Source organism: Vicugna pacos, chromosome 9, assembly GCF_048564905.1.
Source record: "Vicugna pacos chromosome 9, VicPac4, whole genome shotgun sequence".
NCBI classification, from domain to species: Eukaryota; Metazoa; Chordata; class Mammalia; order Artiodactyla; family Camelidae; genus Vicugna; species Vicugna pacos.
The window spans coordinates 70575239-70719417 of NC_132995.1; the positions used below are offsets into that span (position 1 = coordinate 70575239).

Here is a 144179-nt window from a genome sequence, read left to right on the forward strand (position 1 = left end):
CAGACAAAACCACAGCTTCCTTTGCCTTCATTAGGTTACCACAGACAGCAGCTTTGAACAGTTCTGCTCGGATGGGTCCAAAAGGATAAGGCTAAGCTTTGGCAGAACAAGGCACCGATGATAAACCAAATAGCTATTGACTGTCTCAGTCTGAATCTTAGTTTTGATTTGAGAAGCCTGGGAGCCACAGATGCATTAATATCTGCACCGTCACTTGTCAGTCAGCTGGGTGCAGAGTTCTGCCGAGAAAGCCACCGTCAAACCAGAAGTCAAGTTACCCAGGATGCCCGGTAGCAGACATTAGTGTCATATAAATATACTTAGTATTTTGATATATCTGAATCATGTTATTTTAAAATAGTGTATGCTTCCTTATTTTTCCTCTGAATCGCTCGTTAGAGTCTCTCTTTCCTAGCAGATATACGTAGAGTGGGTGCAAAAGTTTTTACCCATCTCCTTTTGACTCAGTTATCAGAACATTCAACAGCTGCTAGGGCAGAAGCCCCCAGTCTTAGACAGGCTTCCTTCACTGCACTGCCAGTCTGCACAGCATTAGTGCAATTCAGACGGAAATCCTGTAGAGAAGCAATATTGCTAACAGACTGCACTTTCCCAGAAAATCTGACCTCCCAAATTTGATTTATTTAACATATTTGCATGTTAATGGATTTTTCTGAAAAGGGTAATCTCATCAAGATGGGCTGCTGTGGTTTTACTGAGTAATTCACAATCTTCGGCTCATTTATATGTATTTATTAACATGTAGAATGAATATTTGCACAACGCATAGGCACATATGGAGGACGACCACCTGAGATGCACGTTCACAAATTTCAAAGGCTGAGCACTTGGTATTCTGGCTCCTTTACAGATGTTCCTCCTCTAGTTTAATGCAGTCCACTGAGTCAGTCTCCCGGTTTTAAGGTGAATGACAACCAACACATCTGCGGTACCCTGCAGCTTACAGTACACGCTTTTCACATGCATTAACTCATTTAATAACATGCCTGACGTCTTGGAAAACTCAATAACCTTCTGAGGCTACAAGAGGACCATCTGAAGGACCAGTTCCTCCCTCCCCAGACTCTGTCACTAACCTTCAGCAATGCAAGTTCCTAAACCAATCCTGACTAAGCTGTCACATTTAGGTATGGCCATGGACGTGGTCAGTGGGTGTGGCCAGAGGGGGACCCACTACCTGATATAACCAGATTAAATACCGGCCCTCTCCCATCCACCAGCCCGAGCCTCCTTCCAAACTCCATCCTCCAGCCTCAGGTGTCACAAACATGTTATTTTCCAATGTCTCTTTCCTAGTTCTCTAGCCCGTCACAGGAATGGCATGCTTTCCCCTAACCACTGGGACAGGCTGCCTGTTTCTGCCCGCTGCTACCTTGAGAAGGGGCCCTAGCAGAAGTCAGTTTATCTACAGTCTCTCCAGCTATTGGATGGGAGGTTTCTATTAATATGCTGAATTCTTGTTTGAAATGTTCACAATATTCCTTAGGATAATACACACACACACACCCCAACTTCAAAAGAATGTTGCAGGTATGTTTCAGTGTTCTTTATTCCTAAGCATTGTATTTTATCATCTTTCAAATGCACGTAAGGCAGAATTTATACCATTCCTTATGGGATTAAAAAACTCTCACAAAGTGTCACCTTTATGTGTAAGAACAAAACTATAAAAATTTCAAAACTCCTATTAGTATAGTGATGACTTTTCTACAATTGTCTAACACTTCAAATATTTCCTTTTTTATTTTTTATTGATGTTTTGTGTACAGTTCTATGAATTATGACCCATGTGTAGCTCAGATAACTGTCACAGCAGGTGGGCTGCAGGCAGCCCCCCAGCCCAAAGAGCACCCTTGTGCTGTTTCCTCATAGTCACACCACACACCCACTCCTAGCCTGTGGGAACCACTGATCTGCTCTCTATCACGGCCGATGTGTCTTTTCAAGAATGACATAAAAATGGAATTGTACCGTATATAACCTTTTGAGACTGGCTTCTGTTATTTGGCATGAATTTGAGATTCATCCAAGTTACGGAGTTTTACTCCGTTTGACTCCTGAGTGGTATTCCTCAATATGGATATACCACAGCTTGTTATCTATTCAAGCGCACCTTTTAATATGTTTGTATTAAATAGAAACGGCAGCTGTAGAGTTGGCACAACATATTAAAACTGTCAATAGGATGCAACAGAAGTTTCCTGGGAACCAGCCAGATCTAGATTCAAAAATCAGTTCTGTGACGTATTAATCGTGGGCCAGTAGGAAAATCTCTCTGAGATTCAGATTTGGCAAAGTGAGGGGTAATGGAACTGATCTTGACGGGTTCTAGAAATAATTAAATACTACTAAAACATGTGAAGTGTCTGGCACATAGTAAATAGACAAATGTGCCCGTATTACCTCCCATCTGCCACTAAGTTAAGGTAGCATAGTATGTATTTTTGGAAATTTTTAGCCTCCTGATCCTCAGGTGTGGAAACTCATAATACTGACTTTATTATCATCTGTTTTATGAGCAGATGGGAGGTAATCTAGCTTTACTATGGCTGGTTCAGATCTTCACTGAGTGTAAATTCTTAATAAATATGTCTTTAAACAAATGTAAACCATGAGTTTGCATGCTTTTCTAGCACACGGTTATCTTATGGAATAATTTTCTAGGGGCCAGAATCTGGTAAGCTTGTTTAGAGCAGCCCCAACAGAACAGGGGGCCCCTGTCACCTGACGACGCCATACAACGGATACGTATATTATCTGCTCCTTGTCATGCGGATCCTAGCCAGCCAGAGGGAAGGAGGCAACATTTAAACACACAGGTGGCTTGGGTGACTCAGACAGCCCTGGTAAAGCCTCTGATGAAGCTGATTTGTAAGCATTCTTATCTCACTTGATACTGGACTCCATTACTTGCCAGTAATTGATTTGTTGCAATTCCTGGAGCGTAGCATCTGGCTTTCTTATCAATACGAGCAAGAAGCAGCAATTAAATTTCTGACCCAAAGGTAAAAAAAGTACATGTGTGCGCTTAGCCCAAACTGCCCATGCTTTACTCATTTTCTACTTCTGGCTGCATAACTGAGGAAGACTGTCCTTCGGATACCGGCATTTATAATCTGAAAATCACGTTGAGGAGGATTTTAGAGCAGTTGTATTGCCAAGGAAATCGTTAAAGTTATTTGCATTGATTCCATTTTAACTCATGCTTTCTGACTTTAACAATGAGGTAATAAAAAATTACTTGGTCTCAAACAACTTTAAAGAGTTCAGCTGGAAATCTATCAGATTGGGAGGCACGCACATCATTAAAAAGTGAGTAAATATAACTTTTTTCCTAATGTTACAATTTATGAGATAACCACCTGCATATTTTGGCAATCAAGCATATCTGTATTGATGTTGTATAGGTTGATCCATTTGAAGTTGCCAATAACCAACTATTTTTCAGCCACAGAAATAGCAATTTCGTGTGGTTCAGCGGAATTAAATGTTCTAATATAATGAATTAGGAGAGCAATGGGATGCTGCTATGAACTGAATTATGTTCTCCCACCACTCATACATTGAAGCTCTAACCTCCAATGTGACTGTACTTGGAGACAGGGCCTTAAGAGGGATAACTAAGGTTAAATGAGGTCGGAAGGCTGGGACCCCAGTCTGATGGGACTGGCGTCTTTGTGAGAAGAGGAAGCGCTACCTCTCCACGCGAGGACAGAGGGAAGACAACGTGGAGACGAGGTGGGGAGGTGCTGTCTACAAGCCAGAAAGAGAGGTCTCGCAGGAAACCAACCCTGATGGCATCTTCCTCTTGAACTTCCAGCCACCGTAACTGTAAAAATACGAATTCTGCTGTTTAAGCCACCCAGTGTGGTATTTTATTATGACCACTCACGCAGACTGATACCAGTGTCAATCTCCAATCCTGAATCTTCCACTCTTGGTTCAGTAGCTAAACTGGATTATCCGACCTTAAAAAGACAGGGGGCATCTACCTCTCAAGCGTATGGTCTCATTCCCAGGCCCCTCAACACCAAAATGACTGTCACTCCAGAGCAGCCTGTTTTATGCTGCTGCAGAATTCCAAACAGCTGTCTTGATTACTAAAAACCTGATGCGTTCCGATTGGACCTCACATACACTGGAAGCCTCCATTAAGTGGACTAGTTTCAGTGGCAGCGTTGTGCACACCCCTTTCTGGAAAGCAGGTAAACCAAGACTGATGCTGCCACGTCTCTCCAGTCAACGGGGGACGGCGGGTGGTTGTAAGGATCAGAGCTGAGTGAGTAACAGCTCTCCTGTTTCAGCACATGGTAGTCAATCAATAAACAGTATTGTGGTTTCAAGTATATAAAAATATATTTCAGGTATCTTCTTTTCACAAAATGTCCAGTGTATCCTACCATCAACACTTACAAAAATCAGTCTCCTATGTCTTGAACCACTACGGTAACGCACAGTAAGAACTGAGCTTCAAAATAATGGCCCTAGGTCAGATCATCACAGAAAAATGTGATATGTTCAGCACTCTGATGACTAATTTAAGAGTTCCGACAAAAAACGTACAGGGTTTCTATTAATAAAAGCAGTAGTTCCCCAGGATACCCAATTTTATGAGACTTTTATGAAGTTAATTAAGATTTTACTATTCATGTTCTTCTGTTTTTACTGGAGAGCCACATGAGCCAAAAGTATTAAAGCAAGTTGTCAGGTAGTGGAAAACAAAGGACAATGTTTTATCCTTATCAACGACATTAAATTGAAGACGTCATTACACACTGAAGCATTGATTATAATAATATGATTGATATAATACTGAAATATGATTAATTATACCCAATTTAATAAGAAAGTAATAATCATGAGAGTAAACAAGACAACATGTGCTGTGATTGCTCTCTTCCAAATACTTCCCCACTTCCTTCCAAAGTGACACGATCTCTAAACACTTACACGGTAAAGCTAATTTTTCTACTACATCTCCCAATTCAGTAATCAAGACATTCTTTCTTTTCTTGACCAAAAAATTACTTTCCTTGCTTATAGTTGTAAATTTGTATGCGGGAAAAAGCCCAGTCATTTAATAATCCATTCAAGGATGATGAAATTTAGGGCAGAAATTCATCATGCCAGAAGCTTTTGTGCCCTCACTAAAATAACATTCTGAAAAAACCGTCTGATTCTAAACGAATAGCTGATTATGGCCCATGCGTGAACATCAGTAACTGTTTTGAGTGTCTGGTTTCTGTTATATCTTTGTTTCAGTCATTACCTAGTGCACTGAAGGACATCCAAACCAATGCAGATTATCATTCACAAGCCGCATCTTTGACAAAGGACCCGCAGCTGTCATCAGCATAGTTTGCCCCACATGCTCCACATCACGGCTAAAGAAATTTTGTTTCTCAAAGTGATGGCAGGATTTGTGATTTTGTTTATCATAGGGCACATAATGACTTTCAGGTGTCTTCAAGTAACGTGAAGTGACAAAGACAGTTCAGCAGAATTTTATGCAGGCACATTTCCAAATATATCAATAAAAGTTTTGCTGATCCAGCAGAGGCAGGATTAATTATACCAGAAGAGTAACAATAGCCATAATGATCATTTATTGTGGTGAATGGCCAATGTTGTACACCACATCTTGGTGAAGCAGGCAACATTAGTCTCAGTTTAGGACACGACAGAAACTGAGAAATTAAAATGACTTGGCCAAGATCCCTCAATTATGAATTTACAGGGTAAAGACACAAACTCAGTCTTGTGGAGTCCTCAGTCCTTGGGCTTATCCATCATACTTAACTGACACACTTCTATGTTCTTATCCTTAACAGCTGTTTAAATTCATTCTTAGGGAACTAGAATATTTTGAAACTTTCTCTGATGTTATGGATCCATAGATTTATACTTAACAAAACAATGTTTTTTTTAATCATTGAAATATATGGTAAGCAATTCAATGTTCACATACATGGTAACAGACCACACAGCAGTTAATCTAAGGTTTTAAGGTTTTGTGAGTTGGAACTCAGTCAGTGACGGGGACAAAATCCAGGACCCACATAGATTAGGTATTCTCTATTCCTAATTATAATATGTTTTCTAATGCAGATTGTCCGGTGCTTTACTGTTTATGAAGTATTTTATAAATATAAGCCTTTCATTAACCCAGTTTTACAGATGAGCAAACTGAAATTCAGAGAGGCTGTGTCATGGCCACACAGTTTAAGTATTAGCAGAATGTTCCTATTAACTTCTGCTAAATTAAGAATTTAAAATTTTAATACAGGAAATAATTTTAAATAACAGCACATTAGTTAAAATTTTCTGTTCTTTCCCAGCTTTAATATTTTACAATTTTTGGCTCTTTTACTTGGTCCATCAATTTCATGCCTGTGCCTTTGGTGAAATATAAGTAACTAGGTTTTCTAATAAAATATGTGCTTCATTTGTGATCACTGTTTTGAAAGTGAAAATTTTAAATATTGGAAACGTAGAGGAATAGAATAGCTGTAATACAGTCCCAGAGTTAGGCACTTTAAAAATATCTTAGTGGTTCTAGCTGAAGAAAAGTACCATTTATCCAGGTCAGAAGCATCTTGTTTTTGAGATAAACATCCCATTACAGCTGGAACCTCAAAGACAGACATACAAATTACTATCTCAGCTCTATTTCTTCCTGTTTTCTTGAGAAAGCAGTTACCTCCTAAATTAAGCACTGATGATCATTCTGTGAGAATGCAGTATGCTAAGACGTCAAAAATAAAGAGATCAAAGGTGTAATCCCAAATGTTCCTAGATCTCTTTCGTTTGCCTTTCAGGATGTTGTATCTTTGAATGCATATGAATGTGTTTAAGCACAACATTTCTTGAATTAACCAGTCCTACATATTAATTCTTATTCAAGCTTCAGGCGTGTTCTCCATATCAAATTATCTGGAAGTTAGTAAACTAGTTAGTGTATTTGTTCATTCTCTAGATTCAAGTCAATAAAGATCTGTTAAGATATTGCCTTTTGCAGTTCAATAATTATTAGAATGAATTAGCAGATGCCCTTACTTATTCTGAATGCAGTTATCTGGCTTTAAGAAAAGCCTTTTTTCCAAATCTATTTCCATCAGATCTTCTACCAATCTATATGTTAATATTTAAAGTTCCTCACTGGCACAAAGTCATGCAACTTGTCACACCCATGAATCTCCTTAAACATCTCTAGCTCAAATTGAGCATTACGAAAACAGATATTTGTTGTTTTTAAAAAAGGATTCTATTCTTCTTTGGGGGAGCTTCTCTAGTCCATCTTATGTAAAGCCTTCTGAATTCTTTATACCTCACCATCTCAGCTACTCATTGAAAGTAATGTTACTTATCTCTGTTTTTGCACATGGAATGAGAAAATTTCAGGGAAATGCCTGGGTTTACCTCTGAGTTACCTGAAACGCATATACACCCATGTTTATAATTCTGTATCTTCTTTGGTCCTTGGAAATGCTCGGGCATCTCTGCCACAAACATTCTGTCTACAAACTAATGAGGGCCAAATCCTCAAACCTTAACAGAAAATCTCAATCCGGCTCCCCATACTCACAGATTTGTTGTTCAGAACCCAATTGGTCATAATCTCGAGAAGCCAGGTCCACCTCCTGTTCCCTTCTAGCAGACACCTTAGGTTCTTAAAGTTAAAGAAGGTCATACATTCACTCAAATAGCCATCCACAGATATTCGATGCTTGGCTTCCAAGGACTATTCAGTTGGTCTCTGTACTTGCTACCAACATAAAGGTCCCCTCCACCCTGGCTTTTTGTAAGTCTGTCTGCTAGCTATAAAAGTTATAAACCATATAGACGAGGACCACATCTTCCTATGCCCATGTGGCTTCTTACTCTTACTAGAGCATGAATATCCCGGCGGAGAGATGGGAGGCTTTGGAATTGATAAGCGATTACCCTAATATCTGCCCCAGTATTTATCACAGCTCATGTTTTATAGGTAGGGAGACATGGTGGGATGGAGTGGTCGTTAAGATGTACGCAAGTAAATATACTATGAATCCCTGGAAGTTGGAAGATAAAATAGTTATAAATACTACATTTTGGACCTAGATTGTCCACTTTGGTAGGAACTGAGATGGGGAGAATTTGAAGGACAGGACAGTGTTTTGTCAGGAAAGACCGACCTCTATCATACATTTGAAAGTACAATGATATGCCTAAGAATTAAACTAAATTAAGCATTTGGGTAGGACTCCAGAGGATTAAACATGAGTAATGCCATCTTAAATCTAGAAACAGAAAGTTAAATTAAGAATTGAGGCAGAGTTCCAAAGGAATCTTTGAGGTTGAAAATATGTATTTAGGAAAAGAATTGGCTTAAATGATTTATAAGAAAATAAAGCAAGGAAACACCCGAAGTACTTACCTTCTTTGTGCCAGGCACCTTACATACTCTCATTCAATTGTCAAAATAAGCCCAGAGGTAAATAAACCTAGTTCACCGTGTCCCCAGAGAAGCTCAACTCAGAAACGTAAGTAACCAGCCAAGGGCACATAGCTCACACTCTTTCAACCACCTTGCAGCATTTCTGCAAGGAACCAGTCTGCTCAAATACTCATGGAAGGTTAATTTAATGTTGTTATCTTTATAATGTGAGTTAGGATTCAATATTAACTTTGAATTTCAGCACTGGATGGTTAGTCAGCCATGCGTGAGTCAACAACACTATTTGACCATCTAACGTGTAAATGACGGGGATATTGAGAATTCTGAAGGGAAATAATATCTTATTCTTGAGATAAATACCATCTGAGAGAGAAGACAGAATGTGCCCTGATCGAGGGGAAAATATATACTCTTACAGAAATATGGATACACCCAGAATCATTTTGTAAGCAATAAAATGAAAAAGAATTGATTGGTGGTGGGTGTTAGAATGACATGAGTTAAGGCAGGCTAGATACATGTGTGACCAGAAGTTACTTTTTATGGAATTTAAACAGAATGTTCCAGACATAATGAAACGAGCGTCAATAATTCTCATACCAACCCTGTAAAGTCAGTACTAGCATTATTCCAATTTTTCCTGGTGATGAAACTGAGGCAGAAAGAAGTCAAGCACGTGGCCCAGCTTTCCAGAACTGGTAAGTGGCAGGGCTGGGATGTGAACTGAGGCAGGACCAGAGTCGCTGCCCTTACATCACCCTCACACCGTCAACATCAGCGTGCCGAGTGAGTGCACAGGCTGTGTTTATCTCGGGCCATAGACTGTGCTTCCCTCCCCTTGACACAAAGCTGATATGTGAAGACACTCCCCTGTGTTCTTAGAGGAGTAAGTTCCTTAACTTATTCAAAGGTAAATACCTACAATGTACCATACACGGCTCACGCTGGGGTCAGCAGTCAACAGGACAGCCAAGGGCCCTGCTTCGTTACACACACAGTAATAGGCGCTCATTACACCCTAACAATGCATGACCATGCATTTTAATTTCGAAAATAATGTACATATTCATTAGTTTGAATAAATTACCTACAGTAGACTCTCCTTAATCCAGAGTTACCCTTAAAAACTACCCTTTAAAATTAACACCATTTTTTCCAAAAATTCTATTAAGTAGGAAGGTTTGGGGCATTCCTATTTAGAATCAGAGTTGCAGTTTAAATACCCTTACAGTCTTAGAAAGATTTTCTGAATGTAGCACGGCACCATGTATCTTTGTAGTAGTTACATTTTCATAATTTAAGCCTTTCTTGTCCGTTTAGGAACAGTTTACTCCCACTGCCCAAAACTGCTTATTATGTAGGTTGTTCAGCGTTGTTTATCTGGTAAGCACTAAGTAATTCGTTATTAAATGATGTCTGTAACAACGTGGAGAGTAAAATATTCTACATTAAAGAAATTCACACTGCCATTATTATCTCATCCCTAAACTACCAGTCATTTGCCTAACTTAAACAGCCTTCTAGCCTAAAAATGTTTTTTTTTCCCTGATGATGAAGACCTGCCTCTAAAAATCATAAAGCTACAACTCATTAAAATAAACAAATCTACAAATCTGCTAAGGTGAGAAGGGCAGGGCTCTAGGAAGCATTTTCACCTCCTCGCCTTGTGCACACGCTTCCTTACCTGCCCTCTGGGGTGGAGGGTGTGGGCAACGTCCGGCTCCACTAAGCAACCCCAGCCCTCACCCCCTCAGTCGCTGCCTAAGCTTGCAGGCAGGGGCCCAAACGGCATCACGAAGCCGGCTCCCTACGCACATGCTACTTACATACCCACGCACACGCGTGCATGCCCAACACATGGGTGTGTTGTGTATGCGTGCGGGGTGAGCCCTCTTTGTCTCCCTCTCCTGTCACTTAACCCCCGGGGAATCCCCGCGGTACCTGGGAAATCAGGGAATGGCGAGATGAGGCAAACGGACCTTCTCCCTTCCCTGGTGGCTGCCACCGCGCGGTCCCCGGAACCTGCAGTGCCTCCTCTCACAAGCAGCTAACAGAGGGAAACTGAGAAGATGAGCGAGAGAATACGTGAACGAGGAAGGGGCCGTTATACAGGAGAGCTTTGATTTCCGTTTTTACATGCAAAGCCCTAGGCAGCTGGAAGGGAGGCAAAGAAACTCCGAGTGCAAAATCCTCTAAAATGGTTTTTCTAATCGCGCCTGGAAACCAGCGCTGGGCGCGTGTCCTGCGCGGGGTTAAGGAATTCAGGGCTGCAGCCGGCCGGGCGGCCCGGCACCTCGCGCTCCGTGGGGCTGCGCTCGGCAGACGCGCGCACGCAGCCTCCCCAGGCGCTGTGCGGGTTTCCTAAACCGCCCAGCTGCCGCCTCAGAAGGGAGTTTCTAGAAGCAGCGCTCGTCCGCTACTGCCTCCCCTCCCCCCGCTTTTTGGTTTTTACCCCTGCCGGGAGCTTCTCCCGCTCCACTGCGTCCGCCCTCCGAGGGGTACAGGTGCCGCCGTCCCGGCTGCCGCCGCCCGGCCCGTCCCTCCTCCGGCGGGCCCGGGGGCTCGGCCCCGCGCAGCTGCATCGCCAGCGGTCTCTGGTCGGGGCGCCGCGGCCGCTTCCCGCCGCCCGGGACTCCCCGCCCTCCCGCGCGACCCCGCGCCCGGGCGGGCGGCGCTTGCGGCGGGCAGGGGGCGGGGAGGGGAGCGGGGGCTCGAACGGGGGTAGCCGCCTCCTCCGCAGCCTGCCGGCGCCTGGAAACCCGGACTGCCTCCGCCTCGTCCTGCAGCGGCTCCATCCCGCCTCCCGCGCCTCGTCCTCCCGCCGCCCCCGCCGCCGCCGCCGCCGCCGCCGCCGCGCCCCCGGCGGCTGCCTCGGCGGACCCGGGAGGGGGCCCGTCCGCCACCCGCTCGGCTCGCCCGGCCCGGGAGGCGTGCATGCCCCTGCTGCCCGCGGCGCTCACCAGCAGCATGCTCTATTTCCAGATGGTGATCATGGCAGGGACGGTGATGCTGGCGTACTACTTCGAGTACACGGACACGTTCACCGTGAACGTGCAGGGCTTCTTCTGCCACGACAGCGCCTACCGCAAGCCCTACCCGGGCCCGGAGGACAGCAGCGCCGTGCCCCCCGTGCTCCTCTACTCGCTGGCCGCCGGGGTCCCCGTGCTCGTGGTAAGCCCGGAGGCGCTCGCCCTCGCCCCGACTCCCTTTCCCCACCCCTGGCTTTCCAGGTGGAGGCCCCTCGGAGGTCGGGGCGCGGCAGCCTTTGCCTTCTAAGTTCCTCCAACTTGCGGGCAGCCCCTGACCCCAGAGGACATTCTTCTAGGGTGCGTCGGGGGTGGCTGCCAAGGAAGCCCCTGGTGTCCCCACCTGCCACCCCCGCACCCTCCGCGGTGGCTGTACGGTAGGGGGACAAGGAGGGGGATGGGAGGGAAGGGGGCCGCAGGAGGTCATGGTTGGGAGTCGGGGCTCGGGAGGAGGTGAGCTATCGGGTTGAATCTTGACTTCATCTAGTCTGTAGCCTTGCGCCGCTGGCCGCCGCCTCCGATTGCGCCTGGAAGGCGAGCAGCTGCTGAGCCCGCGGGAGGGAGACGGGGATCGAGGCTGGGGTGTGGAAGGGACCCCTACTTTCAGAGTCGGGGCGCGTATTCCCGTTCTACCGCCTCCTTCGCTTTCGAAAGGAAGTGCCAATAGGACTAAGCTGACTGGGGAACACATATCAAAAAAAAAGAAAAGAAAAGAAAAGAAAAGAAAAGAAAATATATGAGAACTCCTAAATGAAGAGGTTCCAGCAGCGGTGCTCGCTGAACAGGAGCTGCGCTTAAATTACAGGATGTATTTAAAGGCTGTTCCACTCCCCAGGCAGCTTAAATCCTGTTCTGTTAGAGCCTCTCTGAAGATGCTTTTTGGATTTACGAACTGTATGTTTGTGTGGTGTGTGTGTCTGTATGGACACGCGCGCGCGCGCGCGCACACACACACACACACACACACACACACATACACACATACAGTTATACAGAGGTAATTATTAGGATAATAATCAGATAACACTTTACATATGTGAATATGGTGCGAAGTTATCAGTTAGGAGAATTGGTGGTGTTTGTTCGGAAAACAATATATGGTTTCCTTAATATTGTCGAAGTGTTGGAGGTTCCCTTCCTCTGGTACTGCTTCTCTCTCTTCTCCCTCTTTGGCTCCTTCTCAACAGATAACAAATAGGAAATTAAAAAATGAAGAGGGGAAGGAAAGGGATGTGTTTTCTCCCCCAGCGGTTGAATGTGTAAATTGCAACGCTGAATGTTCAGAACATCTGCTTTAGCTGTTAGGCTTGGGTATTCATGGTTTCTTTGATTTTAGGCAAAATGACTTAATATACAAAATAATGAAAAGTTCCTAACACACATAATGGAATTCCACAAACAAACCAAGGAACTTCTTGTTCCTTCAAAATAACTTTATCACAGCTACTGTGATAGTTGACTTTAAATCCATCTCCAGCATTCTGGTTTGAGAAGTGTTAGATGGTGCACCAAAAAATGTTTCGTTTTGTTTTTTCAATTGTAATTTGCTAAAAATAGGTCAGAATCCCCAAACCCAGCTTCATGGGTGTGTTGTCTCTCCCTTATTTGAAAAGCTGTAAGAGAGAGAAAAAAAAATTGGTCATTCTTGCACCTTTTTGCTTTCTGCAGATGTTGAGTTTCCAGGTCCATGTTTTCCAGGAGACTAAATAGCTCAGGGATTTGTTTTCAAGGATTATTTTTTTTCTTTTAAGAACAAACCTGTCACCTTCAGGGCATTGGTTTGTGTACAACTAAAATCAATAATGTCTATAACTCATCCCTTGGTAATTACCATTCTGTGTCTTATTTAAATGAGATAGCACTTTTCAGATCCTAGCCAACCATCCCTGGTGGTAGGGTCTAGTTAGAGACATTAACATATTGGCCCAAAGAATTTGCTTATTCTCTGCTTAGAGGGAATCACAGAGGGGAAGGGGAATTAATTAGTCATTACTGAGCGCCTACTCTGTGCTGGGCAGTGAATAGTCTTGGCTGCATATACTTCATACACTTCCAGGAGGTATTGTCTCCAATTAATATTTGAGGACCCTGAGGTCAGCTAATAAACTAGAAACACCGGAAAACAAGAATGGTGGAGTGTGGTGTTTGTATGCCCATGGGACTGATGCCAAATGCCATACTGCTTCTCCTACTTTCAAAGAACATGTTCTCTGAAAGAAGATGAGAGATGGCAGCTGGCATAGGGATCTAGAATATACTTGAGAGATTTGAAGAGGGTCCAACTTGATTTCCATATTTTGATTTTCAGTTCTTTAGTTACAAGAGAGAGAATTTGAGAGTCAGTCTGAAGAGAAGGAAGTGTTGGGTTTTGGAGGCCAGCTGAGCTGGTGGCATGTGTTTTCCCTTCTGCCCTTCCAAATAGCATACTCTCACAGTGTGGAAAGTTGGGAACAGTAATGGAAGCCCCCTGCCTTCCCATTCCTCCCAAGAACACTGGCTTAGCACAGTTGCTTTGCATGAAAACAGTATTACTACTCATGATGTTAACAGTGCCCATCATTTGTTGGGTTATGCACCCTATGTCTGCCTAACATTTGCATCGTCTATAAAAGCAGTTATTAGTGTTTCCACCTAACCTTTGAGAAAACGGAGACTTAGAAAGATTAAGTAACTTGCCCAAGGACCAAGGCTAAAAATGTTATACCCAGAATTTTAACCCTACTGTGTCAAGCTCCCAAGCCTGTGCCTTTTCTATTACAGTGTGTAAATTGAGTTTACCCATAAACCATTCTTCTAAATAAATGCTTCAATGGCATCTCTCTCCATCTTTGACATTTCTTGGGTTGTGGTGATACAGGTACTTCAAAATACATCTTTTAACCTTCAACACTCACTTCTCATCCTTAAAATTAATTTTGAGAAGTAGCTCTCCTCAGTACCGCAATCTGTGGTTTTGTTTCAGATTTGCTAAACGCATTTATCAAAAAGTGAAAAGCAACACATCTTTCAGTTTTTATCACTTTTACCTGGTGTTGATGGGGGCACCTGTTTGGAGGCTAACCAGTTTGGATTCAGACTCGAACTGCATCCTGCTGTCACGTTAAGTGTTGGGGCTTCTACTTAACTGTGTAACCTTGAACAGCTTACTTAAAGCTCCTGAAGCCTTAACTTTCTAAGTCATAGGATTTTGGATATTAAATTAAATGTAATATGTAAATGTCATCCTTGGCCCATAGTTGATACTCCATAAGAGATCACTGTATCATTAACATTATTAATAAAATAGTAACTCAAAAATGTTTCTTGAATTCCTGTTTTGCAAGCCATGTTAGCCAGAGTAGTGGTTATAAAAGCAATTTCAGAAGTAAACCATGGTCACTGATTCCAAAGAGTTTACAGCCTAATTTGGAAAATTAGGAAGTCATGCCAAAAGCCATAATATAAATCATCGTAATAAAAATGTTATATCTGCATATCTATGTATATTTACATATCTACATATATATACCCACCTCAAAGACTTCTCGTGGGTCAAAGAGGACGAGATCATTTTTATTTGGAGAGGAGAGGAAAGGCTTCATGAAGAAAATGGTGGCACTTGAAACAGTGATTGGTTTGTCTTGTTTTAAGTGTGATGTGCAGGAACGCAGGGGTATGTGTCTGAAAAGGAAGACTAGGGTCTCATGACTGAATCCTGGACTGTCAGGCTGAATTTTTCTCAATTTGTTGGAAGCTGAGTAAGACATTGCTCGATGGGGTGGTGTTTTAGGACATTTTGGGGACAGTAGTATAGGGCTCTTCTGTTATTAAAATATCTATATAAGAAAATTTTAAACTCTTTATCCCCAAATCTACTTTGTGTTGTGAAGTATTATTATTTTAATTGTATTTTCAGAAACTCCTGTAGTTTGGGCTTATTTCCAGATTTGACATGGTTTATAAACTCTTTGAAAACAGATCCTGTTCAGTTTGATAGCATTTACCAAAGCACCACCTACTGAATTTACAAAAATAAACTTAGTGATCTTTGTTTTTCATTGATTAAAAGACCCAGCAATGACAATGGTTTTGTTCCCTGAATTTGGATACAGTGGCCACTAGCCACTACTGTTCTTTAGATCTGTGAGCAGCACAGATGATTGAAGGAGACCAAACTAGACCATCCATTTTCATAGAGCCAGAACCAAGACAGAGAAACCAGCCCCGAGCAGGTCAGGTTTGAGGGCTAGGGAACACCTTTGATTCTTTATGTCCGCATCTCTAGGAAAAGTCCCTGTGGGCTCTGAGACCCCGAGGCACGGAGCTGCGGCTGCTGTCCCAAGGGTGTTGTGTCACTAAATGCAGTGGAAGTAGATGGTGACAGAGAGGCATCTCACATCCAGAGCTCCATCTCGTTAAATCAAAGTGCCTAACGCCTTCCCGCAGATCTCTCCTTCCTTAAGCCTTGCCTGGGGTGCCCACTCTACCGCCACCCATCTCCGCCCTGGGAACACACTCCTATGGTGTGGTGCAGGAGGGAAAACACAGGTATTGGTGTCCGGCAAGTCTGGATCCTTATCTTACCTTTTCTCACTATTCTTGTGAGTTTGGGAAATTTTTCTTATTCATAAACTGGAGATTTAAAAACCTACCTCCTGAGAGACAATGCATGTGTAGGTTAAGATCACAATTCTGGAGTCAGATGGTTTGGGTTAGAAGCCCAGGTTTTGCCACTTCCCAGCTGTGTGAGCTTGAGCCAGTCTCTCTATGCCTCAATTTCTTTGGCTGTAAAATGGAGATCCTATGGCTATGAAATGAGTTAACATATGTAAGTATCAGAGTAGTGCCCAGCTAGATATGTGTTACTTACCATTAGCCATCCCTAGACTGTGATGATTAATCAAGGTGATCTGTTTAAGACACTTAGCAAAACACCTTTGTTAGCGGGTTCCAGGGTTCTGGATAATATATTCAAGGCAGGCAGAAGCCGCCAAGTTCAAGCCATCACCTGCAAAAACTGGTGAGTCTAGATAGCGAGAATGATAAAACTCAGTCAAAACTCTGTTCTTGGAATCGAGTCAGTGACTTCTGCTTTGGCGACTCCTCCATTTCTTCAGTGGCTTAACACTAGCTAATATTTCCTGCGCGCAGACACGGTGTATCGTACGTTTAATTCATTCCTTCATTTAATGCTCACCATGGCAGTACTTTCTGTAAATATAGGCACTATCATTAAGCCCCCTTAATAAAGGAGAAATAGGATGTGTAGTGAGATTAGATGTCAGACTTGTATTACATTTTTTCAACCCCATTAATATAATTAATTTTCACAATAAACTTATGAAGGAGACTTGGATGTAAAAAGGTGAGCTGGATGGCCAGTCCAGAGTCCCAGAGTGACATTGCTGGAATCGCCAACGCATGTGCATCCCGTTCTTTTATTATACACCTTTATCCTACCACATTTAACACATCTTTAAAGCTGTTTAGTCATAGGGATTCAATACTAGAAGGGTCACATTTTTCTCAAACCTTGTAACTTCAGTTTCATTTTTTTCTGGTTTGATGGGAAGCTCGGTGTTCCAGTGTAGATAATGGTTTCAATGTGTGGTGTCGGAAACTGTTTTGTTTCCTGTTAAGCTTGAAATGTTGTGGAGAGGTGGGTGGCAGCGGGAGGGACGCAGAGATGTTTCTGTTCTGACGTGAAGCCGCGTTTCTTAGCTCTGTGGCACATACCGCTACAGGGCTGCAGGCACCTGCCTTTATGTGAAACCACCCTTGGGTTCTAGATCTGCAAACTGCGGTGCACGGAGGGGGCCTCTGTTTCTAAGGCACGTTCCTTGCAGTGGGACGTAGCACTGGATTTGGGGGTGCAGTGAAAACACTGTGTGCAGAATACCATACGTTGTGTGCAGAATACCATACGTGTGTATGTAGGCATGCATTTTTCTAGTAAGAGCCTCCTGTGGCTTTATCAGATCGTCAGGAATGTCCAAGATTCCTAAAAGTTAAGAGCTACACTTTGAGGGTTTATGGATCTGTTTTAAGCTCCTTCTGTCTCCTGGGCCCTTGCTTTACTTAGATGCTCTCATTCATATTCATTCATTCATACTCACCCTCCTTCTTTCCCTTCCTCCCTCCCTGTATTCATTTCAGTGTTTTTTTTTTTTTTTCTTCACTATCCACTCTCCTTTGCATGCTGAGAAGGAGGTTGTGATTCCTGGGGGAGCAAGGGCCCAGGAATCTGAAACCCAGCTAGCTCTTCCTTTCCCTCCCCTCCTCCCTGTGTCCCCTCCTCTCCCACTGTCCCCTCTCCTCCCCTCCCCTTCTTTCTTTTCCTCTCCCTGCCTCCCTCTCTCCCTCCCTCCCCTGTCACTCATTATCCCTGTGGCTTCTCCAGCCAGTTGCCTTATCTGGAAAATGTTGACTTATTCCTTCCTACCTTTCAGAGATGCTTTGAGAATCAAATGGATGTGAATGCACTTTGGAGACAATAAATCACTTCACGCATAAGAGGAAGACATAATGTGAGCAGATTACATGGGCTGTGTAGCTCCCTGGTCACTGGAGATGGTTCCGACTGCTCAGAGCACGGCTTTGCCAGCCTAATACACTTACTCCGTGGTGTAGAAAAATGAATAATGTTTTTATACTTCTTTTCTTATTTTCTTGTGGAAGGAATAGCAAAAATAAAATAAAAAGCCAACAGTATGAAATGGCCTAACTAATCATTACAAACTATTACTCTAATACCCACTCTAATACCCATTTCAAAATATTTCAATAAGCTCCAAGTATTGTCAACATTATTATAAAAAATCATCCCATTCACTTATGTGATTTGAAAGGAATAGTGTTTCCAGGGAGCACGGTTGACACCATCTGTTAAGCATGCATTGTGTCATATTAATTTTTAAAATTTTACTGGGCCAAAAAGTTATTGTTGGTTAAAGTTTTGAATGATGATCATGAATCTACTGTGTGCTGGGCACAGTGCTGTTACTTGTACAGTGAGGGAGGCACATTCACTGCCCTTTCAAGAGTTCAGATGCTATGCGTGAAATTCCACGTCCAAGCCTCCGTTTCCTTGTCTGTAAGGTTGACACGGTGGTACATAACATTCTTCTTAAGAATTAAATGTAAGCATACATTAAGTACTCAGTAAGTGATGGCCACTCTTTTAACATAAAAACCAATAACATTTATTGATAGTATGCAGCAAAAGGGCCTCAGGTGCCCTGAGCCATTTCTGTTGAATGGATGTGGTAAACCATTTACTCATCACAGTAACTCCTTCAGATAGTATGTGTGCTAACGCAGCTAGGGAGCCTAAGCCATCTGCTCCACTCGGTAAGTGACATCTAGGCTCTGAATCCATTACCTCAATCCGATGCTCTGTTGGCTTCCTGCCATGGCCCACTAATTTGATTTACAGTGTACATGGTGGCATTCCTAGAAGACAGGAGAGAGTTCAAGCATATTGATTATAGATCACTGTGCACTTTACAATATCCACATGCCTGTAAACACATAGGCTCAGATACAACCAGGCACGAAAAGGGGAATTCAAAGTCTATGTTCAGGGGAAGGAAGGCGGAGCTCAGTGGTAGAGCTCATGTTCAGCGTGCAGGAGGTCCTGGGTTCAATCCCCAGTACCTCCGTTGAGGGAAGAAAAAAAAAAAAAGAAAATCTATGTTCAAAGCAAAGCTTCATTCATTCCCAAGACCAGCGGAATGGGCAGTAGAACTTGCTTTTCCCAGCTCAACGTTTCCATCCATCCAGGTCGAGGGGACAAGTTCTGATGTCACAGCGCTTAACCTGTCGTTATGAGTATCTTTCTAACAGACTTTGGAAAATCACAGGAATATTATTTTGACGGGAGATATTTTAAAATACGTGAAATGGAGTTCTATATTCAGTATTATCTGAACTATTTCTGAGAATGCCAGTTTTCACTCAGCAGGCTGGTTCCTTTTTTAGAGTTATTATGACAGATGTAGTTTCAGAATTAGTGTCAGTAAAATCATCATGGTTGGGGGAGGGGAAAAACAGAACCCTAGAGAAATTTTTTGCAGATCAGGTGCATTTAAAACGCTAAAGACAGTCTTTTGGTAGACGTTTCTCACTGAGAGAACATGGTTGAGTAGAACTATGTATTTTGGGTATTTAATAAATCTATAATTTCTTGTATGAACTCAGTTTTATCTCCCTTGCTTCTAACCTTTAGAGTGCTCCCCCACCCTTCTCCTCAGGAAAAAAGAAATCTTTCTGGAGCATTCTGCTGTATCCTTTGAGACCTGGAACCAGCTCTTCTGAGCAGATCTTTTTCCCCAGTTGAGATAGCTACATTCTCCTCTTTGGTTCCCTCACCTCTTTGGCACATTATGGCATTGAAATAATCTTATGTTGTATTTATTTTTATTCATGCTTCCATCACTAGTCTTGAGCATCTCAAAATCAGGGTTTTGTAACCCGACACAAGCCAATTTTCATCATACCCAAATCTTCGGTTGTTTTTGGTAGATAAATTATCCAAGGACTAACTGAACTTTGGCATGGTGACAGTTACTTAGTAACCATTCATTAAAATAGCCAAAATAGTCTGTACACCCTCCTCTGTAAGTTTAATGAGCTGGCAGCCTTCTGAGGTGTTTTGAGTGTATAAACCCTGCGTAAAAGGTTCAGCAGAACCAAGGTGCAATTCTGTGTCCTCAGATTGACGTACTTCGAACAAAAATCCCCTAAATGGCTGGATTCTAGATCCACTGAGAATAAGTCATTGGGGTACAGGGTACAGGCCTCACTGGAGTCTTACACTCTGTTCATTTAAGGGTAGAAATTATCTCCAAATTACTCTGGTCAATCTACATAGCTTGAACTTCACCAATTAGGAGTCCTTTTTTTAGCATTTGTCATGCCAATAAAAGTCACTGCTTTCATTAATAAAAAAATTGTTTTAATATCCACAATATTAATTTAGTTGTTAATGAACATATAATAGTGAAAAGGCAAAAGCAGCCTCTTCGGAGTGTGACCTTTCTGATGCAGGGCTGTGACTGTCGGGACCGCCTCGCTGCCTCCCTTCCTTCTTCCTTCTTTCCCTGAGCAAATATTTGTTGAGTCCCTTCCATGTGTAGCATGCCTTAAACATAAGGCTTGCTGAGGCTACTTGACTTGCTCCAAATCTTAAAACCAGATTTAGAGCCGATCTTCCCCCTTCTCCAGATCTTTCAAAGCAGTATCAGAAAATAAAAGACTCATGAAATCATGGGGCGGTTAAATAAAGATAAAGTAACGTAGTCCTGACACATCTGCACGTTACGGAAATAACTTAGCGGCATTTCCTCTCTAAGAGAAGCAGGATTTGTGTTGATGTGACCAGAACCCCTGTGCTGCGGAAAGTGTGTATGGTGTTTCCAGCATAACGACCCCTTTTGTGAAGGATGCTTTCAGCAGTGTCAGCAAAAACCGTGCTTTTCTATTGAGATTTTTTTTTTTTAACCAAGATTTCAGATTGAGCTTTTTCGCACACTGGGGTGCACAGAAGCGCTCTTGACACTAGAAGCATCTTGTGTTTCCAGAGATCTCATCAAAGCAGAATGCCATGTTCTCCCAGACGTCAAAATTGAGCAGTCTTAGATAAAGCCAGTGCACCTGGGGCCTCATCTTGTAATTTAAAACGAGCTGCTGATATTTCCAGTTAAACAGCAAAACACTATCTCTGGGTTGGTGACAATGACCTCTTCCTTCACACGTGCCTTTCCAGTGTGGGCTCTGCTGAGTTACTGGAACGAATGAAGAGACTTAGTCAAAACTACGTGACAACCCTTTTGGTCTTCCACAAAGAGACCTTTGTTTCTCCTTCTCGCTGGCTCCATCACATGGTTCCTTCGGGGGTCCCCTGTTCTTTTTTCCTGGGGCTCAGTCTAGAATACAGATAGAGGGATCCTGTAGACACTTTACTGAGGCCACACTGCCGGCCTTTTTCTGCCATTCCATTTTTGGGAAAGATCTGTGGATCCATTGTGAGAGAGATTGTGCTTCTTTGTAGCCGGACTTTTTAGTCATGAAAGAGGCCTTAGAGTTCATTTAGTTTCATCTCTAAACTTTCAAATGAATGGTCAGAGAGATTAAATGACTAGCCCAAGGCCATGCAGCTAATGAGAAATTACACCAATAGCTAACAGACCGGTCACTTGGTATGCATCGCTCTTTGCTGTCAGTACTTTACATGTATTAATTAACTTAACCCTAACAGCCTTGGAGATAGGCACTGTTCTCTCAGTTTACAGATGAAGACACTGAAGCACAGAAAAATTAAGCAACTGGTCCCTGAGCAGAGCAGCTCCACAGGAGCTTTGAACACAGTGGTGGTTCTCCTCCCCAGGGCCAAACTTTTTGTCATCTCCCGGGCCGTTTAAGACCGCCCGCAGCAAATCGCTCTGCGTCACAGTGTTAGTTGGGACATAGAGGTGAAGCGTGTGCGATTATTATGATAGCATTTTTTCTTGTGACTTTATAGTGTTGACTGAAAATATGTTTCTGAATATTATATTTACAATGAACACTTCATCGGTGGTAGTGAAGAGGTAGTGGCAGATAAGGAAGAAGAGCGTTGAATTCCCGGATTATTTGGTCCTATGATGCCTTCTTTTATGTTGCTGACTTCAAATCTTTTCAAACAAAAAGTAAAAGTACATTTGCAAGTCACTAAAAGTGAATATAACAAAAATCTACCTATTTTTGATACGCAGATTTTAAATTCTTATAATGTGATTTTAACATGACGTAATATAATTATCACATTATATGTAATTAATATATAGCTTATCTGCTGCATTTAAGGCATAGTTATTATGTTTGGCGTTACTAGTTTGGCATAAGTTTGGCAACAAGTTAGAGGCATAAAAAAACTATTCGGTGGTGTAAATATATTTCAGGGAAGAGGGTAGACATTTATATATTTATGTATTTTGAAGTCTTTTTTTCGAAGAGATATTTTTAAGAGATATTCTCAAAACTTCGTCTAATCCTGCAGTGCCATTTCCTGTAAAACAGCAGTGACCCGAGCAAGCACATTGCTCTGCTCTGCTGTGCTTTGTATAATTCACCCCATTCTCTGTTTCCATCTATTTTAATAATCTCTATTCTTTAATTTGGACAACTCCAATCCCGCCTCTTTCAGAATTCTTTCCTTGATGCGTCTAGTCAGCTGTAATCTATCTTCCCTATAAACTCCATTTTTAGTAAGTCTTTCCCCTTATCTTATATACTTTCCATAAGACAGAAGAGGGGTTGCAGGTGTGGGATGGGGAGCCAGAGAGGAAGCAAGACAGAAGAAAAGGAACGGTAGCAATAATGTGCTATTTTAGGGAAACAGTGAATGCAGAGACTTAGTAATAAATTTTGTATGTACAGGTTTCATGATGATCTGAAATTAAAATAAATAAACAGAAGGTGCAGTGACTCATGGGGCTGACGGGCAGCAGACCTGGGCTGTCCCTGCTCTGCTGCTTACTACCTTCGAGACCTTGAGAAAGTCCCGTAGCTTTCTGACCTCTGTGTCATTAGACACCTGGTTTGAAAGGGTCTGCACTCCACCCAAGGCAGAAAACTGGCTCACGGCTCCCTTTCTGCACATGAAGCAAGTCTAACTATGAGGACCCTCTGCCTTACAGCCAAAGGCTGTCTCCCTGTCTTTTGCTCATTGGTCTCTCTCACTTTTGGAAACCATATAGAACAACCTCGGCGCTTTCCCAGTGTATGAAGTTATCTCGGTTCTCTGACTCTTCCTTTCTGGAGACTTGTAGCCCTCATCTTGACCTGGCATGGATTTGAGCCCATTTTACCATTCTGGCTGCTCACGTCGGACCTCACTTCAGATGTCCCGTGTCTTTAAGGTGTGGAACCAGCACGGAATGATGTATTTCAGGTGTCCTTTCACTCCTGGCAAAGAGAGCAGGAATTTTGCATATTAATTTTCCTCTAATGCATTAGCCTTGGGGTCAATATAAAGTCACCTTATGGTTAGTTATCTCTATAAAGGGAATAGGTTAAACTTTTCGTCAAGTGGGCAAAAGCACTGTGTGATCATGTACATTGTTCTCCCATGATCACAGCAGACATTACTAAGAGATTGTGGCATTTTTCTCTCCAACTGAGACTGATCTGGGCTTTCTTAAGACATAACTCCAGGCAACCTCTTCTAATTGGATTTACCGTCTTGGAATCAAATGACTATTAAAATGCTTCCAATTGTGTGTTTCCATATACATTGTAGTATATACTACATGGCTATGCATTATAGTTAATAACAGAGAAATATTATGGCCATCAATGATAAATTCCTATAGAGGAGCAAATATGTCTTGCATATATTTGACTCTTGCTCACATGTCATACCTTTCAAATGGTAGCTGTAAGTAATTTGTGTTTAAAGAGAAGAGAATTAGAGAAGCGTAAATTAAAGTTATTTTGGATACACATTCACAGATGCATCAGTCATAAAGTCCAAATTATTTTATCAAAACCCCTCTTTAGTCTCTTACACTATTTGCCAGTCATCTCTAACTTCAAATGTTCTCCCCATACACACTCAATGTTTTTCATTTATTCAAAGTTATATATAATGTAGTTCAAAATAAATCTGATTTACTTCATATGGAGAATATTTCAAACCCCTATTATTTTGCTTTAAAAACTTTAACATCATCATATTCTGCCTCTCTAACCAGTGTTTCATTTCCCCATGTCTTTAATTGACCATAGCACATATTTGATAACTTGGAATTGTCACTACTTAAGTAAGCATTTATGTAGCATATGCTCTTTCTTCATCAAGTGTGACATTTTTTGCTGTTTCAGTACTTTTTTTTTTCTTATTTTCCCCAAAACAAATTGGTTGATTTAAAGTGCATGTCATCTTCCATTGTATTTTGTAAATTAAACCACTGGTACATTTTGCATGGGAAATTTGCATATATGGCGAATTAAAAAACCTTTTTGGTGTTCTGTTGTATTATTCAGAGAGCTGGCAGGGCTTCTAAGTGAGACGAGTCATGATTTTATTGTCACTCAGGGTCTCTGAATCGTACCCTGTACATTTTCATTAGTAATCATAGATTGAGTTGAAACATTTGACTCAATACATGGAACTGTTTCTGAGAAGAGTTCCTTTGCTCAGAGAGTGATAAAAATTAGTGGTGCTTTAGAGAATGACATTACAAAGTAAAGAAGGAGTCATTGTTGCTGGGGAAGGCAAATTGCTTACAGCTTCAATCAACTTCAGGAGGAACCAGGAAAATGAAATTAGGATGTCATTGTTTGTGGATACTTTTCATTGAAATTCGGGATTTTACAATTAGAGTGAAATATCAGACAAGAGCAAATTAGTTCCTTCTCCTTTCAAATGGGTGCAAATGCAGCAGCCTTCTAGCAGTCACATTAGAGCACCATGATCTGGTACTCAGCAGTTCATCCCTTTATTTAGTCTTTTTTTTTTTTTAAACCCGCGCTACAACCCAGGCCCTTGCAAGCCCCCCATTTATTCCTTAGAAAACACTGACCCGTTCTCCCTGGCCAAGGCTTTGTGTGTGTAAGGGGTTCTCCACAGTCACAGATGGAAGGAAGGATGGCTGTCCTCAAGGAACTCGAAGTCCCACGTAGGTGAAGAGTTAAGATATACTAATCCTGGTAACTGACCGTGGGCTGGGGTGAGGGAAAGGGGAGAAGGAATGAAAGCGATTTCTGAGAAGAGGTGATGTTAGCTAGTCAGGGACAAGAGAGGCAAGGGAGCTCCAAGCCAAGAGCAAACACAAAGTCATGTAGGCTGGAGAAACCTTCTCGTTTGAAGAAACTCGAAGAATGTCTGGAATGGAAAGGTGTGCAGCACAGAGGCAATTAGGTTCAGAACATAAGGATGTTTGGTAAAAAGTACATTACAATAGTACTCAGAGTTTGAAGTCGAAATTCCCTTATCAGCTTGAAGCGGTAAACCTGTGTGACACGTTCTAACCTCTTAGCCTCGCTTGATCTTTCCAGAATGGGGCATCTAAATCTGCCTGTTTCACAGAGCAACTTTGTTCCTGTGACTGATTTTAATTTAGTAAACTAAAGGAAATACATTAGAACACTTTTTAGAATTTTAAGAAATCTAAGGCTATATTCATCACATGGGTCCCGGCTGGCAGGTGTCTTCTGGAGTACTTATATTTTCCTACATTTAAATAAAAATACCACTGTGAAATTAACTTTTAATTAGACAGTCACTAAGAAGTTACCCCCTCTGACACACATCTGAGATCATTTTAAGTCGTTATTTGCAACATGGACAATGCTGGAAGATCAATATTTGTACCATTATGAAAGCTTAGGTTAGTATGCACAATTAAAATTTAAATCGGCTAGGGTATTTTTGTTACTATTGCTATGTTTTATTTCTATAATTAGGTCATTTTGACTTGCGTTTTGTAAGTTATGTAACAGGTGTGCTCACCTGTTTAGTAAATGTCTCCGATCTTCTCATTTTACATTGGAAATTAAAGTGGAAAAATACGCATCTACACGTTGCTCTGGAAATGTGAGGATAGTATAGTGCAGTTCTTTTAGAAAGCGTGGATTGAAATTTATGTGTCATGGAACTGTCCTATTCTTGGTAGGTAAAACTCAGATTTTTCCAATTTATGGTATTAAGGATTAAATGTGCTTGGTTTTCTTGCAAGATGCTCTTTCCTTCTAAATGTAGTCATCTAATTAAGATTTCCATTCATGGGAAATGACTTTAAAGAGCACATATGACAGGCTTTTACACAAACAAGCTTTGATTGGATTAATTGGATTTGCATAAATTTTATGATGTGAGTATGCTGGAGTCTTGGCCTCATTCGCTTCGAAGGGAGAACTTAAAGGAATTTGTGAAGAGGAAACACATTAAAGGTTGCAAAGAAACCTTGTAAAGGCAGTCAGGTTAATGGCACGGCAGAAACAAAGCAGTCAAAGCTTTAGCAATATTTAAGCTCGCCAAGTATGGAAAAGCTGGGCGTGGGCAAAAAGAGATGGACGATTCAGACAGACCACAAGGTTTTGGTGTGAGTATTTTTTTTTCCGCAAAAGAAAAGGGATGCAGAGCAGCCGCGACACCTGATGTGGGTCTGCTGGCAGAGGCTGGGGAAGCTGGTGGCACACTTAGGGCTGAGGTGGCCACGGCAAGGATGGCCTGCAGGCAGTTCTAGTAGAGGGTCGTTTGGTCATCAGAGACCAGTGCTGATTCAGGGGCACCGAAAAGGTGGCAGCCTGGAACTGGGCTGCTGAGAAGTAGGACAGATCAGGACGGCATGGAGGAAGCAAGGAGGTGGGGAAGAGGGGAAGCTCCTGTGAGTAAGACAAGGCCAGAGGGGCCAAGGGACAGAACAGGGAGCTGGGATGAGGCCCCAGGCACACGGTCTTGGGCACTGGGGCTTGGCAGCCCACAGTAGGATCAGCAGTCGTGGAGACCAGGAACCCTTCCCAGCAGGCGGCCATCAGGGGCTCAGAACTGATTCTGAGCAAAGTCTAAACAACAGATGTGAGGTAATAGAATTAAGAAAGCCTTGACCTGGAACCAGACTTCAGATCTTACAGCTGTTAGTGCAGAAGTGTCCATGGAACATTGATTCGTCGCATTTGTGGATTACATAGTAACAATGTGATACCAATAATAGCAACATTATGACCCCTTAGCATTTGTATAAAACTCCTTCACAGAATGACTCACAATAACCATGTGACATGATCTTACAATCGTTCAAAGATGATAAAACCCAGACTCAGGAAAATTAGATCTTCTCACAGTCTTGCAGTCAAAACAGTGGCAGAGTTTAGATTAGAACCTGTCCCTGGTGTTTTAAACCTTTGTTTTTGACATGCTTTGTGGTGAGTAAAGAAGTGGGCAGCTGGTATGAAGATAAAGGAGAAGGGCTCTCCTGACCCCAGGAAGCTCACAGTCCAGGTTAGGATCCAGGTTCACGCAGAAAGAACCTTAACGTTCCGAAAACTCATCCCAGCACTAGAAGGGAGCCTAGGACTTGGGAGGGATCCAGCCACTGTTTGATGTATTAATGCGCATCGAATGAAGTGCTGTGGTAGCCCAGGGAAGCAAATAATCAGGTTGAACTCAGGCTATAGAGAAGGCTTCTCTGAGAACATGGCATTTTAGCTGCTAAGAGAAAGGGCGCTACCTTGAGGGACAGGGGTGTTTGGATTTGGTTGGAAGGGAAGGAGAACTAATACTTAGCGAGATAGATTTAGAACCAGACATGCCTAGGCTTGGACACCGGATCTACTGCCAGTTAGTGTAACATGGGGCCAGAAACCTGCCCTCGTGGATTCTCTGTTTTCTTATAGCACGTGCTCATCATAAAGAAGCTAGTGCTTTGGAACATGTTAATGAGAGAGGGGGGTATAATTTAATTTTTCACGAAGGATCTGTCATTTCGTATTATCACCCTTTTGCAGAAAAAGAAACTGAGACAAAAAATGTTAAGTAACTTGCATGAAGTTAAGTAATTTGAAACCAGAAGGTCTTCCTGGTTCCAAAACTCATTCTTTTCCCACCACCCTCCAGTGGCATGCAAGGGATGTATTGCGAGGATCCAGGGGCAGCTTTGAAAAGAAGGCGTCTGCTTCTTCCGTTTAGTCCATTCGATTGTCTTAGGGAATTTGTCGATGGAGGGAGAGGGTTAGAAATAAGAGGAGAGAGCACTAATTTATGTGTAATTGGAACAAGTCTAAATGCAACATTGACCCATCACTGATGGAGAAAAGAGGTTTAGAGGATAGGGTAAAAATCCCATATGAACATCAGAGAGCTGAGATGCCAGCTGAAAATGTAGCACTTATGAAGTAAGATGAAGTGGCTTTAAAGATATAAATATATTCAATAAGTGAATGAAGACAATGTTGAGTTGAACTAAACAACCAGAAGAGTTTATGTCTTAGGCGTGTTTTGAATTAAGAGAAAACAGCTAAACCATAAGAAGATTAAATAGGATGGTGATGAAAAAAAAATTAGTCTCTTCCTAGAGTATTATCTAGGATCTGTTTGCATTTAGCTACCTTTTCACATCTCCTTTTGTCAATTCTTCTTTTTCAAAATTATTCTCAATCGATGCAGGATCCCAGATGAGCAGATATGACAAAAATGTAAGTAGTGAGGGCTTGTGGGTTCTCATAGCACCAATAAAAAGGAAACTGCCTTGCTACTGGACACGTGGTGTGAATAAATATTTTTTAGTATGTTAAAGTATTGACAAAGGCATGAGTCCTGACCACAGAGATTGTCTGTATGTGAGCATGTGGATGGGTGATGCAACCTTGACACCAAGGCATACATACGGACAGGTGTCCCAGTCAGATGCTACCATTGTCATAGCTGATGCCATTCATTCAGATGCAGCTATTCAGTTTGTGATTCAGTCAAGCCAAGCCTCTTCATTCTTCCTGTATCTCTCTTCCTTCCTCCCTCCCTTTCTCCTCTCCTCTCTTCCTTTCTCCCTTCTTCAGCAAACATTCATATTTTGCCTTCTCTGTGCCAGGACCTGGGCAAGGCTCTGGTACTACAGAGATAAAGAGTCAGAAATCATGATTGAGACTTGACCATGGCAGACATTAGAGGAATTAAAACTCATTCCTGCATTTCTGCTTTTGCTTTTGACGGACAGAAGTTTGGAACCGTCAAAAGATTTTACAGCTTTTGTGTAAAGTGACATTCCACGTGGTCACCACAGAGCTGGAACACCACAGGTAGTTTGCATGGGCATTCTGAAAGAGTTACATTCTTGCTGGTCCCCCATCTCCTTTTCATTTGTCATCTTTGGTTACTGGTTGATTGACAGGCACTTTCCCAAAGCTCCGTCTACTGTAGTATGTAAGTATATACTATATATGATGTGGATGTTCTGTAAGAGCTTTTTCTAGGTAAGAGGCCAGTTCACAACCTGAGAATAAGCCATCCGTCCTTAGCAGATATTAGCAAGTTTTAGCCACATACAGGGAGACTGACCTGATTAAAAATATACCAGGAAAAAGATATACTTAAATAATGCCAAGATGAGGAACTAAATAAGGGGAGGGGCTTGCTCAGTTAGGAGAGTTTCTTCAGCTTGCTGCATTTAAATAGATGGTGTCTATAAAAAGTTTCCTTAAGAATCCTAGTTGGCAAAAATTCATAGTCAAGAAAAATCAAGTTAAATTCTAGATACATTAGCAGTCTGTAGAAACGGTAATAACACTGCTTTCAGGAAGGAAGGTAGGAAAAAAAAATCAATGAGGCACAAAGTTTGTGAGTTGACTCCTCTCTGATCTGTTTTAGACTATGTGGGAATAATGGATGGTGAGTTGATTGTTGCAGGTCAGACCCTGAGATGTGATTGGTAAGTCAGAGCTGGATCTAATTCAGGAACATGACAGATGTCAGGACGGTTGATTCAGCGCCCATCCAGCACCCTAGAGCTTCACCTGTATTCATTTAATCCATTCACAAATGTGTGCTCCGCTGTCTGGTGGGGTTCTTATCACAGAGCATTTTGTATTTTAAAGACCAAGACACTATAATAAAGAAACATGGAGAAAGATTTTCTAAAAGCTCTCCTCATATTTAATTTTATATTTCCACCTTAGGAAATCAATCAGACGAAATAAATTCCTAAAACTCATATCCATGATGCCCTTGTAACTCTTCCCTCTGCTCCGGCTCCTCTGAAAACCCCAGACCGACTGAGCCATTTGCAATTATGATGGCCCAAGGGATGTAAAATATGATCTAGCCCCATGCTATCTCATAGAAATATAATACAAATCGTATTTTAAATTTTCTAGTAACTCTTTTTAATTTTAAAAAATTAATGAATTAAAAAGAAAGTAGGTGAAAGTAATTTTAATAATATATATATTACTTAACCCTATATATCCAAAATATTATTTCACCAGGTGATCAATATAAAAATGTATTAATAAGTTATTTTCCATTGCTTTTTTTTAACATTTTTTTATTGAGTAATAGTCATTTTAGAATTTGCATTGCTTTTTGTACGCAGTCTTGGAAATCGGTGTGTGTTTTGCACTTAAAGCGCATCTCAGTTTGGAGCAGCCACCTTTCGAGAGTTCAGTAGCCAAGTAAATGGCAGCTGAATTGGACAGGGCAGATCTAGACATTTTTTCTCTTTGTCTTAAAGAAACTTAGTGGTTTCCTAGTCTATTTTTTCTCTGATCTTAGGAAATACTTTTGACTCGATAGGTACTATTTTGATCTGTCCTTTAGAAGACACACCTGGATAGATTTTTTTAAACTTTTCTCAAATTAGCAAAGACTTGGTTTATTGCAACTGTTTCACATAGAATCTTTAAAACGCTTTTAAAAATAAAATACTCTTTTTCATCAAGGTTAAGAAATAGAGAAGGATGTGAAAATATTAGAACACTTTTGAAACTTAAACTTGGATGAGGGCGTATTACAGATTTCCCTTCTGTGAATCTTGCTGTGGAAGGAAACAAAGTTCATTGCTATGTGTGGATTCTCCCCAGGATTGCGTTTTCCTTTTGCCAGCTCTTAGTATATGTTAAAGACGTGTGGAGGAAGGTTATTCAAGGCAACATTTAGGCATCCTTGCTTTTTTTAAAAAATGCTAGGATTTTGTCTTATCTTCAGCACACGTGGTGGAGCAAGTTCCCTTAAGACTGCAGTTCTAACACAGCCATATGTATCTTTTCTTTCTTTGTTTCATTCATTCATTTATTCATTTGTTCATACAGCTCTTTGTGAATATCTGTTACATGCCAGGCAACTTGCTGGGTATGGAAGTTAAAACACGGAAAAAAGGTTTCATAATGTAGTGAGAAAATTGTGTAAAAAAACTACAAATATTAATGTGTGATGTCCTTCACCCTCAATAGGACATATTGTTTATTCTTTGTTGCTGTGATACAGCTTGGGCGCAGATGCCTTGGAAATGGGGATGTGTTTCTTCCTTTACCTTTATTAACAGTGCCAATTATGTCAATGCTCCTGGGTTCCAGCCAATCCTTTTTCCAAGCAGATACCCCTGTCAAGAAAGGCTGATGTTCATGTTTGTGTTCAATTATTAGAGGCATCAAATCAGGCTGGATAAATAGCGAACGAAGTTAATACGTTACTATTTGAAAATTAAACATCAGCTGTATTCGTACTTTTAATTCAAGTTCCGTCACCAGAATACCATCGTTGACAATGTTATTCATACTGAAAATACTGGCAAAAAAATATACTGCTGCAGCTTTCAGTTCACCTGTATGTGTGGGTCAGAGCTTCTCACTGCTTCCCGTGCATTTCCAAGTACATGAAACATATGCCGTGATTCTGGTTACTGGAGGGGAACAATGCAGAATCTGTTTCCCTCTGGTTCCAATTTACAGATGTTCCCACTCGCCTGGATACTCTTTGCCAAGATGAGATTGGATACAAACCTACAGCGGTGTACCAGGGCAGGGGAGGCAGAGACTCGCTCTGCAACCCAGTGGAACGTATTAAGTCAGGAATGGCTGGGGCATGGAAACAATCGAGGAATGGACGCAGAAGGGTGGACTACCCCAGAGGTGCTCTGGGCATTAAGCAGAATTCCACTGCCTGGAAAACGGAGGGAGTGACAGCCTCATGCATCGAGGGCTATGCTGCTAAACAGGTGACCAGAGCGGAGACTCAGGCACTGGGATCAGTTAGCAGAAATCAGACACCAAGTAGAAACTGCATTTCAGGAACAATGTATAAACCTGGTTATCAAATATAGGCCAGAACGTTCAACCTGAATCAGCAGCAGAGACGGGATGACGCATCCCAGCGCCTGTGCCATAGCTGTGCAGACATGTCCCGCTGGAGGTCAGGGTTTTCCGAGGTCAGGGAGAGCTGAGCGTAAAGGTTGGAGACAAAGGAGAAAGAAGTCTATTTAAGTGACCCTGGCTTTGTGAAGAAGGTGGGGGTTGGGAGATACGGAGCTAGAAATGGAGTGGGATGAGACACCCGTAGTCTACTTCAGAGTCCCGCCTTCAGCTCCTCACCCAACTGATTTCATTTTTAAGTCAAACCCATTGTCAGGTCAGGTCATCTACAGTTAGACTGGGGAGTTGCTCCATTGATTCAACTAACAAGGGTCTGTGAAAGGCCAAGGCAATGTGAAGAAGTTGTCTGTTTTCGTCACTGCCTAACTCTTTCTTGGAGGTCACCAACCACAACCTTCTTGCTTGGACATTAACTTCCCCTGCTTCTTTGCAACATTGAACGCGGCTGATCAAGGACCTTCCTGACCCCTGAAATTCTCTCCTCTCCTGGTTTCCTTGATGTGATCATTTCCTTCCATCTCGAGGCCACTCCTGCTCTGTGTCCTTTATTTTTGCCGCTCTTTTATTTCCCACTTCCAAATTCTAACGATCTGAGAATTTACCTGTAAGCCTTCCTTTCACCTTCTCTCCCCTCTCTGTTTCTTGCATGTGCCCGTGTGCCCACTGCGATAAGCCCGGCTCATCCCCTGGAAGGCTTACTGCGGCAGCTACTTCACCTGGCTTCTCGCTCCTCTCGCCAGTCCCCTCGGCTTCCGGATTGATTTTCCTGAAGCAAAGGTCTGATCACACCAGTCTCCTGCCCAGAAATGTGATAGCCTCCAACAGTGAACAAAATTAAGTACCAACTTATCACTTGGATCTCAAGGCATTTACACCACAGTCCCAAGATAATCTCCCACCAGGCCCCCATATCTAGTCTGCATTCCCGCCAAATGAGCCCACTTGCTGCTTCTCAAGGATATTCTATACCTTCCCCCTCGGAGAATTTATGCGTGTTGCTCCTCCTGCCCTATAATGGTAGTCGTATGTCTTGGCTTGTCTGGGTCGTCCTAGTTTATTCCTGTTGTCTTGATGCTAGTATCGCTAAGCTCGCATTTCACACTCAAAAGTGGAGTCGTTTGAATGATAAACTATATGGTCAGCCTACCTGTAAAGCTCTTTTTCCTGTTCCTCCTCTCAGTCTTATTCTGTAGCCTGCACGCTATTTAACTTTGCTTCTAATTAGCGTTGTCATATCCTTTTAAGCCATGTGCTGTATAAAAAAACACCAACTTCCATGGCATTTTCTCTCACTCTCCACTCTACCATCACCGGTTTAATGTACTCTCTTCTTCCTTTTCAGCCTCTACTTTTACCAACATAGTACTGTAGTTGTTTGTATTTAAATGTACTTATTTGTGTATCTAAAATTTTACTCTCCATAGTACATCGCAAGTTCAGGGCCTCATTTTTTTGTATCAGTTAGATTGCGTTCATCTGTAAATAACTCTGACTTAACCATTTGACAATAAGGAGCTTTGATTATATCACATAACAGTGTGCGAAGTTAGGTTGGCTCAAAAATGACTGATTCGGTAACTGAATGAAAGACCCAGGTTTCTCTTCTCTTTCCACTTGGACGTAAGTGGTGTCTGCTCTGCTCTTGCTGGCTCCCCTCATGATACCCCTGTGGGCACCCTTGTTCTGGAAGTCACATGCAAACGTGATGATGTCTAGAAGTAGAATGTTTCTTTTGTGACTCTCTGAGCAAGAATCCCTGTTACAGAAGCACTTATGCCCAGCAGGAGTCGCCTCATCGCCCCCTGGATAGAATTTCATTACCTGCCCAGGTCTGAACTCGTTCGTTACACACCAAGACATCAGGACTTGACACATCATTCATCACTTGAGGCCAAGGGTGGCCCTGACTCCCCCGCAGATCATGGCCATGCGTGAAGGTTGTTAACTGAGCAAAATCAAGGCTCTATGAGGAAGAAGGGTAGTTAACACTGATTAGGCAGACAACAGTGTCTGCTCCATATAAGTTTGGGTTAAATCAGTGTTTATTAAATAGGGTTTTCATTTTATTTCAAGGTATGAAGAATTTTAATTCACTCAGATATTCTAATGCTGTAATGAATTATAAACGCTGATATTAAATAAACCTTTAAAATGATGAGCACGGCACGTAAGAGGTTCATTTCAACACTATTTGCTTAAGTTCACATGGAGAGATTATAATTAAGATTTTGAAAGAAAACTTGATTGAGATTTTAATAGCTGTCTAAAACTGTTGGCCAGAAAACTGTGCTGAGAAGTGCTCATTAAGTAAAATTGTTTCTTGTTGCTTTTTGTGGGAATGTGTTTCTGAGTATTTGAGTGCTGTATTCATAGGACTCAAATGTTCCAAGGATTTCAATGATCTGTTACAAATTTACCTTTTGGCACTGAATTGCAGAATTCTCAAAATGCCTGCCAACTGTGCAATGCAATAAACAATAGGTCAGAAAATCATGATTTTGCAGGGTCCTATAGCACCAGGGGGAGCTGGAAGGAGGCTCTGAATGAGGGGCCTCCTCTCGTGCCCAGGAGAGGACCCCTGCTCTTTCCACCCAGTGTCTGTTCAGGTCCAGATCCTCTGCGGGGGTCAGTCAGAGGTGGGAGCCAGAGAATCTGGAGATCCTTCCGCAGTAGTTAGTACCAGACTCGGTAGCGGGGCTTTCTTCAACCTTCTGAAGTCTGGTCACCAGTCTGGTCACCAGTCTGCAGCACAGATGATCCCAGTGGGGAGACTAGGGGGCCAGCACCCCTGGGGTCGACATGAGAAGGAATCAGCACTATGAACATGAAAATACTCCACGCGAGAAAAGGGATCATAAGGGCTCGTTTTGTTTCTGAATGGAACAGAGAGGCCAGGACAGAGGAAAACTGCTCCTAAATCTTTCATTGGATCTTACAGCTCAGTTACGGACCTGGGTGCCAGAGGACTTGGAGCTGGCATTGAATGTTTTCAGCCGCACTCTTGCTAACCACAGAGATGTGATGACTCTAAATATTTTGACAGCCTGCAGTAGGACTCAGCAGAGAAGCAGAATCTAAGATTATGCATAGTTTGGACTTTCAAACATGTTTTCTGGAGGATAAAGGGGCTGCATAAGATTGAATTCTTCCCAAGTGTAAAAGTCAAGGATTCTTATCTGAGGGCAGTTTCTTTACATGCATGTTCAAGTACATGTAAAAGTTCATTTGAACCTCGCAGGAGTGATCATGGGAAAGTAGCATAGCTGCTGAGTCAGCTAAGTAGGGAAGGGATAGTGGACTTCAAAGTCATCGTTTCTTTTCCTTAATAAATCGAATGAATAGGAATGTTTTCACATCAGTTCCATAGGCGTCTGCTATTCTAATCAACTTCTGCAAATAAATATTTAATCATTATTCTGTTGAGAAATAATATTAATTTATAATTTTTCTTCAAAGCTTTTTTTTTTTAATGAACTTCCTGTTAAGATTATCTGAACCTCCCACCAAACTTCCCCGTCACCAGTAACTTCAAAGTGACATTTCAGGGTAACAGGCTGGTTCTGAAAATAAGACACAGGATGCTGAAGAGACATTGCAGAAATTAATTATTCCCAGCCCCATGGCGCCCTGTCCACCCTGCAGACTCTGCAGTCTACTCTTGGTTTGAATAAATGTAAGGGTTTGTGAGAGAATCTTATCTGTAAGCCTCATCGAGCTTTTTTTTTTTTTTAAGAACAGATTCCAGTATTAGTGCTTTATACTAATTGGGGGAAGTTATATTCCTAAGTGCAGAAGTTCAGGTGAAAAACTTTAACTGCTAGACTTTTCTTCCTAAAATAAAGCAAAATAATAAAATCGTACAATGTCAAGTTTGACATTGAATGATAAAGTAGGTTAATACAGGTTTTATAAAGCGCTTGGACTCTGTTCCTGCAAAAAGTCTTCCATGATGAATATAACATTAAAGTCGGAGTTACACTGCCTGGATTTGAATCTCAGGTCTGCCGTTAGCTACGAGACCTTGGGAAAATTGCTTAACCTCTTTGTGCCCCAGTTTCCTTATCTGTGAAAAAGAGATAACACCTCCCTCATGGGTTAGTTGTGAGAATCGTATCAAATTGATACATGTGAAGTGTTAGAACAGTACCTGGTCCTTGGTGAGTGCTGTATGTCACTTTTTAAAATGACAAGGAAGGGAATGTATTTATGAATGTATATAAAAATATGTATCATAAGCTTAACTTAATACATTTGGGATTATAAATAATCAGTTTCCTAAAATGTATTTCCCATTATAATTTGGAAACTCTTAAATTGGCTTGCTTAAAAAATTCAACCAAATCACAGTTGTTAGGGTTTCACGTTGAAATCATAATTACACCTTTTCATAATACACCACGAACAGTACGCTGGAAAGTTGCACATTTACCAAATGCAAATGACACCAGACTACAAAATGAGCTTATGTTCCAAGATTCATCTCCTTCATTTATTTTTGGGTTTCAATCATGCTTTTCTTTGTACATTCTCATCAACATTTTTAATGGCTTGGTAAAGGAGAACAATCTCCTGCGTAATCAGCATTGACTCTTCCTGTGAAAAGTGTTTTAAAAATAAAGTCCTTCAAATGTCTGGTCGTTTTTTTTTTTTTTTTTCAGTAAAAATGAATGGCCTTGGAAGACATTTGTCCTGGCAGTCCGTTTAAAGAGGAGAGAAATGAAAGCCATGAAAACCAGAAGAACGTGGCCCCAAGGGAAAGATCTGTATGATGAATTTGAAACTGCGGGAAGCACTATTTCTGCTTTCCCAGGCAGAGCTGTCACCTCAGAAGCCTATGTTCATGAAAAGGAGAGTGTTACCCAGAGTATCAGAGCTTAGGCTGTTGAACACTTGTTCCCTTAATGCGGGCAGGGCACTTGAAGGTGGTCACTAATAATTCAGTCTTGTTGTACAACAGAAACTTGTGTCTTGGTACAGGAGAAATCTCAGCCAAACAGCAACATAGATTTTCCGAACTAGCCAGAAAAAAAAGAGAGAGAAAAAGAAAAGGTGGTAGAATTACGGTCCAGTACAAGACAGTAATGAAGGGTTATTACATTCGCTCAGGTCCCTCGATAATTCTCCCCAGATTCAGCTGCCAGTGGACACTCCGAGTCCAGTGGGGGAGTATGGCTCTCCTGCGCTATCGGAAAGAAATGTCATTCTTTCTTAGCCATCGCTAGGGAAGGTCAGGAAAATCCCACTAGTCTTCCCTGGCCACGTTCTGCTGCACGAATGGCGTCTCAAAACTCTACTTAAACTTCCCACCTGCATCATTTTTTTAGAAAAATGTTTTCTCTCTCATTGTGTGAATTAACACTTGGTCTCTTCTGTTTTAAACCTTTGTGTCTCTTCCTATAACTAGGGAAGTGGTGAGTGAGTTCATCATTGCTTTATAATGTTAGCATTTCTCAGCTTGACTTCTTCTTTTTAAAGAGTCCTAATTCTTTTATCCAATTACCATAAATTATAGCTATACTGGCTAATCCTTCCTAAATGTGAACATCTCTCCTCTTAAAAAAAAAAAAAAAAGAAAAGAAGAAGAAGGAAAAAAGGAAGAAAAGCACTTTGCTTTGACTTGCTCTGCCCAGTGTTTCTGGGATGCAGGCTCTACCAGATACTTTGGATTGTCCCTGGAACATGGGTTGTTGCTGAGATCAAATAAAGTGGGGAAACACTGGGCAATAAAGTCAACAGTTTTCTTTAACAGGTTGTTATGCTTTTGGTCATGCAGAAAAGCTAATTGGGAGAAAGTTACACTTTTAAATGCGGAAAGTTCAGATAAGTTTTCACTGCAAGAATATTCTTCCTAAAAGAAAGCAGAATAATGAAACATTACAGTGTCAAGTTGAACTCCAGAACTGGACTGCATGGAGCTGAGTGAGTCCAGGCTTCATGACTCACTACCTTAGGTATGTCATGTAACCTCTCCATGCCTTAGTGTCATCATCTGTACCATGAAGACAGGAAAGTAATACCATCATGGGGCAGCTAGAAGTTGTGAGTTGTGATGTGCTAATAATGTGCATTGTGAATCTCTGGGAAGGGTTAGAGTTTGTAGCTTTTAGCTGACTTTTTTTCTTGTTGTTGTCCAGGAGTCTCCTCCCAAACCCCCTTTTAAAAACCCAGTAAACATCCTGTGAACTTAATGTTAGAAGCACTGACATATGGACATTTAATTATTGCTTGTGCTTCAAAGGTGAATTTCTAAAAACTCCATTATCTCCAAGTTCCAAAGAATCTAAATTTTATCATGTTCCTTTTACACTGTTGATAAGAACAGGAGAAATTAATTCAAACGTGTACTTTACAAGAAGAGCTTGAAAGCAAGCTGATAACCTGCATACATTTTTTTTTAATTAATTGTGAGTTAGCTCTTTTGAGGAATGACAGGTACATTATAACAGTGCTGGCCTACAGATTTGTGAACATGCAGAATTCAACCTTATATACTAAACATTAAAATAAACACTATGAGTATGCAAAATTAATTTGTATTTCAGTGCTCTTATAATTCACTTTCCTCATAGCTTAGTTCACTCCATTTATATGAATGGTTGGGCAAAGTATGAATATCATGTGAAGTTTAATTAGCAGCTTTTATTTTAACTGGAAAAGAAGGTTGTTAATGGTTTCACAAGCTTCTAGTCATTAAAAAGAAGAATGAGCAGAGCTTGTAAATGTGTGTCTTGTTAGGCAGACGATGTTTCCCTTTTCTGCGGCCCAGGGTCAGGTAACAATGGCTGACTCGTGCGCAGTGCTTGCTTGTGCTGGCACCTGTTCTAAGAACTTCGTAACAGTTCACTCCTTCATTCTTTACCACAGCCCATGACGGCATTCTTTCAACCATCTTCATTTTAATGAAGAGTCTGAGGCAAAGAGAAGTTTCTTGACTTACCTAAGGTCATTCAGCTGAGAGGTAAAGGCAGGACTCAACCCCACTCACTCGGTCAGGCTCTGGAGCGTGTTCCTGCGCTGCCTTGGAGACACAAGCATGCCTTTCCAGGGCTTCTTGCAAACATTCCAGGCAGTGTTGCTCCACCCTCTGCTCGCTGGTCCCAGGCCCTGGAGAGTTAATGCTGACCGCTCAGCTTCGTTGGGAGTTGGAGAAGACTGGCTCCCTTTCTGCAAGAGTGTGGGGTCACTGGCACACCCAGTCCTCGATCAGCGCTTACTCCTTATCGTCTCCCTTCTGTATTCCCTCGCTACTATTTCTCATGTATGTGCCGGTGCTGGCAGGGAAGTTGTGAGTTGCTCTGACGGGCCCCTGCGTTTCCGCACAGTGAGACAGGCGGCAAGGGACTCCCGGCAGAGGACGAGCGTGACCCGCGGGGGTGCCGAGCGCCGGTGGCTGGTCAGGCTGCGTCACCTCTCCACGGCTCACTTAAAACCTCTGGAAAGTGAGAGCGCTCAGCTTCTTTCTGTTTTAGGTTTCATTTACCCTCTCCTACAACCCCGCCCTTCGCTACAACGCCTACAATAGCTCTCTGCACAGAATAAGTACATAACCATTATTTGTTCAAATAAATATCTAGAAATTCCTTTGAAAATATCCCCAATACATTTAAAACACGTGGTAGTCAGGAGTTCTCGACCCCCTTGAAATTTCCTGTGGAGAGCTCAGAGGGCTTAGGAAAACATTCGTGGCTGTTCCCCGGGCTCAGAGTTTCTGAGTCAGGAGGTGTGGGGCAAAGCCTGAGAATCTGCATTTCCATCAAGCTCCCAGGGGCTGCTGTTGCTGCTGGTGTGGGGACCACATCTGAGAACCACAGCCCACAGAGTGCTCTCAAAATGGACACCCCCCTTCCCTCTGGTTTCCCAATTAAAAAAGATTCGATCAGGCAGTCCCGCCCATCAGTTAGTATGACAGTTTCATGTTATCCCCACTGCCTGTGTTTTAACAGGAGTCTCTTGTTAACAGACGACAAACCTTAACTCATGAGAGCAGATCTAGTGCTTGGCCTCGCATCGTTTTATCCGAGCTGCCTCTGACCCACCGTTTCTCTGAAGCTGTCCTCTCCCTGGGATGCTGGGGCCTCCCGGTGGCCACGTGCCCACAATCTTAACCAAGGCTGGTGACATGGAAAGGTTAAGAGCGTGGGCTCAGATGTTGGTCCCTAGGCAGTCTGCCTCCTCTGTGCTTTGTATTCTTCATCTGTAATTGGATTTCAGTAACAATACCTACCTCATAGGGTTGTTTCAAATACTAAGTCGGCAAATATCTGCAAAGTGGTGAGAACAGGTCCTAAAACCTAGTACATGCCGTATACTTTTTTTTGAGATCTTTTTTCCCCAACTTTATGGCAATATAACTGACATGTGACATTGTGGAAATTTCACGGTACAGCGTGTTGGTTTGATACATTTTATATTGCAAAATGATTCCCACCGTAGCATGAGCTACACCTCCATCCCATCACATGCTTACCATTTTGTGTGTGGTGAGAGTGTTTATCTACTCTTTTTGCAACATTCAAGTATATAATACAGTATTTTTAGCTGTAATCACCATGCTGTACATTCGACTCCCGGAAGCTGTTACTCTTATAACTGGAAGTTTGTGCCCTCTGACCAATATTCCTCCACCTCCCCAAGCCCCCAGTCCCTGGTAACCAAACCACCATTCTTCCCTGTTTCTGTGAGTTTTACTTCCCTTTTTTTTTTTTTTAAAGATTCCATTTACAAGTGATCCCGTACAGTATTGGTCCGTCTTTGATTTATTTCAGTTAGCGTAAGGCCCTCAGGGTTCATTCAAGTTGTCACCAGCTGTAGGAGTTACCCTCTTTCTCACGGTTGAATAGCAGCATTCCATTGTATATGTATGTAGCACATCTTTAATTTTAATCCATTCATCTATAAATGGACACGTATGTTCTTTTACGTTTTCTAATGTTTTTTTAAACCGTTTTCATGAAAGTGGTTTATTTAGTTTTAGTTAAGATGGAAAGGAATTACACTGAACTTACTTCTCCATGTTATGCAATTGTAGGCAGTTTTTCTGCTTTTTATTTTTATTTTTCATTTGAGCAACTAATACACTTTCATCATTTTTATAATCTGATAATTGTTATCAAGAAAAAACTGAACAAGTTGAATAATCAGCTTACAAAGGAGGAACTAGCTCATAAAACTTGAATATTTAAACACGCTACACAGTAAATGAGTTCTTTCCACATATATTCGAACATCAGCAGATGAAATTTGAAGTTAACTGTTTCCACATCTGAGATGTTGTGAATGATGCCACCGTGAACGTAGGAGTGCAGTTATCTCTCTGCTAACCTGATTTCAGTTCCTTTGAATACCCCCTCAGGAGTGGAATTGCTGGATTATAATGGTAATTCTATTTTTAATTTTTTAGGAAGCCTTCGTACTGTTTTCCACAGTGGTTGTACCGATTTGCATTCCTACCCACGGTGCACAAGGGTTTCCTTTTCTGCAGATCCTCGCCAACACTAGTCATCCCTTATCTTTTTGATGACAGCCGTCCTGACAAGGGTGGTTTTGATCTGCATGTCCCTGAGGATCAGTGAGGTTGAGCACCTTTTCATGTCTCTGTTGGCCATTTGTATATCTTCTTTGGAAAACTATCTGTTCAGTTCGTTTGTTTGTTTTTTTCCTGCTGTTGAGATGTGTGAGTTCCTTAAATATTTTGAATGTGAATCCCTTATCAGGTACATAATTTGTGTATATTTTCTCCTGTTCCATAGGCTGCATTTTAATTTTGTTGATTGCTTCTTTGGCTGTGCAGAAGCTTTAAGCTAGCTTTTATTATATGTTCAGTGTTTCCCAAATTTGTCTCTCGTGGTATCACCTTCATGATTTCTCTCATGCCTGCGTATCCCCTCAACTATCATTCATTTTTCTCTTTAAATCAACTACTTTACTAAGAAATTATTATAAAAGAAAACTTATTACTATAAATGGAATGCCATTATCACTTGATAAATAGAAGGTAATCATAAAATAAATACAATAAAAACAATTTTTTTATGCTAGCCAGTTATTTTCTGCTGAACACTCTGAGCCTGAGACTTATTCCCTCTCTGTGAAAAACAGGGAAATCTGCAAATTCTAGCTGCTATGACAAATAAGCCCCCACATTCCGCTGGCTTCACACTAGAGGGTGTCACTCTCTCACGTCACAGACCAGTGCAGGGCCACTGACTCAGGGGCCTGGACTCCTTTCCTCTAGTGACACCAACAACTGCTGGGCCCAGAAATCTCTCTGCTTCCAGGCAGCAGATGGGTGGAGAGAACGTGGAGGAAGCACCTGGTTCTTTTGCATTTTTGGTCTGAAACGGACACGTGTAATTTATCTTTTGATGTAAGTCACCTAGAGGCAGATGTGCAGAGAATCTTGGTCCAGTCTAGGTAGCCACTTACCACAGCAACTTTGGAGTATGAAAGTTAGAACACAAGTTTTTGGTGGTCAGATTATGAAATATGGACAGTTATACCAAGACGTAGCCAAAGTTTCTTGATTCGTGGGAGGGAGTCTGCAAACTTTCACATCACTAACTATATCACTTCTTCAGTTCAGTTAATCCTCCTCTCTCCCAACCTCAGTGTCACTCAGAAACTGTTCCAAGAAGTTAGCAACTGCCTTACTTAGCAAGGGTGAATTTCATCTAGATACAGAGGAAACCGCAGTTTCTCTGTATCAGAACACAAAGTTAGTGAGACAGTGCCCAGTAAAGCTCTTTACCTCTTAGTATAACTTAGACCTTGCCTTGGCCAGATGGGACGTGAGCTCGCTCTCTGTGTGAGTCTGTATTATAACCAAGAATGAATAATATGTTTGGTAAGAACCTGCATATAAACCCAGTACCATCTAACATTTTAAAACTAAAGTGTGTGCCATTACTACACTTCCATGATTAAAGCTGCTTTTTAGATATTATTTGACATGTATCTGAAATGTGTGAGACACATGCCAAGTACCGCCACACAGGTTGCATGCTTTCTGCTGCTGTAATACATCGGAAATGTTTTTCTTGTACTAATTTCAAAGCAATGAAGAGCATGGATACCTCTGAGTGACCACCCTTTGAAGGGGAGAGGAATTTCTAATTGGGTATTTTTAACTGAAAACATAAAGCTATTGGCAGTTTGACATTTGATGAAAGTCTGCTATGATGTTATCTTCCCGGAAAACCTTACTTCAGTGTTTTGTCATTAAGAATTATAGATAACAGAGGATCAGCCGCTGGGAATTGAGATATGAGAGCAACGTTATGTGCTCATAGCAGAGACGTTTATACTTGGTGATTTATGGTTCACACCTGCATTTTTATGGGTTGCTGTATTCATCAGCAGGATGGGACATTTTACTCACTGACAAACAGGTTAAAGAAACGGAACCGGATGCCAGATCTGTCCTCCCACACGATACAGAGACATCGATGGGTCATTTAGCAAAGGGGGTTGTCTAGGTCTGGCTTGGTAAGCAAGGGAGGGTTCAAGGAACTTTGCAGTGTCAACACTTGAGATCAACAAAACGTGATGCAGTGTCACGGTTAGAGGATGGTGTATAACAGGGAACAGAGTGCTCCAATTTGGGCTGCTCTGTGGAATGCAGGGCTTCCCTTTGTCACTCTGGGTGAGGTCCAGGAGCACCCCTCTCTCCTCTAGAGAGGCAGGCTGTCGGGGTGCAGAGGGGAGGGGCTGGGGCCTGGGGAACAGCGCAGGTGCTTGGACCCAGCTCCGTGAGGCAGTGGGGGCCCCTGGGTACCAGCTCCCGAGCCCTTGGTGGGCGCCTTACCACATTCCAGATCAGATTGTCATGGAGCACAAATGCCAGCAGCCTCCCGTGGAGGTTGTCTGAGGGCTTCCTATAGAATGGGGCACAGCGGAGCTTTGCGTCTTCTTGGCAGAGGAGGAGAGGTGGTGGGATGAGGTTAGTGAGCCCAGATGAGGGAGCTGGGAGGCAGATGCAAGAAATGAAATGAGGGCTGACCGCTGTGCTCTTACTGTGCCAGCCTCCACCCCCTCTACCAGGAATATCTTTTCCCCCATTTTCTTTTATGTCCCAATGAATGGGGGGGGGGACTCTTTCTGAGATGGGGGAGGAACGCGCCGTGTGAACAGCTGGCCCATGGACGGCCAGTTGATTGTCCTCACGAGGGACACAGGTGTCCTTCCCGAGGTCCTGCTGCTTTCTCTCTCTCTGAGGACAGCCGGAGCCTGTGGCAGGAGGAGGGGCCCTGCTCCTTCTCAGCTGAGCTCAGTTAACACTGTTCATCACCTCGACTCTCTCTGGAAACAGCTTTCATTTATTTGTTCACACAGGAAAGGAAATTGTATCAAGGGATACCACAGAGTGACGGAGTGACAAAGCTTTTAGCTTCTCCATCTCTGGCTTCTGTGCCTCTGTCCTGCCAGGTTTCTCCGTCTCCCACTGAGAGGAGAAAAAGCAAACAATTCTGGTCTTTTCCCAAAGGTTGCTCTGGGAATTTAATGAAAATGGCAGCCAGTGACCCCATATTAAGAATCCCTTCTTAACAGTGGTAAGAAAATGACCGAACCACCAGGTCTTCAGTTACACTTAAGAAGCAAGGGCATGTGGAAGAAACATGAAGAAATTTTGCTGAAGACCGAATCTCACAAAACAAACAAACAAACAGACAAAAATCAGAGTTCGAAAGAGGGTGTGAAGCTCTCTTGGTCTTCGTTGTAATGCTGATGTGTGTATTAAAAGGATCAGGAAAGTCTTTCCCTATATCCAGTTCTCTTATACCCGGGCACCCCAGGAGTTGTAAAGCTCCTTATGAGGTGCTCTGTGCCCCAACACCTTTCCCTTAAAGCTGTAGAGATGCTGGGAAAATGGTGGAGCTCCAGATGTGACCTGAGCCTTGAGAGGTGTGGGCGGCGGGCAGGGGGCTGACCTGGCTTAACCTGGAAAAGTTGGAAGAAGATCCTAGCGAGAGGCTGTGCTCAAATAGTTCTAAACTTGGATTCAGATTCTGGCTGTGCCAGTAACAGACGTGTTTAAACTCTTGGTTTCTCTCTGGGTGGGTATCCTTATCTATAAAGGGAAATGAAGCTAGATTTCACTCGTTCATGCAGCCATTTATATTTATTGCTAGGAATTGTGCTTTAATATGGGAATATAAAGATAAACATTATACAGTCCCCGTCTCAGAGAAGCTCTCAATTAAGTGGAGGAGACAGATGTTACTGATCCCTATACAGTCATGCGTAAAGTACCGTAATAAACGTGCAAAGTGCCACTGGAACACAGAGACGGAGGGATGGGCTGCGCCAGAAATAGACTTGCAGCAGAGCAGGCAATATCTAAATCACGTCTTAAACACAGATCTGCCTGTCTAGGTTAGGTCCCCTGCCTGTCTTAAGCATGGGCCAAGTATAAACGCCAGAATGTTTGGCAATGCCTGGAATGTTGGGAGTGAGAGTGTTTAGCTGTGACTAGAACACAGCATGTCTGGAGGCTGGTAAGAGTTGTAGAAGCTGAAAAAGATGGGTTCAGGCTCACCTGTAAGCAGTCTCTTATGACAATTTCTTTTACTCCACTGGCTATGAAGACACATTGGAAATTGTAAATAGGAAATGTGGATTGCACAAAATTTCAGCAGGGAAAATGGAAGTTCAAAAGTGAGTTCTGAGAATGCTATGATGCAGGAAAGAAGTGATAAGGGACTGAATTTTTAAATGTCAATAGTGATAAAAAATGGATGTATTTGAAATATAATTCAAATATAAAAGCAATAAAGTTTAGCAATTGATTTAGACAGACAAATGAGGGGAGTGAGGTTTCAGCCTGGTGTGTAAGAGTGTCAGAGTTGTAGCCTGAGTGTCCGAGTTGGAGGGTGGTGGGTGAACTGTGGTGGTGACATGGAGGACAGAAGGCTTAAGGTGAGAGACAGGAATTTCATTTTGGATGGAAAGGTTTGAGAACTTCAATATGCAGATCAGAGCATATTGAGACGTTGCTGTCTAACAGGTAGTTGAAGACCTGCACCTGGAGCTCAGGGGATAGAGAAGTATTTAGGATTCGTCACAGTTCAAGGGTTGGTAAAGTCTAAGGAGGAAGTCCTCTAGAAAGGGATTCCACAGGACAAGAGGATAAGAACGGAAAAAAAAAAAAAATCAGGACACATAGAATTGAGATCTTCAATTCACTGACCAGAGCCTCTTCCTCCAAGGCAAACTCAACCCACTTTAGCCTCTGTTTAGCCAACTTGTCTCAGATCAAGTTGAGAGCTACCTCCTCTCCTTTCTTAACCCTACCTTCCCAGTAAGGTTTGCATCCAAATCCTCTACCTCTGTCTCATAACTACCCTTCCTTGAAAAGTAGTCATGATGACTCCCTGTCTTGCTTTGATGGCATGTTAATGTGGGTTCTCCTAGAAGCAGGTCCCAACTGTGATTAGACATACAAGGGATTTATCAAGGGAAACACCTGTGAAAGATCAAAGTTGAGGGGTGTTAAGCCAGAGAAGGCAAAGAAAACCTTCAGACTATGATGGAGGTCTGACCTTTGTGAAGGAGAGAGGGAAGGAAGAAGGACTGGGTAAGGAGCACCTCAGAGTACAGCACAATTCTAAGGAAGATTTGGCCAGATTCATGGGGGGGGATTTAAACCAAGGCTGCCAGTTAGAGGTATCTCAGAGGAATGGACTCACCCAGATTCCCCCACCATGTCTACTCATTGCTAGAAGGAACCTGCGGCAAGTACCTTTTTTTTTGTTTTGTCACTTACTCTTTCTTCTAGATTTGTAAAAACTGTTCTTAGCTCACGCATGTAGTATGTGACCCAGCAGGGAGTCAGTAGTTGATTCAGAGGAGTGACAGCTGGGCCATCAGACCAAAAGCCTCCCCAGAGCAGGAGATCCTAGTGGCACATTTCATGGCCATCACAGATGCCCTCAGTGACTCAGTGACACTTCCTAAATGTTCTACTGGCACTTTCTGTCCAAACCAGTCAAAACTCAGTATGTACAGCCTTGTACCATTATTAATCATTCCACTCTGTGTCCAACCAACTAGGTTACAAACCCTTCTTTAAAGACCAGTACCTGGCACTGTTTCCTCAACTCAGAAGCATCTGGATATTTGCTGTAGTTAAGAACTGTGTTATTTTCATTACTTGAATTTATCTGAGAGTTGTAACAGTGGGAATTTTGGCTTAGGAAGTTGGGATGGGGGAAGTTAAGAAAGAATATGATTTGGATGTGGAGTTCTGTAGATGCCACAGTGAGGAAGGGAGACCTGGAGCATGGGAGGTGGACACATCCACTGAAGGAAGGCAGACACGAGGGCCTGGGCACATACATTTGGTGAGATGAAGTCCAAGTAGGCAGACAGAACACAGTATCCAGATAACGTGGTGGAAAGAGCTAATCTAGGGCAAGAACTAGCATGGGTGGCGGTCCAGCAAGATGTAATGGATAGGAGTTTGGAGCAGACATCACTGCACCTCTGTTTGAGAACGAACCTTTCTACCCGCAGAGGCAATTTTCACACACCCTGTCACACCTTCTTAACCTTGGTTAATTGGACTGGAAGAGACACCTGTCTCAAGCTGAACCTCCTGGGAATTTTGAATTGGGGCTCAGTAAATCTAATTAGTTGGGTTTTCCTTGAAGTGAACTGACATGTTCAGACAGGAGTCGTGCAGGCTGCTGGGGCAGTCATGTACACTAGGAAGCAGGAGAAGTGGCTTGCAGAAAGACAGGAATGAGTCAGGCAGTCAGAGAGGAGCTGAGATAAGAGAGAGCGTGACTCCAGAGAAAGAGAATGAGACTCAGAGAGTAGTCGCTTGAACTCCTGAGACATTTCCATTCCTGGATCTAATCCTTGTGTCCTATCATGCTAGGTTCTGAGATAACCTACTAACACTAGAATAAATTCTCTCTTATTCTTAAGCCAATTTGCATGGGTTTATTTTAGTAGGAGCCAAATGATACTGACTGAGACAATGACAGATATGCTCAAGACACCAACAGAAAACTGATAAACATGCAAAGTGCTGAGACGCAGGCAGGCAAAGAGGTTAGCATCAGGAAGACTGGAAAGAGTAGACCAGACAAGGCAGCTGTTAGTCTGGTAGGAACCTGGTAACTAAATGGGTAATCAAGTCAGAGACTAAGGACTGGTTATAGGAATTAGGGTGTAGGGTAGAGCCTTCATCACAGGAACAAGGCAGAAAAAGTTGGTTACTAAGAGTCAGGCAAAAGGTCAGAGGCAGACTAAGACCTTCTGATCTGTTGAGGACGGAATTCATTCATGTGTTCAGTAAGAATTCTTGGGTACCTACTCCAGTCTAGGGGGTTTGGTGTGTTAACAGGCTGAGTTGGGGGTTCAAGGTACCATAGGGTGGAGCCAGCCTGAGCGTGGAGACCCCCTGATACCTGTTGTGGAGAAGCGAAGGATCAGAGAGCGGAATCGGCGGGGAGCCAGCCAGCTCATGATGTGTCGTGGATGACTGAATGTTAGAATTTGGAGCATTCTGGGGCAAAACAGGCCTGGAAGAAGTTGAAACTGAAAACTCAGAAAGTAACTTCTTTCAAGGAGCAGCAGCGAGGCAGTGGGGCTTGATAAGAGTGATTCAGAACGGGGAGATAAAATGATGTCAAACACACAGCCTGTCTGCTTGTCAGCTTCTCCTAGCGCCCTGGTGGCAGCTGAAGAACCTATAAGAAATACCTCTTGTGCCTTTTTGGGCTGCATGAACTGTTTCATCACACACTTGCTCTACTTTACCAAAGTTAAAACTTTCAGGAGGATGTGGAAAGCTATAAATTCTGACCTTGCCTAATTCAATTCAGATAGGCAAGACTAGATGCCTTTAACGTATTTCAGCTCAACATCTTCTGGTTAAACCTTGGACCCTGACCTACTTAGAAGAAGAAATACAGTAAGACAAGAGAAAAAGGAGGTAGAAAGAAGGATAAAAATTAAGAGATGTCTCATAATCTGTTACACATATTAGGGTAAAGTTAGGTCAGACAATCTCCTGTGACCTCTTTCTCTACCTGCCACTTATAGTTTTGAATTTCTTATAATCAAAGGTAGTACTTTTCATGAAGACCCCAAGAGCACTCCTCTGGGGAATGCTAGGGACTCCCTAAGTAGTCCGTTATTTAACCTTGACAAGATGAACTAAAAACTGACCTTAACAGTGACAAAATTAGGAGACATGCTATCGGATCTGGTTTCTTTCCTCACAATCTTATTTCTAGTGCTATTGTTCATGGTATTAAATAGAGTCAAAAGGTCTAGAGCTGAGTCAGAAATTACTGCTTGGCTTCTGACTGGCCTGATGGGGAGCAAATTTTGTAACCTCCCCAAGCTCTCCTTTCCTTATCCGTAAAATGGTACTGTGATACATCACTTGTTCTGGTACCCTGCTGGGCGATTTTAAAGACCGTGTATGAAAGCTAATGAAATGATACAAGCACCCATGGAAGGCGGGCAGGTCCTTTCATAAGTCAGCATATTTGAGCAAGGAATCTGTTACCAGAACCTGATTTTTTTTCCTCATTAGCTCTGTTGCCTTTGGCAATTCATTTGAGTTCCAAGTCTGGGTTTTTCCCCTTGTGAAAGAAGTATGATACTACTCTGTGTTTCATATAGTTTTTAATGAATATGAAAATGATGTGGGTATACGAATGTATAAAGACTATATGAATTATAATTCTTAACAATGTCCCAGAACAGAATACTGATATTATTGTTATAAATGTATTAATATAATTTTAAATTAGTATGCCTATATCAGATCCTTTTGAGAATATTTTCATAGAGAATTGTTCTGATTTCTATGGCAGAATCAAATTTAAACCAGACATAATCACTTAAAAATGAAACATGAAATTAAAGTACACATAAAAAAATAACTGAGTGCTCCCTTAAAGCAAAGATCTTTCATATACTTCATCTACAATGGAGTCTTTTAGAAAACAAAAATGTTATAGTCAATTTTTGTCTGTAATTTACTAGTTTAATGCTTTCTTGAATTTTGAGAAATATGGTTTTTATACATATATATGGATAAGGTTATAAAAGAGTTTAGTTAAGCATATTTGGTTCAGTTTTATATTGAGATTATTACCATTTGTTTGCATTTTTAAAAAAATAAAAATATTCTCCTTTATACTGGTTATATTCTAATGTTCTTTAATCTTTCATTTCCTTGCAAGATAATAGTTGGAGAAACTGCTGTGTTTTGCCTACAACTGGCCACAAGGGATTTTGAAAACCAAGAGAAAACTATTTTAACTGGAGATTGTTGCTATATAAACCCACTGGTGAGGAGAACTGTACGATTTCTTGGTATGTGTTCATTGAATTGTTTTTATTATTGCTGAAACAATGTTTATGTATAAGCTAATCTTTAAAATGACCAGTATTTTAACTGTATGCAAATATTAGGTTATATTTTCTTTGAAATGTTTCAATTTGGTTTTAAAAATAAATACTGCATACTATTTTCTCTCTTGCTTTGCAAGACTCCATGGTGTCAGTTCCATATTATTTTAAGGAAAAAAAAAACCCCACCACATTTGGATATTTAATATTCCTAAAGAAACTAAAAATTACATAATTAAAAGAAGTGATTTACTGTGTTTATTAAATTTCAGAAACAATGCCCAGGGAGAAATGATAAGGTAGGTTGTTGATCACGAAGTACAAGAAAAATAATTTGACAAATTAAAGAAATGCTGTATTTGTTAATTTTCATCTATAGCACTCTACGAACTATTTTTGAGCTGTTTTTTCCTATGCCAACAAAAATATATTGGTGATTTTATTAGAGGACAAGATTTACTGATACTTTGTCTCAAATTCTAGCACTAATACATACGAACATTGGCAGATTACTGAAAATCATTTCAATAGACACTTGGCCAACACAGGTTTTTGAACTGACACAATAAAATTTAACATAGGTTATTTTTTCCTGGCTTTATCAGATTAAAAAAAAGTATGTATATACTAAATAACATGTAAGACAAGTTCTGATCAGTATTAAGACTGTTACTGTAACTCTTCAATATATTTCTCATATTGATAGAATCAAGATGAAGACTTTGGACATATTATGCGTAGATCACCTAATCTATCTATCAGCCCACTAAAGACTAATCAAATGTCATCATTCCTTTAAATCACTCTAAAGACAAAACGTCTTCCTATCTAAAACTGTTCTTTTTATTTTCATCAACTTACACATCTCCACAGCCCTCATTTATACTGTTAAAGGGATAACTTTTATATGAAACTTTAAAACTTTTTTTTTTCGCATACATCAGTACTGCGCTCTTGATCTATTTATCCTTGCATGAGTCATTTAATAACAAAATAAACACTATACTCAGAACTAAAGCAAGAACCTTCCTAAATATTGCTAAATTATATTATGCCTACTTAAGTAAAATATTTTTGTGCATTTATACACATGCTTCTAAAGAATATCCAAGCATATCTCTGAGAGCCTTCAAGCTCATTTCCAGGCTACCACAGTTAAATGAATATCACAGTAAAGCAAGTCACATGAAATTTTTTGGTTTCCAGGGCATATAGAAGTTATGTTTATGCTATATTGTAATCTATTAAATGTGCGATAGCATTATGTCTAAAAAGTGTACATACCTTAATTAAAGAATACTTTATCGCTAAAAACTGCTAATCATCGCCTGAGCCTTTAGTGAGTCGTAATCGTTTTTCTGGTGGAGGGTTTTGACTCAGTGCTGCAGACTTCTGACTGATCAGAGTGGTGGTTGCTGAAAGTTGGGAGGGGCTGTGGAAATTTCTTAAAATAAGACAGCAGTGAAGTTTGCCACATTGTTTGACTCTTCCTTTCACGAATGACTTCTCTGTAGTGTGCAGTGCTGTTTGCTAGCGTTTTACCCACAGCGGAACTTCTTTCAAAGTTGGAGTCAGTCTTCCCAAACTCTGCTGCTGCTCTATCAAGATTATGTGATTTTCTAAATCCTTTGCTGTCCTTTGGACAGTCTTCACAGCATCTTCACCAGGAGTTGATTCCATCTCAAGAAACCACTTTCTTTGCTCATCCACGCAAAGCAGCTCCTTATCCACTCAGGTCTGACCATGAGATGGCAGCCCTTCAGCCCCACCTTCAGGCTCTGCCTCTTATCCTAGTTCTTCTACTGAGTCCCCCACATCTGCAGTTACTTCTTCCACTAAGTCTAGAACCCCTCAGAGTCATCTGTAAGAGCTGGAATCTTCTTTCCAACTCCTGTTAATGCTAATATTTTGACCTCTTCCCATGGATCACAAATGTTTTTAATGGCGTCTAGAATGGTGAATCTTGTCTAGAAGATTTTCAAGCTTGCTTTGCCCAGATCCATCAGCGGAATCAGCATCTATGGCAGCTATAACGTTAAGAAGTGTAATTCTCAAATCATACTACTTGAAAGCCAGAATTAGTCCTTGATCACAGGCGGCAGAATGGATGTTGCGTGAGCAGGCGTGAAAACAACATTAAGCTCATTGTACGTCTCCACCAGAGCTCTCGGGTGACCAGGTGCGTCGTCAATGAGCAGTCGTATTTTGAAGGGATCTTTTTTTTTTTTTTCCTGAGCAGTGGGTCCCAACAGTGGGCTTAAAATATTTAATAAGCCATTTTGTAAATAAACATGCTGTCATGGAGGCTTTGTGGTTCCATTTATAGAGCACAGGCAGAGTATATTTAGCATCGTTCTTGAGCACCCTGGGATTGTCAGAATGCTAAATGAGCATTGGCTCCAACTTAAAGTCGCCAGCTGCATTAGCCCCTAGCAAGTGAGTCAGCCTGTCTCTTGAAGCTTTGACGGCAGGCATCGACTCCTTCTCTCCAGCTAGGAAAGTCCTAGACGGCATCCTGTTCCAGCAGAAGACTGTTCTGTCCCCACTGAAAATCTGTCATGTATGTGGCACCTTCGCCGGATCTTCCGGGATACTTACTGCAGCATCTACATCAGCGCTCGCTGCATCACCCTGCACTTCCACGTTTTGGAGATGGCTTCTTTCCTGAAAGCTCATGAACCGGCCTCTGCTGGCTTTAGACTTTTCTTCAGCAGCTTCCTCACCTCTCTCAGCTTCTGGAGAGCTGGAGAGAGGTAGGGCCTCATGCTGGCTTAGGTTTTGGCTGGAGGGAATATTGCGGCGGGTTTGACCTTCTCTCTGGACCACTAACGCTTTCTGCAAATCAGCAATAAGGCTCTTCCGCTCTCTTATCATTTGTGTCCTCACTGGAGCAGAACTTGTAATTTCTTTCAAGAACTTTCCCTTTGTATTCACAACTTGGCTGTTTGGCACCAGAGTCCTAGCTTTGGGCTTATCTTGGCTTTTGATGTGCCTTCCCCACCAAGCTTAATCATTTCTGTCTTTTGATTTAAAGTGAGAGGTGTGTGATTTTTTTCACTTGAACACTTAGCAGCTGTTAGAGGATTTGCACAGGATTAATTGCTTAATTTCAGTAACGCTGTGTCTCAGGACGTAGGGAAGCCCGAGGAAAGGGAGAGACATGGGGGAACGGCTGGTTGGCGGCGCAGTCAGAGAACACACATTTATCGATTCAGTTCTTTGTCTTATGCAGGTGCAGTTTGTGGTACCCTCAAACCATCACCAAAGTAACATCAAAGAGCACTGATCACACATCAGCAATAGCAAATGTAATAGTGAGAAACTTTGAAATATTGTAAGAATTACTAAAATGTGACACAGAGACACAAAGTGAGCAAATGTTATTGGGAAAATGGCGCCAATAGACTTACTCAACACAGGGTTGCCACATGCCTTCAATTTGTGAAAAATGCGCTACCTGCAAAACCCAACACAGCGAAGCTCAGTAAAGCGAGGTATGGTATATGGCACAAAGGAAAGTGTGCTTTTAAGTTTCTACGTGTTTCTTTCTTCTCATGTGATTTTAGAAAACATTTAGGAGTGCTTGATTTGTTTACTTTTTCCTTGGTTATCATGACTTGGGTGTTTCCGGTTTGTTATGATAAAATGGGAAGCTTGTGAGCAAAGCGTTACTGCATAATAGAACATCACTCTTTATAGCGACTTTATTCTGGAGGTCAGCGCAGGGATACACTCACGGGATCTCACTTAAATAAATATCTTCATAGTCAACTACAATATTGGCCTTGGGCCTGATGTGCTGACATTTTAATTCCAAAGCATATTTAGAAACTTTACAAGTATCAAGAGACATTTCTGTATCCTTATCAAATACTCCTCTTTCCTTTAAACAGGAAAACTTATTACACCAGATCAAAAGAATGGTTTGGTTAAATAAAATGAATACCTCTCAGCCGAGGTCACAAGAGAGGAGAGAGAAAGACTTACCATTTAGGTTCCCAGGCTGGGCCATGAGATTTGGAAGGAAGAGGCTGTGTACAGTAACATTTTATTAAGCTTCGTTCTCTTCCATTCCTCTGCCTCTGCTGAATTTCTGATTTAATAACATTTACTTGCATGGCTCATGGAATGCTGGTAAGATGTAAAGAAAGCTTTTTATTGCTTTGAAATTTTTTTAAGAGAGCACTAATGTCCTTCTTTCATTGCCATTTGTACGCACATAGAGTTTCACGATGTGCAGTTCTGTGTGCATGAACCTTTTATAACCTTACATAGTACTTTGAAAATGAAAATGAGAGTCATGCATCTAATGCTACAAAATTATTTCTGTGATCCTGGTGATTTCCTACACAGCAGCCACTAATTATGTAAAGGCTTGGGAAACAAACAGTTCAGAAATATATGACTAAGAAAAAAAACGAATTATTATAATGGAATTTTATGACTTTTTAATGAACCAACTATTTTGGAAGTGTTATTTTGTTATAGTCTTAAAATATGCTGATGGATTTTATTATCCAAAACTATTTTTAAAAATGGGTTTCTTTACATTGGTACCATGTCCTTGAAGATTGTATCTATAAGTTTAACTGAAAATGATGCCAAAGTATTTACTTTGCCTACCCTATCTAATAAAGATAAGTTTTGGCAGTAACGATCAATGACATTGAATTTAGAAAATATTTTTGGTATTTGAGTAAATTGGCATGTTTCTGACAAAGGAGGGGGGAACTTAGGTACTTAATTCTACGCCTTCAGGTAAACAAAACAAATAATTAATTTTCATGCTGTGAAGATAATTTTAAAACTATAATCTAATTGTTTTATTATTTACTAAATTGTCCCAAATGGTGATAAATTAAAACTCAATCCCAAAAAGATAATGTGGGTCTTAGTTACCAGCTGTTATGGGACTTTTAAAAATGTGTTTCTGAAGGCAGCATAGAGATTAATCTGAAAACACTCTGTGTTACTCATGATTTTCCATGATATTTAAGTGAAAGCTGATGGCACTGGATCTTACCTCTAATTGGCGCCTCCAGCAGAGTTAATATCAGTTTGCATGGGCTTAAGAGGCACAATCGAAGGGAGACAACTGCTCTGCTTTATGTTAGTAAGATTAAAAAAATATATTTTCAAAAACAGGGAGAAAATTAAGATTGCTAACATTAGTAGAAGGTGATAGACCGAACTGACTCAAGCAAAATGTGTCTCCACTTAAAAAAATCACATCACCCAAACACAGCCTTAGAATATACTTTCTTCTTTTATCTTATGTCTTATAAACCTGGCATGCATAAAGATGTAGCCAGTGGTAGACAGCTCAGTATGTTAAATAATTTAACACTCCCACCACTTCGGAAAGCACCGGGAGGCACTGGAGGGAGGGAAATGGAAGGAACCGTATGATGTAAAAATGGATGGATGGTGAACTCTTTTAGAGTTGCTGAACTGTTGCCACGTTGGTTTATTGTAAACTGAGACATACACACACACACACACACAAAACCCCAGAGTTAACATGGTTTGTTTTCTTCCTCAGGAATTTATGCGTTTGGACTGTTCGCTACAGATATCTTTGTAAATGCTGGGCAAGTAGTCACAGGAAATCTGGCTCCACACTTTCTGGCCCTGTGCAAACCCAACTACACAGCCCTCGGATGCCAGCAGTATACGCAGTTCATCAGCGGGGAAGAGGCCTGCACGGGGAACCCGGATCTCATCATGAGAGCAAGGAAGACGTTTCCGTCCAAAGAAGCGGCCCTCAGCGTCTACGCAGCGATGTATCTGACAGTAAGCAAGAGCCAGAAACCTTTCTTAGTCTGTCTTTCTGTGAGTTCTCCCGAAGTGGAAATTATTCCTCCCTGCCATAGTGGAAGTCACATTAAAAGCTTTCTGCAGGCCATTTAATTTATTTTTAATGATAGCTGTTTGTGCTGTGGATAAAATTAAGTCAGTTGGCTCTCATGAGATTACGTGTGGGCAGTTGGTTGCATTAAAAAATACAGCCATTAGCATTTCTATTTGAGAATATGTTTGTCTTTATATTAAGTAGAGCTTAATGGAAATGAATTTGTCCTATAGCAGTCCCCATAAACGTTTAACGGTGCAATTAGAAGGACTACCCAGGCCTCTTAGACACCTACTCAAGCTCTGATGTTCTCTGGTGAAGGTGGGCGAAGAGGCACTCTTTTTCTAGAAAGTTCTTTCGTTATTTGTTAACTACTTATCGTAATATCTCAACCAGTGTTTTAATATTTTCTGGTAGAACTAACCAAAATGCTGTTATAAATTATATATATATATATATATTCTTTATTCTTGGGTATTTGCCATCATTTTGGTGGTGAGAACCAGGCCCTAAGTGCAGCTGTCTTCGGACAGCCACGTGTAGGTGGAAGTAAGTGGTCACGCTGAGCGCATTTCTGATCTGCAGGAGGAGAAGGCAGGGCAGCTCTAGGTCCCTGTGTTTGTGTCCATCGGCCTTCCCCTCTGCACCAGAATCTGCCTTGAAGCCATGGAGTCGGACTCCGAAACGTGCCTCGTAGGCTTTTCCACAGCTACAGCAGGGCGTTCAGAGAATTTTTTCTTTGGGGGTCCTCCTTGCCAGTGGTGCCAATACCTACTTCTTTCTGATTTCAGCTCAAAGACAAGAGATCTCAGGACCAGTCTGAGCCCAAATTCGATCATTTCTAATTACATGAAAAAATTCGGAATTATTTTTACCCTCTAAGAACTATTTGATTATGGAAATGTTTCTAATGTTCCTAATGTATTCTTGTCAGTTTATCTCTGAAAGCAGAGAGAATAACTCCTGCAACACCCCTACTTGAGACTGGAAATAATAATCACCAAGTAAAGGACAATTTGAGAGGGGGAGCTATGGCATCGTAACATTCACAATGGCAGGATGATTTCGGAGGTCATAAGGGTATGCATTTTAACATTTTTAAAGTTTTTAAGCCAAGTTCATTCTACCACTCACTGTCTGGAATTTTTTAAAAATTCCAATGAGAAAAATTTTTATAGAGTTAAGGATTAAATCCTATCCCATGCATTTTCTCTTCTGATTTCTGTATAATTCCCCAGTTACAATGCCTTTCTTGCCCTCACTCTGCTCCTCTAATTTTCCCCTGATTCTTTAGCGCATCACTTGTGCTTTCGGCTGCACATTCTAAGGTACTTCTAGCCTTCACGTGAAATCTTCTAATCCATGCATGTTCTTTCCTGTTTACTAAATTTCTTGGCTGAATGTTCTACCTCTCCTAGAAGATGGAGCATTCAGCCTTAATATGAAGATCTAAAACTTGAGTGAATCAGGAGTCAGAAAATACGTTTCACTCATGATCATTGCATCTAACTCTGATGCTTGCATTTGTGTCTGGGTATACAGATCTGCATAGACGTATGATGAAGCCAATGACTTGAGACAAATTCCAGAATACTCTCTGACCCCAGATACTGTTACATGATTATCTTAGCACTGATGCAGATGATGGGTTTTGCTGTGTGATCAGGGTGTGCCAGTGGTGGTGAATGTGCTAGCAGAGTGGAATACTTGGTCTTTATCTTTTCTGCCCAAATGGTGTTTCCGAAGGCATTGCTATGGGAGAAGGTGCTATCTGTTTATATACTGTAAAAATATCTTAGCATCTTGTCTTGCCCTGGTCTGCTGGCATTTGTTTCAGCAACTTCTTATCTGATTTGTTTTAGGAGCTTACTCGAAGGCATTTATTTAAGCAATTTCTGAATTATAAGCCATATTCTTCTAGTCTGTAATAAAAACTTGGAGCTATTTTAATAATAATAGTAATTATTGTGATTAGCAAATGTTTTTGAGCATTTACTATACATCAGGCACTAGGGCTTCACTTTTACTAATCTATTTAATATATTACTAATTCTTATTTATGTGTTATTAAAATTATTATTGTTGTTATCATTGATTATTGACACTAATTTATTGAATCCTTACAACAGCTCCTTGAAGGATGTACTATTATTATGCCCATTTTACAGATGAGGGCACTCAGCAGGTGAAGTCACTTGCCCAGACTCATAGAACCATCTATTTTCCTGGCTACGGTGATTCCGAATGTTCCAGAGAGGGAGTCATTAAATCATGTTAGCCTTCGTGGGTGTCTGGTTAGCTGAATTCCCTCCTGCTCCTGCATACTCCCCAGTGCTCATAAAAGTCAAAACCAAAGGTTCAGATGATAGATATGTTTAGAGAAAAAAAAATTTAATAACACTCCAGCACTCGGGAGCCTTCTATCATTAAACAGCGGTTCAGACTAAAAGTCAGGATTCCTGCTTGTAATTACATTGACGGGTCCCACTGTCTTTGTAACAATAGATCCTGTTCTCCGCTAACTGCTCTTCTCCCTTCCCTGCCACCCCTTGTGTGAGGAGTGGGTGGCTGCCATGGCAACTCCCAATATAACTCCTGCTGCACATGGAGGCCTTACAGTCAGGATTTGCCGTTGTATTTGAACCCGTATACATACATATTTCTTCCTAGCTTCACTAGAGACATCTTGGAAAACTTTGTAATAGAAATGTTGGGATGTTTTAAACTAACACAGCCTCATAACATGCTTGCCAGATTCTGACATGTAGGTAAATAGGGGAAAACAGCCATACTATTCAATATTCTCTGTGGAACTAGGCTGATTGCCTGCTATATTTAGGTTGAGATGTATTTGTTTAATGTGGCATAGGGGTTATACATGCATATAAACATGTAAATTAAAGTTAATGAGCCCTGTTATGAAGCATGTGAGTCAGAACAGAAGAATATGTTTATGAACTTGAACTCTCCCTTAGCATCTGACTTTAATTAAGACTTTGGGGGTAATTTGATCACTGAGTTGTTCTCTTTTGCTTTGTTGAGAACTTTCAGGGAAATAAAAAATTCTACGCCTATTTTTGCAAATGCTGTCGGTTTCCCAGGAAAAAATTCTAAAGGTTATTTAACCCTCATTAAATTTATGATTCAGTGTTAAGTTGCATTAGAATAATATTTAAATTTAGCTTCTTGGTATTTCTTTTCATATAAAAATGGGTAAAGTTTTGTTTTTGTTTTTGTTTTTGTTTTTTAATTAAAGTCAGGTGAAACTCCAAGGTTGAGAATGTGGCATACAGTTTGGTGACTTTCCAGTTGACCTCGTAAACCGTTGAAGCCAAAAGTCATAGAATGGCCTCTTTAGGTCTTCTAATTCTGACCTTAGATTTTCTGAAAATCTTAAAAAAATAAAGGAAGAGTCAGCTACATTTACTGACCTTTTCCCATTATCTGCTGCCACATAACAACCCACCCTAAACCTCAAAACAACAAGAATTTATGACCCTCAGGATGCTGCAGGCTGACCTGTGGTTTTCTTGGTGGTCAATCTTTGTTGCATCTCTCATGAGTCGTGTTCAGCTGACCAGTCAGCTGGGGGTGGAGGAGATGGGACAGCCCGGAGAGCCGGGCTCTCACGTTCTCAAGACGTCTTTCTCATGGGTTGTTTTCCCTGCCACAGTCTTAGAGCAGCCTTCCAAGAGGGCAGAGGCCCAAGCTGCAAGGCATCTTGGGGCACAGGCTCCAAAACTTGTTCATCACCCCTATGGCTGCACTTTCTCGGTCCAGGCAAACCATAAGGCCAGCCCAGATGGATGGGGGTGGAGGAAGAGTCTCTACCTAGAGATGGGAGGCCCAGCAAAGTCAGACTGTAAAGAGGTGAAGGGACCGGGAAAGGAGGAATCTGTGGACATTAAACAGTTCACTGCAGGTGCTCCCGAAGCACTAGTGGAAAGCCCTGGAGTTTTCCTGTCTTCTTCCCCCTCGGTGGCAGGTCATTCGTGTCATCCTGCTCTCACTGCCCACGTGGCCCCATCTTTTATGAAAGGCTCACAAGGTCCCATGTGCAGGAGTGGCTGCTCACAGGCTGCCAAGACAAGAGTCAAATGAGCACAGCCCACTGGTGTCTGTCCGTCCCTCCGTTTGTGACATTTTTCCCAGTTCTGCAGAGGGACATGAGCAGGCTGTCATTCTGGGGCACAGGAATTGGGGAAGCATGCCAGGTTACTCACAGCTGACTCCATGAGACTGACTGGTCAGGGACTGGGTTTGGAGAAGAAGGATTGGGGTGGGTAAGAAGGAAAGCTCTGGGCTATCTTCAAGAGTGTGTCTTCACTGGCTGGTGAGACCTGGCTTCCGCTGGAAGGCCATTCCTCTAAATCTTCCCTGCTCAGGAGTAATTCAGTGCAGAGATGGATATGGTCCCTGTGCTCTGGATTTCAATTGAGCAAATTTGTGTCTACTAGATAATGTGTCAAAAAGCATTTATCGGGCACGCACGCGTAACGTGGCTGCTCTTTTCTGCTTGTCTACCGGTGCTGTGACCACTGCGAGTAGTCGACTGAGTTTCTGCTGCCAGCCTTCAGCGAAGTGTTACTGGTAGCGGGTGGGGGAAGGTACAGAAGATCTGCAGAGTACCCATTGGGTTCCACTGTTTTCACTACCACAGACCCCTTTTACAGCTCACCTCTTCCCGTTCCGCCCAGTCCTCCATGCACTCCATGTCTTTATATTCTGTTGAACAGACTAACACTTTCGCACCCCAACTTGGGCCCAGACATTAAACAATGGTCCATAATAATAAAAATATAATATGCTGTTTTGAAACTGCACAATGCAATTATTAAAATGGCACACATACAATTATCAAATAATAAGCAGTAAATGATTAAGTGGATACCCTGCATCTTGACTTGAATTCTACCTGGCGTCCATAAGTGACACCTACATTTGAGGATGCTGTGATTGGCCCGTGGCTTTATAGTGGTATCTGGGTCTCTAGTCACATCACAGCAATTCCCGTGTCTCCCGCGGCGTATCGGAACCACTCAGCACCGTGTGGTCACCATTGTCGCCAGCTGACTTACTGTAGCTCCAGCCCAAAGCAAAGAGTACTGACTTTTTAGCTACTGCACACTTGCCTATGATGGACAGATACAATATCCCACTAGGCTCCTTGAAACATTGAAGAGTATGTCATAGAATTCCATTAAGGTGTCAGGAGGTTAGGTGTGAGCAGGCTCCAGCCTGGGGATGGCTGGCAGCACCTACACATTCTAATTGGGAAAACAGGACTGACTGTCACAGGGCAGTGTGAGGTAGTCAGGGCTGCGCTGTGACTTCGTGGGGCCGAGGTACTTCTGTGTGCCTTCATGGCCCCCTTCTGCCTTTAAATATAAATATAAACGCAAATGTAAGTATAAATATATAAATATGTATGTATTACAACCTCATTGTTGTAAGAACACATGTATAAATAATATATATCAAACATTGTCTTCAACTTAAATGCTCACTTTTTCCTTGTGATTTTAAAAGAGATTAAGATGATTTCATGGGTCCCTAGAAGTACCATCAGCCCTTGAAGTATTGCAGTGCCTACTGGATAAGTTTGTCCTGGGGATGGTACATAATAAAGTTCTAAGTGAAATATAATCGTTAGCGTATCTGGTAACAACCATGGGAGCCACTCCGCGCCCAGGAGGGAAGAGGCCACTACTGGTAAGCACCAGGGGGCAGCGCTTCAGAAGTAAGTGGTTCTTGGGATAGGGTTGGAGATGGATATGATTTGAACAGGGGAAAAAGAGGCAATTCCAGGTCAGGGGACAGAGAGAGCAAAGGCAAGGAGCAAGAAGCAGCAGATGCAGTTAGGGGCCAGTGACAGGGGCACCTCAGATGGGGAGCAGAAGGGGTGGCTGGTGTGGGCAGGGGGAGGAACTGTGGGATTTAAGGATTAGCAAGAATAAATCAATCAGAAAGACCTTGTAAGCCAATCTGAGGCTTCATGCTTGAGTTAATAAGCAAGACAGAGTTGAAAAATGACGTGACAGAAGCAGTTCTTTAGAAGGGTTTTATTTATTTCAATCCCGTGAATATATATTGAATACCTAGAATGCGTCAAGCCGGTACATTCTGATACAGTCCTTCTGAAGTTTAAAATGATCTGATGGAGAGTAAAGAGGGATTTAAAAAGAAAAAAAAAAACTAAAAGTAAAGGATATTTGAAAGAGATTGTCAGTCTCAGATGTGAAATGATAAGGATTTGAATTCAGTTGGTTTCCTTAAGATTGAAAGCCGTGGTGCCGATGAGACCAGAGTCTGATGATACGAGATGTACAGATTTGAACAGCTGGGGTCTCTGAGCATCTTCTCTTCGAGCACAGGAGTTGGAAAGTCAGACCAGACCCAGAGCCAGCAGTCTGGTGTGCAGCTCGGGGTTCACACACCATCACCAGCTTTCTTAGATGCTTTGGCTACATGGAGCCAAATCCCTGGGCCCAATTTTAGTATTTTTTACTGCTTCCATGTTTCCAATCCCTGTTCCCAGCTTCCATTTATCGAAAGGTAACAGTCTAGCAACATACTAAGCCCTCTGTACGCCGTAATCTTCACAACGGCTGCGATGAAGGTTTGGCTATCTTCATTTCACAAATAACAACACTGAGGCCACAAGAGGCTCATGAAGTTGCCCAGAGTTACTCAGCTAGTATTAGAGTCAGGAATGACAGTGTGACTCCAAAGCCAGCGTTTGGTCTCTTACATCACACTGCCTCCTGAGATGTGCCCCTGTGAAGAGAAGGCAGCTCCGTTCTGAGTTATCTTCAGAGCCCAGTGCCTTACCCATAGTAGCTGAAGAAAACTAGTTAGGTGATTTTAATTGAAATGTTGTATGATATGAATTAGAAAGGATGTGGGGGAAAAAATGAGCATTCCATAAGTTCCTGTTTCATGTCCTGTTTTTCAGGCAGCCAAGTAGCTCAAACACTAAAAGAAATATAAATGGTCATGACTGTCAAGTTTTTAATTGTACTTTGATTTTAAGTGGATGCATATTTTATTCTTATGACCCTTGACTTTGAATATCTTATGTTCTGCACGTTGTTTGCAATGTTAAAGAACTTTAATTGCTTTTAAAATGACAACTTCGAAGTTATCTTTAACTTCTTTACAATGTACAATAATTGGCTATGTAATAACCTCACCAGCCTCGGCCGTGCTAAACTGCTGACTGGACCTCTGTGGTAAGCAGTGTCGCTTTGATGGGGTCCAGCAGAACCCGGATTATAACGGGCATCTCTGAACATGTGGTCATTTGATACCCCAGGGTCAAACAGTCCATCTCTGCCAGGCCCACTGACATACGCAAGTCTCCTTTTTAAAAGACACCTCGTTCCCGGCTGCAGATGTCGTGGCCTTGCAGGAGCCAGCACCGTGATTCTCACACTTACTGCCATAAGCCCCAGGCTGTGTGCTTCCCACCGCCGGCGCTCGAGCACCGTAGGGTCCGCTGGATCGTGTGGCCCAGGTGACAGACTGTACTGGTGGCAGAGCCCTTCCTGGTGCCACCCCAGCTTTTCTTGTCACCTGGTACCTGGGCCAGAATGGTATTCATAAGCGTAGGATGTGTTTCTTTAAGAACGCAAAGCGATCTAAAGGTGCCGTGCTTCCCTTCTTTGCGGTGGGAACACAAGGTGCAGTCGTTTGTACGTGACTCTGGAGGGCATGTCTAGCACGGCCCTGACCGGTGGGTCCCTGAGAGCTTTACTGATGTCCCAGGTCCCTGAATCTTATACAGTTTACTCCCAAGGTCTGGAATGCATGTGTCTTCCCCAGGCCCCAGTGAGCTAACCACCTCTTGTTTATCTTGCCTGAGCAGAATGATACCTTTGATGTGAAAGATCCATATGGCAGCCTGTGAGATGTCCAAAATGTCCACCTCACTGCAGACTGTGATACGGCAAAGAGCAGGAGAGTGCACGTAGCCCTGACATAAACGGGCGTGAGGAGCTGCCTGTTCCACGTGCATGTGAGCTGTTTCTCATCCTTTTTCTTGAATGAGAGAGAAAAGAACACATTTGACAAATCAATGGCCGCTACTCCTTGGTTGGTGATTCAGTAGTCTGTGGTCTTTCTCCAGGATCTGTCTAGACTGGTGAACTAAATGGAGATAGGGAAGAACTACCACCCCCGTGTTCGTGAGATCTTAAGTGGTGGCATCAAATCTTCAACATCCCCCCTTCCCTAACGCAGTATTATGTTTGGTGTACTATTTTGCAGGAGTGGGAGAATACAGTTTCATATGCTTCCGGTTGAGTTCACCCCGGGCTCCACCCTCCCAGGGGAACATGACCGCTGGGTGTGCTCTCAGACTGAGGAAGTCCACTGTGAGCCGGACTTTGGCTTGGACTCACTTGTTATCTAGTCCCCGTGTGACCCTGCTCTGACACGAGGCCGTGGTGATGTTAATTCAGGTGTCCGGGAACCAGTGTCCACTGGGACTATGTCCAATAGTCCTCAAAATATCTAGGTGCTCTCTTTTCCCCAGCGTATAGCCGCTGACCAAATGATCACGGGTCCTTTTGAAGAAGGACTGGGAAAATCATTACAACACATACTTTCTGTTGTGCTACAGGGTCCTTCCCTTGGGGACCAGCTGCCTCTTCAGTCAGTGAGTTTCATCCAGGTTAGAGAACTGCAGAAAGAATTAAAATATTCTATTGGGGCATCTACTCTCAGCTCTGCAGCCTTGCTTTCTTGTGATTGTGTATTAATTGTGAGCCTCTGGTTCCCCATCTGTTTTGCCCCTAGAAAATGCTGCCATTTATAAATCATCTTCAGAACTGCCGGCTGGGCAAGTCCCCTTGGCTGTCCCTCGGGCCTTCAGCATCACCATGACAATTATGATACTCCCTCCCACCCCATCCCTGCTTCTGATGGTTCAACACTGATACCTGGCTTCTGTTTCTTCGGGTCCCTCATAATCCACATGGACATCAAGGAGCCCAGCTCTGTGGGAGCCTCTCCTCCCATCACCCCCACCTGCACTGGGGAGGCACCACTGAACTTGCGCGTCACGCCGTGCCCCTCTCACCAGCACGTGCCTAGCGCCTCACCAGCGGTGCGTCCACTAGGTCCTCCCACAGTACCTAATCCTCTTGGGGGCCTTGGAGACTCCTCTCCTGCGTCCATCCCAGGAATGCCCACTTCTGTGAGGCTTTTCATTCCTTCCCCCATCTGCCAAGGCAATGCAGGCATGTCAGCTTCATTAAGAGAAGGCAGTCGTTTTCTCTAGGCTTGTAGGAGCCAGCCCAGCAAGGTGTTTGTACGGTCCCCCGGGGCCTGGCGAAAGTGTTAAATCCCACATCCCCAGGGAGAGTGTCCTCATGTCAACAAATGCTCCCTTATCCTGCCTCTGTTTCACCGTCCTTGATAAAACCCCCTTCTGAATCCAGCCGCAGAGGTCTGCCCTGGCTCCGGCAGGCGTGTGCCAGCTAATTCTTGCAGCAGTTTGGGGGAGGAGTCTGTCCGCTTCTCAGTAGGTTTTCACATCCCGGGCACCAGTCACCGCTGGTGGCTTTGAGCAATTGCACTGCTGCCTGACGGACTGTCTGTGTATAGGCTGGGATCCTTATTTCCAGGCAAGATATGTTGCCAAACCTGTCTGACCACCTGCTTTCTTAGACTAGCCCTGGTACCAATTACGCTTCTCCAAAAAGTGGACAAGATTTATCGGAGGATTGGAAGGGGGCAATATTTGCAAAAGTTAGAGGAAAGAAGCAAGATTGGATGGGGGAGTCTCAGCCAGTCTTGAGCAGGGGTAGAAGAGCCCCATGTTGGGCATAAACGGCCAAGCCGTAGTACCCGTGCCATGCTCAGTCACTGGTCAGGGGCTGGCCAGCAAGCTTGTGGCCTCTGCTCAGACACTGTGGCATCTAGATGCACGGCAAGTGGAGACTCTCAGCTCACTGCTCTCCTACGAGGAGAACAGCTTGCTCTTTCCTGAAGGGAGGGCAGAGCACATGCCTCTGTGGCTGCCCCGCGGCTCTCATCTGTCAGGTAACGCACAGCAAGGGGTTAACAGTGCGGTATGTCATCTTCTGTGAGCCTCCCTGTGTCAAATATATTTGCCCTTGAAGTGCCTTAATATACAGGAAAAAATTTTCTGTAAATTTCTGAAAACACTGTAATTTCAATCATCAGACTCCTAAATTGAAGATATAGTTCAAGTCAAAAAAAGAGATTTCTTGGCGCCTCTTCCACTGCAGTAGAAAAGAGATGACCTTCTGTGAACACAGTCTGCTTTGAGCCTTTTGTTTGTCTGTGCCATTTAAAGAAACTCTTGGAAGGAGAACATAGGACTTCAGATAACAAATAGAAATCACTCTATAATAATATAGAAATTTCAAGTATAAAAATAACTTATTATTGAGAGCTTACTGGGCTAAGCACCTTGCACGCAGTAGATTTAGTGCTTTCTTTCCTTTGTCAAACATTTTAATCAGGCATCTTGCTCTACATAGGGATGTGTGCTTTTAGCTTTTACACAATGTAGGGAAATATGATTTCCTTAGACATGCTGAAATTTCCATTATCAAAAAATAAAACCAGCGTTCGCACAGAAACTATCCATTAATTTGAGCTACCATCCCATTTCTAAAAGAAACTTCTGGGAAGATTAGTTCATACTGCTTCACCTTTGTAACTATTCAGAATGTGGGTTTTGCCCCTCCCCATCCTGCCCACACTCTACCTAAACTACTCAGAATTCATCCACCAGAGAGCTTATCAAAAGCCTCTTCAGAGCCTCGGCTTGCTGGCCGTCTCAGTGACATGGAGCTCCTGATCACCGCCTCCTGTTTGAGCTTCTCTGTTTTCAAATTTTGAGAACATTGTATTTTCCAAATTTACCTCTTCTCTCATGAAGTGCTTTTCTGCAATGTCAGAAAAATCATCTATGAGCATTTACCAGGTTTCTGTTCCTGACCTCCTTTCCTTCCGTTATCCCTCCCAAGGGTGATCTCATTCACTGCCACTCCCACGTCTTTTCAACCCCCCAAACTCCTTCACTGGCCTCAGCCTCTCTCCTGAACTCCAGAGTTTATTCCTAACTTGAACATAAATATGTTGTGTTTCACCAGCTCCTTAAACTCAGCATCTCAGAAATGAAAACCATGACCTCGCTCCACCGTAGCTCTGGCTTCTGTGTCTTCTGATTTGCTTGTCGGCATTCCCACCCTCCCAGCTACCCAAGTGAAAGGTCTGAGTCATCCTCAGCTCCTCCCACATCCACGCCCCCACATCCAGATGTCTGATTAATTTTGTTGGTTCACTGTTTGAAATATCTCTCAAATCCAGACTCTGCTTCTCCACCCCACCCCACCCCACTTCTGCTAGAACATGGCTCCTTTAAATCATTCACCTTCACTACTGTAGGAGCCTCCCAAAGAAGAATCCTAGGAAAATTCTTGACTCGCTGCGTCTGTTTCACCCTGTGCCACCGGAGTAACCCTCCTAAAGCCTGCGCTTCAGCAAGTCTGTCTTTGCACGGAGGCTCTTTGCAGCCTCCCCTCACGGACCTGCAGGGGTCACACTCCTGCCTGTGGCACCTGAGACCCTCTTGTTCTGGCTAAAACGTCTTCCTTTCTGCTGTGGACTGAATTGTGTCCCCTGCAAAATTCATATATTGAAGCCCTGACCTCCAATTGACGGTGCTCAGAAGTGGGGCGTTTGGGAGGTAGTTCAGTCTAGAAGAGGTCCTCACGAGGGGATTAGAGCTCTTAGAAGAAAAGAGACCAGAGAGCTTGCTCTCTCCCTCTCGGCCATGTGAGGACCAGCAAGAAGGCAGCGACCTGCAAACCAGGAAGGGAGCTCCCGCCAGAACCCCTCCATGCCAGCCCCTGGCCTCAGACCGCCGGCCTCCCCAGCTGGGAGAAGATCAGTGTCTGCTGGTCAAGGCATCCCGTCTGTGGGCTTTGGTGATGGCAGCTTGACTGAGACACACGCAGCGCCTTGGCTCACAGCGCCTTATGAGCTCAGTTCCCAGGTCATGTGAACGCAGTTCACTCAGGGTCATTACCAGTTACCACAGTGTTCTTTTTTCTATTTTTATACTTTTACTTTTGCTGTTCTCTCAGCCTGCAGTATCTGCGGTACCTCCTACCTCCATACTCATCTAATCAAAATTCTGTTCACCTTTTCACGTGTCGGTCAGAATTGTCTACTGCCAATCACGGGAAGTGACGCTGGCCAAATATAGTGAATTAGACCAAATGAGGTGGAAGGTCAAGCTGAAGAACCAGGCCCAGGGATGAGCAGGAGCCGACGGAAGCCCAGAACCCCAGCCAGAATCCGGCCCCAGGGAGGGTGTGGAGAGGATGCGCTGCTGTGACCGCAGGACCCTGGGTACCACACGGCCACCGTCTTGTGCTGCCTCCACCAGCACAGTTGCCATGGCAGCAGCTGGTGGAATGGCTGTCCCACTGGATCTACTTCTCTGCATCACTTGCAGGCACGTCTGAGTGACCGAGTGTAGGTCGTGCGCCAGCAGCCTGCTCGCCGGGACTTTGAAGAAAGCAGTACCAACTCTTGTTGGCTTTAGTGGTGGGACAGCGTATTGCTTCCCCTGTGGGAGGCATACTGTGAGGAGGGGGGTTCAAATGTGCTGTAGTGGAAAAAAATGCTCTCTACCTTTATAACACAGACCAAGGTTGACCTCCTCTTTGAAGTTTAATCTCATCCTTTCATTGAAGTCATCTACCCACTTACAGTGGCCCACCTAGATATTTGTTACCAAAGCAAATCATTTTTTAGCATCCCTTCTTCTTTATGGAAAAAGTACTTTCAAAAATAGTTATATGATTTGACACAACATTGTAAAATGACTATAACTCATTAAAAAATGTGAAAAAAAGTAGTTATATGATAAAAGTAGTCATTATTTTATCAATTCATTTTGCAGTTTTACAACAAACAAATGAGTGTTTTTAAAGGCTTAAGATTTCAGGAAAATATTTCATGTATGAACTAAAATTAACACTTACCCTTACAAAAATACTATACTTTGCCTTTACAGCATTACATTATTTCATTAAGTTAAACATAAAAACTCCAAGTAGTCACATATGTTGGCAGAATCAAAAGAATTCAAGTTGTCTTTCATCGTCTTTACGATTCCTACGGTATCCTGTTTTTTTCCCTCTCAAGTCAACTGTCTAAATGTAACACGATAGGGGCTGGAGGCACTCTGTGGCCAGAGTGTTCTGACTGGTTCCCAGCCTCTTACAAACTTACTCTCCAGATGAGTATGTGTAGCTGAGTCCACGTGCCAGAAGTCAAAAGTACAGCTGGGAGTTCTTAAAATTAACTTCTATGTACAGTACAACATTTATTAGAGATTATGTAACAAAATCTGAAAAATGGGTTGACTTGAAGAGCATGTATGTTAACACTCAGCAGTAACAGCAGCGATTACGTCAGCTTAGCCCAGTGCTCCCCTCACTGTGGCTCCTCCACAGCCCATCCCAAACTTGGTGGCATAAAACGGCTTACTGTGCTCACAGATGCTGTAAGTCACATATTTGAGAAAGGCACAGCATGTCCCTGCTGCGTATTTCTGGCCTCAGTCTTCTCAGAAGACTCAAAGGCTGACTCCAAGGACACCTTGATCTCTGGCACATGGAGTCACCTGAGGGATTGCTCGTTCCGATGCTGCGTCAGGGCTGGGGGACTTGAAGAGGAGGGCTGCCCATACGTGGCTTCTCCGTGTGCCTCGGCTTCCTCACAGCACGGCAGCCTCAGGTGGGCAGCTTTCCCATGAGATTCTAAGCATGCATATTCCAGTGAACAAAGCAGAAGTTCATTGGCTTTTTTGAGTTTGTGGTGTCACATCTGCTGCGTTTTGTTGGTTACAAACAAATCACAAGACTGACCAGATTCAAAGGGAGGAGAATTTGACTTCACCTCTTAGTGGGGGAGCCACAGGGGAGCAAGGGGTTAGGGGACTGTTGCAGCCATCTTTGAAGAATGCAATCTACCCAGCCGACAAAAGCTCCCGGGGGACAGGAGCGTGTTACCAGTGACACTGTTTAGAATTGCTTGGCAGGGGGAGGGTGTAGCTCAGTGGTAGAATACATGCTTAGCATGCACAAGATCCTGGGTTCAATCTCCACCCTAAGACATAAACTCTTCTGGTTGTTTAGTTCAACTTAAAAAAGGTAAAGATTAGCCCAGTTTTTATTATTATTATTATTATTATTATTATTATTATTATTATTATTATTATTATTATTATTTCTATATTTCTGCCTCCAGTAGATTATAAATTCACTGAGGTGAGAAACCATTTCTTTATAGCCAACACAATGCTAGCAGTAGCATGAATATAATACAGACTAGAAAAGCATGTTGATCAGTTCAGAAAACTACAACCTATCTTTAATGCTCATTATTTGTAAGAAGGTTTAAATAGGTGCTTTGCCTTTGCCCCCTAATAAATCATAATCTCAAAGTACAATGATGGAGAAATGATACTCAGAGGTCGGACCTGTACAAAGCACTGGATCCATTCTTCTGAATAAATGGGTCTAGTTCCTTAAATAAGTTAAACATTTGCATTTTTATGGCAATCTTATTAGAGCCAAGGGAGGTAATGGGGATACACCCTGGCATTTATGTAAGTCCCGTCCCACGGGGCCTCTTGGCCGCTGTACCTCAACTGGGAAAACCTGTCATCAGCCCCATAGCCAGGGATGATGCCTGTACGGGATCCATGTCCATCTTGAGGGTGGGGAGGTCCTTTTGTGCACCCTTGAATCATCCTACGTGCTTGTGATTGCCTGCAGACGTGGAGGCAGCCAAGTTGGATTCACAGGGAGGCTGGTTGGTTGGGTTCCCTTCCCTGGCTGAGTCTGTGGCTACTCATGGCCATGTCTTCAGCATCCTGTCCAGCTCCGCCTTGGACCTTCCTGCGGTCAACTTCAGAATACTCCTTATCCACTCAAAAAAGCCCCAAAACTTCAGGTCCTTTTGACTCTTACTTTCCCTAAAAAAGGGGGCCACTGTATTTATGTGAAGAGCCGAACAATAGACGATCTGCTTTTCATGTGTGTGCCAGCCCCGTGCTAAGTGCTTTGCATGGATCATCTCGTTCCAGCCTCACACTTGTAAACTATCGGTGCTAGTCTAATTCCCAAATGAAAGACGAGAAAACTGAGGCTCAGAGAAACTGAACAACTTGCCCCGAGTCCCACAGCGGGTGTATGCTGGAGCCAGAGTCTGAATCCAGAATGCTTCCCGGTGTGCTTTCCGAGCCCCTCCCTTGCTCTGCCTCCCCCTTGCAGCCCAGAAATTAAGGTGCACACCCTGTAGTGCTGACAGTGCAGAATTCCAGGCCCCTCCGCTGGGGCCCTTTGTTCTGGGTGGCAAACGTCTCTGTAGTTTCCCCGGAGTGGAGCTTTGGCTCACATGACAGTGGCAGGATGTGGTATTCTAGCACGGCTGGCATCTCAGGGCGAGCCAGAAATCATTGTGCACTTGGCAGATAAAGAACGCTGAAGATTAGCCGCTGCGCATAAATCAGGCGTAGTGCTTTTATTTAAGTGTTCTTAATGGCCCCGGTGTGCTCGTATATTCATTGCCATTAAGTTTAACTAACTTACGATGACACCCACTGATTCAGCTGGGGCCATTTTGAACAGAGAATCTCAGGGTCTTTTTAACTCATTCTGTAATTGATTCTCCTTATTCCGTAAAGTTTTCTTACTGGATATTTTTATTTCATGAAGGTCTATGGTGTTAAGATTATAGCTTTGGGGTTATTTACAAATAGAATTAAAATATGGAAAATTAAATGGTAAAGGGGAACGGTCAGCGAAGCTATTACTGCAGCATGATGAAATTTACTCCCACCTCCAAACATGGTTTAGGCCCTCATCATCGCTTGCCTGGATTACCAGTAACATTTTTTTTTAACAGCCCCTCCTCCTGCCCATTGTAACCCACTTATTCTTCATGTGATTTTCCTGGTGACTGTCTAAAATGGGACTCCCAACATGCAGGTCCAGCTTCACTGGGTGTATAAGCTGTGATGTCACCCAGGGCCTGTGCTCAGGAGGGCCCCACGTGTCGTTACTCTTTTTTACTTATTTTTTATTCTTTTTGGTGGGGGGGGCGGTTAATTAGGTTTTTATTTATTTTAGTGGAGGTACTGGGGATTGAACCCAGGACCTTGTGCGTGCTGGGCATGTGCTGTACCACTGAGCTACACCCTTCCGCCCCCACGCGTGATGTTGATGCTCCTCCCTCAGCATCTTGACGTTCCTGATGACTTCTCAACAAGGGGCCTCTCATTTTCATTTTGCACTGGACCCTGCAAGTTCAGTAACCAGTCCTGGTAACATAATAATCATGTAATCCACCCCCCACCGCCTCGTACGTGCTCTAGTAGCCCCTCTTTGAACTTCCTAAGAATTCGTGGGATATAGTTTAGAAGCATCTGGATTTTCTGTAAACTTCCTTCTTTTGCAGTCTTGTAATTCCATGACCATAAAATGCTTTACAAATGTAATTATTAAGGAATGTCAGAGACCTAATGTTTACACAAGTACCTTAAGAACTGATCCAGTGCTGGTAAACGGAAGATGGCACTACTTTCTGTTGATTTGTTTTGGTTTCTTCGCTTGCGTGTTGTATCAGCCCCACCCCACTGTTGCCTTGTATCGACTTCACGGTCCCAGAATTCCCAGGACTTTTCTTCAGCAGTGACCTTATCTTTTTCCTTAAATTCGCAGATCTTGAAGTATTTCAGTAATTTTCAATGTCATCAATTGCCTTAGTGTCTGATAAGAAATATCTAAAGGGGCTGAAAGTAAAATAATCTTGATTCAGTATATTTTTATATCCATTTACAGCACGTGTACCACATTTCAAAAAAGAAATTTAGATTTTTTTAAAAAATCAATTATTAGTTGGTTTAATTCCAAAACACTGAAAACAACCATTGATTCAGTTATGTATGAATTAATTTGATAAAAATAACTTTTGAGCACATGTGATGTTCCGAGGATTCAGAGACAGACATTCAGCCCTCAATCTCAGGGTGCTTAGTCCTCCCATGTGGCTGGGAGATGGCAGGCCCTATTAATCTGCTAGGGCTGCCATGGTGAAATAGCGCAGAGTGGGTGGCTTAAGCCACAGAAACTTATTTTGTCACAGTTGAGAGGCTCGAAGTCCCAGGTTTGGGTGCCGCCAGGGTTGCCGCCTGGTGCCGCCTCTCTCCTTGGGTTCCAGTCTAGTATTCCAATTTATTTGTTCAAACTGTTACCTGACGGCAGGCACATCATACATGGAGCTTTGGTACCTAGCTCAGCCTTCAAAAGCCCGTTTAACTCATTAATGTTCATGCACGTAACATATGTTAGTAATAGTGCTACAGGACCACCATGAAGTGCTGTGTTCCCGTGAGAAAATGGTAGTGTGTCTTGATTCTTGGTGTATGTGAGAAGTATCGCCCCTCTAGGTGCGAGTATAGATCACGTGCTAGAAGCTTCCGCTGAGGCCTGGGTCTGGTGGTGCTTTACTCCTCGTTCACCTTACTTTCCTCCCCCACTGGTCTCCACTCGGTTCAGACGCATCCACACGGACGTCCACGTGTGTACACACACACACGCGCGCACGCGCACATATCCAATCAATGACCAAGTCTTATCAATTCAACTCCCTAAATATTTACTTAATCGGTTCGTAATTACAGCTGTTACTCCAGTTCAGGACATGGCGATCCAACACCTGGAACCACTTCAGCCAGAGGGATGTTTTAAAACTCAGATCTGCAGCTGTCATCTCCTCCTGTCCCTTAAGTGGCTTTCTATCATTCCTTTTTTATTTATTTATTTATTTATTTATTTATTTATTTATTTATTCATTCATTGATTGATTTAAAAAATTTTTGTCTTTTTAATAAAAATTCAAACTCCTCCACTTGACACACAACCTTTCTGCTTTGCTTTTTTTTTCTTTTTTAAAGACATTTTTATTTCTTTGTTGTTGTGAACAGACATAAGCTAATTTTTTATTGAAGTTGGTTTATAATACTTAGTTCCGTGCATACAGCATAGTGATTCAGTATTATTATAGATTAGACTCCATTATTGTAAGAGAATGGCTCTAATTCCCTGTGCTGTACTATATACCCTTGGTGATTATTTTTCACATAGAAATTTGTACCTCTTAATCCCGTAGCCCTATTTTACCCCTCCCGGCTTCCATCTCCCCACTGGTAACCACCAGTTCGTTTTTTGTATCTGTGAGTTTGTTTCTGTCTTGCTATGTACTTTCATTTGTTTTATTATTTTAGATTCCACATGTAAGTGATATCATACCGTGTTTGTCTTTCTCTCTCTGACTTGTTTCACTCAGCAAACCATTCTCTAGGTCCCTGGACATACAGAGCCTTTGAAAACATGGTCCCTGTCAACCTCTCCACCTGGTTTCCTGCCACTGCCCTCTCTGCAGGTACCTCCCGGCGCTCACCCTCACCCCACCCACGCAACCTGCAGTCTGACACACTGAGTTATTTTCGGTTACCCCAGTTTCTCCTTTGTGCATGCTCCCACCTCTGCTGGAAGAACTCCTCAAGCCATGCCCCCATCCGAGACTGAGGTAGAGGCTTCTCTGCTGCATCTGGCGTGGTGGTGGTCAGAGCTTGCCAGCTGACTGCTTGAATTTGGAGTCCTGCCTTACCGCTATTAGCGTCGTGGGCTGAGGGGTGGAAGCTGGTGGGTGTGAAAGGAGAGATGCCAGCCACAGGGTTCACCCTCTCCATTTACCCCTTCTGTGAACAAGTGAGGTGACAGCTGGAGTTCGGATGGGGGCACAATGGAGATGAATCTAGGAAGCTTTTAGTTGAATGAAAATTAAGGGGTGGGGCAGGGGAATCTCAGGCCATGAGATGGGCAGGAAAGAAGGTACCTCCTAAGACCCCTGGGTGCCCAAGCAGGAAAATTTCTCCCCAACCCCTGTGACTTAGCCACAGGTGAGGGTTAGGAGTGATGTCAGCAATACCCTAAAACCACACTCTGGAATTTGGAGACATCCCTTAAAATCTCACAGTTATATTTAATATTAGTATGAAATTGATAAAGCACTTTGTTGCTAGTTGCAAAACTGTGTATACTGTCTATTCACATATACTCACCGTAACTATGAGACTCTGTGTGTGTGTGTGTGTGTGTGTGTGTGTGTGTGTGTGTGCGTGTGCACTTTGTGGTGCACATTTATTTTCCTTATTGCAATACTACATTTTCTTTTTAAAGTACAATTTGATTCTTTTCCTGTTATTGTATAATTTAAGAGAGTATCTCAAGATCTGGAATCCAGTTCTTAATACTTAAATTTTTTAATGACTCTATAGGATATATAGATTATTAGGTGTAGTGTGTATCATACAGATATCATATCAATGGATAGTCACATATCCATTAATCGCAGCTTCTTTCCTTAATTAAAGAAAATCTGAGAAATATTGTGATTCCTAAGATTTAACTGCAAATTCAAACAGTTTTGAGGGTTAGTCAGAGACACGTGAGGTGTGCTTTTGCCATTATTACCAATGACTTTTTATCCCTGGTATTAAATTTAAATGTTTCATTTGCATATTTTAATAGTTTTTGCAGGTTCTACTTTCTTCATTTGCCTTGAAGTTAAACTAAGACTAATTCCTCAATTCATCTAACCGTCTAGTGCACGTTTTTGTAATGTTTAAAGGTCTCCAGAGTGGTCTTTTGCATATTAATCTCAGTCTCTTACTCACTAGTTTAATGAATTTTGAACTTTAGAGATGGTGGCGTTCTCAGAATTGCAGGACTCAAATATCTCTTGCTTGCATGTAACTCCTTACCTGTCACATAGCTTTCTTTTCCTTGTACCACAATCAGAAATAAAACAGAAGCCTATCTTTATCTAAATATTACCTTCCTTTTTATCTGTGAATGGAAGACAGCTATTAGATGATGGAAATGTGTGGTTCTCGATGTTACAGATGGCAGAGAAAATGTTAAGTAAAAGCATTGTTTGTTCTTCTGGCTGATGGACGAAGTGCCTTGTGTACAATATATTTACCAGGGGGGTCATACTGGAGAGAAATGGCCTCCGTGTAATACCAGCCACGGCTGCACTTCAGGGATAAGGTAAATGTGTCAGTGATGAAGGGGCTGTTATTCCCAACCAAGCCATCAATCGGCCATTGTGCCGGGGGCAGCTGAGTCCCTGAGCATATTCTGATCTTAACTGCACGTACCAGCTGGTCCTGAACACTGAGCTTGTTGTTAATTTACATCACATTTGTGACTCCCTAGTGTTGCCCATTCAGGGACATCAACTACATGATAAATTCTGTGTCCCTGATTATGTAATCTTTTGTTAGGGACCCATTAGGTATATTGTAAAGAAAATGGATGGTCACTCTTGGTTTTTCAAATGCATTATGTGTAAGGAACTTTATTCCCATGGCTGTAAATTGGGCAATTTGTTACTTCTTCCGGCAAATGTAGTTTTAATCCAGATACATCATTTTAATCCTTCAGGTTTATTCCAGGCACAAAGCAAACAAAAATCTTCATGCTGCCTTGTGACAGTAATATAACTTTCGCACTCCCAGCGTGGCCACTGTGCTAAATCGTACAAACTATTACTGTCATTTTACAAATAATGTAACTAAGATTGGGAGAAGTTAAGTAATCTGTCTAAGGGCACAGATCTAATCAGTGGTGGATTGACATTTTAACCCAGGTTATAAACTCCTGTAAGCTAAACTTTTCCTCCTGGTTTACACTGACCAAATATCGAATCCACCAAGTATCTAAAGGGCATCAAGAGATACAAAATAATTGAGTAACTTTGAAGAAGCAAAATATTATTAAAACAGCTATTATGATAATCAGAACCTGAAAAAGATAGGTTTAATGGGATAGTTTAACTCTGAAAATTCAAGATAATTCCATAATATCATTTTATTACATTATGTGCTGCTTGAAACAGTAATATGTTAATAGACAGAAAAGTTAGATACAGATGGAAGATACAGATAAGTATGTCTGATGGAGCACAAGTGCCCTAAACATGGTTTTAGATTCAGTACGCAACTCCAACCAATACAATAAATAAAAATAATAAGGTAACAAATGTTGAAATTGGAACAATATTTTTGAATATTAACTGATACATTTTTCATTTCCCTTGAATCTTAAGGCTCTTGTCTAAATCTTTATTGTCCAGCAGAAATATAACATGAAACCACATGCATAATTATTAATTTTCTAGTAGTCATATTTTAAAAACCAAAAGCAAACATTAAGTTGATTTTTAAAATATATTTTATTTAGCCAATTATGTACAAGTTTTAATGTTTCAACATGTAGCATTGTAAAAATTATGAATGAAATATTTTGCATTCCTCTTTTTGCTAAGTTTTCAAAATTCAGCATCTTTTTGACTCTTGTGATGCATCTCAGTTCCAGTATTACATTTTCATCCCAAGCATTTGATTTGCATTTAGGTTTCATAAAGTGTACAGTGTAAAAGTAGATGCACATTTGTTCCAAAATATTTAGAAGTTTTCTAATAATCAAATCAATTACCAGTTTTGAGACTTAAATTAACTAAAATTAAAGATTTCCTTTTCTCCACAACCGCTTTAGCATTTATCGTTCATGGTCTTTTTAGTGATGGCCATTTTGACCGATGTGAGGTGATGCCTCAGTGTAGTTTTGATTTGCATTTCTCTGACAATTAGCGATACTGAGCATTTTTTCATGTGCCTACCGGCTATTTGTATGTCTTCATTGGAGATATGTTTGTTTAGGTCCTCTGCCCACTTTTAGATTGGGTTGTGTTTTTTTGTTATTGAGTTATATGAGCTGTTTGTATGTTCTGGAGATTAAGTCCTTGTCAGTCGCATTATTTGCAAATATTTGAAATCAGTTTAAAGAATCCAGTCCTAACCTGATTATGAAATGCAGGTGCATGAGTAAGACCATAGGGTGCAACCCAGGAAAGTTATAACCATGCTCTAGGTGGTCAGAGCAGGTGTGCACTGGGGGGTGATGTGGGACGAGTACTGGAATGGCCAGCTTGTGGAGGGATCTGGCCCCTGAGCTATGTCCTGTCTAGTGGGTGGAATCAAGGCCTTTTATTCTGTGGGAAAGAAGAGGCAGAGGGTAACAGAGTTCATGATAATCACCTGCAAGTAAGTAATGAGCGGATATTTTGAGGCAGAGAACCTAAAAGGGAGAAAAATGGCAAAATAACATAAGGAAAAAGTGAAAGAAGCATGAGAACAAGAGAAGGTACCAAGTTTTCCACAAGCTCAGCCACAAAGCTGCCATAAACCTGACGATCGCCGCTCGCCGGCACTGCCCACAGCCTCACACAGCACGGCTAGGTCCCGGTCTTGTGGTCCCTGGCCTGGGCCCCGACTTAACCCCCCGCAGTTGCTGAGGACCTACTGTGTGCCAGACTCTGTGCTCAGGACTTTACCTACGTCATGTCATTTCACCCTTTCCACACTGTGTGGTAATATTTTTATTATCACTTGCGTTTTATACGTTAAGGAGACCAAAGCTGAGACCAGTTGAATAATCCATGTAAGAAAGTGGCAGAGCCAGGACTCAGACCCAGACTGGTTCCAGAGCAGGTGCTCTGATCACTGCCGTTATCGCCCGTGGATCATTTTAACAAATTTCAGTCCATTCATTCACATGTTAAGCAAATATTAATTGATTATAAGTTTTCTTTGGACACCATGAGAGAGGACTGCAAACTTAGTGACTTAAAACAGCCCAGATGTGTTACCCTAGAGTTCCATAGGTCTGAAGTCCAGCACGGGCTCACTGGGCTAAAATTGAGGTGTGAGCCCGGCCGCATCCCTTCAGGAGGCTCTAGAGGAGAATCCATTTCTTGCCTTTTCCCGCTTCCAGAGGCTGTCTGAATCCCTTGGTTGGTAGATCCCTTTCTCCATCTTCAAAGAGCAGCATGGCATCTTCAGATCTCTTTCTGACTACAGCGTGAGAAGGTTACCTACTTTTAAGCTCAAGTGATAAGTGACATCTTCACAAGTTCCTAGGATTGGCCCACAGGCATCCTTCGGGGGCTGGTAGTCTTTCTATCACAGGTGCCTACCTTGTGCTAGGTTTTGATCCAGGCAACATGAGATGGACAAGGAGGAGAAAGACAACAGCAAGTAAACAAACGCATATGCAAGACAATTTCAGGTAGCGATGTGTGCTTTCTAACAATAAAGGAGTTCAGGGGGCTGAAACCTGAGCGCCTCCAAGATGCCAGCTTACCACTCTTCCCTCTTGGACCCTGACACTAAACTCACTGGAAGCATGGCACCGCTGCCTATCAGCAGTCAGTTCTAGAGGAGCCCCTAGAGGACCAGAAGGTACAGATACTGTGCATGAAGCCATCTATTACTTCAAGGCCAAGGTCGTCTTCAAAAACTATGAAATCAAGAATGAAGCTAGTAGGACCTTGATATATATAACTCTCTACATTTCTAAATGTCTAGAGAAACTCTGGAAGTGTAATTCTAAAAGCCAAGGCGAGAAAGAAATGTATATACTGGGAATCACTAATCTTCCCATTCCCAGAGAGCCTGGATTCCCACTTAATGTAATTTGCACCAAACCAGCAAACCAACAGGAAGATGAAGTAATGAGGGCCTGTTTACAACAGCTGAGGCAAGAGACTGGACGGAGACCTTGTGAGAAAGTTTTTGATCCTGAGAATGAGAAACCCAGCAAGTGGTGGACTTGGTTTGTGAAGAGACCGTCTATGAACAAGAGTCTTTCGGGACTTGGACAGTGAGGGAAGCCTTGGGCAGACACTGTCTCCACCACCGTGGAAGCATTTTACAGCCAGATGGACATAGTTCTTTGGCTTTATTTCATAAAGTTTTATACAGAGGAGAGAAGCAAGCATATCTTTGCTTAAAGAGCTCTTTATCAAGAATTTGGGGGAAGAGATGGGGTAGAATGGGTTGTTGATGGGTGATTTGAAACTTTCTGTAGTATTAAGCTGGTGCTTAATAAGTAATAGTAAAGAAATTTCTAACACTTCATGTCAGAATAAAAAAGAGTTCAGAAATTCATTTTTCCTCAAGCGTGCCTTTTATGCAATCGTTAATTCAACATTGTTTGAACACCTACTATGTAAAAAGTGTTCTGTGCATTTCAGGTAGAACAGGGAATGGACAGAGGTTTTATTCTAATGGAATATTCTAATGGAACGGATAAACGTACATACACAGAAATGGAGAACGTGACTTTAGCTAGTGACAGATGCTACAAAGAAAGTACTCCACACTCTATTTCTCCTGTACCTTTCTTTGCATTTTTCATTTGTTCCTTCTTTTCCTTAGTAAGTCTAATAGGTCTTTCCAGTGCTTACTGAGTTTCAGGCAAAGTGCTAAGCACAGGGCTCACAGTGCAGAACCCATACTTGGCATCTGTGTCCTCAGTGTAGTGAAGGAAGCAACTAAAATTAGTGTGAAGCAGACATTCTGGTAAGGATTCTGGGAGAGGACGACCCAGGTACTTGGGGAGCACGGCTCGGTTAGGGATGCTATCCCCGTGTCTGGGATGCTTTGTACCCACCCCTTCCCCTTTGCTGGGAACTCACATTCATCCTTCAGGATCAAACCTTAGATGTCTCCTCTTTGACTAACAATTTCAGGTGTATAGTAAGTGTTTTTATTTTTGTTTGATAATTAGTAAAGCAAATAATTTTGTTCTAGAATTGTTTTAAAATGGTACAGTGCTTTAATGTACCCAAGAGAGAGATGGTTATTATCACAAGTGAGTCAGTTCACCTTAGTGAATAATGTGGGCATTGTGATTACATTTTAGTAACAGCAAACTGGGAAGCAAAACCCCTTTACGTGTGTGTCAGTTATTGTAGGTGCTGTATAAGCAAGGAGAAGAGTGTGGAAGAATGTATACCAGGCTGTTAGCAGGTAGCACATGGCCAGCTGTGGTTTTCTGCATCTTTGTGCCAATGGATATTCATGGGATGGATGAATAAGAACTGCCCCATAATGGTGAGACGGGTTGGCCTGTACGGTCGTGAGCATTCACTAAACCTTGAGGACCGAGTAGGTACCTTCTTGCTCAAATCATAAACCCTTCTGTTTGTGTTTTCTTTTAGCTACATTTTGACATCTGGCTAACCTAGATGGTTTCATGAGTGAATTAAAAACCAAGAGAGCATAAATAATCAATTCCTGTCCTGTATCCAACTTGCTTAATAGATTCTTCTGCCATAATTTCCTCTTCTGCAAATTGGGAATAATAGGCTTTCTGTGAGGTTAACGCAATTAGACTGGTTAAAAGATACTTACATGCAGAAAGTGCCACAGAGTTTCCCAGTACATGTGAGTGAAAACTCAAATTTGTCTTTTGTGACATCCACGCCAGTTGGTTATGCTACGGAAAGTTCTGTGCATTATGAAGCAACACTTTGATCCACCTCCAAGTTGAAAATATCTGAACAAATGTCACCCTTCTCCCAGAACCCTTAAGACTGAATTTTCTTCCACTCTGGTTCTGGGCGTTAAGTGGGGATCTGGCGGAGGGAGAGCCAAATCCCGGGCTATTCCTAGTACAGAAGCTTTCTCATGAGTTTGTACGGTGGCCAGGCTGTATCTTGGGACTCCTTGTAAACCGCTCTTGAGTCAGAGCATCTCAAGAACAAACTCAAATTTGAGCGAAACCTCTGAGGGTTGTAGCCCAAGCTCACGGGTCAGGATAAGCATACACAACTCGGACAAGTGAGGGCTGAGCTCTACCTGAGATGGCCTCTGGGGGTGAGGGAGAAGGCAGATGTTCTTCAAAGCCATATTCGATTCTGTAGGAGATTCTCCACACAAAACAGTCTTAACACTGCTTCTCACTTCTCCCTGATAGAGGATGGGCGTCGCCTCAGCCCGTAGACTGTGGGGGCCTCTCCCTCCTGTCTTTAATTGTATTTCTTTTGCATTACCTGATACTTAGCTGATGTCCATTGACCATTTCCTTCAGGCAAGAAATCAAGAAAGAAAGGAAGAAACGAAGGTATGAGGCACCGAAGTCCTCTGCCCATGCTTCCCCCTGATGGCTCTCCTTTCTCAGAAGTGCCACTCCCGGGAGTCAAGTTGTGCATTCTTCATAATAAGATTTATCCTGAGTCAATTTTGTCATCTATAAAATGAATTTAACGATGCTCTCTTACTAATATGGTTATTTTGAGGACTTAATAAGATAATTAAAGTAAAGTACGTAGAACATTGCCTTGAAGAGCCATTGCTCATTAAATCATCGCTCTAATGATTATTATCGTTAGAATAGTGTTAATACTATTCAGTTGTCATTTCACATTTATTTTGTCTTAGTAAGGATAGGATGGCTTTAGCATTCTGACACATGCGAAGAAATGCCAAGGTAAGAAGTCATGCACCAGGCAGACAGCTGTGTTAAAGAGCATCTCACAAGCAGCTCAAATTTCACTCCCTGTTTATATGCACCGCTCAGGTGAGGAATTACTCTATTAGATGCATCACTGGAAACCTGAAGTGGTGCGATATTCTTGCCTTGTCATTCACGTGAGCAAAATCCTTTAACGTTCTCCAAATGGCAAAAGCATCATTTGCTTTCTCATCTCTTCCTGTTTCCCTCTCATACATACTTATTATCCCTAACTGAGTTTATTCAGCTCTTCCAAGCACAGCCTTAGAATACACAGTCGTAGCTCTGAAGGTCGTAGGGCCCAAGATGGAGAGAATCCAGCTTTTTCTTTTATTTCTAGAGTATTGGGATAAATTGCAAAAGGCTAGAACTTGGCTAGATAGAAGCCCTGTATCACATCACATGAGATGTTTAAATATTCATGCAGTGTGTACTGGCAGCCAACAGGCCTGCAAACTTTTCCCAGGGAAAGAGAAAAGAGAATTTCTGAATTTCACAGCATTCCAAAGTGGCTGCCACAGACTAAAACCTTAAGTGCTGACTTTGGTTTTATCTCTTAGGCACATGTATTTTTTATTCAACTGAGGGCAGTAGGCAAATGGTTGTATGCATTTCCAAGTATCCTTCTGACTATATTACAGGATCAGATTCTGACATTAATATAAAAATTGATTGTACTGTCAAAGCCATCTCCTTAATAATTACTAATAGCTTGTGACAATAACTGACACAGTCCCTTCGCAGTCAACAGATTCACTTTCATAGGAAGATGTGGTTTAAGTTATATGAGCATTTGAGCTATAGAATAAATCAGACTGGAGGAAGGACTGAGTTTCTTGAGCACAGTGGCTGCAACTTGAAGTCATTTCACTCAGTGAAATCAACTGACACCACTGTCTTCGTTAGCTTAGTGAAGATGCCAGAAATGTAGGTGTTTATTAATTGCTTTGTTTCAGTTTTAGCTGACATATTTCCCCCATCATAATTAAGTTTTTTGTTGTCCTAATTCACACTGATGAATTTTAGTTAAAACACAGTAATTTTGACATTTCAGATAACAACATAAAAGCAAACCTTGGTGCTGTCTTGAACCTTAAATCCTTTCTTCAAATTAGTATCTATTTAGTGGAACTCTACTCCACTTTGTTTTTTATAACTATATTCACAAATTCTGATTTTATAAAGTTTGAATCCTCTCAATTTGGCATACAAAAATATAATCCTTAAAGACATTCATTTATCAATTTTCCCCTTCTAATAGTATTGATCTAAAATGTAAATTTAGGTAAAGCAAGAATCAGTACATTAGAAGTTAAATAAAAGGTCACTTGGAATGTCTGTACTCAGCGTTCTTAGATGATTGATATTACGTAAGAATTGGCCATTAGTCTAGTAGACTCATAGACATAGAATACAAACTTGTGGTTGCCAAGGGGGCGGAGGGTGGGAAGGGATAGACAGAATTTCAAAATTGTAGAATAGATAAACAAGATTATACCGTATAGCACAGGGAAATATCCGTAAGATCTTATGGTAGCTCACAGAGGAAAAAAATGTGACAATGAGCATATATATGTTCATGTATAACTGAAAAATTGTGCTGTACGCTGGAATTTGACACAACATTGTAAAATGATTATAAATCAATAAAAAATGTTAAAAGAAAAAAAGAATTGGCCATTAGTCAATATAAGGTAAGGAAAATTAACTAGTCACTACTCTTAAACTCTACTTTTAAGAAATTTCTTTCAAAAAGTGCATAAACCACCGTTAGTTACTTGAATAATACAGGCATATATGTGTCCATAAATATGTATGTGTACTGACACATATGTAAGGCGTAGATCAAGGAAATACATTCATAGAAAGTCATGTTTTTTTTTTCATATTTCAGATGTACATTACCAACACCATCAAAGCCAAAGGAACAAGGCTTGCCAAGCCCGTTCTCTGCCTGGGCCTAATGTGTTTGGCCTTTCTCACCGGGCTCAACAGAGTGGCAGAATATCGAAATCATTGGTCGGATGTGATAGCAGGCTTTCTGGTTGGAATATCTATAGCAGTATTTCTGGTAAGTACAAATTTATGTATGTAGATATAATTTGGTTTTTTTAATTAACTTGTATAACTACCTATTAGAAAATACAGGTGTGAATCACTGGGTTCAGTTGTCTAACGGCGGTATATCAAATGGAATGAAAGACTTTTAAGTCATTCATTTTTCTTCCTCCTCCCTCATTTGTTCTGCCTAAAGTCTGGTTTGGGGATGAAAAAAAATGTATATTCTACATATAAAGGTAAAGAAGAAAATATTTTCATATAAAATGGAATGAGGCTAAAAACATTCATTTCTCCCCAGGTGGTTTTTTAGACTGGGTTGTTTGAATATTTTAAAAATTTCCTCATGGCACTTTTGCATCCTGGAGTGTGTAGAGCATCCCAAATCTCCCTAGCGCCTCAGCTCAGGGCTGTCCCTGAGCCGCCATGTCATAGCGCTCGCTAGCAGGGAAACCTCGCTTGGGAGGTGAACCAGTTACCTGCAGTAACTAACAATCCCTGGGTGGTTGCCAAGACAATGTCATCTCAACTCAGATTTTGCCAAGTCGTGAAGAGCATACGTAGTGACTTCTAATGAAGTGAGCATGCCATCTCTCCTCCTATTATATAAAATCTCCTTGGAACATTTCTAGGTTTTGTTGTTGGAAAATATACTTCAGTCTGGCTTTAGAATTAACCAGTCCATTGTAAGTATGGATATATAACAGTTTACCCAAGCGGAAAAACGTGTAGACGACCATATAAATCAAAACATATTTTTGCATTGACATATTATAAGAAACACTTTATTTTCAGTTTAGTTACATTTAAATTGTTTCTCAAGGGTAACTTTCCTTCTTCAGTTTCTTTTCACTAGTTCATAACCAGTAAGCAACAACTTTTATGAACCTTTCCAACTACCAGAGATTTGAGCACTGTTTATGTGCCAGGCACTTTATACAGGCTGTTTCTTCTAGAACTTCCTGTGGTAACGTGGAGACCATTCCCTGATCCCTCTCCAGACCCTGTGCTGGTTTTCTGCTTGATGTCGCTCCCTCCACGTCCAGGGTCCCTGGGAGACGCGGGCTTGTCCCTGTCTCTCTTCCCTGGAGATTTTCTATAACCTTGGGAAAACCAGGGCCCAGGCTTGTGCCAGAACCTTTCCCTTGCTTTCACTCATCATGGTTGAAATAGTCTAGCTTTTTATAAAACAAAACAAGATGAAAAACTTACAGAAATCCTAAGAAAGTAATCACAGGCGAGGCAAAGAGCATTCCACAAGTCCAAGTTTTAAAGCACTGGTGTTGGAGGGAACTGCATTTCAGCTCCACGGATCCCGAACATCTTTGCTGGCATCCCGTTGGGCTTCGTCTCAGCTTCCTGGGGCTGTTGCCTTCCCTTTCCTGCCAGTGGACATCTTGACACCTCGCAAGGCTAAATCTAGAGCTGTCGGGTTTTCCCTGTCACTTCCTCGTCTGAGAACCGGGTGGTGAATGATGAATTGGACTGTGGGTCCCCCTTGGGCTGAAGACCTTCCTACTGCACATACTCAGAACGTACCGTAGGGCCCTTCACACATTCCCACATACCCAGGAGAGTGACCTTATAAAAAGGCCATGTGAAAACGCTTTAACCATGTGATAACTCAGCCAGCATCTCTGCATTCATTCACAACCATTTATGAATGTGAGTGCCTACAGGTGCCAGGCAAGGTGCCAAGAACCGGGGCGGCAAGGAGGTTCAGATAAACTTGACCTGTCTTCTGTGGGAGCTTGGTTCGGGGGTCAGACCGTAATAGTCAGGTCATCCCCCAAACATTCCCAAACATTCTTCCTTCATAAAAATAAACATTCACTGAGATCCAAGCACTGTGCTTGATCATGGGAGTAAATACATGAAAAAGATGCAGTCCAGGTACTTAATTAGACCACAGTCAGGTGGGACACAGTGGACACAGAGAGTTCTGTAGAGGGTCAAAGGTAATGGTAGAGGTGTGTATACCCAAGAGATCTACTCTGTTGGGATTAGGGACAAATCAGAAAGAGGAGATGGCATATAAACTTGCAAAGTTTGTAAAGCAGGTAGGTCTAGCCTGGGGCATAAGGAATGAGAGGAAAGGAGCACAGAGCACAGAGGCGATATGGACTATTTCATCAAATAAGCACGTATGAGGCCCCTGCTGTATTCCAGGCCCAGGACGCGATGTGCGTATGAGAGAACGTGGCAGCCGGGAATGGTACCGGTCACCCAGCACAAGTGGCGAGAAGGGAGTGCAAAAGCCCCCAGAGGGAATATCCTGAATGGCCTTGTATGTTATGAGAAAACCTTGGGATTTTGTTTAAAAATATAGCTGATTTGGGAGCTTCCGTCAGGGTCTGAGTTGAAACAGGAAAACAGCCTGGTTGAATCCCAACTGCTTTATGGTGCTCGGTTTGTGCCACTGGACAACTTCCCTGGCGGCAGTTTTCTCCTCTTCAAATGAGGCTATTCACAGCCTCTTGGAAGGATTATTGTGAGGCTTTATAAAGGTTTAACGAATGGCCACATGGACAATGGAAATAATTCCCAAAAATAAGAGTTGGTTTCCTTTTGGTCCCTTTCACTCTGTGATAAAATTTGTGCTTTGAAATACGTTTTCTGGAAAATAAAGCTCCAGGTGAGGATAGAGGAGACAAGTTATACAGAACCAGGGAAATAAGACGGTGCAAACAGGGCGCCGGTGGGCACAGAGAGAAGGGAGGCTATCCGGGAGGTGAACAGTGTGGAGGCTGGTGGAACACTGGGGATGTGGGGACAGAGGTGGAGAGCAGTCTTTGACGGTTCTCGGCTTTCTCATTTGGGCAACCAAGTAGAATGTTTATTTGAAGCAGTGACTACTGCTCTGGCCTGCCATGTCCTGGGGTGTTTCCAGTTATCCTGCAGTGTGTGCAGATCTCTAAAGGGATTCCAAACTAAAATATACACTAACCTACTCCAAGACTCTGTGTGTCGGGTAGGCACTCACGTGTCCCGTCACCCACACCCTATGTCTAGCGTTTGCCTTTGACTCACTCTCGTCGTTCGTCCCCCCACCTGGTGACTCATCTAGTGCCAGCTCATTTCCACTACAAAACATTTCTCCCGCGTCTGGTTTCTTCGCTGTTCTGACCATAGCCTCCCAATTGTGGAGATCAATACTTCTTGCCGCTATTATGTCTGTTGGTTCCAAATATCTCCCATTCTGCTTCTATACACATGATAACAGAATTCACTTCTCATAACAAAACCAGACAAACAAACGAGAAACAAACCTCTTTCCTGCTGCCTTAAATCAGACACTTCCACCGTACTTATGGGACCCTCCCTGATCAGGCTGATTTTGCCTTTTTTTTTTTTTTTTTGTCCTTTTTGCTGGATGTGTCATTGAACAAGTCACTTAGCCCCTCAGTATTCTTAAAATAGTGAGGCCTCCCCTGAGCTGTATTTAAAATAATTACCCCTCCCCCAGGACTCCATTCTTCATTTCCTATTCACTTTCCTCCTGACTCAACTTTTAATATACCACCTATAGTAATTTTGGTTTTGTTTTTTGCTGTCAAACCCACTAGAATGTAAGCCAGTCATGGAGAAGGAGTTTGTTTTCATCACTATGTATTCCCAGTACCCTGGTTCTGGTCCATAGGAGGTTCTCAGGAAATATTTGATGAATGAATGAATGAATGATTTGCTTCCCAGAGCTCTTTTGAGGGTTAAGTGAAATTACGTATGTAGTCAGTGCAGCGGAATGCGTGGTGCAGAGAAGGCTCTGGATGTCATGGTCTTGACCTTTGATGACTGTATGCAGATCCTTTATGCACCTGACATTTTTCTCAGACAAATCCCAGCTTCCCCAGGAAGTGGCCCTGATTACTTGATTCTCCCATTTTTCCTGAATTTCCACTGCACTTGAAGTCTGTCTTGTTACAATCAAAGAATTACCTTCTGTACTAAATTTATCGCTCTCATGTGCCTTTTCTTCATAGTTGGAGAACACAGTCCCTGTGCTTAGGAAAATGCAAAACAAATACTCGTTGAACAATACTTGTAGACTGATTCATATTATTTTACAAAAATGTATGCCTCAAAGCACTTACAAGAAAGATGTACATTACAGTGTCAGACAGAATAGTTCAAGTTCACTGAGCGAAAGCAAGAGCTTGTCAGGTTATCATATGTAACACCATCATCATCATAATCGGAGTTATCTGAGTGCTCTGTGCTACATTAACTCAATCCTCACACAGCATGTTGAGATGTGGTTATTATTGTCCTCATTTTGCAGATAAGACAAACGGGTCCAGTTATATCAAGTAACTTGCCCAGGCTGACAAAGCTAGTAAGTAAAAGAGCGCAGGGTTAAGCCCCAGCCCTGTTTGACCTCAAAGCCCATACACTTAAATAAAACAGAGATGTTTTATTTGCCAAAATGAAGAGGGGAAATGGGCACAAGTGGATCAGATTACTTTATTATCGCTACTGGGAAAGGAAAACACAGATCTGTGTGTAAGGGTGACTTACTAGTGTCTTTTTTTGGAGGAAAGGATAGAATTACACTCATGGAAACCACTAATGTAAAAATAGGATGTTTTAAGAGAAAGTCACTTTCCATTATATAGTAATGTCAGAAAATTTGAGAAATTGTAGCCTGGATACATGCTCATTCATTTAATCTGTTCGTTTACTGTGGCACTTGAGAATTCAATGGTGGTCAAAATAATTTAAAAAAAAACAGAAAGCATGTCTGCTTCCATGGAGCTGATAACCTTGGAAGAGACTCACATCAACCAAAATATTTTGCTAACTGACGGATGACGTCATATAGAGGTTGGTGTTTTGGTGAAAATAATCACAGGTCCTCATGAGCAAACAAACAAAGACAGCCTGGGGTCAGGGAAGACTAGTGAGGAAGTGATGCTGGGATGAGGCGCCACAGATCTCAGTAAGAGATGGTGCCCAAAGACGGTGGACATGAGTATTCCAAACAAAAGGGAGGGAAAGAGACTAGAAGGTGTTTGGAAAACAGAGAAGAAAAGCTGAAAGGTGGACCAGAGTTTACACTTTAAGAGAAATGAGAAGCCAAGCCACAAAGTGGTTTTAAGAAGGTTAACATGATACAATTTGCATTTTAGGAAGATCATTTTCACATCATTGTAGAAATGGGTCAGAGGGAGCCAAGATTAGATTTAGGGAGACTTTAGAGAGCCATGCGTGAATCCAGGCAAGCGGTGGTGATTGCTTCGTCCTTGGAGTTGGTGATGGAGGTAGAACAAAGAAGATGCAAGAAATCAAAATCTTCAGGAAGGAAAAACGGAGCAAATGGCTCGAGTGGTTGAGTCTAGGAGCTGCCCACGTTTTCAGCCTTTTGCACCTGCATTAAAGAAGTGAGATTGTGGGGGTTCTTGCCTTTCCCTGAGAGGGTCCAGAAAAAGACCAAGTTCTGGAGGAGGGCCAGGGGATAGGCAAATCTTGGTTTTATTTTGAACACATGTCGAATTCTTCATACCTTTGCCAACTAGAGAAATGGAGCTAACTTGCTAATCTGTTGCAGTCTTTTCACTTTCAAACCGAGAAAACTGAGACCCAGAGGGCTGTCCCAGAAAGCGCAGACTGAGGACCAAAATCCACATCTGTTGCTATTTCCTATGAGCATTTTTCTGATAGGAAATCAATTTCACACTTGTGCATGTTACCAGGTAATACTTACTAAATATTTGAGCACGATTCTAAGGAAGACTTGGTAATTTCCTTCAATATAATTTAAATAATAACAGTATTGAAGAATAATCATTATGCGAATAGATACCATCTAATGAATATCTACTATGCGTCAGATATTTAAATATTTCACGTATGACTTCTTAGCTGCTTCAGTGGTATTGTCCTGACCCTCAATTAAGGCACAGAGGTAATTGATAATACCTTTTAAATGGTTTTCCAACCTAAATAGTATAAAAAGCAATTATTCTAATTTCAGGAGCCCCTATGAACTCTAGATGAACGTTTCTTCATCTAATGACTTCCATTTGTCTATGTAGCTCATTATTAATTTCAGCAAGATTTAATTGAGAAGAATTTGTAGCAATTATTTTTTCCTCCTCCAATTTTCTATTAATTTATAATATTAATAAAAAGGGAAATGTGAGTGTGTGTGTGTGTGTGTGTATTTTTCATGAAATGGGTGTGAAACTGCTGTTTGTTATGTTGTTTGTTGGCTAAAATTGTTGATTCTCTCCTTTGCTCTCTAGGCAGTGGTCAGTTGGTGAACTATAGCCCATAGGCAAAATTTGGCCTGCTGCTTATTTTCGTAATTAAGAAATGTTGTATTGGAATACTGACATACCCATTTACGTGTGAATTGTCCATGGATGCTTTCACACGAGAGCTGAGTACTTGCTGCACAGATTGCCTGCAAAGCCAAAATATATATTATCTGCCCATTACAGACAGAATTTGCTGACCTCTGGTTGAGGGTAATTACTGTCTATTAGTCCTTTGCAGGGTCATCATTTGATAGAAGTTTTATCAAGTAGCCATCTCCAAGCCTTTACTGTCCCTTGCTTGAAAGATCATGATGGCAGTGATGAAGTTGAAGTGCACAAATTATCAGGCTTTGATCTGTGCTTCTCATCTGTGATTATTCAAGGAAGTGGAAAGATGATAAGTAGATAGCAATTTGTAAGGAATTTTGTTTTTTGAGAGAAAGTCTCAAAGTATGTGATATTTTGTAGATTTGTAAATTTTACTTATAAAGCTGGAGAACAACCAAGATCTAATTGGCCTTTGAAAATATAATGAACCCTACTAAAGGAAATGCTTTCCAAAGGAAGATTTGTGAAAAGTGTACAATGTAAGTGTGTAATTATGTATTAAGCATTTTTAAACTGAATGTGAGGTTATAACTGCAAGTAAGTTCTATATTTTGGTTTGATAATTGAATAAAATAATCCAGCAAAGAAGGCTCAAGAATGTCTTACCCACTAGTTCATTATAAGCAAATAATAACAAATAATTTTCCGTATGGTTTCATTTACTCTTTCTTAAAGTTTGATCCATCTGCATCTGAAGCTTCCAGAGTGCATTTTAAAAGGGGCGACTCCTAGACACCATCCTTTATGGATGAAGTCAGAATTTTTAGGGGAAAGCTTAATAATGTGCGTTTTTAACAGTGCCAGAACGTTGTTTTTATGCACACAAGGGTATGAGAACTTCTGGTTTAGTTCAACTCCTGTCATCTATGGGCTTTAAGCAACTGAAACGAGGTTCAGTTTCCTCTGTGTAGAAGGTCTTCTCTTTCAGCAGTAGCCCTCGTGTGCTGCGGCTGAAACACCAAGTGTATACAGGATACGGTGATAGACAATAAGCTGGGTTAATTAAAGGGACGCCACTAAATTAGAAAGCGCCTATTGTACAAGGTTTATTATGAATGTAATGATCTTGACGCAAAGGGAAATAATTAGCATTTAAATTAAGTTGTAGGTTAGCCACATTAAGGAAAGGTTAGCTCATTGTGAATTTTTATAAGGCTATAATGTTATTTTTGGATTGATTTGAGCATTGACTGTAACCTCATTTAATGGAAGCTTTGGAATAATAAAATCATCATTATTAACTGAGCTAGGTATTAATTGATGAATGTTCTTGAACAAATTTACACTGGAATAACTATTAAAATTTACACAAGTTAAATCTGGATGTAAAGTTATAGATGTGTAATATTTAAATAATTTCAAAATTTTATTACTATGATTAGATTTATAAGGCTACTCACAAGGGTCATAGTCATAGGCAGCATGGCTTTGCTTTAACTGTATTTTTTTCCTGAAATTTTAGGTGGTGTGTGTGGTAAATAATTTCAAAGGAAGACAACCAGAAAATGACCATATACACACAGATAATCTGGCACAGATGCCAATGATCAGCATTCCTCGTGTAGAAAGCCCTTTGGAAAAGGTAACATCTGTACAGGTGATTCATAATTTAAATCCTAAAATGTGATTGTTATCTAGAGCAAATGAATGATTACTCCTGAGGGTTCCTGCACATTTCTGATTTACTGAAACAAGCTCAGAGTCTAATGTGGTATTTAGCAAGAATTTAGTCACCGAAGACGTCATCTTAGGAAAATGCATAGCACGTGGAAAATTTTTCTTTGAATTCCTCATGCTAAAAGCTGAGCGCCTGTACATGGAATATGTTCTGTACTTTGCCATAGCTTCAAGATAAGGAACACTGTGCAGTGGTCTGAAACATGAGCAGAATAATAAGATAGTTTTACTTGAGAATATATGCAGTTTTCCATAATATTCCATTTCTTCCATGCTTTATTTATATGAGGAACTGCTTAGTATAACAACTGATGCATAATCAGGACTCAGTAAATATTTATTGAATCCAAGTATATGAAGTTCCAGCATCAGAGAAGCACCAGTCGTGTGCTCCTAATCGGGGTGGCACTGAGGATCAGGTTGAGTTAAATGGAGCCAAGCTAGGTAGCACTTTGATTGGCAGGTCAAAGCCTCACTGGGCCTGTCAGTGAACAGAGAAACCAGGCGTACAACAGTTAAGTTTCCTTGAGACTTCTGTGAGCTGGATAGGGTAGTATTTCTTAAATAATGATGCAGTTATGCACATTTGTAACTGGTTACATGACCGCACAGAGGGTTACTAATGGCTTCTCCTCAGTCCATGTCCAGATTTTGATCAGTATCTTAGATGAAGAGTTCAGTTACATGAAGAGTTCAGTTACATACTAACTGGGGGTTTAGATGGTGTGAATCTGTAAGGGATCATTATAATACGTTGGGTGAAAGAATAAAAATTCTTGAAAAATTACAATAAAGATACAACTGACAGTTAACTGGAAATAAAGAAAATGTTTTAGATTTGGATTTCAAAAAAAGTTCATGTCGGGTAGGTTACATCTACGTAAACTGTACAAATGAAAAGGCTCCAAGGGTGTAGGAGTCCACCGCCCAGCATGTGTCAACAGCATCACGTGGCTGCCAAGAGTTAATATGATTTTTAAGTCCCACGCACGGAAAATTATATCCTAAATGAGGCGACCGATAGTTTGCTCTGCTCAGACCAACTGGAATACTGTGAACTGCCCTTGGTGATGTAGTTTTAAGGTAGACATTGACAGAATAGTTGACACTCAATAAATATTTGTTAAGTGAGCAAATATGTGACCAATGTGGTGAGTGGACCCAAAGTCATGGATTATAGAAAACTGGAAGAAACAAAAATAATTCACTTAGAGTAAAAGAAAATCCAAGAAAGATGCAGTGGATCCCCGTAAATATCTGAGGGACTGTTGCACGGCAGGGGGGTGCAGCGTGTTCTGCAGGGCCTCGGAGATCACAGCTGGGATGAGAGAAGAGAAAGCGTAAGAATATAAGTAATGTCTGGAAAGTAGTAAAAACTTTCCACCTTAAAAGTAATGAAGTTTCTTCTTACTGTAAGGATTTCAGAACAGCTAAGTAAGCACTCGTCCATGACACTGTGGAAGGAACTCAAGCATTTAGATGAGACACTAGACGATGAAGATGATGAAGGTGATGACGGTGATGATAAAGTAGTGACTCCCACTTGGTCATCATTCCGTGTGTGTCAAGTACTATGATGTTTGCTTACGTAAATTCCACAAAAACACTTCAGTGCTCTCCAAGTGTAATTTTATTCATCGCAACAGTTTTTGAAGCTGGGTATCATTAGCGTGGCAAAGACTGCTAATAGTCGACCGGCATTCCTTCTCCCAGTCTTCCTTTTAGTAACTGAATTTCCCGGTCCGGTTTTAGCTACACCCGTGGCTGCCCAGCCATAGCCTGTTGCATATTTCCCAGCTTAACTGCAGTTAGGTGTGACCATGCAACCAAGTTTAGACCAATGCAGTGTAAGCAGAAGGGCAGTTGCAACAACATCTGGTTCATCTCTTTGAAGACTCTTGTCCTGGACATTCTCTGCCTCTTCTCGCCAAATGGAACAGGTAAATGACTGGAATGATCTTTAATGTTTGAAGAGGACTGATCCTCCTTGCCAGCCGAGCTTCTGGAGGAGCTCATGGAGCAGTCCACATACGCACCCTAGATGGTTCTGAAGAAGAAATAAGCCCTCTTCCCTCTGAGTCATTGTTTCCATCTCTTTTCTCAGTCGATGCTCTCTTACAATAAATTTCCCCATTATATAGTTAAGAAAACCGAACTTCTAAATGGTAAAGCCGTGTACAGATGAACACATCATTGATAAACAGCAAAGAAAAACTACACAGTGTATTCCAGATACATGCCTATGTCATAAAATATATATTTTAAATGAATGATACGTACAAAATTAGATCTTGTTTAACTTAAAAATTAAAGGTGGAAAACAGAATTTAGGAAGAGTTCTTAAACATATTTCGAAACATATTTTGGAGAAAATGGTGAGGATAACAGAGTCTTTATTTTGTATACCTCTGAAATTATCTTGAACAATAATCAGTCTCCTGCTTTTTAACATCTTTATTTGCGTAAGAGTTCTTTAGTAGCCTCCTCACATTGCCAGCTATCCTTGTCTACCATTATACCATTCTGTATTTTAAATGATCAAAAAAATTCCTGTTCTTAATTTTATGTTAATTCATTTTTATGTACAGTGATTTTTAAAATATTAGATGGTGAAAACCAAAATATTCTGTTAGAGTCTCTGGATTGCAAGAGATCGGTGTTTATTAACTTTTTTCTTTTGTTAATTTTTTTGTTTGTGACAAGTTCACGTGCTTTGTCTTCCGCTCTGGTAGTCAGGCAAGAAAGATGATTGGAACCTGATCCGATCTCCCCCTTACCCATCACGTGCACGGGCGCACTCCCGGCTGAGTTCCAACTTCCCCCTGCGCTCTTTTCACTCCTGTCTCCAGGCAGGATGCTGTCTGCACGGTGCGTGGTCTGCTGCCCGCACCCACGCAGACCCCGGGAAGAGCGCGAGTGCAGGCGCTGGGCATTCATCTCAGGCCTCCCCCTGGAGCTCTGAGGCTGGGAGGGCGTGTGTCTGTGCCCATCAGCCGGAAGGGGAGGAAGGCCGTCACTTCAGGGAAGCCCACAGTAGCTTTCTCTGCTTTTTGCGATAAGCATGTATCTCTTTTCATCAGAGTTCACGCAAAATGTAACCCTAGTAGGTTGATCCTAATTGATAGTGGGACAGTGACATTACATCCTTAACGTCTGCCCTCCGAGGAGAGAAAGGGGACCCTGGTGTTACGGTTAGGCCTGCAGGCATGGCCTGTTGTTTTAGCATTATTCTGCCAAGCTGTCATTTCCTGGTTGTCAGCTTTGTGTGGAGAAGGCGAAGGGTTTCTTTTAGAACTTATGTACTTACATAACCTCTCATGTTCAAAGTACGTGTCTAATAAACTGTAAGCTACAGAGTAATTGCAGCGTGCAAGCATTCTTGCTTATAAAATGCTAGCAGTTTATCCCTTAATTATAGGGAGTTTGTCATGTAGTTAATTACCACCGTCTATGAGGAAAAGTCATGATTTTTCTGAAAGCTAAGTAAATGTGAACATTCATCACATTCAGTTTTATGAAAAGAATTAATCATGTGTGGAAACTAGCCCATCATAGCTCAATGTCCACCGAATATTTAAGCTACCAGTCACTTTATTACAGCTGTTTGTAATAGCAAGTCATGAAAGGTCTAAATGTGTATCAGTCGGGAAGTATTAAGTCGGCTGAGATACATTCCTGCAATGGGATCCAGCACATTAGAGTGGGATGTTTCTGCTTGCGGGTTCTAGAGGTCAGCTGACTGGCAAGTTTGGACAACTTGGACCTTGGGCAGCGTGCTTAGGCACTCTGTAACTCAGTTTCCTCATTCGTAGAATGATTCATACAATGATAGCTATATGAGTTCAACAAGATAATAGTCAGGCACTTGGAAGTGTCTGGCACCCAGGAAGCCCTTAATTATTACCAATTATAATTATTACTGCTATTAAGCATTGAAATGGATGGGGTAAATCAAGTTGTGGCAAGTTCTCCGATATATTGTAAAATATTTTAAGTTGATATATATATATAACGTGTCTGTATATGATGAAGCCGGTTATGCAGAATACCACACAAGCTATTTCTAGTTGGATAGGAGGGAGCACGTAGACGAGAGAGAGGAAGGGGAGAGGTACCTGCAGACACCAATGTGAGAGCAGCTGACATAGTGGACCTGGTTTTCTCTCCCGCTCTCTCCCTCTCTTTCTCTTTTTCTCTCCTTTTCTTCCTTCTTTCCTTCCTTTCTTCCTTTTCTCTCCTCTTCTTCCTATAACGAGGCTATATTCATGAGAAATTGTGTAACTAAATCATTATAATGTTTTAAAATGGTTCAGTGGTTTTCAGCTGCTCTCCAAGGAGACCTTTGGTCATGCTTCCTTGTATTGACTGCCGATATGTTCAGATTGACCGATGTCTCTTGGAGAAATTTTCCCAGAGTAATTTCAATCCCTGTGCCCTTTCCTTCTGACTCACACAAACCTTTTGAGAGTGTTTGGTTTATTTTCTCTGCACAGAGACCTTGGTTGTGGCTCACATGCCTTTACTTATGCCTCACGCCCTGGGTCCTGCTTCCCTTGGCACCCCTGTGGTCATCTCCTTTTCAGGTCCTGTCTGTCCTGGGGCCCTGACACGAGCTGTGGGCAGGTGGCTCTCATTTACGGGATCCACAGTCCCACCCACAGAAAACCCCAGGGAGCCAACTTTCTTCTTCAGCACCATCACTCCTCCTTTCCAAACTCATCCTTTCCTGCTTCCTGCCTTCAGCAGCCCAAGTATCTCAAACAGAATCTTCAGTGGTGCTGGTTTCAGGAGGTCTCCAAACACACAAAGACACTATTCATTACTTTTGAGGGTCCGAGAAAACAGAAGTCTGCCTCTCCTTCTAGGAAATGGAGATGGAAACATTTACGTATTCATTAGCTTTACTCTCCTTTATTGGCAGCAGTAAAGTAGAATTAATGTTTTAACAGCTGTGTCACTGAGAGTGAAAACTAGATACAGTAACATTTTAGGCATGTCTACTAGCTATAGTATAAATAGATCGAGTTTGAAGGATGTCACCAAAGGACAATAAAAATTTTTCTTTGCCAATAAAAAGTTCAGTGGTGCAGAAATGGCTAAAATCTTATATGATCCCAGTAATATCCCCAAATTTCGAAGAGTGAGGATAAGAGATAGGAGCAACCTCTGTTAGAACGAGGAGTCTATTCTATTTAGAGCTCAATTCAGCACCTTGGACCATCAGGGTTAGCAAATAGGCAAATACACACCAAAAGAAAGCCTTCAGAAGAGAGCAACAGACTCTCCTCTGATCAGGCTTCTCATTAATATGGGTACACGCCAGGTGAAGGAACCCTTTTCTCAGCTGAATGAGTATCATAAACGGGATGAGGAGTTACCTTTATTTTAAAAAATAAAAAAGTCTGCCTGCAAGGACTACACCATTTTCTTGCAGTAGACGTTAAGCTGAACAGAATAGCAATCCTGATGTTTCAACAACCTTAGAAATGAAGCTGTGCAGAAATAAAGTGGTCTTCCTGGAAACGCCCTTGGCCTCAGCTACTGCCCCCACTTGCCACTCAGGCTGGTAAATCATCCAAACAATATTATAAAACTACATCCTCCAGCTCTTCAGCTCCAGAGCCAAGTGAAGGATTCCCTGACGATTCCTGCAAGCGGTGAGGGGATCTTTGACGACTCTTCCCCTACTCCTTTTAGGAAGATAAACTGAGCTGAATCTATTCTGATTCAAGTATAAATAATCTGGACAATTACTTAAATCCTTTAAAATGATTTCAGGACACGTAAGAGATATATATTTTAAGAGTCAGAATCTGTTTTTGAGGGGGAAAAAAAGATTAACTACAAGAATTTAATAAAATTTATGATAGCATCTCCTTTCCACTGTCAAGGAAATGAAAGAAGATGTGTGAAATGAGAGATGAAAGCGAGCTGGAGCAATGGCACAATTAGGAAACTAATGTAAGATAGCAAATAATGTCATGGCAAGATGAAAGGCAATACTAGAAACCGTAAAGAACTAAGTCCACAGTGGGGAAAGTCAAACCAGTCATGGTAAGGACAGGTTCCAGCATATGCAGTAAAAGAACAAGAGAATAAAACTGATCTGAGTAAAGATGACAGATACAAAGAACATACTGCTGAAATCTAACATGCAAATCATTGTAGATCCTAAAAAGAGAACAAGTGGAGCTTTGGCAATATTCAGGTAAATTCCATAAATATCTGAATCTTTAGGCTAGAAGGGTTAAGAGAATACCAGGTAAAATTAAAGTATATGCTAGAATTTAGATACATACTTCTCAGTGAAATTTTCTAATTTCAATACTGCAAGAAAGAACTCTACAAATATTGTGGTTGGTGTTATTAACGCTCCCAGTTATTAACCACTCCCTTCCTCAGGCCGAGTGTCCCTCCTGCTCCAGGTACTTTGGGCTTGGCCAGTGACACATGAATGAACCTGATATACAGCCCATCAACTGGAAACTTCTAGAGTCATCAGGAGCTTCTGCCAACCCTGTTGCTCTTGAGCCTTCTTCCAGGAGAAGGCCATGTTCCAGAAGGGGGCTTCTCTGCCAGCCCGGGTCCCCAAATGGGAAGCTGTGGGAAGCAAACCAACACCCAGACTGTAGCCTGGAGCAGGTTCATGGAACCTGACCACCACCATGGAGCATGAGGGAGGAACACACATTTGTTGTTGGGATCCAGTGGAGCTTCTGAGGTTGTAACATAATATACCTGGTGGAAGCTAATACACACAAAACTTATACCCCAAGACTAACAGCATGCTAGCCTGAGACTTCTCCCTCAACAGCATGAGATGCCAGAATAGAGTGGAGTAATGTCTTCCGAATTTTCAGTGAAAATTTTTGTGACGTAAGAATTCTCTTCCCACCCAAAAGGTCATTTAAGTACTAAGATAACCATAAAATACTGTATATGTAAGAATTCAGGAATTATATTACTCATGAAAGGTACCAGAAGATGTTTACCAACTAACTGAGTAAATCACCAATATCTAGAGCTCTGACATTGAGAAGAGTCATCATATAAATGGATTGGCAGGAGATACAGGAACTATTTAAATATAGAATTAATTAGAATTGACTGTGGTAAATAAAGTAGCGGGAACAGTGCAAAATTATAAAATTCATTTGAAGAGAAGATACATAACAAAGTAAATTAACACAACAGTGACAGGATGGGAGAGAAATCTTAAACAATACCAACAAAATTATCCAAGTATGGTAATGTGGAGATTTTTGTAAAGGAGGAACTCAATATTACTATTTCATTCTTGCATTGCTAACTAGAAAAAGTTAGGTTCAAGCATTTTTGAAAAATAAAAGTTATCAGGAGTAGTTTAAAATAATTTTAAAAGACCAATGACAAAATGCTAAGATTTAAATGACACACTTGCCAATGGGTCGATGTCTGTTAAAAATCCTCATTGAAAAATGGGCAAAGTTCAAAAATTGGCAAGTCATTAGAGATCAAATGTAAATGAAAAGGAAGTATATAGAAAAGTGTTCTCTGCCACGTTTGATGAAATTCACGAAGTGTCTTTTATGCAACACTGTAAAGTTGGTTCTTACCCTGTAAGCAAGGGGGAGCCTTTAAGGAGTGTAAGGAAGGAGATGGCATGTTCAGAATGGAAAATAAATTGCAGCAAAACAAGACAAAACAAAAGCCAATCTGAGAGGCCGCTGTGAAACTCCAGGTAAATGGTAACAGTGACTTAGACTGGACCACAGTGCAGCCCTGTTATGCCACTGTCGCTGATCAGATGCTGATTCTGAGCAGAGGAGTTGTCTTACTCCGTCCAGGCTGCTACGACAGAATACTGCAGACTGAGTGGCTTAGAAATAGCCTCGGAGGCTGGGATACCCAAGATCGAGGCGCTGGCGGATTCAGTCTCAGCGAGGGCCCCCTTCCTGGTTGTAGATGGCCACCTTCTCCCCGTGTCCTCACACGGCAGCAGGGGTCAGGGAGCTCTCTAGAGTCTTTCTTGTAAGAACACTTATCCCGTTCATTGAAGGACTCGGCCATCATGATCCGATCACCTCCCCAAAGCCCCATTTCCTAATAGCATCACACTGGGGGCTAGGTTTCAACGAGTGAACCTGCGGGGGACACCCGCACTCAGTCTACGCTGGGGCTCCCTAGCCCAGTGCTTTACAGTGGAAAAGGGCCGACCGCTGGCCAGCAGGTCAGTAAGACAGCTGTCCCTCTGCCCCACCCACCTCAGGAGACACGCTGACCTTTCACCTGGGGCGCTTTCCTGTCCTCTCTTCAGAGACTTCTCTTGTCCATAAGTAAAGGAAAGGGATTACGCTGACTTCCTTCCCGGGACCCTCCTGGGTCCAGCTGCCTTCATCCCAGCAGCAAAGCACTGACTAGTTTTATTTTTTCTCCCTTTCTTGCCCCTTGCTTGTTCTTGCTCCGAGGCGGAAAGCTGCCATTCCGATCTGCACATGCAAATGATGCACGCAGATGCCTTGTCAGTCTTAACTGATGCCGAAAAGAAAATCTAGGGAAAGGGACACTGTCTGGCAAGGGAACAAAAATGTTTAAAAATAAACATAAGGATGGGTGGCGTTGGGTAGAAAATGGAATATTTCCCGTAGATCTAACAGGAGTTGTTACCTGCCTAGTTTTATTAAGGCAATTAGAACTGGCCACTGTGCGCACTTATGGCTGGCTAGTTTGAAGTGACTTTGAAATAACTTAGTGGACAGAGCCAGGTATAAGAAATGCTCTTTGAGATTTTTTTTTTCCCCTGTCTGAGCCGAGGCATTGTTTTTTAAGTTTCTGTGATCTAATCATTTAAAACAAAGGTAATAACTTCTTGCCAATGAGAAACGGAAGGTAACGCTAGGAATAATTTACAAGATTACAGTTTTGTACGTCAGGTCAGGGACTTCCCACTAACCTACACTATCCAAGGAGCTCATGGTGTGAAAGCACTCCCTGATTCACACAAGTATCTCCTGAACGAACGTGGTAAGCAATGATGACAATTATAAAAATCTAAAAATGTCATAAGGAGTGTGTACTATTACAGATGGAAATGACCGTGTTTTGTTTAATTCCCATGGCAACTGTAAAGGAAAATTATATGGATAGGAAAATTCTAAGGGAATTCACAGTGACCCAGGGAAGTACATGCATTGACATTTACCTTGATGGTTTTACAGATGGTAAAATCACAGACATCAAGGTGAAGCCTGAGCTGAAATTTAGGCATGATGGGAGGAACAGGGGGATGTCCGGGATGGAGGACCAGACTTCTGCAGCTGGCAATCCTGAATTTGGAGCTTGTTTTGGCTATATTATAACGAGGTGGGACTAGACAAATTACTCCTCATCTCCTTACCTGAAAAGTTGATAGAATCATGATTTCCTTCTAGAGTAATAGTTGGGATTAATAAATCTCAGATAAACTACTTAGCACATGGTAGGTGCTTCACACAAGTTAATTTCCTCCTGCAACAATAATGATTCCCATCGTAGGATTTTAATTTTATTTTGGGATGGGATACCTCTACAGATATATTTCACAGATTTAAAAGCTTGTACAGATTGTCTATGTCATGCATAGCACATGTGGCAGAAAATATTATAGTATAAAATGTTGCATACATTAGTGTCAAAGCAACAGCAAAACAATCCAGTGTTTCCTTGCCAAGGCAAAGATGATTATACATCACGGTGCTCTCTGTGATAAATTCCTTTGAGGTTTCAGAACGCTGTGCATGAATAACTCTGGCAATCTATTTAAGAGTCAGTTGCTTTTCTATAATGCAAATCTTTGTTTTACAGAGCTGTTGAACTGTAATGTAAATGTTATATAGGACCTTGTCAAAACAACTTTATTAGTGAACAGAGATTGGAATAGTTAGTGGAACTAAATATATTTGTATTTTAGGCTTCTTTTTTTCTCAATCCAAGCTTTGAACACTTATGAAAAATATTTGAAGTAAATCAGTGTTTACATGCTGTACTCTGTTCCCATTTGTTAAATTTAATTTGGCTTAAAAAGGCAATTGAAAATGAAAGCTTAAAATTCCGACAGGCCTCAGCGTTTTAAGTTAGAAGAACTCACATATACTCTTATTACTTTGCCATATGTCGTTTTTCTTATTTGTGCTGCCATATAGCCATTATTTCCCCACGCTATTTCTATATCAGAGTATACTACACAAAGAAGAAAAGCCAGATTTTTTTTGTCTAACAGGCCTTTTATAAAAACGTGTTTTCAGTAAATTACTTTTGAATATAGACAAGCTCTCTCATCTCATTTTATGAATAAATGTGGAGTTGATGACTGCATTTTAAGTTATATGATTCCTACAGTTGTTAGTTAAGGAGAGAACAGAACAATGATGGATTAAAAAAAAATCATTCTCAGTGTACACATCCTTAGTTACACATGGAAAACGGCTCACACCTGTTCACCCCCCTCTTCTCTCAACTCAATTTCCTTTGGGTGGACCATCCCAGAGGCATTGTCGAGGCCTTCAGAATCAGTCCAGAGCACCATGACACAATGAACTTTTGTTTTGTAGAGAAAACGTAAAGTTTTCATTTGACTAAAACTAGGAAAATAAGCAATGACCCCATTCACAGTCTTGTGAAACAATCACTCTCGTTTGTTGTTTCTATTTAGGGGGCAACACGTGATTCATGAATATTGTTTAATATTTTAAAGTCTGGCTAGCTAGGCAAAACAAAAATGAATAGCATCCTACCACAGAAATCATTGGAAATATTGTCTTAAAATAGCCTCTGAGGCCCCATGGGTGTGTGTAGGGGGGATTGTGTGAGGTACAGGGTCCCCTGGACGTTCCTTCCTATAGCCTGCGTTTGCTCACTTCACAGTATATCATGGACACGGTCACAGATCAGTGAATCCGTAATCATCTCAACCATGACTGTAAAAGCTAACCTTCAGTGAGAGCTTCTTATGCATCTGGAATTATGCAAAGAACGTCACACATAAGACACCACTTTAGTTTTTGCAGAAATCACTCGAATGTATCTTATCATTCCTATTTTACAGAGAAAGAGACATAAAAAGGTTAAGTAATTCGTCCAAAGGCACACAACCTGTCTGTGTTCTGAAATTGGAATACAAAACTGTATTTTCCAGTTTTTATTTGTATTTCATGTTTATCACTTCAGAGCTCAAAATCTTAATTGCTATATATATTAGAGAATTACGTTGAAAACATTTTAATCCCTGTAAATTAACCATTACCTGAGCTACTCCTAGAGGACTGCTTCCACTTCCAGTTTCCCGTACTTATAAACAATAGTAGGGTCAACATCTCTAAAATAGATTTGTAAGTTCAGTCAATAATGTATTTAAGCTATATTCAAAGAAGTGGAAATGCTGGGGAAAAAAAGAAAGGACAAGTACTCTTAAGGTTTTTGGTTTGATTCATATTCTGAATTATTTCCAGCAGTGGAGAATATTGTTCTTAATAATCTGCACCAATTTCATAGGTCAAAACTAAATGAAGTACCTTATTTTAATTTGTATTTTTGAATACTTTCCCATACATTTATTTTATATTTTTCTTTCTGTAACTGAGACAATCAGATATTGAAACAATAATTCAATAAAAGACAAATCAAATTCTAGGCACCACTTGATGTTTAGACTTGATTCATGGAGATGCATGGTCCTTTTTTTTTAATTAGGGCTTATTAAAGGCATAATTTCCATTGTATAAAATTCCCCTTTTAGCATATAGTTTTATGAGTTTTGACAAATACCTACCATCATGTAATCATCACCGTAATCAAGTTATAGAACATTCCTATGACCCTGAAAGTTTCCATCTTTCCCCTTTGTAGTCAACCCCTCCTTTTGTCCCCAACCCCTGGCAACCACTAGTCTATTTTCTGTTTGTATAGTTTTGTCTTTCCTAAGATGTCATATAAATGGACTCATACAGTATGTAGCCTTTTGAGTCGGACTTCTTTCAGACTTGTTTCTTTGCATAATGCATTTGAGATTCATTCATGTTATCACCTGCATTATAGTTTTCTTTTTCCCTTTTTATTGCTAGGTAGTATTCCATTGTATGGATATACTACTTTTTTTAAATCCATTTACCAACTGAAGGACATTTGGGTTGCTTCCAGTTTTTCCTAATTATGAATAAAGCTGATGTAAAATTTTATGCACAGGTTTTTGTGTGAATATATATTTTTCTATCTCTTGGATAAATACCTAGGAATGGGATTGCTGGGTTGTGTGGTAAATGTATGTTTACCTTTACAATTTTTTCTGAAATACCTGTGTCATGCCTAATGGCCCTTATGGTTTTGAGTGGTTGTGAAATGAATCTTGATGTGGCTCATCCAGATTTTTGTTGATTGGTTCTTCTTTCTTAAAATAGGCCAGTTTCTAAATAAGGAGTTTTAATCAGTTCCCAGTTATACAAGAACTTACCATGCACTTGGTATATTACCTATATCCTCTGATTCTTCTCTGTCAAGCATTGGGCTGCTTAGAAAATCTAATGCATTTTAAAAAGTTAAAGAGAAATAAATAAGAAGCCAATTAGATAGATGAAAATGTTAGTATCAAACAAGGCATAAGTACAAGTTATGGATGAGTTACCTTTCTTGTCATCACTTGCTATGTACAGTAAAATTTTCTTTGTTATTAGATTTATGGAATACATGGAAGATGTAACAAATATCAAATAAGAAGCACTGTGGTACATTCCCCAGGGCTCAAGATCTTGTTTACAGTTTCAGGAGTCTGTACTTTTATAGATTTTATAAATAGACAATTTTATAAGCAAGTTCAGAACAGGGTGATGATAGTTATGCTAGAAGAGTACATAAAGGAGGACCTTCCCAAACTCAGAAATGCTTGCAACATCCTCTGAGTAGAGACCTGAAAGACTGTTAGCCAAGGGAGGAGGAGAGAGAAGAATGCTCAGGTAGAGGAACCAGCTTGCACCACGATTTTGTTTGACAGGTGAGATAGGAGCCCAGAGGCAAAAGACCTGACACTGCCATTAAAGAGTATTCGGGTGGGGTCCAGAATCAGTTAGAAATAGAGTAGGGAAGAAACAAGACGGACTGGGGCAGATGAACAGACATTGGTTGGGAAATTTCCACAGTGGCCAAGGAAACTCTAGCATGAGGAAGGTAGAACAGGAGGTAAATTGGTAAGTTGGGTTGGTGGTTGAGAATATACTTGGGAATATGGGCTAAAAGCATGTTGGACAAGTCATTAGAGTTAGGGAAGTTAAGAAACTCGGATAGAGTAAGGGACACCTGCATTCGCCAAGTATCATAACCACAGGGGTATTAACAGACTTGACTGGAGTTTCACGTCAGTGTGTTGGGAAACACTGAGTTAAAGTGAAACATGGCTGTTTGTTGTAGGTCTTCTCAACACCTCATGCACCATGAAACTCTAAGCAAGGAATATAATGTGCGGCTCTTCCCAACAGCATTTGAACACAGAGATTTTTTTTTTTTGAGAATCATTCAGGATTACTGCTTTTTTAAGCAAAGCTCTATTTACCAGAGAAATGAGAGTTTTTTAAATTTTTAATTTAATTATTTTGGGGGGAGGTAATTAGGTTTATTTTTTTTTTAATTTTATTATTTTTATTGGAGGTACTGGGGATCGAACCCAGGACCTCGTGCATGCTAAGCATGCGCTCTACCACTAGTTATATGCCATCCCCCTCAAAATGATAGTTTTAAGGAAAGAATTGTTTGTGTGTACCCGACATTGCTCACATTGCTAACTAATCACTTTCTACCTTCCTGACAGTGGTTCTCAGACTGGTGTAAAATGGAATCCATCACTTGCAGGACTTGCAAAAAAGGCAAACTTCTGGAATGCGTGCTCAAGAACCTGATTCAGTAGGCCTGGGCTTGAGCCGGGCTCTGCAGTGTGTCAGGCACCTAGGTGACTGGGATGTGGCACTGGCAGTTGGCCTGGATCCAGCTGGGCCTGCAGAGCTTCTGAAACAGTGATTTTTAATATTGGCTACACAGTAGAAATAATCTGGAGAGCCTTTAAAATGCCCACTGATCAGGCCGCACCTCGGAGCAATTAAATTCCAACCTCTAGGGCTGCGGCAGTAATCTTTCCAACCTGCAGCCAAGCTGAGAAGCTGCGCCCCTGAAGGGCCAGCGTGGAAAGCCGTAGGCTTCTCCGGCTCCTCGGGACTTGGAAATACTTCCTAAGCTCTAGAGTTCGCACTCCGGTGAAGGCTCTCCTGCCTCCGGTTTAATTAGCTTATCAGAGAAGGCCACCCAGAGATTCCTCCTTTCTCCAGGGAGAAACGATTCTCTCCGAAAGTAGCTTTCAGCCTTTCTCCAAACAGCAGAAAGGGAATTCCTGAGAAGAAACAAAGTTCTGAGCTAATATAAAACTCTCAATTGAAACAGAACCACTGGAAACTGGTTCCAAAAATGTCATCTCTCCTGAGGCAGCTCTGGTTCTATCATATTTAGCTTTTATGTCTTCACATCCCCAACTGTTTTAAACAAGAAGTGGCCTAGCATGAGGTCTGCAGTGTTTCACAGTCTCAAGTTAGAGGTGTTCTAATAATTTCTTCTTAGATGGACCTAACATCATTTCTTTTTTCCTAAAGTGCTCACCAACCTCACAACGTACCAGGAGGAAAACTTCATGTGACGAAGTAGTCTTGGAGCGCACACTTTATACGCTACAGCTTTTCTTTCTTCTTTCTTCTCCTGCCCACTTTGCCCTCATTAAAAGACATAGTGGAGGCAGGAAGGAAGCAGATAGCAAAATAAAGACGGCCAGTGTTTGGGAGTAGGACATCCATCTACCTGCCGCCCCCTGATAAAATGTAGGCTGCATCCATGTTGCATCCGAGTTGTTGATTATTAAGGACCGCAATTCCTTACCCTCAATCATCAGTGCTAGGTGTTTTTCAGGATTGAGGTATTTTATGTTTTACGGAAAGATCCTGTATATTCTGTTCCATAAGCAGGATCTTGGACAGCGCTTTATAATCAAAGATGGATATTTCTGCAGCACAAACCAGAATACCAATGGCCTCACAGCAATTCAGGTTTGTTGTTTTGCCACCAAATGAGTTTGCACCAATCTTTCGGGAAATACTTGGGTTTTAAAGTTTGTTTGGATATTAAGATTGTAGACTACAGCATTATAAAATCCCAACCAATTAGTTTTAAAACTTCTAGATTTCTTTTTTATTTTTTCTTTCTCTCTTTTCTTTCACTTTTTATCTTGTTTCTCTGGCTTTTATAGACAACTGTAATGGTGTGTTTGAGTAAAGGATCTCTGCATATCATCTCATTTAAGTTTAATAAAAATCCGTTCCAATAGGTATTATTATTTCCATTTCACAGATGGGAAAGCTAAGTCTCTGAAAGGTTAAATTGTATGTGAAAATTTCAGTTGGTCAGTGCTCACCTTCAAACATTTGACATTCACACTACCCTACTGTGAAGTCCACGCTGCCACACAGCTTCCTGCCCAACAGAGCTGAAGACATGTATCATTGAATTCATGACATGCACAGATCCCACCTGAACATAAAAACTGATTGCTGATAACCTCCTATGAAAAAAACAAAAGCTGTCTATAACCATCCTGAAAGAAAGAAACTAGAACACTATTCAACCTTGGCACTGGGTCCGTCTAACAATGTAACAGCATAGAGCTTTAAATAGCCTAGTACTTTATCCAAGTAAGTCAGTCACTATTTAAATAAACACTGAAATAATGTGTAAAATACATTTTGTAGGTGTCCCGAATCCAACCCATTGAGAATGGTCAAGAAGAAAACGCACAGGGAACGTCCTTTAAAGACTGTCTTGCAAGGCTCTTCAGCTGGATAATGGGACTCAGCCACTGTGAACACCTTCAATTAAGGCAATAAACGTATGTGCGCTCGAGCGCACTGGGCTTGGAGTTGGGTTGCAAATCTAAGGCAAATACAAAAAAAAAAAAAATGCGTCCTTCTCTGCAGGTTTCCATTACAACCAAAATGGATCCAGACACTTGGTGGTTTTGGTTGTCATTGTTATTTTTATTATTTAGCATTCAAATATATATTGCTTTTTCACTGATTTTTTTTACCCATTAATGGGAATTTAGCATTCCTCAACCAAATAGCCCTTCATTGTAGTGACTTTTTTGTTTTCTTCCCTAAAGTGCTCTTTTTGCATTTCTCTCTCTTTTTTCAGAGAAGTAGCAGATCTTGTTAGGTGGCAAGTTGTCACCAAATTGTCATGTCATAAATAAATGACAGTTTTTAAGTAACTTTTTAAAATTACAAAGTGTAATTTATACAAATGGAGGCTTAGAATAAATAGTAAAATGGAGATTTTCACATAGAACTTAAAGCTTCAAAAACTGGCGTAGAGGCTTAGTGTTGGCCGAAACTGCTTTTCAGAAACACGTGCTTACTGTTCCATGGGACCTCTGCACTCAAGGACTAGATTCAGTATTTTGCTCACTGGTTTGCTGTGGACTTGAATGAACACTTTCTAATGGATGTAGCATAGTCTGATCTTCAACTCTCTGGACTCAAGCTCTGTTATCTCCACTATGAGCCTCTGTATATGCAATTGCATTGATAAATTACATGACCGCTTTTTTCTTGTGACTCGAAATTAAGCTTTTATGCATGAGTTTTGGGTTTGCTTACTGAGTGTTTGCACTATCGTCTACTAATAAGATTTATTTGGTGTTGCATATTAGGAAATCAGCCAGATTCAAAAAAAACCTTTGTCACCGAATTTGCTTCATAGGGAGTCCATTTCTCAAGACAGGTGATCTGAAAAATATTAAGTGCAATTCTAGTTTGTTTGTTTTTTTTTTATATTACTGAGAAAAATGCCAATGGGGACGTGAGCAACATCATAACTTCCTGCACTGGGATTTGAATATTTCAAATCATTGCATTTACATACAGGTTAATTGTTATAATATAGAATCACAGAGTCTTATAGATGGTAAGGACGTTCTTATCCTTTCTCTAGATTCTTTCAGGGGAAAACACCCCTGTACTAGACGAGAATTCAACTTACTTCTTAAAGCCTGCTGAGATTAATAATCCATCTCGTTCCCTCTGTAGTGTGGGTTCATTTGCTCTCAGTGACATTAAAGAGCAGATGGCCCCTGTGCTCTCTGTGTACTTCTTTCATGTGCTTAGAAACTATTATTAAATCTCCCTTTAATTTTCTCTTCCCTATGCACAGTCACTTCAGTGTTTTATTTCATGTTTCTCTCTCAACGACCACTTTTAAATGATAAGCCCTGAGCAGAACGCTTCTAGTTCCAGTCAGATAGGAAAAATCATCTTAGAACTTCAGTGTGATGTGAAAACAAAAGGGTGCTTATTGGGAAAAAGCAGGAAGTTCCCCAGAGCCCTGGGATCTAAAAGTGAAGTCAGCCTGGAAACAAATTGTTACCTCGGAATTTAACCTGGTAATGACTTCGCATAAAGAAAAGGGCAATACTGTTTGGAATTTACGGACAGTGAAGGGAAGATCCAGGCCACTGAAACGCGCTTTTAAATGCCAAGACTGAACCCAGAGCTTCCTGGATCTCAACAGCACACAGAGTCATCTGTCCAATGCCTTCTGTCTAAGGGGCCCTTGTCTCGCTGTGTGGGAAGCCCCGGTTTAAGCCTGCTGTCCTTGTAGATGACGAGCATCCCACTGCCCTCATCATGCCCAGGCTTAGGCGGTAATTCTCCCTACAGTCACTGCACGTTTCTTTGTCACTCTGTCCAGCTTGTGCGTGTCACTTAGTTTTCCATCTGCGTCTGTTCTCCCTTGCTTTGATTATTGGTGATTTGTTCCTTTGTTTCTTTGCTTTATTAAGGTCTTTTAATATTTCAATTTTCCTGCCAAGGTGATGGCTGTCCCCTTCACTCAGGATCATCTTAGCAAATGTAATGAGCCTTGTGGACACATTATTTAGGTTAAGGGAACAGTCATACTTAGGCCAGTGGCCTTTGGAGCACCATTCATTTTCTCTCTTTTTTAAAATCTCCCTTCCTTTCTTTCTACTGTCACTTCTTCACCCTTTTTCTACCCACCGGTCACCACTGACTGATTAATCTTCAATTTATATCTTAACATCTTCCCAGCAATTCCTAGGTGCTCGATCCTGTCCAGAGGAGTGACAACTTTGTCAGTTTTACACTGAAACACTGTATATCACGTTGTCTTTTCTCGGTTCCCAGATTTCAAGTCCCCATGGGGCCACTGGAAATAAAACTATGATGTTCTGTCTCCACAGTTCTTAGGCCCTTCATTCAGTCTTAGCAGGTCACATGACTCTGACAAATCTTTTTTTGTCCTAAAGTCATACTTGTGCTTTTGTAAGGAAAACTCAAGAAAACTTGGAGATGGGCTGCTGAATTCACCAACATTTTCATCATGCAGTTTTTAAATGGGAACTTAAAGTTTCTAAGGTCGGATCAGGAGTTAATGAAGAAGTCAGCGTGCTCTGCTCCCTACTAGTTCTTACCGATATTGTTTTTCTCTGGGTTTAAGTGGACCCAGCCTAGAAAATAATGCCATAAGCAGTCATCAGTGATAGCCTTCTAGTTGTGGTTAATATGCCTCAATTCAGTGAAAATGAATTTTAGTTTATTCACACACATTTTAAAAATGTTTTAGCTATTTAAGACACTTTAACTTGAAAAGAGCTTCATATACTTGGAAGAAATCTCATGGCCTGCATTCATTCCATGAAATTTTATTTATGACGTCTTTAGAGAGTCAAAACTACTATGAAAAATGTTCAAAACAGAAAATATGATATTTAAAAAAAACCCTTTGTAATGCTGCTGTTACTGGTTGGGGCTGACACTTACGCTAGCTCTTGACATGACCTACATGTGACATGATTAATTATGTCATTGATTTTCTGCTGCAGTATTTCAGCAGCCGTGGTATGGCCGATTGTGTGTATGAAAGCATTTAAATATTAGTCGTCCCACATGGTTTCTTTGTACACAATTCTGTTGCTTAAAAAAAAAAAGTCAAAAGTCTCTGAGAAGAATTCTCTGGTTGAGGTAAACACAGAGACTGCGGTCTGCAGTCTGGCATCATGCATCAGAAATGAAGTGTTTGAGTAGATCTTTGTCAACCAGCAAATGCCATTTCAGTCTGAACATTTCACCACTCATTCTCTGCCATCTGTCTCTCAGGGAGTAATTAATCTGAAACTCCAACGTGCAGCAATCAAATTCCATGAACACTGAACAGAATATTAACGTGCCCAGCTTTGCCGCTGTCATCTCTCCACATTTCAGTGTTAATTCTGACTAAGGCAAATGTAACATTATAATCTATTTGGTTAATTAAGAACCTTGAATAAAATATATAATGAGCAGCTTAATTTATTGACCCATATATGCAACTCATTCTACTAAAGCTGTATTTTTTTTTTGCAATTTAAACCTCTATGAGCTACAGTTTTATCTCCGGCTAATGATTATTTGTAAAAGCACTAAAACTTTGACGAGGCCAGTTTTCCCAGGGCTCTGACTCTTCAATTCCTTTCTCTCTGTGCAGAACCACATCACCGCCTTTGCAGAAGTCACATGATATTGAAGGAGATGGTCCTTCACTGCACTGGACGTCATCCCTCTTCACCGTCCATTCATAACACCCGAAGTGTGTTTGATTACAGAAGCCGTTTCTAAAGTTGTCCGATCGTTTTTATAATTTAAAAATCAGTTGTCAACTTCTCTGTTTCCCCCACTAGACTGTGAGCTCCTCAAGGGCAGGACCGTGTCTTTTCTCTTCTCTGTGTCCCCAGCACTTAGAGCAACACCTCACATAAAGTAGGTGTTCAGCAAAACGTGATGACCGATGAACAAATTCATTCTGAAATAAAACGTTCACTTTAGTTTCTCACAGAATCCCTGGGCTCTGTGAAAAGAAACCTCTACACGAGTCATCTTTGTGTAAGAAATCCCTCCACTGGGGGCTAGTTAGCTTTTTAATTTTTCATATCTCTTCTTATTCGGCAGTAGACCATGTTTCATTTGAAGTGGACTTTGAACGTCATGGGGGTTTTTATCTTATGATTTAGCATGACCTTGTTTCCGTTCTAACAGATTTCAGTGTGTGAAATTACTTTTAGAAAGTATGTTCTGTACTAAAATAATGTTTGCACATTATATTATGCTCTATTTCACTTAAAATACCATTCATACTATAAATTCTAAGACTGGTGCTTCTGCTTTTGAAGGGGAAAATGCCAATTTTTACTGTAATAAGTAATGTATCATAATTAAAAATTATTTATTTGGATTTTTGTTCCTGACAATTGTGGCTTAATTGTTAACTTGTAGTTTTTGAACGTGGGGAGTGTGTAGAATAGTCTGAGTGAGTAAATCCAGCAAAGGTACCTATTTATTGAGCAATTTTCCACTGATAACAGTGTCTAAAGAGGTCAAAGTCTCCATTCTTAGGCTGTTTACTAGTCAAGTTTCCACATAATTTAAATAGGAGAGAATCACACCCTGACAACGTAATTTAAATTATATAAATGTAAGAAATGTACCTAACGAATTTTACTTTGCATATGTGTGCTACTTTATAGTTACAAAATACATTATCATTTTTTATTTCATTTAATCCTCACAATAACCCTGGGTGAACATTAAAAGGATGGCTTTAGTTTTACAGGTGAGAAAAATGAAGACAAGGCGGGGTAAATTATGTGCCCAGTTCCACACACCTGGTAAGAGGCGGTTAAAATTTAAATTCCGATGTTCTGACCCTGAACCAGTATTCTTTTTAAATACACCACAGCTGACATATCATTCTGGACACGTCGAGGCCTTTCAGAGGTCAGTGGAGTCTTGGGCAACTACCCATGTTTTTGAAAAATCAAGAAATGCCAAAATAGAGTTACAGAAGTTCTGCTGTACTTTGAACATTTGTGTTTTAAGAATGAACACTTTTCAAAACACAACAACATGCTAACCAGGTTATAATCCTATTTTAAAAGAATGTCAAGAGTATAGGTGTGAGGTCTTTTGTAAAGTCAAAACCTAAATCTCATGTCTCTCCTGCAGCCCTCACCCCCATGCCCTGGTCCCCACCCGTCAGGAGAGGCCCCGAGGGTTACATTCAGCATGTAGAATTAAGGACAAAAATCATGACACTATAATGAAGATGAACTGGCGTATGAGAAAACCACTCAATGTACTCTTCCACAATAACGTCATGATTTTTAAAGCTACATGGAGTAGCTTTGTCTTATATGAGAAGTTGTTAGTTGCTGAAAATATTCTTCCTAACCTTGACAGAACTAAAGGAAATAAACTTTTAATTTTCTCTGTAATTCCGACAGAAATCAGAAAATAAACATAACCAAAGATGTGCCCATTACTCCCAAAATAGACGCACTTACACTCTTTTTCATCACTGTGGGAGTTAAAATGCTTTTAGAAGGGCCAAAAAAAAAAAAGATTAATATTTCTACCTTTTAGACTCCTATAGGAAATTCAATTCTGGTGGAAATTTAGAACACAAAAAAGCTTAGAATGCCTTGACCCTCTAAAAGACTTTGTAGGCAATAACAGTGATGGGGCATTCACTTACGGGAAACAAAAGTGGAAGGGAGGCAGGATTACCAGTAAGACTTAAAGACTTAGCTGAGATCTCTCGGTCTGGCCGCAGCTTTCAAGGAACCAATTAGTCACAGTTTTCCTGTTGGAAACCTTACCTGTACATGCATACAAATGTTGTCTCTTTGTACCATGCTAAACCTGGTCTGAATTCAGGAGTTAGAAATTCCTCAGAAATCCAGATTTAAACCAGGATCAGAGTAAGGTCATCTGCAATATTTAAATGTCATGGACCCAAGATTGTGCAATGAATGATCTTGCCATGAAGGAAATTCAGAAGAATAAGAAGATATACACGCATAAGGCAAAAAGCCAGCAAAGGGCCCTTACCCACAATGCCATTACTGAGAATAATGAAAAACGCGTCCAAGAAAATGTTAACTTGTGAATATGTATATATATAGTCTAGTAAAAGCAGGCAAACACGTATCTTTCTGATAAAGACATCTTTTTATTCTCCTTACTGGGGACCCAGGTCAGTATAAATTGGTCAGTCTGAAAATTTCAGTAGTCTCTGTTTGCATGGCAGAAATTCTGCACATGTTTTATCTGATTCCTAAGATGATTTAAAAGGCTCTTTTATGTTAAAAGAGAGGTGAACCTTCTTCGACAGACTCTGCCTATTCCACTTCCAACTGGGCCTCTCTTTTCTCAGGATCTATCCTAGCCAAATATCTCACTTACATTTACCATACGGCTTCCTTTGTGAAAGAGCAGTAGGGGAGGAGAGCATTCTCTGCTGTGCATTGTATTTTTCAAATAAAATTCTAAAAACTAAATTTAAAAAAATTAAGTTTGATTATTTCCCCCCATGTATTAATTCTTTCTCGGGTCAGAGGAATAAAGAATGTCTCCTACTGTGATGGAAGTCAGATTGTCAGGGGGACTGGAGAATGTTTAGAAGGGGGTCCCAGTGGGTCAGACTGGACCAGTTCCTTGGGCAGCTCAGTGGCCCTCTGCATCCCACGGGCCATCCTGGGGTCTTACCAACCTCCTTACTGATGAATCACACCGCCCTGGAGACGATCTGGGATACTGAGCGGGTACCCAGTCTGTTCCATCGTCTGCCTCCATGTATGAGCAAGGTGCTAACAAATTGATGCAAATGACCTTGTTCCTGCCTCTAGGGCCCCACTCATTAAATGTTTATTGCCTGCTCTAGAAATGTGCCCTGGACGAACACCAAGTGGTTCTATCTGTGCCTTGCAAACACTGACCTCCTATTTGGCAGGCATGGTCTTTCTAATGAATTTTGTGAGTGTTGATTCTTTTAAAATAACAATTAGGGACATTTCTTCCCTATTTTAGGTGAATGATTCTCTTCTAACAAGAAAATATAAGAGTTTTCAAATTCTTCTTTCCTGTCCCCTTCACTTCAGAGTCCAGCTGACAGAGCCTCGGTACATGGTCGAGGTGTAAAAAAAATTGTTTGCTCCCCTTGCCCCAAGAGTTGTAAGCCATGGATGGAATGTAGGCTCTAAATTCTAAACTCAGGCTGCCATGTTCAAGTCTGGGGACTTACAAGGACCTCCAGATTAAAAAAAAAATATATATATATATATATATATATATATATATATATATATATATATTTTATATATAGATGGATGGGCACACGACCACCTCCAACATTCAGACAAAAACTCAAAATTCACACCTCAAAGATGCCAGTGTTAATGAGGGTGATTCTTACAACACTATCCTTTGGCCTGTTCATCTTCATATTATTGCCTTTATAAATACATTTCTATTTTCATTTTGCACTGAAACACCATCACTTGTAGAAAAAGGGAATTCTTTTTTCTTCCCAGGAGGGAAGAAAGTGCATTTTTAATTTGATATTTAAAAAAAAGGAAAACCTTCCCAAACTTTGAGATACTTTGAACATTAATCATTCCCCTAGAGGTATTGCTCTTGCTCAAGAAGCAAGAGCTTTCAGCCTTGCTTTCAGCCTTCACTCATCCAGCAAATATTTATAGAGTGATTCTGGACACCAGGTAACTTGCCACATGCGGACAGAACAGTGGTTAGAAAAGAGAGACGTGGTCCCTACTTCTCCAGATTGGATATTTTAGCAGCCCTGACACTGGTGGTGCTCTAAGAGGTCTGTTTAAAGTTAAGGTGGGAGAATTGGCTTGGAGTTTGACTCTCAAGACTAAGCAAAGGACATTTTTATTGATTACAACAGCTAAAGTTAAAAAAAAAAAAACCTCTCTCTATAAACATCATTGTATAATTCGACTATTGTTAAGCTTTAAAAAGAAGTCCTAAATATTATAATAATAAGTACCCACTACTCCTCACAAACCTATGATTTACCCGAACCATTAGTCTAGTCTGAGCTGAGTTCACTCACGCATCCCTGACCACAGACTTCGTGCAGCTAAACTTAAAAATGTTCAGGCAGTGCCCAACCGAGCTGAGTTCCTCAGTGTGCTGAGTGTGGGTTTCTCCTGCTTATCAACAGGAGATGACAACAAACAGCAGGCTCACTGTATCTGAGCCAGAAGAGCCTCCCCAGTCTCCAGCTGTACCCCAAAGTGCCTTTGAGATAAACTGGCTTGAGAACTATACATGCGGTACTCAACTGAGAGCAACGGGGAGTTCACAGAAGCTCTCCTCGGTTCTCCCAGAAAAAGCCTTCTAGGTCTTCTCCTGTAAGCACAAAAGGGGTGGGGGAGAGAAGGAGAAAAAACATCTGTGCAAAAAGAGGAGGAAATAGATCACAGCAAAAGAATAACCCCCCCCAAAAAAAGAAAAAGAATAATTGAAATATAAGACCAGCTTATGGTACATTGATGTGTGTGTGTGTTGTGTGTGTGCTCCTTTTGTGCAACTCTGATTTTCAGAACTCCAATTACCATGGTGCTATGGACTAAATATTCATGCCCCCCACCCCAGATTCATATGTTAAAGCCTGAACCCCCCGTGTGAGGGTATTTGGAGATGGGGGCTTTGGGAGCTAATCAGGTCACACGGTGGAGCCCTCTTGTTGTTGGTGCCCTTATGAGAGAGCTCGCTCCCTGGCTCGCTGCTCTCCACCGGGTGAGGATAGAAGACGGCTGTCTGCAAACCAGGAAGATGGCTCTCGTCAGACACCAGATCTGCGGGCACCTTGATCTTGGACTTCACAGCCTCTGGTCCTGTGAGAAATAAATATTCGTTGTTAACGTTTGTTATTACCCAGTCTGCAGTATGTTGTTAGAGTAGCTCAAACTATCTAAGAGACATGGTTTAGTTTAATAACACCACTCCCCCAACAACAGGGTTCAAATTTTACTGGTATAACTGAGTAATTGCACAAAGTACAATGTTACTGACAGCTCCTCAGTTCGTAAATCACTAAGTAAACAGCACACACACATATTGATCAGTGACTCATCATGTCACTTTTTTTGAGTCGGCCAGTGGTCACTGCCCACGTGTCATTCTGTTCTCACACAGACAACAAAGCACACCGTTGTGTTGATCTCTTGCCTCCCAGGGAGAAATCCATGTGACATTTTTTAAAAAATACACAACTGAAAGAGGGAACAAGCTAACAAAGATGGAAGTGCAGCAAAGAAGAAAATATGATAACACAGAAAAGGAAACTCCAATCAAATGTAGATGGAGCAATAGAAGACAGCTGACCGCAGGAGTGCTGACACCAGCACCCTGTCTGGGAGCCTCTAGAAATGCAGCGAGAGGAATTGAGTAAATGTGAGTGTATTGATAAAAATGAGGAAAGCGACTGTTAGGAAAGTGACGGTATCCCCGAGGAAGTGATTCTGGCAGAAAAACTTTACATTAAAGGAACTCTGAGAGATACTTCACAGCATTGAAAGTGCAAAGGATAAAATATTTGTAAGCTTAGAAAGGTGTAGGACACTTAGCCAAGGCAGAGAGAAAACAGTCACCGTGCATTCAGGTATATGACAGGAGGAAGGCAGCGAGCTGGTTCAAATTGCTCTGGATAAAAGTTTTACAAAGAAATAAAACATTTAATTCTCAATGTTTCTAATGTTTCAAATCACTATGTACTAAATAAATACTAGTTTGCTAATTTTTCCATTTCCCCACACATTTTTTAATTCTTATTTTTTATTTATGTGTAGTCAATTTACAATGTTAGTTTCAGCTGTACAGCAAAGTAATTCCATTACACCTATACATACATATATACATATAGATTTTTCTCAGGTTCTTTTGCATTACAGCTCATCACAAGAAATCGAATACAGTTCCCTGTGCGATAAGTAGGTCCTAATTTTTTATCTATTGTATATATAATAGTGTATATCTGTTAATCCCAAACTCCTAATCTACTTAAAATTGTCAGTAAGAGAGTTCTAAATGTTTTGGGAAAAAAAAAGGTAACAGATTAATTGCAATATTTCCCATTGTTTATTAAGATCTTTTTGCAGGGATTCCGTTTATGCGGTCATTCTTGTAGTCCCACCCTACTGTACAAAGTAAAGACTGCCTGTCTATATGGATATGGAGATATACACACACACACACATACACACACATCTCTGTATACAACGAGACACCTAAAGAGATCTATATATCAGCACACAGAGACGTATCTTAAATCTCTAATGTAAATATAATAAAGCTTTATTTTCAAAAGAAACATCTATAATTTATATTAATACATAAGAACTTCATAATCTCATAGTTGCTCATTATTAGATCTTTTTATTGCAGTTGTTCCAACACTTATTTTTATATGATCAAATTAAGAAGTACTGGTCTGTCAGTTACAACGTGTCCGTTTCTGCTGTACAGCACAATGTCCCAGCCATGCATATACATACTTCACTGAAACACACACAGAAATACTGGTCCCATCAATGGAGAGAAATGCAATTGTTTTCGCGTGCTACTCTCGGCCATTCAGACTATTCAGCAGAAGAGAGATCAAGAAAAGTGATTTTTTTCCAAACCACTCAAGCTTGGTACTTGGGATCATCTTTGTAAATTATATTGTGCACATTCTGGCTCACTACATAAATATACATAATTTAACCTACCCAACCTGTGGAACATGAATCACTTTTTGGTGCTCTAATAAAATAAAGCTCTTGAGTGTTATGAAGAGCTATACAAACTTTCCCTTGATCTTAAGAATTTCAGAAGCTATAATTGTTTATTTGATTTTTTTTCCTATGCACCTTCTATGGCTTTCTCTGCCCTCTGCTGCTAATTCTCATTATTTCTTGCCTTGAATTTCTCTCTCTCAGCAACCTTCTCACCAGCTTCCTGTCTGCTATTGTTCTGCAGCTCAGGCTGCCATAAGAGAATTCCGCAGGTGGGTGGCTTAAACCACAGAAATGCATGTTCTCACAGTTCTGGAGCCTGGAAGTTCAAGATCGAGGTGCCAGGAAGAGCTCTGGTGAGACCTCTCTCCTTGGGCTGCAGACGGCTGTCTTCTCTCTGTGACTTCACATGGCCTTCCCGTCCTGCACACCTAGGGAAAGAGAGAGATGGGATTTCTCTTCTTCTTCTCACAAAGACACCAGTTGTCTCAGCTTACAGCCCACTCTTATGACCACATTTAACCTTCATTAGCTCCCAAAAGACCCTATAGCCAAATAGTCACATTGGAGTTTAGGGCTTCAACATACGAATTTGGGGTGGGGACGGGTAACACAATTTAATCTGTAACAGCTACCCAATGCCTCAAGTTCTCATCTTCTACACTTGCGTCCTACAGAAGAATTGACGAATGCCAACAGAACACAGATAACCAAAAATTAATTTAATTAAATGTAAAGTTAAATCAATTGGGCTGAAGTGGACTCTACTCCCTTATGAAATCAAAAGTATGGGTTTGTGACAGACATTCTCCCTGTTGTTACTCTGACTTGTTTGCTGTGCCACCGATTTCACATGGCCCTTTATGGCTTCAGTTTAAGTCATCTGATCATCAAAAGTGGGGCCATGAATTATATACATGTTGTGGATAAGCGCATCCTAAATTAGGGTATTTTTTTCTCACTACTGAAAAGTGAAAAGTGTAACATGAGATTTCTGGATGTTGAGGCATAATCTGCAAGAACTCAGATGTCAAATCATCATGTTTGCTCTCTGAAAATTCTTTAAGCATATGATTCAATATTAATACAGTTTAATTATAAATGAAACTTAAACCTTGGAGAATCTAAATTGCAATGATCGAACGTGAAACTTCATCGCTATGAAAATTTCAAGCTCTCTTAGCTAGCTGGCTTTAGCTGTGATTAGCGCTTTGTGCTAGCAGATCAACTTGTATATTACACCAGATAAGGCAAATGATAGAGAGCTGGTATTTTTTTAAATAGGAAATTCATAAGACATATGGTGACAGCATCTGGGATCATATCCATACCATTTTAGATGCCTTTATATATTTACTCTGAATTCTTGGTCCTGATCTTGAAATGCTAAAGACATATGGACATACCAGCTGGGCTACCATTAATTGAGATTCTAACACTGTTTTCTTTAACAATATATAATTTAAAAGGATAACACTGCAATTTTTTTTTTTTATTGCTGGCTCTTTCTCATTCAATGGATTTCCAGGAACAGTGTCAGGATAACAGAAGCAATAAGGAGGTGAGTTCTCTTCTATCCAGATTCATCCAGAGGAAGTCATAGACTTGTTATACACTGTTTATACCCTCATGTAAGTTCATGATGTTTACTTTTGAATTGTGTCCCCCTAAAATTAATATGTTGATGTCCTAACCCCAAATATCTCAGAATGTGACCTTATTTGGAAATAGAGCAGTTGCAGATACAATCAGTTAAGAGGAGGTCAAACTGGAGTGGAGTGGGTCCCCAATCCAGTAAGGCTGGTGCCCTTACAGGAAGGGGACATTTGGACACAGTTACACACAGCGAGAATGCCATGTTAGGATAAAAGCAGAGATTCAGGCAATGCTTCTGCATGCCAGGAAACTCCAAAAATTTTCAGCAAACTGATAGAAGCTGGAGAGAGACATGGGACCAATTCTCCCTCACAGCTTTCAGAAGGAACCAACTCTGCTGACACCTTGATTTCAGATTTCTAGCCCCTAGAACAGTAAAACAGCATGTTTTTCTTATTTATACCACCCAGTCTATAACACAGCCCTAAAAAACTAATACATCTATTTATTGCCAATGGTACTCCAGAATAGTGGACACAGCACAGGCAGGATGGAGTGTGAATCTTGGCTTCTCCACTGTCAGTCCTGTGATTTAGACCACGTTATTTAAGCCTACTAACCTTTTTATCAGTCAGGTTACACTAAATTTTACTACAGTAATAATCAACCCTCACATCTTAGCACAGAGGAATTACTGTTTAATTCTGGTTCATATAATAGGTCTACCAAGGGTAACTTAGAGGATCTAATCTCTTTAATAGCCATCATAAATTAAGATACAGGCTGTCAGAGGAAACACTATTTGGAACAAAGGCATTGACTCTGGCAGAGGGGACAGAGTCCAGTGGTGAGTATGCCTGGCTCTTAAAGAGTCTACCCAAAAAATATGACTCTGCTCATTTTCTATTGGGCAAAGCAAATAGACTATGCTTGAATGTGGGAGGGACCCAGAAAGGAAAAGACACCACCAAATATCTCTAAACTGTCCCCAGTGCCAGCCATCAGTTGACCTGATCATGAACTGAGACTAAATAATTAAATCCTTCATATTTTCATTCAACTGTGCTCACATAGGCTCTGCTGTGTGCCAAGCACTGTCCCACGCAGCAGCCCTCCCTCTGGCGAGTTTTCATTTTGTTGGAGGAGTTAGTGAAGTAAAGAAGGTAGACATGTAGTATCATTTCAGATACCTGCAGTGTCATGAAGAAGAGTGAAGCAAGGGAGAGATGCTGGAGCGGTGAGGCAGAGCTGGGGCCAGTGTCTTAGGCAATGAGTACAGTGCCTAGCATGGCGCCCAGCGAGCGCAGACACCCAAGAAATCTTTCCTCCCTCTCCCCAGCACCCTGGGTCCTTTGCATCAACAACAGAAAACAAAGTGAATTTTGTGACTATTAAATTAGAAAACATAGAAAAAAAAGATTAAAATGCCCAATTCTGGCAAGGATGTAATCTAACTGATACAAGCATATATTTCTGCTGGCAGTGTAAATCCATTTGGAGAGCGATTTGGCAACCCATTTCATGATCCACTAAAATGCTCATAACCCTGACTCAGTCATTTTATTCCCGTGAATCTGTCTCCAAAAGTAATAAAATTTAATAATCGCAAAGATGCTTGTTGCAGTGTTATTTGTGATATCAGAAGCAACCCGAATATATATCAAATAGATGAATGGTTAAATGGATTATGGCTTAACTACTATATAGAATATAATGTAGTCATTAAAATGATAATTATGCACATTATGTAACAACAGGAAAAATGCTTATAGTATAATTTTAAGTTTAAAAGGATGCAAATTATACCCTATAATTACTGTGAGGTAAAAAACATCTATGTAAATGCATAAGATTTAAAAGAGAATATAGAAAAGTGAAATCTAGAATGTGCCAATTTTTAGCAATTAAAAAATACAGTTCAGTCATTTTGTTACCTTTATCAAATGTTTAACAAGCACCTCCATAGTAGTTTTGTTTATATAATGGATTCAAAATTATAATTAAAAGGTCCGTGGAGAACATTACCCTCCATCAGTGGATCTGATCTTGACTGAAATCCTAATATGTATGTGCTCTAACCAGACCAAACGTTATCCTATCCCAATTTATAATCCTCAAGTTAGCATTTCTATGATTTGTAATGTTAAATTACTACTATAAATGATATCTTATATAGTAAACAAAAAAAAAAACCCTGAAATTTAGTGAGTGATGTAATCACCCAGAATTTATTTCTCGTCCTTTACAATAAAGTGCGGGTGATTGTTGTTTTTGTTATTGTTGCTTGCGGCACAATTTATTACTGATAATCATATTTGGGTACATCAAGGTATTGATCCAACCCCATTGTGACCTCTGTTGAGGTCAAAGCAACCCAAAAAGAAAGCTTCAAAATGTGCAAAAGTAATAAAGATCAAACTTTGCTGATTGAAAATGTATAAAATGTATAAATATAAAATATCAGTCATTTCTGCAACATCTCAAGAAAATCAGCAGCTACATGTCCATGTGGTAGGTGTCTGGCATTGATGGTGCTAACCTTCAAAACATAATTACTCCCACGGATTTTAAATTTTAAGATGTTTGATGTGTTAATTACTGAAGTTTGGAGGGAAGGAAGTGTCTTTACTGCTTAAAAGGAAACTACGAACTAAAGTCAATAGTTCTTTAACAAAGGGTCAATTTTGTCTCCTAGAGAACATTTTACAGATGAAATAATTTAGCTTCCTCAATCAGTTGTCTGTGTTGTCCTGTATCTTGAACTTCTCCACTGTCTTTGTATCCTTGCCTTTAGCTACAAGCATTCCCAGGATCCTTTGGTGACCATCCAGTCGCCACCTCAAGTTCCCACTTCCCTTCTACCATTTTTCACTTGTTACTGCCAATTTCTCACCTCCCAGTCAGTTCACTGCCAACTGGCATATAACCCATCCATTTTTCTTCACTGCAACTGCTCAGATTAACCTCAACCTCCCTTCTGGCTTTCCAGGAGCTAAAGAGGCTAGCTTAGAAGCAATGACACCACAAGACAGCAAGTGCACTCAGTGCCTGCGTCTTGGTATTAACATCATTCTCCAGGAAGAGGAACCAGCGTTCCTCAGAGGAAAGGCTGATTCCAGGACTAGGGTAGGAAATATGCAAGATGGGCTTGGACATCTTATAGTGCCGGAAGGAAAGGAAGTGATTACACACACACACGCACACAGAATGATGGGAGAATGCTGAAAAAAAACAAGGATGTACTAAATGAGCTCCCAAAGTCTAAAGCTGAAACAATTTGAGCAATAAAAAAAGCAACATTGGATTATAACCCAAAGTATAAAATAATACCAATAACTCCATGCTGATATAAATGATTGAATAAATAAATGGAGGAGAATAGACAAATCTGTGCAACACAAGTGCAAATAATTTAGGTGGATACCTAAACCTCAGGGAGATGGAGCACAACTCCCCACTCCTTAAGTGGGGACTGAGCTCGGTGACTTCCATCCAAAGAGGAGAGTGGGGAGCTCATACCACTCAGAAACGGAAAAACAAACAACCCAGTCAAAAAATGGACAGAAGACCTAAACAAACATTTCTCCAGAGAAGACACACAAATAGCCAATAGGCACATGAAAAAGTGCTCAGTGTTGCTAATTATCAGAGAAACATAAATCAAAACTGCAATGCGGTATCACCTCACACCAGGCAGAATGGCCATCATTAAAAAGTCCACAAATGAGAAATGCTGGAGAGGCTGTGGAGAAAAGGGAATTCTCTAACACCATTGGTGGGAATTTAGTTTGATACAGCCATCATGGAAAACAGTATGGAAATTCCTTAAAAAATGAAAAATAGTCTTACCCTATGATCCAGCAATCCCACTCCTGGGCATATATCCAGAGGAAGCTCTAATTTGAAAAGATACATGCATCCCAATGTTCACAGCAGCACTATTTACAATAGCCAGGACATGGAAGCAACCTAAATGTCCATCAACAGATGACTGGATAAAGACATTGTGATACACACACACACACACACACACATACACACACACACACAATGGAATACTACTCAGCCACAAAAAGAAAAATAATGCCATTTGCAGCAACATAGATGGATCTGGGGATTGTCATACTAAGTGAAGTAAGCCAGAAAGAGAAAGAAAAATACCATATATCACTTATATGTGGAATCTAAAAAAAATGACACAAATGAACTTATTTACAAAACAGAAACAGACTCAAGGATATAGAAAACTTATGGCTACCAGAGGAGAAAGGGGCCAGGGGTGGAGGGATAAATTGGGAGTTTGAGATTTGCAGATATTAACTGCTATAACTAAAATAGTTAAACGACAAGGTCTTACCCACAGCACAGGAAACTATATGTGATAGCCTATAATGAAAAAGACTATGAAAATTAATATAAATACATGTATAACTGAATTACTATGCTGTACACCAGAAATTAATATAACATTATATACTGACTATACTTCAATTAAAAAAAAACAGAAGAGGACAGCATGGAAAGAGAGGAAAAGGGATGATTTTACAGTAAAAAAACCTATCAAATACCATTCTCAGCCAGGTGATCAAAATTAATATCAATAGTCGTAAACCATGTTTATAGTATGTATCTGCGTATGATGTGATGAGAACCACATCACCTCTGCGGTCTTCCTGAAACTCATAAACCCAGTCTAATTATGAGAAAAATATCAAACAAATCTCCACTGAGAGACATTCTACAAAATACCTAATCAATACTCCTTCACAGCGATCAAGACGATCAAAAATAAGGGAAGTGTGAAAAATAATCACAGCCGTAATTTTCTGTAAACCTAAGTATTTTGAAATAAAGTTTACTTTAAAATAAGGCTTATTGAAACCAAAAAAACTGTTCTCAGAGATTAGTCAGTGCATCTTCTACTTTGCTGAACCACGAAAGTCGCGAGATAGGCAAAGTCAATGTTCTTTCCTGCCAAGACTTCAATTTCATCTACTACCTGTGACGAGTTACACATAAATACGCCTCACATCTACTTGGAATCCTCTCTATAAACATTAGCTTATATATCAATTAAGAATTAGAGGTATTTGATGAAAACAGGAGTGTTGAAGGGAAATAAGTCTCACGCTTCTTGTCTGGATCTGAACTGGTTCTAGAGAACGGAGTGCAGCAGAGAGTATGGGGAGGGGATTAAGAAGGTCACGCTCTCTTGAGGAGGGGTTGGAGAAAATCATGGCGACTAAATGGCTCTTGGTTTTATTGGTGACTCACCGGGTGCCAGCATTGTACACGTGTAAGTCTGCAGGCTCTCTACAAACCACCTTCATTATTAATATTATTATCCCCCATTTGACAAAGAAGGAAAGCATAGCACATATTTAGTAACTTACTCGAGGTGACACGGATAACAAGGTACCATGAAAACCCTACACCAAAAGCAGACAGAGCCTAACAAAGTGAATTTAAAAGTGGCCCATTTTTTAAGTGATCAATGCGGTGCCTGTTTTAAGCAATTGAGTCTGTTTATAAGTATAAGAAGCACATTCTACAGAGTCAGTATAATCAGCATTTGCGGAGACAAGTGAAAAAGGTGTACAGGGACGGGGCGGGGGGAGTGTCAGAGGATGGAGTGGGCAAGATGAAAAGCCTTGGCATTTACATCGTGTAAATCAATATCTGCTTCAAAATCTTGCTGATGACTGTGAAAGGCAGAGGATATTAAATAAACTGCAATGTAAGTCAGATACAGACAGCAGCCTGGAAATAAAATAGTCTAAACAAAAAGTCAATTTTTACAGCAGGAATTTTGAAAACCGTTCAAACAAAATGCACGTGCATATAGATATTATTCAAACTTCTTTTTGGTTCTCAACTAATAACATCACCTGGAAGAGGGAAAGAGCTTTTTAATAGTAAAATATTAACTAATCCCAAACTGATGAACTCAAAATACCACATAGTAGAACATCCCCTTCAACCAAGAACCAAAAGTGTCATCATTTTTAGGCACTTCATTCAAAGTGTTTCATTTTCAAGGGTCCAGAGACACACGGAGGGCAGAGCCATGAAGCTCGGGAGATGGCCTGTGTCCTGACTTCTTGTATCTTTGTCCTTGAACTTCAGCCTTTCCCAGTCTCTCTTTTAGCCCCAGAGCCGAGCTATTACCCTCACTTTTTGAACTTGGTGTGAAATTATGCTGTCTCAGAATCTGGTCTCAGGCTTGAAATGTCAAATTAGTTTCCAATCAATACTAATACTTGCTGCCTGGGTTGCTCAGCGAAGACTGATGGTGATAACACCTCCAGGTTGCCAGTGGGAAAGAAGCCAGTGATCGATCAGCAACGTCTGCCATGATTGCTGAGGGGCAAATTGTGGGGAAATGCGCCACATTTGGCATCTGTGTCCCCTTGAGCCTCTGTTTCTAGCACAGCCTAAGCGCTGTTTGTGTGATTTCTATCCACCTACACTGAAAACAATGAAAGAGTGAACCAACCCCCTGCAAGACGCGGAAGTTGCTCTCCTGTGCAGACTGGGGCTTCTTCCACAGCTGCTAGTGGGCAGAATTTGAGCACAACTCCTCCCAGCCCTGGGGGGCCAACGCTGACTCCCGTTTGCTTCTCTCCATGTGATAAGCCGACCCCGTGATCCACCAAGAGTGTCTGGGACACTGGCCTGGGCACTTGCCTGATTCTTGCCTACTCTTTCCCTAAACATAGAAGCCACGCCTTTCCTAAAGCGAGCGTGATGATAAATCATTCTTGGTCTATTTTGCCAAGACTTATCTCCCGCACCCCCATTGTCCACGGAAGACGTTGCTAATCCGTCGCTGACTCTGTTCTCCCTGAGCCTGTGTGCAGCTTCAGAATCAGGCTTAACCCAGCGACCCACAGTAGACAGGGAAGGAGCAACCCACTCACAGATAGGAATCAGGTGGATCTAGCTACCCCATCACCAGGGCAACAGGAATCTGCGAAGTATGATTTACTCTAATGAAATCATGTCTGCTCTAGGAGAGGTAAATTTACTTCTAGAGTCAGAGAGTTACCAAAGCCAGTATATTCTGAGCTATAGCCAGGGCTGAGCATAGACAAAATTATGATGGAGACTAAAGTCAGTTTTAAGTTGAACACATGTCCCTCTTTTAATTTCTTCACAATCCAGCCTGCCTAGAGTCCCTCACCACAGTTCCTCCCCTGCCCAAACTCCTTTTCCTTCCAAAGACTTCGTCCACCTCAAACTTAGTAATTCGCTATCTCATTCCTTCAAAACTGAGCTTTCAGCCTGAGTACGTCCTGGGTATTTAAGAGATACTGACTGTCTATTGGAGGGGGGAATGTCTAGAAAAATATGACCATTAGATAACAGGGGTTCTTCCTGATAGGTAATAAAATATACTGGGTCTTGTAAATTTTTGTAGAGCAACACAGTGCAGATTGTGACTGCTCGGGTGAAACTTACATGTTATGAGTATGAAATAGTTAAATGGAAAGTCTCAGCAAGGTGGCGCTGTGTTTTAAGTGAATAATTTTAAACCCAACTACAGTAAGTCTGCTGGGAAGTTGGCTACACAGAAAATGGCTTCCAAATAGTAAGGGCAATTAATCACGCTGTAGAGCACCATCAAAGCAAATGAAGTTTTATGGGCATAAGGTTGCCAGATTTAGCAAACTAAAATACAGATACCCAGCTAGCTTTGCATTTGAGACAAACAATGGATAATTTTTAGTGTAAGTATGTCCTATGCAATGTTTGGGACATACTTATACTAAAAAAATTATTCATTGTTTATCTGAGATTCAAAGTTAACTGGGTATCATGTATTTTATCTCGTGACTCTATATGAATACTCACTCTATGTCGGGCACAGCATTAAGCATTATACGTACATTTTCTTTTCTCTTGTTCCTACATTCAGATCCTCAGTCACCGGCTATCCAGCTCCTAAGGTTCTCTGTAGCTCTTCAGAGTGTATTTCACACATGCTAACAGTCAGTTTCCCCATCACACAGTGTCACTCCTGTCTTTTTTTTCTCTGTCCCTCTGCTTTCCTCTTCTACCGAGATAGTCTGGCCACATCAAGCAATAACGCTGGATATTGCCACTCCTGCTGGGTACCACAGCATCTCCTGGGTACCATACTGCTCCCTAGGAGGCTCTGGCATCAGCAGGCATCTGGCTCTTCCTGTGTTGCTTCAGCTGAGCAGCACCATTCCCTGTGGGCACCGCTTATTTTCAGGCACTACTGCAGCCTCTGCTTAGGAGAGCCACGTCCTCCAGGAACGATCTCATCCACTCGGCTTTGCCGCTCCTTGCCTGGGGAGTGCCGTCTCGGGCCAGGCGTGCTGCCACTTCCTTAAGCCAAACCACAAAAGCCAGCTGTGTTCTCTGCAGAAACAGAAGAACGCTGCAAACCAATGTGACTTGTCCTTTCTGATGTGAACCCTGAAGAATTTTTGCTTGTGTTCCAGTATCCTGAAGAGCTTTAAGTGAAAGTAGGTAGCACTTAAAACTTTTTATTTCCAGCTCACCCTGTCCTATTGATAATGGAACAGGGCCCTCTGGGGCCTTCCCAGGACAGACACCCCTCCCCCATGTCCTCTGCCCACCTCTTGTCTGTAGAAAAAGTTTAGTCAAAGAATAAGTTTAATCATAGAAATAAGAAAATACAGAAACAAAGGGAAATAGTGAAGCAAAACAAAATAATGCTAGTTTAGTCATTAAACAAAGTCAAGGACAGTCAGTTCCTCCTCAAGGGCTGCGGATAATATTCTGAGCCGTGTCCTTCGAGCTACCCTATAGACGCCGAAGCCCCTGTCAGGTGGAAGAAGTGACCTGCGTGACCACAGACTGAGCCATGACGGAAGCAGAACTGGCCTCAGAGAAATGGGAACACACTCACCCCGGAGCTGAAGACTAACTGCACTGACAACAACCACGATGATGCTGGTCAGACCGCATACGACTGACTTCAAGCTGACGGTCAGAGCTGGCTGCGCTGTTCTGTGCGTAGCCCCCTCCCTCCGCCTGCATCCCCCTGAAACCCGCCTTTAAAAGCTCTCGCCCACTGATCAGCCAGGTGGGAGGGGAGCTGACCTTCGGACAGGGGGCTGCCCTGCCCACCCCAAGCCCCGTGGCCAGCCTCCAGATTAAAGTAAACTTTCCCTTCTATCAACATGTGCCTCTCTTTGCGTTGGCTTCCTCTCACCCAGCAGCAACTTCATTCCACACAGCCCACAGCAGTCAGGCGTGAACTGGGTGTGGGACCGAGTCTGACATCCCCCTGCTCTGTCGAGAACCCTTTCTCTTCTCTTATGAAGGAGGCATTTGTTCCTGAGTGAAGCACGTTTGCTTGCTTATTCCTCACCCTACGATTAATTTTCTCCCAGGAAGTTCCATGATCATCCGGAAATGACCCAACAGGTGAATATCCATCCCTTGATTATATTTAATCCTTGTGCAACCCAGTTTCTCCTCTATTTTGCAGTAAGGACCCCAGACTGGCAAGTAACTTACAGACATGAGAAACACGCCTCGATCATTGGCACCTGCTGCTCTCTTCCTTGTTGGCTTTGACTCTACTGTCTAGAACCTGTCAAGGGGCTTCTCGCCTTAAGCTTTGCTGCTTCCGCTGTCCAGAAAATGACCACCCCCAGGCTGACTCCTCCTCATTCAGTTTTAGTTCAAACACCATTCTTCAGGGATTCCTTCCCTGACCTGCCTTTCTATAGCGAGTTTCACAGCCATTAGTCATTTTCCATTCTGATAATCTTTTTACTCATTATAGCTCTTATCAAGATGCAAAATCATTTATTTGTTTACTATTGTTATTTGTCTATTATCTATCTTCTCACTGGAATTTCAGCTCCAAAAAGCAAAGAACCTTGAAACTGCTTTACCCCCAGGAGCTAAATAAGTATTTGTTGAAAGAATAAATGGGTCTAAAACCCAAGGCTTTGATAGTATCCTGTGATTAAAGCCAGGGATAATTATAAAATCCTATTCTTGTTAGCTACTGAGAATATTTTAGAAGACACGTCATAATTATAAATATATAAATACACTCACGTATTTTACAGAAGGCTTTCGTAAAGACCAAAGAATCTGGTGATATACTCCAATGTTGAAGAGACAGATAGGGCAATGGGAGAGGTGGTTTTTTTGACTCAAAATAAAATTTGGCCACTTGATAATATTTCTCTAGATAGATCCTCATTAGAAAATTTATTTAATCTAAAGCAATTGAGAGCCTCTTTTTTAGGTGTCAGCCTTCATGCTGAAGACATTTCCAGAAATATTTTATTATATTTTTTTCAAAATCGATAATCCCAACTCCTTTAGCCTTCCTTAGGGGTCCTGCTGCTTTCTCTCCCTTCTATCCAGTTATGAAATACTCTAGCTCTTAAGACTCCACTTGCAGCTTAAATCAGGGACCATAAACTCAAATGTCTACAAGGCCAGGGTGTAAGTAAAAATGAGTGATCCTAAGGGTGGGAATATAGCTCAGTGAAAGAGCATGTGCTTAGCATGCACCCTTGGTCCTGGGTTCAAGCCCCAGTACCTCCATTAAAAAAAAAATGAGTAATCCTTGTCTTTTTTTTTCAACAATTTTTTTATTGAGTTATAGTCATTTTACAATGTTGTGTCAATTTCCAGTGTAGAGCACAGTTTTTCAGTTATACATGAACATACATATATTCATTGTCACATTCTTTTTCTCTGTGAGCTACCACAAGATCTTGTATATATTTCCCTGTGCTATACAGTATAATCTTGTCTATCTGTTCTGCATATGCCTGTCAGTATCTACTAATTTCAAACTCCCAGTAATCCTTGTCTTTATGTGAATATGTTTACACTGTATAAGTGAGGGGTGTGTGCCTTTTGGGTCGGTGGCTGCAATGTGCAGTGCCTCACAGTTGCTGCCATTGACCGTGAGCCTCTGTACTTCTAATATTTCAAGAGAAGCAGGAGATCTGATTTTTATGAAAAAAAAATCACTAACTTTTAGCTTATAAACCGCTTTAAGCTGTATAAGTACGTCTGTGCACCCAGTGAAACATGCCAGCAGTCAGTGAGCAACTTTAAGATGTTGATTCTCTGGTTGCTCTTCTCAGGACACACACAGCCTTCTCTAAGGCCTTGGACTCTCTGCGTTCCAATACATGAATCTGCCAGACTGCGTGGGGCAAGCAGCCTGTCCTGTGGCACTCTTGATTAATAGAGGTGACAGCCTTTCCTCGCAGTTCACATAAGCACCGAAGGCTGTCCTGGCTATCGAGAGAAGTGAATAATCTTAAGATAACCTTGCCTTTCTTCTGGGTCATACATTCGTTTTTTATATTGGGATTTTTTGTGTTTATCCTTTTTTACAGACCTCTTTGCTTTCTTTTTTAGGTTGTTGGCATTTGAGCCACAGATACAGATCAATCATATCATCAAATAATAATGATTCTCAGTTGCTTAATGTGTAGAATGTGTTTTTCTTTTTTCCTTCAGGGTTCTTTCTTAGCTAGTAATCTAGTGTATTGTGTTTAATTCGGTCCATTCTCTTTACTCGAACAGCATGCTATGTATTCCATACTTGGGCTATTGATTATACATTAGAATTATCTCATATGTCCAGCCCTGTCTCTTCACCAAATCAATTCCTGTCAGTTTAATTCTGCCTTTTCTGTTACAATAGGTTTCCAATTGTTTCCTGACCTCAAGTCTCATCCCCATTTTTCCAGTTGTTCACACTGCTGCCTGAATAAATATTCTAAGGTCACACTTTTACCACAACCAGGTAAATATTCATAGCTAATTATCTATAAGATAAAGTCTAAGAATCAGAACGCACAATATTACCAGATCCCAATATATATTTAAAATAGCATCTTTTGGTATTCTCCCAGACCCCCTAGTATTTTATTCCAATTCTGCAGAGACCACTTCGCCTTCAACCCTCACTGCACTTTGCCAGGTCCACACTGTGTCCATGGTATGGAAACGGCACATCCTTGATCATCATTTTCTGCTCTCCAGACTCACTGTAGCTTTCAGACTGTGACCAAACATCAGCTCTGTTTGATTGTTTCCTCTACAACCCCAGGTAGTAGATCCCTGCCTGGTCTGTGCTATGTATGTATCTGTTACAACATACAGCTTACATTTCTTGGTTTGGGGTTTTTCTCACCTGTTTCTGGGATCTTAAGGTGGACAGGGACCATGTGTTTTTCACTTATAGAGAATCACTACTCAAGGACTGAAACTACAACATAATGGGTATTCATGAAAATATTTCAATCTAAATAAATGAATTATTGCAAAATTCTTTAGCAATATAGCACAATGGCTAAGAGCTAGGATTTGGAAAATGAAAATTCCAGATCTAATATTTATTAGCCAGGTAATTTAAAGCAAGTCACATTACTTGTCTTGGCCTCAGTTTGCTCTTTGAAAGACGTCATTAAGAAAATGAGTCCCTCAATCCAGGGACTGAGAGAAAATACGTGAAACACATGCATGAGACAAAGGACTTACATGCAAAATACAGAAAGTCCCCTGATAGCTGAATATAATGCAAAGACAAACAGCCCAGTAGAAAATGGGCAAAAGATTTGAACAGATACTTTGCACAAAAACATCTATGACTTGCAAATAAGTATGGGAATAAGTGTCTAACATCTTTAGATGCTATAAAAGTGCAAATTAAAACCACAGTGAGGTAGATACCACTACATACCTAATAGAATGGCTAAAATGATAAAATAATTAAAAGTCTAACCATATCATATGTTGCTGAGTATGTAGAGTAAGGAAACACTCTTTCACTACCGCTGAGAATATAATATGGCAGCACAACTTCAGCATAGATTTTGGCAGTTTTGTAAAACATTAAGCGTGTATTCACTATACACCCAGCAATTCCATTCCCAGATTCTTACCCAAGAAGAATAAAAACATGTGTCCACTCCAGCGTTTGTACATGAACAGTCAGAGAAGTTTTATTTGTAATAGCCAAAAATTGGACACAATCCAAATGTTCATCAACAGTTAAATAAACCAACTGCAGTAGAGCCATACAATGGAAAATTACTCAGTAACAAAAAATGTAAAGAATTATTGATAGAGGCAGCAACAGACATAAAACTGAAAAATCACTATGCTGAGTGGAAGAAGCCAAGTGGAAGTAGTGCACTGTTGTAATTTCACTTATATAAAATGCTAGAAAATGCAAACTCATCTATAGTGACAGAAAGTAAACCAGTGACTTCCTGGGTCTGGGAGTGGATGACGGAACTTTTAGGTTTGATGGGGATAGCTACTGTGATCATTGTGATGGCGGTTTCACAAGGGTACGCAGAAGTTAAAACTTATCAAGCTGTATGCTTTCTACATGTGTACTTGTACTTCAATCTTATATTAATAAAGTTGTTTAAAAAGGAATTACTGTCATTAACTAAAACATTAAAAAGAAATTAAAGCTGATAAATTTAAAAGAGTTGACAGAAAAAAATTGTTTTCAAATTACTTCCTATTTTTAATTATTTTCTTCTCCAATTACTTAAGACAAAATGAGAAATAAATGGCTGTCTGTGCCAATCAGAATGAATTAATGGCATAATGTGCAAAATATTGAATAGACTGGCAGAACATCCTTCACAAGTGAAGACTTTTAGCATGCCACATGCATTGGATGGTTCTTTTGGTCATGAAGGATTTTCTACAGATCTCATGCAAAACCCACTAAGTACAGTTCTGAGGGTCAGAATGATGTCTATGGTCAGGCAACCAAGGAAAAGAAACTAGTTAGGCTATAAAGGAACTAAGGGTTACAACCAACTTTACCACCCAGCCCTCTGGCCATACATACACTCGGCTGGAGAACACTCTGCATATTGAACTTATGAAAAATACCACTAGACGTGCTTGAGTGAGAGACAGAGTAAGGGAGACAGAGAGAGAAGCAGCAAATAGAGCAAAAAGACAACAACTTATTAGTCTATAGGAAAAAAAAAAGATGGAGAAAAACCAAGTCTACCACTTCATTCAGAGAGCACACTCCACAAAGAAAGTATGAGATAGGTGGCAAGGTGGGTCTGATGTCTCTTCAGTTAGCATTAGTCTCTTCTCCCAGTATAAGTGCTCAGTGGGGTCTAGTGCTGAAGGATATACGTTTTATTTTAACATCACCAACTTCTTCATCTGGCGTTTAAAGAAACTGAGCAAGTATCTTTTGAACTTTCTGAAAGACGGTATGTGAATCTCCATTCCAAGGGGTTTTCAATCATAATTCTGAGTATATGCAGTTGCTGTCTTAGATGTCAACTTTAGAACGTACCCTCTCCACACACACACACACGCACACACACACACATCACCACCACCACCACCATTACTATTATCAGCACTTAAAATGTGATTTCACTATATTAATTACTCATAATATCTGTGACACATTTTCCCAGGACTGAAAAAAGCATGCCATTTAAAATTTTTCTCCTTAAGGAAAAACTTAAAACTATTGAAAATGTTTAAAAATAACAAAATTATGGTTTAATTCCTGATTGAGAAGCTAGTATTAGATTTACTCTCATTTAATAAAAAACTATAATACTGGAGAAAAAAAGGTTTTTAAACTGTTTTCAAACATCGAAAAATGGACAGTACAAGGCTGTGAGCCTTGAAAGAAAGAAAGCTCATGAGGTTAATTTTCCATTCATGCTGGCTTTCTGTCTGGGAGAGTGTTCCAAACTATTTCTCATAAGACTGAACAAGCCGAAGGAGCTATGTGACTAGATACAGAGAAAGGTAAGTGGGTGAAAGAAATGGTTATTAGACTTTGGGGATTTTAAGTCATCTGGAGTTGTCAGGGCAAGGCCCTGGAGAAAGGAAACCACCAAAAAGAAGTCTGAGAAATTGGCATAAAGACTCCCCGCAAGTTGTTGGCTAAATTCTAAGTTGTGCGTGTGTGGGAAGTGAGTCTGCCAGGACAAGCGAAAAACAGCTGCTGGAGGACTGAGGGGTGAGCAGAGCTTCCAGAGTCCTTACAGTGCTGGGAAAATATTGGCTAAGTGGATGTTGAGACCCTGATGAATGACTTGAGCATCAGTTGAGAACTTAGAAATCCTGTGCCTTAGGAGTCAGGACTGCAGCCTAGGTCCTTACTCTTGTCACACATTAGAACTAAGAGCAAATGAGAGCAAAGTAACCTGCTGAAATTTAACTATTTTTCAGGACCAAACCCCCTCTTTAAAGTGGTGTAATCCAGAAGCTCTACAATTCATCATTCACGGTGTTCAGCATAAAATAAAATTACTAGATACACCAAAAGATGAGACTTGAGATCCATCTCAACAGAAAATTGGCTAATAGAAGACCCATAAGTGATCCCAATGTTGGAATTGGCAGTGAGGGACTTAAAGGAGCTATTATAAATACATCAAATAATTTAGAAAACACAGACAAGAGGTATGAACAGATGGAGAATTTTGGCAAATAGTCGAAATTCTAAGAAAAGGACCAAATGGGAACTGAAAAGAAAACCTCTCTGAAACAAAGAATTTATTGAGATACTTAATAGACTTGAAAAAAGCAGAAAATGTTTTAGTAATTGCAAAGTCAGATCAATAGAAATTATCTAATCTGACACACAGAGGAAAAGTAAAAGAATGAAAAATGCAGGCCAAAGTTCCCGTGTAGTATGGACTGATGTCAAACAGTTGAACATACACGCAAATAGAATACAGGAGTGAAGAGAGAAAATGGGGCAGAATACAAAATATTTGAAAGGGTGGTAGCCAAACATTTTCCAAATTTGATTGAAAGTATTAATCCACAGATGAAACAAACTCAGCAAATTTCAGGAGAATGGATAAATATGAAGACCACACTGAGGCATATAAAAGTGAAAACTGAAGCCCAGCAAAGACAAAGAGAAAAATCTTCAAACCAGGAAGTGGAAAAGCACGCATTATATTTAGGAGTGGAATCATAAAAATGATGGCTGTCTTCTCATCGGAAAGCAATGGAAACCAGACGAGAATGCCATGGCATGTTTAACACTTAGAAAGGGGAAGCCTATCAATCCAGAATCATACATCCAATAAAAAATATCCATCCAGAAATGAAAGCAAAATGAAGACATTTCCGAGAAACAAGGGTTTTGTGTGTTCACCCTTGGCAAACCCACACTGCACAAGTACAAGGGAAGCTCTCGGGTGGAGGAGAAACGGCCCTGCAGTAATGAAGAGCAATGAAAATGGTAAATACGAGGGTAAGTGTAAAAAATCGTTTTTTAATTTTCCCTTCAAGAACTCAAATAACAGATGGGACGTAGACAAAACAAAGAGCAAGATGATAAGCTTAAACGCAACCATATCAGCAATTACAATAAACCAACATAGACTGAACCACTCTATTTAAAAGAGAGTGATTTCCAGACTGGAAACAAAACAGAACCAACTAAATGCTGTTTACAAGGGATCTATTTTAAATATAAGGGCACAGATACACTGAAAGTAAAAGGACAGGAATTAAAAGCATGCAAACACTGATTTAAATAAAAAAGCCAGTGTGTCTATATTGATATTAGATCAAGCAGATGCTTGATGGTTTAAAGATAAGATTATTAACAGAGATAAAGAGGGAGAATTCATAATGATAAAAGGGTCAATTCATTAGAAAGTTATAACAACCTTAAATATATTTAACTGAACAACACATTTTCAAAGTACCTGGAAAAATGGAGAAAAAAGGAAAAGAAAAAAATAGGTAAGTCCACAAATAAGTACTTGGAAGTTTTCACACTTTGTTCTCGGTAATTAATAGCTGAAGCTGACCGAAACAATTCAGTGACGACATAGAAGACTGGAAGGGAACTGTTGACCAACTTGACCTAAGTGACATTTACAGGGCACTGTGCCCAGCAACCACAGAAAATACATTATTTTCAAGTGGATGTGGAACATTGACCAAAACAGACCATTTGCTGGGCAGTGAAAATGAGTCTTAATAAATTTTAAAAGTTGAGCTCACACAGAGCATGTTTCTTAAGCACAACGGAATTAAAACTAGAAATCAATTTAGAGAAATAGAAAATCTCCTAATAAACAAAACTTGAATAGCACACGTCTAAATAACCTAGAATAAACCTGGATCAAAGAATAAATCATAACAGAAATGAGAAGATACTCAGCATCTCTCTGACTGCTGTGTAAGAATAGACGGGGGAAGAGGGCAAGGGGCGAGGGCAGCAACAAGGAGACCGTCAGGTGGTTATTACATTTATTCAGGTGAGAGATGATGGCAGAAGTGAGAGTGGTAACCAGACAGAGTGAGAGAATTGGTTATGTTCTGAATATGAATGAAGATGTGCCCAATGGATTTGAGGATAGGGACACATAAAGTTTGAAAGAAAGAGTGGTATCAAGGGTTAATTTGAAATTTTGGCAAAACAGTGGAGCTGCCATCGACTGATACAAGGAAGATTGAAAGAGAAATCGTTTTTTTTTTTAACAATCTGATGAATTTTGATAGATGTATACACCAGTGAAGCCACCACCACAATCAAGACAGCTAACATGCGTATTCTCTATTGTCTGTGAGTCTGTTTCTGTTTTCTAAGTAAGTTCATCTGTGACCTTCTTTTTAGATTCCACATATAAGCGATATCATGTGGTATTTTTCTTTCTGTTTCCGACTAACTTCACTTAAAGCAAAACAGATTTTGAGGAGAAAGAGCATGACCTGAATTTTGACCACAGACTCTGGTTTCAGAAGCTTGTTATCTACTTAAGAGCTGTCCAGTTGACAGCTGGATGTGTAAGTCTGTTATTCAAGGGAGAGGCTGGAACTAAGATACAAATTTTATTTATATATATTCATATATATGATTATATATATTTATATACATCATTTATACCTGAAATAAATTCAATACTCTATACTTACATACTGAGATCACCAACAGAGTAAGCTTTATCCCTGAGGCACTCCAACGTTAAGTGGCCAGGGAGAGGGGAAAGAAAGGATCATCAAAGGAAACTGCAGGGAAGCAGGAAAACCAAGATAATGATGCTCTGGAAACCAAGTCAGCGTGTTTCAAGGAGGAGAGAATGATCAGATCTGTCAACTTCTACCTGAAGGTTAAATAAGACGAGAGCTGTACATGATCTTTGTCTAGAACAGGCAAGTCAGCTGATGACCTGGGGAGGACTGGCTGTGGTGGAGTGACGGGAAAGACAGCCTGACTTGAGTGAATTCAATCCAGAGTGAACCAGTGTGGAGAGACAACTGTTTTTGGCAGAGTTGTTCTCAGACAAGAAAAAAATAGAATAGTAGCTGAAGGGGGAGGTTGGGTTAAGAGAGGATTTCTTTAAGATGGAAGAAATGATAGCACTCTTGTATACCAAGGAAGAGAATCTGATGGAGAAAATTACTATGAGTTTGGATGTAAAAGGAGAAGATTGGTTGAAGCCACGTCCTTGAATGAGCAAAAGCTGATGGGATCCAGCACAAAAGAGAGAGAGGCTGGCTCCACCAGACAGCACAGGCAATTCCTTCACTATAACACAAGGAAATACAGAGTACACAGATGTGGCAAGAACTTGGGGTCTCCTTTTCTGGTTGCTTCATCAGGAAGGTGAGGAAGATGTGAGAGATTAGAAGGGTGAAAAATGAGGTATACGGTAGTTATTTACGAGAACTGGAAAATGGATGGAGAAGGAGATGCAGCGTTACTGCTGAGCACTGTTAAAAGCCCAATTAGAGTCATTGATTGTGAACTGAAGTGAGACCAGTCATCAAGATTGCCTGTTCTTCTCCATTTCCACCCGAGCAGGGACAGGGATAAGGGAGGCAGAGATTTAGATCTAATCAGGTTCAGGGCTTTGCCAAAGAAGTATAAGAAAGGTAAATGTGTATTTGAAGAAATTATTCTGACTGATTGTGCAAATTAAGGAAGGAAGGAAGGACATGAGAATAAAAAGGTGGCAGAATACATGGATTTTAACTCTGAAAGGGCATTGAAATAGAAGTCTGAGCAATAGTATGAGTGAGCAGAAGAGCTAAGGGATGCTGTTCAAAAGCTAGGATATTTGAATTGAAGATTATGAAGAGATTTCAGTATCGCAAGTGTCAGTGGAAATGGTATGTGAGGTGTTTTAGAAGAAAAAAGTCATTGGAGGAGAGCAGCTCAACTGGGATTTTAGGGGTTGGGAAAAATGACTTGAGTGAATATTGAAATTATGCACTGTTATGATTGTAGTGTTGGAGAGATGACAGTAAGCCAGGAGCTAACATCTTCAAGGAGTGAGGACATGTTGGTTTGGCAGATGGGTTGGTAGATGGGCTGCAGTCAGTGTTATCTGTCAGCTTAGAGAGGAAAGAGCAGGGTCCAGCAGGGGCAGTGGGAGCAAGCGTGAAGCCTGCCTCACCCCTGGTAGCTTACGGACTACGAGTGCAGGAGGGGAACAGCCAGCCCAACAGAGACGCGCAGGGAAGGGACCGTCTTCAGAAGGACTCTGGTTTCAAATGTGTCCGTAATGACAGAACAATCCTGGTCTCTAGAAATAGCCTAGGAGAGAATGACTGTCACTAAATCTGCTTTCCTGGCTGCTGAAGTGTCTGCTCCATCTTGACACTTCCTTTGCTGCCACCAGAAAGTGTTACTGCTGCGTCTCTGGCAGCCTCCACCAACCCCCAAGCCACTGACAACTCTGAAGATCTAATGCCTATTGATGCTAAAATTAGTTTCCATGTGATGAGACAGAGGTTTCTCTCACGCTGTCTCTCCCCCTCCCTCCCTGCACCCCCCTCACTTCTCCCTCACTCTGTCTTTTGGAGGGGGAGGATGCCTGAAGAGATGATGGGACAGTTTAAAGCACTTTTGGCTACTGTTAGAAGCAGAAGGTAGGAAAACGACACTGTCAGAAAACACTAAATATAAAAGCAAAGTATGCAATTTGTTAATACGCTGTAACACCCCACGTGGGACGTGGTGGATTCCGAAAGCCACCAGAGTGTTCTGAAAGGTGAACCTTCCAAGCTGGGAAAATGTCAGAAGCCTATATTAAAGAAGAAAAACTATCGATGGCCAGATGCTCATCTCTCTGATACTTTGACAAACATTTCTTCCTTTGAGGCTGGTTTTTCAGCAGAGGAAAACTGTTCTAGGAGTTAACGTGCTAGATCATTAGACTGCAGTCAGGAATCAATTCCCAACATTTATCTGATGAAATGAAGTGAAATAACTCATACAGTAAATTTTCTTTCCTCACCTGACTTGGATTAGAGATGTGATTATTGAAACTCAAGTCAGAGTATTGGAGTTTCAACGCTGATTCTGCTATGGGTTGGACCTCTGACTTATGTCTGAGAAAAAGCTCATAATTGCCTTTTATTGATTCATGTTAAGAGACTATATAGGTGATTTTATAAAGACCATTCTTTCAATCTCACAGTTAGTCAACATTTATCCACACCAAAAACACTTACTTATATACACCTACATGGTAGATAGGTGCGACTTAAGCGGCAGCCAAGCTCCAAGGAGTTCGCAAAGATTCTCCCTTCTTTGTATTTCTGCCCGTGGGTCGTCCCCTCCCGTGATGATTCATGGCTGGCCTGGGTGGCCAGCTGGACACTGTGGAAAGTATAGCGACAGGTGCTAACCAGAGGCCAACTGCACAGCGCTGGGTCTCACTGGTCCAGGAGGCCTCCTGAGTAGAAGGATGACGTTTTTTTCTTTTCTCAAGAAATTGGTGGCCATGAATGACTGAAAAATTGTGCTGAACACTGGAATTTGACACAACATTGTAAAATGATTATAAATCAATAAAAAATGTTAAAAAAAAAGAAATTGGTGGATCTTTTTGATACCAAAATGTTCACTTGTGTACTTCATATCTTCATTTCCTAATTTCTTCTAGGAGAACTCCTAAAGCACACTTAGGTCTTCCCAGGCTGCGCATCAGTCCTGTTAGCTCTTGTGCGTGAGGGTCTCCTTCCCTGAATGCAGCCAGCTTCCCTGCCCTGGAAAGAGCAGATGTTGTCAGAACATTTTAATAGACCATTAGTGTACCATTTCTCAAATTGCTTAACTTCAGAAGCATCGGGCTTAGAGTATATAAAGCATTTTAATAGCTTTGAAACGCAAAGTTGATGCAAAGCAATGTTGTGTCAAATAACAATTTGCCTACAGTGTTGTATGTTGTGTCATTTAACACAGAGCCAGAATTGATTCACTGAAAGTCATGCTGAGGACCTAAAAAAATCAATAGTTTTTTTAACAGCCAAACTTTATCCCTAGGTGGAATAAATTAGTTAATTAAATACAATTGAAGTATTCATTTATTGCACAGGATTTGAAAAATGGCAGATATGTGTACTTTACTAGCTATTTAAAATATAGGATTAAAATGTAATACCAAGAAAATTCCTAAAATGTGGTATCAAGGAGTCCAGTGGTATACAGCAAAAAGAACTTTGGACTAGGCCGGTGTAAGTGAGACAACATGCCATCAGAGCAGGGATCTTATCTGTTTTGTTCATTGCTAACCCCTCCCTCCCCAGCCTAAAAGAGTGCAGGCAGCCAGGAGATGTCGAGTGACTATGTGTTCACTGAGTGAATCCCTCATATCTGTTATGATTTAAATTGTCCCTCCAAAATCCATATGTTGAAGTCCTAACCCCAAGTCCTTCAGAATGTGACCTATTTGGACATAGAGTCTTTAGAAAGGTAATCAAGTTAAAATGAGGTCCTGAGGGTGGGCTCTAATCCAATAAGACTGAAGTCCTTACAGAAAGAGGAAATGAGACAGATATGCACACAGGGAGAACTCTAGGTGAAGATGAAGGCAGAGATTAAAGTCACGCTTCTACAAGCCAAGGCACACCGAGGATTGACAGCCAGCCGCCGGAAGCTGGGTGAGAGGCATGGAACTCGCTCTCTCTCACAGCTCTCAGAAGGCACCAACCATGCTGACAGGTAATCCCAGGTTTATAGCCTCCAGAACTGTGCAGCAACCCATCTCTGGGATTTAAGCCACCCAGTTGTTTAAGCCCTAGCAAACCAATGCAGTATCTTTCTAGTCGAGTCTTGCATATCCAAGTTACAGGTTTTCTTGATTTTCATGTTTCACTATGACTTGCTTAAGGTCTTCAGTTCTGTTTATATCAGCATTTGGCTACCTATCCACTCTGTACAATAGTAAATAAACTTAACTTTCTCTGGATTTCACATATCGTAAAACTGTGCACAGTGTGAGTGCTCAAGTGATGCTGAAGTGTACACAAACCATAAAATAGTCTTGTCTCTTCTGTTGTTAAGTAACTTTTACATATGCTTGTTGGAGGATTAAATGGGATGATTTGTGCAAAATACAAAGATGGCCCAGAGAAAGCCATCAATAAATGAAATTGGCAAAGATAACAGTTTAGTTTAGTGTGAAAGAAATGTTTTGAAATGAAATCATACGGGTTTAAAGTTTTACTAATTGTGTCACCTTCAGCAAGCTGCACAATCCCTCTGTGTCCGTGGAGAGGTTATATATTTTCATATTCCCTTCAAATAATTTTGTAATATAATGTAAAGGTGCCTGTGATAATAAACGTAAATCTCTTAGCATAGTGATGCCCAGAAAGCAAGAACTCAGTAAGGGATAGTTTCATTATTGCCCATTGAGTATGAAAACCCTGTGCTAGATACTGAGTGGGAATTGGGAACATAAGAAATTTCAAAGATGAACAAGACAGTTTTACTTCTTACTAAATTCATAGACGCATACTGAACTATTATAGTTAAGAAATGTTAG

The 144179-nt window shown here is 41.2% G+C and overlaps 1 protein-coding gene and 1 pseudogene across 4 annotated transcripts; both read left to right on the forward strand.

Moving 5' to 3' along the window:
- The first annotated feature begins 11170 nt into the window (after positions 1 to 11170).
- On the forward strand, positions 11171 to 113435 carry PLPPR5 (phospholipid phosphatase related 5). Of its 4 annotated transcripts, none has more exons than XM_015243788.3 (7): positions 11291 to 11629; positions 50511 to 50643; positions 56222 to 56472; positions 84911 to 85087; positions 92902 to 93036; positions 108902 to 109038; positions 112692 to 113435. In XM_015243788.3, the coding sequence occupies exons 1-6, from the start codon at positions 11393 to 11395 to the stop codon at positions 109034 to 109036; spliced, it is 1068 nt and encodes a 355-aa protein (XP_015099274.1). In that variant the 5' UTR covers positions 11291 to 11392; the 3' UTR covers positions 109037 to 109038; positions 112692 to 113435. The 4 variants fall into 4 exon arrangements, with proteins under 4 accessions (XP_006197410.1, XP_015099274.1, XP_072824249.1 ...); XM_072968148.1 differs by having other exon boundaries at positions 92902 to 93021; XM_006197348.3 differs by lacking the exon at positions 108902 to 109038 and having other exon boundaries at positions 11171 to 11629.
- On the forward strand, positions 79849 to 80383 carry LOC102532560 (actin-related protein 2/3 complex subunit 3 pseudogene; annotated as a pseudogene).
- Positions 113436 to 144179: the final 30744 nt, after the last annotated feature.

Bases quoted from the DNA above. Each gene is read 5' to 3' on its own strand.
- PLPPR5 (XM_015243788.3), top strand. From the start codon at position 11,393: ATGCCCCTGCTGCCCGCGGCGCTCACCAGCAGCATGCTCTATTTCCAG. The intron at 50,644-56,221 runs GTATGTGTTCAT...TTTCTTCCTCAG, and splicing joins GAGAACTGTACGATTTCTTG to GAATTTATGCGTTTGGACTG. The intron at 93,037-108,901 runs GTGATTCATAAT...TACATTTTGTAG, and splicing joins AAAAGGTAACATCTGTACAG to GTGTCCCGAATCCAACCCAT.